Genomic DNA, 144179 nt, shown 5'->3' with positions numbered 1-144179 from the left:
AGGTTTGTGTGACAAATTTTCCATAAAACCAGGTTGGCTGGCCTTAATTGTATTCTTATCCTTTAATTCTTTCATTGAATCCCATATCAGCTTTTCCATTATTTTGCCTGGTATTGATGTCAGGCTAGGGTGACCAGACAGCAAGTGTGAAAAATCAGGATGGGGGTGGGGGTAATAGGAGTCTATATAAGAAAAAGCCCCAAATATCAGGACTGTCCCTATCAAATCAGGACATCTGGTCACCCTATGCCAGGCTAACTGGCCTAGGGTTACCCAGGTCATCTTACTTGCTCTATTTTAATAGTGACATTCTTCCAGTCTTCTGGAATTTCATGGGTATTACAAAATGTATTAAAGATGAACATCAATGAGACAGATCTCCTCAGCCAGTTCTTTAAGGACTTTTGAGTGCAAGTTATTTGGATTATATAGCTACTCTCCATGCAAAATAGATTTTCCATAGCTGAGCAAGCCATCCCTGATCTTATTCTGATTTCTTTGGAACAGCCTCTTTGGTTGGATTTATATGATCCCATATAATTAAATTTATCTACTGCTTCTACAGCTTATACGTTAATCTTGATGTCCGCTTGCATCCTGTGCTTTTTTTTAGTCATGACAACGTACATGCATTTTGTTTTCATCTCATTCAGAAATAGTCCATATTCCTCACTGTTTCTGCAAACTCCAACATTTATTGCATTGCATTGGTGGCTGTGGTAAAGAGCATCATGTCATCAGTATATCTGAGGCCAGTTAAAAAGTGTCCACCAATGGAAATCCCAATTCCTTCCATTTTGTCAAAACCCTCCAAGGCTTGTCTCATAATAAACTTGCCATCTATATGAGAGGCTTGGGAACAAAATATATCCTTATCTCACATCCTGCCCAGTAGAAGCCACTCACTGTTGCCTACTGCTGTTTTTGGAGGTAGACACTTGTGATGAGTTCAGTGAAGTGCTTGGAATCCCCATATCTGACAGTATCCTCCAAAGAGGGTCATGTTGGATGGTATCAAATGTTTTGGAGTAATCAATGAAACACATGGACACTGGGTGATTGTACTCTCTGCATTTTTCAATGAAGTGATGGATAGTTGCAATTCAGTTACATGTCAGCTAGGCTCTGAAAGTAGCTTGTGTGATGGTAGTTTTGTTTCTGCCCTTCATTTTATTGAATTCTAGATTACATAGAGTAGAACTTTGCTCATGTACAATATCAGGGAGATGGTACAATGGTATACTTTATGTTTCCCATCTTTGTTTTATATATCCAAAGTAGAGCTAGTAAAATGTTATCATGATTTTTTTATTCTACAGTGTGTAAAATCTTGTATTTCAATCACACACACAGATGTAAACTATTACTAAAAAAAATAATTAATTGAGCCACCAGAATGTGCTCGAACTGTGTAAACTGTGTGAATGGGTAGCTGGAACCCGTGACGTTCCTTACTCTATCTCCTCCTTACTACTTGTTATCCCAACTCAGTGCAACATGTTTATGAAATAAGATTTCAATTAGTTTCATATATATATATATATATATATATATATATACACACACACACACACACACACACACACACACTGTAATATATTTATATTCATTTTCAATTCATTTTGTTAAATGATTAATTATTATATTTAATGGATATCATTTTCATTATTTGTTCAACTGTACCCCTAGCTTTTTTGAAATCCCCCCATCTGTCATTATCAATACAACTCACCTTATTCATCATGGCAAAATAGCCAGGTGAATAAATACACCTACTATATAATATATACTGCTATATAAATAATAATGAGAAAATCAATGCTAGGATTTTTTTTAGTGTATCTTATGAGGGACAGATATTTTAAATGAGGTTTATTTATCCCGTTTGCTTTATTTATAAATGTTTTTGATACAAAATGGCTAAAATTCAAGTAGGAAAAGTAAGAAGAGTGATCTTAATAAATTGCATTGTTCAGCTGTGCTGGTACAGACAGAGCCCTCCAAGGTATTTAATAAAGTAGGCCAGAGAACTCTCCTTTGTGGATAAAACTCTGTTGCAACTTTGGAGTTGTTGGTGAGATAGATCTATTACATTATTAGCTCTGGGGTGAGGTCTCCCAATGCTGCTGAAATATGCTCAATTTAGATTCTATTTTATATGACTGTGTCTGGATAATTTTATATCTATATTTTACTTTTTTAATGCTTAACTGATTCACTTGTAATTTTTAAAAGATTGCAAACCTCTATTAAAAAGAAAAGAAAATACATCTTGTGATTATATTTAATTAGAATAATAAAAGGGTCAGAGATAAGGTTAACCCAGGAGCTTCTGGTATATTTATGCTTTTTTTCAATACTAGCACTTAATAAGAGAGGACTAGCATTTAAACTAGACTGCAGGAGGTTAAAGAATGTAGGAGGAATGCCTGAGTATCTTAGAAGCTACCTGTTCAATCAATATGGGGTAAATTTAGCCCCTGTCTCTGACATTTAGCCCTGTCTCTGCCCCTGTGATGGGCCCTTGGCAGTGGAACTGATACAGTTCAGCTCCACAAGAAGGAGCTGCAGGAGGTAAAGTGAGCTCACACACCTCCATTGTGTTCTGGAACCCTGCTCTCTGTGAGCTACCTCTACAATACCATGCAGGGAATGGGCATACTAGGATTCTAGCTAGGTACCTGTATGGCTTCTTGGCCATAGTCTCTAAGGGTGAAATTCACCATGATGCAGAAGGTCAACAGTAGATTTATACACTGCTAAAGATTTTAAAATTGGATTTAAGCAGTGCATAGTCCTAGTGATGTAGATTAAGGGGGCTGTGTAACAGCCACAACTTCTACCACATTTCTTCTCCTTCCTTTCTACCCATCTACTCTGTGCCAAGATGGACTCTGAATACCATATCCATATTTGTCCTATATGAGCATTTTGCCATATCATGCTGCATACATACTAATGGATTGAGTACTAAGAAGATGAATAGAATGGAATAAATAATTTATCCCAATTTTCCTTAGAAAGGAAATATTGGAAGAAAGTTATATAAAGGCTTTTCTTACTCTAGACTCCAAGCTTTTGTCACATGATAATTCTTCACTTCCTGATATCACCAATGGCAATTTCCACCCCTCCCCACCCCCTTCACACTCTCCTCCTTTTGTCTTTCTTTCCTTTATTTAAGTGGGGTTTGTGCACTCCAGACAATGCTGGTACTGATTCAAATCTTGATTCAAACCCATGGTGTCATACTTTCTCAGGTAGAAGGTGGGTCAAATTATCTAATTACCTACTGACATTTTCATGGTATCTTTGGCACCCACGCACAATAAGGTGGGTATTTCAATATCTGCTGATCCTCAATTTAGACCTGTTTTGAACACACAAAAGAGCCTTAAGTGATCTGTCCACAGCATTGAAATACCAACCTTAGTTGGTACTTTGAAAACTCAAAGGCTTCACAAGATGAATAGCAAACTGTGGATGACAGCTCCTGTGGAGCCATTATTAAATTGCAGCAGTGAAGACTGCATTGCTTTGGATTTAGATAAAAGACTCCATACAAGACAAATGGTAGGAGGACATCAAACAAGACTGTGTCCATGCAGTGACAGAAGCAATCCAATTGAAGAAGCTGTTGATTTCCCCAAGGCAACATACTATTTCTTCTTGAGTAATTTATATTAAGGAACTAAAGATTGTATATTCATCTTCTATTTACACCTTTCCGTAAAAATACTGCTTCTAGTTGTCAAATGTAAGTCTTGCTTACACTATTTGCTAGAAGGGAAATATCAATATGGGAACATGTTAATTATTTTGCATCTGGTTTTATTTAACCACAAGAGCAGTATGTGTAAAGGTTATAGATGCAGAGTTACAATCTATAATGATCAGATAAAAAGATTAGTCAGCAAATCGATAACATGCATACCACCAGGAAGCACTATGCACTCAAGGCAACAATGAATACAAAGGGTACAGATAAACATCATCACCTTTATTTAGATGAAAGCTGATTGTAGAGTACTTCTACTGTCTCATTAATAATGTACAAACCTCTTGGAGGCTTTGTTTGCTATACAAGCCTAATTCAGTCTCCTGAATAAATTTGAAAATGTGTACATTTTTATGTAAAACTACTGTATATAAAACCAGCATCTTGCTCTTTTATTGACTATCACATAGATCCAAACTGTCACCAATGGAAAGGCCCTATGTACTTGTGTAACTTCTTAAACTCTCAAGGCACATGTACAATTAAAGACCAGCATTTAATCTAAACAATGCTGTATGAAGCTGGAATTTACAAAGAAGCCAAAGGGATTAAAATTCAGTAGAGTTGGGAGCCTACATCTCTTAGGCTCCTTTGACAATCAAAGCCCAAATTGCTTATTAAAGGTGTATAACTGTATCCATCTACATAAGAACAGCCATACTGGGTCAGACCAACGGTCCATCTAGTCCAGTGCCGGTGGCCAGAGCCAGATTCATAGGGAATGAACAGAGCAGGGCAATTTCAAGTGATACATCCCCTTCTCATCCAGTCCTAGTTTATGGCAGTGCGAGATTTAGGAACATCCAGCACATGGGCTTGTGGTGCTGACCATCTTGGCTAATAGCAATTGGTGGACCTATCCTCCACAAATTTATCTACATCTTTTTTGAACCCAGTTATACTTTTGGCCTCACAACATCCCATGATAATAAGTTCCACAGGTTGACTGTGCATTGTGTGAAGAAGTAATTCATTATCTTTGTTATAAACCTGTTGTTTATTAATTTCATTGTGTGACCCCTAGTTCTTGTGTTATGTGAAGAGGTAAATAACACTTCCCTATTTATTTTCTCCATACCATTTATGATTTTATACACCTCTACCATATCCCCATTACTCATCTCTTTTCTAAAATGAACAGTCCTAGTCTTTTAATCTCTCCTCATATAGAAACTGTTCTACCCTTAATAATTTTTGTTGCCCCTCTCTGAACTTTTCCCAATTCTAATATATCTTTTTTTGAGATGGGGCAACCAAAACTGCACTCAATATTCTAGGTGTGGGCATACCATGGATTTTTGTATATTGTCATTATGATATTTCCTGTTTTATCATCTATCTCTTTCCTAATGGTTCCTAACATTCTGTTAACATTTTTTGACTGCCGCTGCACCTTGAGCAGATGTTTTCAGAGATATACCCACAATGACTCGCTTTCTTGAGTGGTAACAGCTAATTTAAACCCATCATTTGGAAAAAAATAATCCCAGCTATACATACAAACGTACATTACTTTGCATTTATCAACATTGAATTTTATCTGCCATTTTATCGCCCAGTCATCAAGTTCAGTAAGATCCTTTGTCATTCTTCACAGTCAGCTTTGAATGTAACTATCTTGACTAATTTTTTATCATCTGCGAATTTTGCCACTCCACTTTTCCAGATCATTTATGAATATGTTGAACAGCACAGATCCCAGGACAGATCCTGGGGGAACCCCATTATTTATTTATCTCCATTGTGAAAACTGTCCATTTATTCCTGCCTTTTGTTTCCTGTCTTTTAACCAGTTACTGATTCATGAGAGGACTTTCCCTCTTATCACATGACAGCTAACTTTGCTTAAGTTCTTTTGGTGAGGGACCTTGTCAAAGGCTTTCTGAAAGTCCAGGCATACTATATGAACTGGATCACCCTTGTCCACATACTTACTGACACGCACAAAGAATTCTAATAGATTGGTGAGGCATGATTTCACTTTACAAAAGCCATTTTGACTTTTCCCCAACATATCTTGTTAATCTATGTGCCTAGTAATTTTGTTCTTTTCTATGGTTTCAACCAATTTGCTTGGTGATGAAGTTAGGCTTACTGACCTGTAATTGCCAGGATCACCTCTGGAGCCTTTTAAAAATATTGTCATCTGTTACAGAGGCTGATTTCTGTGATAAGTTACATACAACAGTTAGTAGCTCTGCAGTTATATATATTAGTTCCTTCATTACTCTTGAGTGAATACCATCTGGTCCTGGTAACTTCTTACTGTTTAATTTATCAATTTATTCCAAAACCTTGTGTACTGATGCTTTAGTCCGGTACAGTTCCTAGAATTTGTCACCTAAAGAGAACGGCTCGGGAGTGGGGACAGGGTTGCCAGGTGTCTGTTTTTTTACCAGACCGCCCAGTTGAAAATGGACCCTGGTGGCTTTGGTCAGCACTACTGACTGGGCAGTTAAAAGTCCGGTTGGTGGAGCTGGCAGGCTCCCTACCTGACTCTGTGCGGCTCCCAGAAGCGGCGATACCTCCTTCTGGCTCCTAAGCAGAAGAACGGACGGGAGGCTCTGTGCGCCAGCTCCACAGCCAATGGGAGTTGTGGGAGCAGCACCTGCACATGGAGGCAGTGCGCACTGCGCAAAGCAACCTGGCTGCCCTTCTGCCTAGGAGCCAAGGGACATGTTGCTGCTTCCAGGGATGTCCCCTGACGTAAGTGCTGCCTGGAGCTCACAGCCTCTCCCACACCCCAATCCCCTGCCCCAGCCTGGAGCACCCTCCCACACCCAAACACCCTCCCAGATCCCACCCCCTGCACTTCCTCCAGCACCCTGAACCCCTTATTTCTGGCCCCTCCCCAAAATCAACACTCCTAGCCCAGCGCCTGTACCCCCTCACACACCCCAATCCCCTGCCTCAGCCAGGAACCTCCTCCCACACGCCAAACCCCTCAACTCCACCCCACCCCCCAGCCCGGAGCCCCCTCCGGCACCCCAAACTCCTCATACCTGGCCCCAACCCAGAGCCCACACCTCAACCCCGTGCCCCAGCCTGGAGCCCCCTTTTGCACCATGAACCCCTCACTTCTGCCCCCCCAGAGCTCACACCCCAAGATGGAGCCCTCACCCCTTCCTGAACCCCGACCCTCTGCCCCAGCTCAGTAAAAATGAACGAGTGAGTGAGGGTGGGGGAGAGCGAGCGACAGAGGGAGGTGAGATGGAGTGAGTGGAGGGTGGGGCCTCAGAGAAGGGGTGGGGCAGGGCAGGGGTGTTCAGTTTTGTGCAATTAGAAAGTTGGCAACCCTATTATCCTCTGCAGTCAAGACTGTTGCAAAGAATTTATTTAGCTTCCATGCAATGGTCTTGTCTTCCTTGAGTGCTCTTTTTGCATCTTGATGGTCCTGTGGCCCTCACTGACTGTTTGGCAGGCTACTTTAAAAATTTGTTAGTTTTTATGTCCTTAGCTAGTTGCTTTTCAGAATCTTTCTTTGCCTGCCCTATTATACTTTTACACTTGACTTATATTCCTTTCTATTTTCCTCACTATGAATTGCTGTCCAATTTTTAAAGGATGCCTCTTTACCTGTAACCATATCTCACTTTATGTATGCTTTTGTGTATATACATGTGTAATAAATACACATACACTTATATGGGTGTGTGTGCACAAGTGCATGCACACATACTGGAATGGTTTAGTAGTAGGATTTGAGCCATGAAGAGCAGTTTTAGGATATTATGGATATTTGTCAGTCTTGGTTCTCCAGGTTCTTCCATCACCCTTCCTCTCATCCCCTTTTATTGGATTCCACAACTGCCAATTCCTAGTTTCCTGTCTTTGTTCAGTCACCTTCTATAGCAGTCATCTTCACACTCTCCTCTTTCTCTCAACATTCCTCAGCATTCTCATTCTCTTTCCCCCTTTTAATCTGTGCCTCTTTTCCTAGACCCCTCTTGTTAAATATAGACCGGATTTTTTTTTTAAAAAAAAGTGCCCATCTCCTTTTTCCTCCCCTTACTCCCCCAGACTAGCACTCCTTTGTACCTCAAGTTTCTATAACAGCCTGGTTTACCTAGCATGCCTTCCCACCAGAATGTACCACCACAAGTCAAATGATAGCTTTCTCTGGTGTAACTTGACTGTTTTTAGTCTTTTCACTCAAAGTCTGCCCTATGTTTCAGTACTATAGTTCCCTAAAATCAGGGGCCATTTTCAAATGGTAATAGAGAAGCGCCAAAACTAGAATCTTGTCTCTGTCATCCCTCTCATAAACTCTGGTGGTTCAGATGGAATGGAACCCAGATCAAAATAGAGTTTGCAAAATGAAACCCAAACTGCAAAAGTTTGATAAAATTAACCTATAGGCCTCCTCAGCCCATCTCCAAATGATATGCTGCTTGGCTGGTTTAATGTATGTGAATGTGTACCTCTGGGCTCCTGGCAGTGGTCTTTTCATTTTCAGTATTCAGTTTCAGGGATACTCTGAGCAGTATATTGCACAATCTAAAAGCTGAATTTGTTCTGAACGGATTCATTGAAAAGAATAGGTTTCAATACGCTAAACTTAAAAATAGCTTCAATAGTGTCTAATCTGTGATTCCTGCATGGTACTGATAATTAGAACTAAAAAAAAATACCCCCAAACCCCACAGAAAACTAACACGATTGATCTCAGTGAAAACAGTTTTGTTTTGTTCTCTTGAAGCTATTCTCAGAATACTACTTTGCATGATTACTTGCAGTATTTTTCCATCTTCTGTGTTACTTTTCAAAACTGGTGTGTAATGATTTTCTTGGTTTGTCTGTAACAGAAATAACTACGAAGTGTAACGGTCAGGGTGGGAGAAATGGGTAACTCCTTGAAAAGTTATTTTCACATTCCTTTTTTTTTTTGTTATTGGCCAAAGCCCTACATTTTTCATACATAGACAAAGCTTTCTTCTTCATTACGGAGCTTTTTCTTTTAATTAGCTCCAACTCCTGCTGCATCACTTTTCCTCTCATTGAGAGGGTGGAATTTACCATCTCTGCTGAGCCAGCGGGAGAATGAAGAGCTGGACCAGCTTCCTCTCTCATCCAAATACCTAGCATCTGATTTTCAGAAGAGCTGAGCACCCACAGCTCCCACTGCCTCCAACTGTGCTTATGGGTGCTCAGCATCTGTGACAATCAAGCCTCGAGGGAATCCCCGCTCCACAGTGCAGCCCACAAGGTGAGGGTCTTGAAGCTGCTTCCACACTTGCCTTACATGCATAACAGCACCACTGGGGGAGCCACTGTTTTTTCTCTTATATTACTATTCTTTTCCTTGGGCATGAAGGATCACAAGAGCAAAATGAATACCCCCATGAATCCTTTTCCAAACTGGGGATTGTTTGTAAAGCAATAGTGTACGTTCTGTTCCTTTATAAAAGAGTCTCTGGCCCCTCCCCACCTTTGTTGTTGTTGTATCGTTGATAAAATTACTTTCTATTCTGAGGTGAATTTGTTATGTGACTTTCATCTATTAGGTTTTTTACTTTTCTTGACATCCCAGTCCCTTCTTGCAGACCCTTACCTATTTAGATTCTTTTGGTCTGCAGGTTTAAAAAGAAATTCACTGGTCATGACAGGCTGCAATGCCTCTTCAGGTTTCTCTCTCTCAGAAAAAAAAAAAAAAACCCACAAAGCCGGTGTCAACTGCAGGTCTCAATAGCATATGTTGATTCCACAGTACAAAGTCACTTTAAATCCCCTAGTCCCTCATTTCCCCTCCCCAGGAGGAATCAAACCAAACAGCAAACAGCTTACATTGTCAAGATCTGGAAGCTTGTTGTAAGAATAACTAGTTCTTGACATTTGAAATTACTCTGGTTCAAACATTTTTTGATCTTTCATATTAGCCTTGTGTCTTGAGAAATAAAAATATGATAATCAGAAAGTACATAATTGGGTTCAGGGTATTGTGTGGTCACCCTCACTGGCTCTAGAGATAAAGGTACTTTGAAAGATTACGCACAGATATCTGGAATTTATTCTGCACTGACTGTGAAATGACAGATCTTTTTTCTTAATTATACCGGCTATCAGTCTAACACCTGTTGTTAACCATTCTGTCTTGAAGAATCTTTTCTGATATGTTTTATTGTTCTACCAGACACTTGGCAGCAAAATGGCACATGGATGTTAAGACTGCAGACCTAGAGTCTGATTTTAATCTCACTGATGCTTATTTTACATAATTGACTTAAGGCGTTGAGGGACTGGCCACACAAGAGACAACCACACTTTTGCAAGCATTAGGGACTGGAAGCTGCTTGTTTTCAAGGTGTTTGGCCAGAAATGTGTATTTCTGTTAGCCAACCAATGCAACTTCCAATGAGATGTTTTAGGGAGTAATGTATATTACTGTGTAGCCTGGCCAACCCCCTGTGAATTCATATAGCAGTGCTGGCAGCAGTCCCCAGTGTTGTCTTTTGACAGCAATTCCAATTCCCTGCTGACCAGCCCAAGACCATCTCTCGTTAAACCTCCATGAGTACCCTTGCTGCAGCAATGAATCATACACAGAGGGCTTCACACAAGCTGGGTTTATTGAGCTGTATTATAGGAAAATATATCTCAGATGGCCCCACTGCAGCCAAAACAATCTGTCATTTTTAATTCTTTCTGTCACCTCATTAGGTATACAGCAATAGTGACAGTAAAAAACAAAAGCACAAACAAAAACCTGCAACATTTGCACCACTCTTATTGAGACTTTAGCATAAATACAAAGTCACGAAATGATTCATTGACCAAACATATGTGCCTTGGTACTGTATATTACAAAATGAGACACTGAATGGTCTCAGAAGGCATATAAAGCAATTACAAATAATGGTGCTTCACCGTATCATACTATAACATAAAAGGTCATCCCTATAAACATGAAAAAGCTGATTGTAATTTTTTTCTACAGATGCACACCCAAACACTTAGAGGTTCCCACCTCGCAAGGTAATCTTTACAAATCTCTGAGGATATGCCATAGCCTTGTCTCCTCCTAAGTCTGATTGTGCCTTTTCATCAGCAGTTAATATTTTATGTGAATAAGTGGAAAATTTTTACCAAGGCCAAGTATGTGTCATAAGACAATATTGTACTCAAGACAAAATATTTATCCTGTATGTATATATGATAGTGAAGGAAACCTTGGCTAATCTTCTGTGAAAATGAAAAGCCTATTTTTTCCTCCTAAAGCTTGCTTGTTTTCACATTAATGCATTAAAGTTGTATTCCACTGGAAGCCGCAGAGAGTACATTTTGAGGACTCTGATAATTTTTGCAGTAACACACTGAGTGTGTGATAATAATGTTTATGCACAGATGTAAAGAATGTGCTGACAGATTAAAAAGGAGTCAGCCGGTGTTTGCATAGTGTTCATTTTTATTTAAAAAAAACCCCTCATCCTACACCTGACTATGAACAAACAGCTTTTTCAGGAATGGAACTAGCTCACGGTATATTGCAATTCCCCAACCCCTCCTGCCCCCCCCCGGACTAATTCAAAAATTCAGGTGATGGGCACATCAGAGAATTGCAAGCTTTTATTTTCATTGCAATTAGAGATTTATCTTTAAATGATTGTCCATCTAATACTGAAAAAGAATCTCAACCCAGTCAGCAATATAAAATTGAGAATGTATGCAGAATTATAGAAGGCAATGTAAAATTATTGCAAACCCTCTGATGAACACAGCGATAGAGACCTTCTTTATACATATTCAGTGAAATTCCAACTGTACTAGGGGATTCAGTACTGTTCCCAGGGGTGTGCTAAATGGCAGTCTTGGTATTAATGTGGCATATGGCAATTGGTATCAGCTGTTTCTCAATATGATCTTATGGTATTTTAAAGCTAATTGGTGTGCTGGAACCTCATATTGCATTGCATCATGCCCTAGCATGGGAAGAGACTACAGGTAATGTCACTTGCTCTGATTCATCAAAGAAACTACCCTGACCAATACTAGTAGCAAGCTGCTGCATCCCTAAAATCCAAGGAACTATACTGATTTGGATGGAAAAGCAAAAATGAAGAGCAGTGAGGAGAAAAGCAGGAAAGGGATTTGTGAGGGCATCATTTGGAAAGTTGAAGCACAGAAAAAGATACTTTCCAGACTCCACCTTTGGAAAATGGAGACCAACAGAATGCAACCATTATCTGACCTGCGGGATCCTACTTTCAGCAGTAGTAGATATTGTACATTTGTTGCTTCTTTTTTGGGAAGTGACCTGGAAACAAATAATTGGGAGGTATTTATGACTTTCTGTATTTTTTTTTATTCATCTGTTCCCTTTCAGAATACTTGATGCTAGATTGATCTGTAAAGTGTGTTTCATTTTGTCTAATTGTGGGTCTCTTTGTTACAGTCAGTCAATGTTGATGGCATTTGATTTTCCTTGTGGAAATACAGATTTTCTTAGTTTCAAAAGTGGCTTCTGAATTTTTACCAGTTTTTTTAGCGTGTGTGTTAGATTTCCACATGCAAACCAAGTCATTAGACATCTAATCTAATAATTTACACATTTTAAATCTGAGATTTAGGAGTATAATTTGCCAGTATAACAATTCACATAGATGTCTCACCACAAGTATGTGAAAAAGCCCTTTGTGAGTTTAAAAATGGAGCTTTTGAGCATATGATAATTTACATAGGCAAAACGACTTTCCCAAGAAATTGCATCCATAAACATACAGGCCAGGCTAAAACCATGTTGAGAATCTGTCCCTAACTGCTGGAAGAGCTGGGGAGGGAAGGAATAGGAAGGAAGTGCAAGGAAACCAAGAACATTACTGTCCTGCCACAATAGTTTCATAAATCCAAATGAGAGACTAAAATCAGGTATGCTTTGTCAGAAGGTGGGAGCAAAGGAAACTGAATGTTTATCTTAAAAACATGCCAAAATAGAATTAGCAGTAATATTTTGACAATGAAACCTTTATGAATGCACTGTCAAGGAAAGTGTAGTCATCGCTTACAGACATCTATCCGATTTCCAAAGGTGCTCTGAATCCACAATATGTATTAAACACAATGGGAATTTTGGGTGCTAAGCACCTTTGAAAATCAGGCCAGGAAACAACCAGTCTATTTGAATTGCACCCCATACTTTGTGTAATACGATCACAAAAGCTGCTGCAGTAGCTGGTAATTGACAGAGTTAATGAATTATGTTAAGCAGGTATAGTACAGAAGAAGCTGTCCCCTACAGAGTGATTGGCCACTTGGGAAATACTGTGACAGTTGTCTTTGTGGGAAAATAATGTGGTTGTGGTACTCTTTCTTTGCCAACTCCTATCTATGATGAGATACTCTCTACTAGCACACACACATAGACTTTCACATGGACAGATATGTACTTGCAGCTGGTGTTTGAGGGTAGAGGATAAGATAAGGAAAGGAAAAGAGGTGTAGTGGCTAAATATAGAGCAGCTAAGCTTTTTCCCATGGTCCATATGTACATTATTGATTACCAAAAACTAATATGTTGGCTAAATTCTGCTCTCACACACTGAAGTCAGTGAGGTTGCAAGCGAATAAATGAAAGCAGAATTTGGCCTGCTGACTTTTTTGTAAGTTGCACAATTTACCTCACAGTTACTTTTAGAAATTTTTAATAATCAACTGTCTAGCCAGTCCCTCCTCAAACAGAACAATGAATTTAAATCACAAAGGGTATTTTAGAGTAATACTGTTTTCATATTATTTTAGTATATAGAACGTGAACATTAACTTTGAAATGACAGGGTTGAGGCTTTGAAATATATAGACCAAACTAAATGGTCACCAGAAAGATGCCTATATAATATTGAGTAATGAAAAAATATTGGTTGTGTCAGTTTGGTTTGGTTTTGAAATATTCCATAATTCGATTAGACTATCTCAGTGTCTTATTAAAAACATCTCCATGGAATAGTTGGATTTTCTTGACTGTCTGGCTCAAAATGTAGAGAATCTCAGATTGTGTCCTGAATCTTTTACAAGCTGACAGTGTTTTACTTGGATATATCATCACTGGCAAAAAATGCAGATGAGACTGAAGCCTTTTTAACGTTTTGCAGCTTATGGCTCTTGAATTTTTCTTAGTTATTTAGCCAAAGTTGAGAGAGTTGTACCAAGGAAATAACTTATTGGACCTTTGAGTTTTTAGATGTAGAGCTATCACCATCAGTTTAGTATAAACTCAGGATAAACACGTAGGGAGTACTAAAAAGTACTATTTCAAAAGGTATTCTGCAAACAAAGCCACCAAAAGAAGCTAATTGAGAGGACCATACTATTGTTTAAGAAAGTAACAATATTTTGAGAGAGAATCAATACTTAGTAAAGATCTCAGGATGTAAACAAGGCAAATAATAATAAGCATTGCACTACAAGCAATCTATTAGTAACCAAAAGACGGTAAGTGGAAAAGAGAATGAATGGAAACACTTGTTGGTTGTACTAAAGATTTAGGCTTACAGAGATCATGATCTCTTGGCCCAATCTTTCTCATGGATTTAAGTTTCGTATAGCCATTTGTTATGATGTTATTAAGAACAGCAGTCTGGACATTAAAATATTTTCAGCATAGCTAGTTACTATTGGGATTTGAAAATTGCTTCCTTACAATTTATTAGGGACCACAGTTTAAAACGTTTTTGTACCCAGAGAATCTCAGATGATGCCATTAAGACTGCATAAAATACCACAAAATACCAAGAGATCAAGCCAAGTAGCAATTATCTAAAGCATTTTTCTGGTATCTACCCAGATTTTTCTTTGGGGAGTGCTAACTCAGTAAATAATCACAATACATAAACAAAGCATTGGCTATAACTCTGGAAAGAACCTAAAATCTTCTCTAAAGTGTTTTGCTCTGTTTGATAAAATAGTCTTTGGGGAGGAACTAATGGACAAAAGCTAAAGATCCAAAGAAAGGGAACTTGATCCATTTGAAAGAGGAGAAAAGGCTGAAGAAAGCAAGTGCAAAATTTTGCTGGTGCTCACTCAAAAAAATGCTGACTTCCTCTTGTAGGTCATCTCACAGGTCCACCTTATACCACATAATAGTGTAATTAAAAAGTGCTGATGTTTTATGCTAGCAGGAATTTTGCCTCTTCAACCCACCAATGAGCCAAAGATAAATAATATTCAGAGTCTGAATGTTGTGTAAAAATTACAAGGTGCTGTACTGTCACACAAAACCAGCCCCAGAATAGGGCTTCTAAGCTATTAGCAATCATGATAAGAATTCATAAATACTGAAATGGTATATTATGTTTTCAAGGCACTGTACAAACATACTTATGGTAAAGCTGGGATGTAGGTATAATAATGCTGCATTTAATATGTTTCTCAGAGGGTGGAGATGGATGGCAGGAGAGAGATCACTTGATCATTATCTGTTAGGTTCACTCCCTCTGGGACACCTGGCATTGATCACTGTCGGTAGACAGGATACTGGGCTGGATGGACCTTTGGTCTGACCCAGTATGGCCATTCTTATGTTCTAATATGTAGCTGCAAATTGTGTGTGTCTGAGAGAGAGAAAATATATGGTATTGTATAATTATTAACAACGTTGGGTATTTTTAACCAATCCTCTTGGTTACAAATTGGTCAGTATGATGAGTATATCACAGAGGCTGGCAGGGAGGAGGTTAACGTATTTTTTTGATAAGAAGGACCACAGTTTCCTGCTCTATGTGCAGGTATTTGAAGGGCAGCAAGGCTGGGCCAGTTTTGAATATGTAATTAATTCTTTCCAGTACATAAAAGAGTACTGTGTGCATTCTCTGCACTGGCTTATTTGTTAAATGGGGAATGATACTTAACTGCCTTCTAAGGTAAAGTATAAGGGCTTTGAAGTTCACAGAAATAGAACAGCAGGTCAGTGAAGGTTAGACCCTTAACTCCTGGTCTTGTTCCCAGATGAGTGCACTTCCCCTAGGCTACAGGGTGATTGGATGGCAAGAGTCTCGCTTTCTCATTGCCTGACTTGGCAGTACAATGGAACAGGCAGGCCAATGCAAATACAATTCTGCAAAACTTGGTTCACTTGCAAATTTTAGTAGTGGTTTCCTCTCCTTCTCTGGAACTTGGCTGAAGTGTATTTTCGACATTTTCTCTGGCCTTGGTGGAAGCAAGCTAGGCCTCATAGCTGTGCTTCAGATTTTGGCTGAGAAAAGCTGCTATAGGCAACTATGCCTGAACATATAAGTTAGAATTTTCTCATATATACAGCCTCAAGAAATGTGCTGGAATGCTGCACTAGAGAGATGCTACAGGCATTTTATACAGGAATATTATTCCTTGGAGGCCTGGAATTGGGAAAAGAAATGTATAGTGGAGATAGTACACTGAGAGACACCAACACATCAGGATGTCTGCAGAAAGGACAAAATTATTAATGAAACAACATTAATTAGTATTATATTATTAGCCATCCCCATATAATTCTGCCCTGAAAACAATGACATAGACTTTCTGAAAACTTCTGTCCCTGGTCAATCTGTTGTGGACTTTGGAGGAGTTAGAAAGAAGATGATAAAAGGCACTAATAAAAATTATTACTGCTTACAACCTTTAACCTTTCTAACAAGGATATCTAACTCATCCTAACGAGGCTCAAGACAAGGATAGGAACAGATGCTTTAAATTTATTTCTCAAAACAGTCAATAACAGGCAACAATTGGAAAGTAGTTCCCAAGTAAGGGAGTGTTTGTTTTGTCCTTCCCTTCCAATAGAGTTCCCTCTCATCATGAGACCAGCTTCCTTAACTCAAGGACTGGGGCAGCCTCTTTTGATGTACGCTTGCTCTGTGTCCCTGTATGTTGTCTCTATCTTCATCTGCTCCATCTGCTCCTCCATTTCAGCAATCTGGCCTTAAGATGAGACAAAGGGAGAGGAAATGGTGCTACTCCAGTTGAAGAATTGATATAGGCTCCATGCACCTGTTTTGTTGTGGATGAAGGACCAGAGAATCAGCATATAAAGTATTGGGGTTGGTTTCAGACAATTTTTGCTTTTCTTTCACTGGAAAATACCTTTCTAATAATGGATGGCTGCAGTCTTAAAAACCCATCTTGCCATTTTCAGCAGCTGACACTTGAGCAAAAAAGCCTCAATCCTGCATGTATTTCAACTGAAGTCAATGCAGCCCCACAATGGAACAGGAATTTTCCTGCACAAATCAGACTGCATGATCAGGGCCCTATACAAGAGCACAGAAACAAGTGTCTGGGCTTGGGGCTGTGGCCTTTTGTACAGCAGGACAAGGGTATATCTGGCAGAGCTGTGTGTGTTTTGTGGCCATCTTTTAAATTTGTTTTATGTGGCTTTAATGCAAAAGAGATGAAAAATAAAGCCTGTCCCTCAGCTTGCAGTGCTTGGCTCTCCATTTCTTTCTAACACAGTGTGTTTCAATAAATCATAATTACACATACAAATTCATCAACTAAATTTGGGCATGCAATTAGTGGTCTAATTATATTTTGATTGTAATTGAGTACTTAAACACATGACCACGTGTCAGCCCCAATCCCACCCAGTTGTTTTTGTGTTCTCTTTCTAATGTATGCAATTGTTTCTTCACTCTTGAGTACCTCCTGTTGAAATATTTACATACTATACTTGCAAATGCCACTCTGTGCCCATTGAAGCACCCAGTCCTACCCATGCAGCACAAGTGCATAACACCTACTATTATTAGTAGTTTTATAGTAGTGCCAAAAAGCCCCATCTGAGATTGGGCCCCATTGTCCTGGGTGCTGTACAAACACATAGTAAGAGACAGTCCCTACCCCAAAAAGCTTAGGTAACCCACATGCCTATTAGGGAGATATCTTTTTAAGAGCTCTAGAGAGAAGCGGGAGAGAGAAATGAGTTGTCTGGGTCATTGCAACTAGGCAGATGCAGAATTAGCATTCCATGCCCAGAAGTTTCTGGAATTGAACTGTGGTAGTTTTGGGTATATGCGATAGGTTCCATGTAGGTGGACTCAGACTCCATTGAGGGCAATTAGTCAGGGAAGCTGCTGTACAAAAGGGACATGTGACCTTCCTGGGTTGGGAGACACTTAGCCACAGGATCAGAAAGCAGGTGGTTTCCCCATAACTCTGAAGTGCTTTTCAGCAGGTTGGTCCTATTGTTAACTTTCCAACATAGGGAAGCATGGCACTGTTAGTTATAGAAAGAGGAAATTGGGAGGGAAAGCTAATTTCTTTCATTTTAGTTGTACATCTTGAATGTTATTGGTTTTAACCAGCATGGTTCACTGACTCCTTTCTTATTTAACTGTGATTATGGCAAAAAAGCCATTTATATTTTGCTTTTCCTAGTTTGGTATATTTCTTGTAACAGGGTTTTTCATTTATATACTTAGTACTGGTTAGCTGGTTAATTAGTTAGCTGACTGGCTAAGAGTGATTCCACAGTCCTGCAGAGGAGGAGAGTCTGCCTGGGTTCCAACTGGACAGTTCTGCAAGCAAAAGGAGGGAAGATACTCTGCAGAGCAGAGTCTGCTGAGTGAAGGTACTCAGCAGACTCTGCAGAGTTGATGAACCATGACTCTAACTGAGACACAGCCCAGGTCTACACTAGCGGGGGGGGGGGGGGGTTGACCTAAGATATGCAACTTCAGCTTTGCAAATAGCGTAGCTGAAGTCGGCGTATCTTAGGTCGACTTACCTGGCCATGAGGACGGCGGTGAGTCAACTGCTGCCGCTCCCCTGTCGACTCTGCTTCCACCTCTTGCGAGCTGGAGTTCCGGAGTTGACGGGGAGCGCGATCGGGGATCGATTTTATCACGTCTAAACCAAATGCGATAAATTGACCCCCGATAGATTGATCACTACCCGCCGATCCGGCGGGTAGCGAAGACCTGCCCTCACAACTCAACGTAAGCTTTTGGAACTTTGAGTTACTTCTCACTGTGTGTTTGTGGGGACTAATCTGTTTAGATTTAATTTGTTTCTTTGGTTTATATTTATGTAAAACTGTGAAGATAATGTATATGGATAATGCAGTAGCTTTGTTATATAGTAGAAATTAATCTATTATTACATTTCTTTGTCATTATAAGATTTTATAAAGATAGTACTTAATTCTTAAGTTCATTCTTTTTGTTCTTTTTGGACTTGATTGAGGGAAGATTGACCCTGTGCAATCCTTGCTGAAAATCCTCAGTGACTGAATTCTGGGTCTCCAGATGCTCTCCTATAGGAGTTGTGTTTAAGCAAGAGGCGAGGGGTGGTGAAGTAAACTCTTGCCTGCCTAATGGTTATACTTACACTTTAAGATAAGACTGATAAAGGGAGTACAATAATCCCCCCTTTACAAATGAGGGACTGAGACATAGGGTACATCTACATTGCAGCTGGCAGTGTGCTTCTCAGCTTGGGTAGACACACACATGCTCGTCCTGCTTAAGCTAACACGCTGAAAAGAGCAGTGTAGATAAGGGTAGCACAAGCATCAGCACTGTCTAACTGCCTGAATACAAAACTGCCTGGACCTCTGGGTATGTACTCAGGCTGGTAGCCCGAGCCAGCACCCCCGGGTACACAGCTATTTTTAGTACACTTTTTAGTGCTATTTTGAGCAGAGCTAGCGCATCTGTCTATCTGAGCTGGGAAGTCTCAGCTGCAGTGTAGACATACCCATAGACAGACTTGTCCAAGGTTACACAAGGAGTCTGTGGCAGAGACAAGAACCAACTCCAGGTCTCCTTGGTCCCAGACCAGTGTCTTAATCTTCCTCTCTACAAATTAACCTCTTATATTATTTTGAGATACATATACAAATAAGCTCTGCCTATCATTTTCTAAATGTATTGATATCACCAATTTTGGGCCTCAGAATCAGTACTTTGATTACTGTTAGTATTCACATGTTTCAATAAAAATGAATTTAGCTAAGGCTAAAAATGCTCTTTACACAAAATATAGCAAAATTTAGATATGTATCGATTTAATGTACTTAGCTTAAACCAACAGATTTTTTCACTGAACTAATTGCCATTAATTTCAATTAAAATGTATTGATCTAGGTAAATGTTGGTCAGATTGAATGTTGCCTGACTTTGAAAAAAAATATTTGCTTAAGCAAAAGTTGTATGACTATTTAGATATATGCATAGTTTGGGTTGGGGAGGGACTCTACTGGCATCAGCAAAAACATTTGGGCATTAATAAAAATCACTAGATATAAAGGAAATAATTTGCTTCAGTGAAATGTGTTGGTTCCAGTAATATTGAGTATTCTGTATATTAATTTTCATTTGCTATTTTGTTTAAAAATATTAAACGCTTTTCAGAAAGTTACATTTGATTTCAAAATATCAGAAAATTAAGTCCACTGAAGAGGAACTCAGGTTTCAGTATAAAGGCATTTCTTAACCACAAAACTCAAATTCCTTAGTGCCCTCTGAAATGAAATTGCTCTATTTTGGATTGCAGAACTACACTGATGCGGTGTATAGTATGTGGCCTATATTAAAGTACAATGTGCATATTAGGGATGGAATTAGTCTTAGTTCATATGATCAAAATATATAAATGGAAATAAAAGATATGCAAAGAATAAGGCTGATCTATCAGTTCTTTATTAGCCTGGAGTCCTGAAGACTGGAAGCCCTTGGGACTTTAAATCCAATCCTGCAAGGTGCTGAGCATTCTCATTTTCCAGTGAAGACATGCCGTTGCCTGCATGATTCTGCCTTCAGTTACATTCCCTCAGCCTCTCTGGGTGTAAATGTCTTCATCTTTAAAATATGGATAACAACTCCATTGGCATTGCAGGAAAGAATGAGGATAAAATTTATCCTACAGTGATTTGCCTACAACCACACAGCAAATCAGCTGCAGGGTTCAGGTTAGCACTCGGGAGATCTTGACAGTCCTACGTTCCTTCTTCGGAAATGCACTTCCGGTACATTTGTGTAATTTAAATTGGGAAACCAAAAAGTAGCTGAAGAAAAAGAGAGTGCACATTGCCTGTATACAAAATAGAAGGGGTTGAAGTCTATGAAATCTGGGAGGGCTACAAGATAACGTGTCATGGCTTGGTAGCAAAGAGGCATGGAGTAGGAATAATCATAGCAGAAACTTTACAGGGTATGGTAGGGGACATCCAAAGGAAGAGTGACAAGCTGATGAAAATTAGAACAGTACTAAGCAGAGACCAAATATTTAATGTGATATGCAGATATGCACCCCAAACTGGCTGTATGACAGGACAGCGCTCGACAAGGTAAAAGAAATACCACAAGCTGTGAGTGCCTGATTATCAGAGCAGATCTCTGTGGTCATGTAGGAAAACACAGTGAGGGCTACAAGGACTGTCATGGAGGAGAAGGCTTTGGAAGCAGACATGAAGCTGGTGAGGATATCTTACAGATAGCCAACCCCACCGGAACCAGGGGGGCCAGGGAATCATACCCCTCCACTTTTTAACAAAAGAATCATATGCACTCTCTGCAAGATATTTAAGTATTAATTCCTCCTTCTACAAAGGTTCTGGTGCCTGAAGAGCCATTGTCCTGTCTCCCCTCCCCTTTAAAACTGGCTGGGAGGAAGCACACTGTGGCATGGCCCAGTTGCCTGGCACTCGGGTCCTATTATGCATTGAGCCACATGCCAGCAGCTGGGCTCTCACCAGTAAGCTAACAAAACTGCAGTGGAGGCTCCTTTTGCTGTCGGGGACCCACCAGATCTGGGAAGCAGGAAGCACCTGTCACCCAAGTGCGTTGGTCTGGTCAGCAAGTAAGAAGGGAAGGGCAGGGGCTCCAGGATGGTGGGGCTGGTGGTGGTGGGGCTTGGGCCCCCCTACTCTTGCAGTCCTTCTGGTGCGCATGGCCATCACCCTTCCCTGCTTGTTGCCAATATATACCTTGTAAAAAGGGAGGAACATTTAATTACATACAACAAAGGAGCCAACAGGTCCCAGGTTCTTGATAAGAAGAAGAGATCTAAAAAATGTGTGAGACTGCAGAGTGATTCCAGGAGAGTAGACTGCAGAGCAGCATAGATTGCTTGTAATGGATTTCTGGGTGAAAAGGCTAGCTGGAGACAAAAGATAAAGTGGTGAAGGCTTGTGAATAGGGAATGTAGTCTGAGATTAAAGGATTAGGTTCTACAGAGGTTGGACAATGACCAAACTGACCATGATTACACCAATGAGGCCTGGGGAGAAATAACCAAATATATCACAGAAAATGCAAAAGCTGTCTGTGGCTGAACAAAAGGAAAGCAATTTCAAGGCAAGGAGACATGATGATGTTCCATCGATGTCCAAGAGACAGTAAAAAAGAAGGAAAAGTTTACGTGATGGCAGAAAGTAAGAAAGGTGAAAAAGTTATGAGGAACACAAGCTAGTAAAGGAAAAGGCCAAAAGATTGTTTGCAGAAGCTAAGGGTCAGGCACTTAAGGCCTTATGTGCAGGACTCCTTACTAAAGAAGGGGGGAAAAGAATATACAGATTAACCAGGACTAAGCAAAGAAGCACTGAGGACATGAGTGTCATGAAGTGTGTTAAAGATGCAAGTGAAACAACAGTGGTGGAAGACAGAGAAAGCATTAGGAGTTAGCACTTGTTTTATAAGAAACAGCTCAGTGTAGAAAATCTGAGGAAACCATTGAGGAAAGTATGCAAAAGCAACAACCTCACAAGACCAATCACTGTGATAGAGACTCAGATAGCGCTAAAGATGATAAAATATGAAAAGGCAGTGGGACTGGATGGTGTTCTAATTGAGGCATTTAAAGCATTAGGCCATGAGGGAGTAATGACAAACTTCATCCACTTAATCCTCTGAACTGGAAAAATGCCTGACAAGTGGAGGAAGAGCACACTGGTCTCTATTTTCAAGCATAAAGCAGATGTACAAGAATATAGCAATTACAGACCCATCAAGCAATTACAAGACCCATCATGAAATGATTGAAAATAATTATTGAGAAAAGACTTCAACAGGAACTAGAACACAAAGTAAGTGACAACCGATTTGAGTTTATACCAGGAAGGTCAACAATGGATGCGATGTTTGCAGCCCAAATATTGCAGGAGAAGTACAGGAAGAAAAGCAAGGAATTGCATTTAGTGTTTGTGGATTTATGACAGTTTTTAGAAAATTGATATAGTGGTGCCTGTGGTCACGGAATCTGATGGAGATGTATTTTCTATCCTATTGTGGACATGTATGGAGGTGGCACAACGGTGGTGAGAAGCAGCTGTGGCTACGGCATGTCATTGACTGTGAAGGTGGGTCTACATCAAGGATCAGTCTTAAGTTCATTCCTATTTGTGATTGTAATGCACATATTGATGCAGGGAGTTAGAGGAGGGGCTCCATGAAGCATGCTTTTCACCAATAAATACAAACTGGAAAGGGATCTAGAAATATGGGGAGTGCTGCATTAAAAGAAAATGGTTTATGAATCAGCTGACAAAAGACAGAATACTTGTGTGCAACAATTCAAATATTGGTTCAGTGTTGAGTTATGATGGGAAGGTGGATGCCAGTGTTAGGAGTCATGTGAAGAGCAGTTGGTGCAAATGGAGGGAGATGATGGAAATTCTCTGCAATAACAATATGCTAAGTAAGCTAAAGATCAAAGCGTATAAAACCATAATTAGGCTAGCTATGATGTACAGTTTAGAATGCTGCTTGATGAGGAAGAGAAAACAACTACTTCTCACTGCCAAAATGAAAATGCTCAAGTGGTTGCTGGTAAGATGCGCACTGATAGGCTACACAATGAGATGGTACGAGCCATGCTGCAGATAGGCCCCATCATGGAAAAGCTTAGGGAATATTAACTGAGATGGTTAAATCATGTGAGGCAACAAGATGTGGCATATGTTGGTCAGAGTACACTATTTAATAGTCATGGGACAAAGATCATGAGGAAGATCCAGTAAAAGGTGGTTCAAGATGTTGAAGGATGACATGAAGGTCGGTGTCAGCTTGCAAGACACACTTGACAGGAACACCTGGAGATAAAGAACAACAGCTGCCAACCCTGATTAAAGGGATAAGGTGAAAGTGAAGAAAAAAATTGGGACAGTTTTTTATAATCAGACATATAGTGTGTTTTCCTTTGGTGTGCATTATATTTAGTTAAAAATATTAAACCTGGATGGATTTATCTTCACATGGTTGTTTAGAAAAAATGTGCTATTCAGTCTCTGTCTCATATAGATATAGATATATATAAAGAGGGTAGCCAGTATTCATCAGTTTTGTACCTGTCACCTATATATTCAATAGGACATTATCTGTTAGATCTGCATTAACTATGACACTGTACCTGTACATACTGTAAGGACAGGCAGCAGGAGAGTGACCATTAAAAACTCCAGCACAGCAGTAAAGCAGGATGCAGCTAGCAAGGGGAAGAGTCAGTGGCATCATGCAAGGTGTAGTAGGACACAACTGCTGCACACAATTCAGCAGGATAACAGAAATCAGGGAGCATGCTCCATGGGATGATGAGCACAACACAAGAGAACACGTACGCTAAGGACATTTGGGGGTAAATTTTCAGCATGATGCATTGAGATGTAACTGCATGACCTCCATTAACTTTAATAGGATTCACAAAGCTAAATCCCTATGTGCTGCATTGGAACGGTCCCCCAAAGTATTAAGAACACACAACAATTAAAATAACTATAAATAGACAGATATTGAATTCTGAATTAAAGGAGCAACAAGTAATAACTGAAGATACAATGTAGTGGCTGGTGTATACGTTATTGCAAAACCCAAGAATTCAGAAATCATGAGTCAGGCCCAAAAAATGTTGTGCTTACTTTTCTTTGATTTCTGGTTATCTGAGCTTTTAGGCTAGCTTTTCTCTGTTTTCCAGCTCTTCTCTACAACCATGAGGGCTAGATACTTCCTTTTAAAAAAATGAAAGCTGAGTTCTTCATGATTTCAAGAGGTGGGGCTTTAAGAAGAATATCAAATATCAAAGTCCTGTGATACATTTCCTGAGGATTAACAGTGCTGCATATAGATATTTATGCTCCCTTGGTGCCCTCATATTCATGTGAAGCAAGAATATAAGGTCACAGACTTGGAAATGTTATGTGTATAAACTGTAGGATCAGGCAGATTGGGATCTGTATGTCACATTTATAGTAACAGCTATTGCCATCCAAAAGAGAAAACTACACAAGTGTAAAAACACAAGAGTGAATCCATGTATACCAACCCACAGGACACCATGGGAAAGTGCATGGGACATGGCAGGAAAAGTGTCCATAGCAGAGAAGTGGCAATATTACACTTAGTATTTTATTATTAGTGGTTTATAATTTTTTATTACCCAGTAGTGTGTTAGGTGCTTTATAAAAAGCACATAGAGGATGGGTCTGTTTCCCAAAAGTCTTATAATCTAACTAATAAGCAAGGGGGGAATTTTCAAGAGCATTCAGCATTAACCTAACTTGACTCCCATTCAGGGCAATGGGAGACGTTTTGTTGATTTCAGTGGATTTTGGATCAGGCCCCTAATTTGGAGAAATCAGAACTGAGTGGCGGAAAGAAGGGAGAATCAATTCTTTGCTCCTTGACTTTCATTTCATATTTACATTTATTTATTTATTTATTTATTTACATATTGTCAGACTTGCAAAACTGGGTTGGTAATTTACAACCTAAGCACAAAATCTCTCTGCCTGCACGTTAGCATGATAACGATAGTAATGAACAAATTTAAAAGATTTTACTTACCTCTCCAAGACAATTACTCAGCCAGGGTGAGTAGAATTTTGCAAAACTGGAAAAGTACTTAGGAGATGGAAAATAATAATTAAAATAATTTTAAAAGCCTGATTTTGCTCGTACCTCAATGGGAGTTCCTCACTGGATTATGGAAGGCAGAATAGGCCTTAGAGAGTACAGACTAACTCATATGTAGCCCTGCCCTTCATAAAATTCACTTGGCCTAAGACATCCAACTAACTGTAGCCAAAAACAAAATAGAATCAACCAAACTATGTGCAACCTGAAGAGTGATTGAAAACATGTTTGCAACATGATGGGGACCAAGTCTCAAAGGTAATGGCTTGGCACTGAGAATGCCCTGTCACTACCCCTACAAAATCTAATTTCAGCCATCAACAGCCAAGGCCCTCAGCAAACCTCAGTTATCATGGCAGGACATACCGAAGGTAGTGGTATTTACATTACTGAGTCCTAGAAGCAGTGACATAAAACCAGCTCAGGTGATTGTCCAAGCAGGTAGGAGTTAAATGAAGAAGAGGATGGGGGACAGTCGATAAAGAGGGATGAAACTAATACAGGACAAAGAAGGTAGAATAAGGCAAACACAAAATATCAGTATGCGGCACAAGTAATAAAGCAAAGTTGCCCCGATGTTAATTTGTGCCAAAAGATAAACAACAGAAGCTCTTCTACTGTGAGCTGAGAACTGTTTTTTGGTGGGATTGTTGTTGTTTAGCTATAAATAAGAATGATGCCAACTTCTCCTTGCCTAGGTAGAATATTAGTACAAGACCCTGTCAACTAAACCCTTCTCAAATCACAGTTTTCTATTGATCTCTCAGACACAAAAGCCATCACAAAATTTTTGCAGAAATCTTAGGGCAGGACTAAAAAACAATAGAAGAGAATGGGAATATGGTATCTTCTGATATTTTAAGTGTTCTCTTCTGGCCAGTCAGCTATGATCATGTAAAATACTCCATTGTTACATTCTCTGACCTAAAGTAAGGCGAATGAAGTTATATGAAGTTAGACAAGGTGAAACTACGTTGGTAGCATTTTCTCTTTGTGTAATTATACATAGTCTAAAATACTGGGAAATCAGAGTTTCCTCACTTGGACTCCTTCCCATTTTCTACTTCTGAAGCTCCTCATTCCAAGAGAGATTTTTCCAGAGGTAAGGAGACTGGAAAGTGGGCAAACAACGTGGGAAAGGGGGAAAGCTATTTACAGAGAGGCTGGAATCAGTCAGATAAGTGACTACTCTAATAAATGTTTGACTTTTCTCCTTCACTTTCTAGAGAGATTCAAGGCTTAAGAAATAAAATGACTACATTAAGAAGCTTAATAATTTCTGCATTTAAGCTGACTTGGTTGCTTGTGGGAACGCTTAAGGTTTATGCTAGCAATTCCCTTGCATCCTAGGGATCAAGAGTGGAAGCTGATAAGATAACTTGAGGAGCAGGAGAGGCATGTCTCACTCCAGTAGCTCTGTCTTCAGAGAATATTAGTATCTGGCATGAGGATGAGTCTAGGTCTGTTTCAGATACACAAAGTAAGCAAAGGAAGATAGCTACAGTATACTGACTTCAGTTGCTACTGAACACTCCCCTGAGAGTGAGAGCTAATTTCCATTGCTCTAGTGGGTTTTTTCACATTTTCCCTCTCATAGTAGAAGTGATACCAGGAACAAGAGGGGAAAACAACAAAGTGATATCAGAATCATATCTAAACATATGTCCAGAAGTCTGAAAAATTGTGCTGTGGTCAGAGAAATCAGTGAGAAAAAATGTTTCCAGCTGATCTGCAAGCAGAGTCAAAAGAGAAAGAAACTGTAGAGATGTAATTCAGGGCAAACCCAGACTACTCAGGTGTTTAAAATGGTAGTTATTACAGGCAGTCTGAAAGCTTGGGTGCTAAGGAGTTATTGAACACTAATATAGTTCTCTTCTGAGAGGCTACAGAATATCACTGCTGTGGATTCTCCTGAAGAGAATTATACCTGGAATCGTGATCAGAGGATGAAGGAGTGCATTTTCTTCAGTGTGAACTAAAGCAGCAATTGAACAGATTTCATAAAGTTGTTTCTGCCTGCTGAACAGGAAACAACTGATTTATCCAGGGTACCATTCTTTCTATACATCTGGGGAAACTATTACCTAACAATCAGCAGGGAGGACATGTAACTCATGCTGCTGGACTTGTATAAGGGAACAAGAGATTAAAAGCCTACACACTGTCAAATAGTTCAGCCTAGTAATTATGCCTTCCCATTCCAAAATTTCTACTGCTCTTGGTTTTATTTTATTTTATTTTTTTGCAGTGGTTTTCAGGAGGTCATTTCAACTGATGAACCACAGTATATTGCTCCATTGAAAAACCTTTTCACCCAAAGACCCATTTCACATGTATGACAGCACCTAGTGAGTACAAAGCTGTATTCTGTATTGGGAACTCACTTTACAAGACAGTGCTTTTAGCTACAGACATTCAGTTCATTAATTAAATTAAAAATAAATTAAATTATGTGAGAGTTTCACCTAGAACTGGCTGAATACTGCAAAATATTTCTGCGACTATTCATTTCAATCTGTAATCAAATTTGGTTTGCCTGCATTCACACTCCTTTTACCTTCACTTTCCACAAATATTCTACCTAATTAGGTTAATGTCAGGAATGTTTGCTGAAACTAGAGCAGTCAGAAAAGTTCTATTTCATCAAAAATGGAGAGCAGAAGTGGAAATTGTGAACATTTATAGTCAGTTTTTTTTTTAAATTAAGTGAATGTCCCAAAATATTAATGAAGAGCGAATTCTGAATTTGTAACCCTGAGTATTTGCAACTGTGACACATTTTTAAGAGATATGTGCATCCAATCAAGGAACAGGAATATACTATGTGTCCATTTGGAGTAACACAATTATTGAATGTTTTCAACAAATTGCTTACTAATAAACTGCTGACCAGTAACTGGGTCCACCTGTACATATCCAATTGCAGGGTCAGAGCCTAAATGAAGGCATGACATGAAAAGGTGAACTGCAGGGCCACCCGGGGGGGGGGAAGGCAAGTGGGAGAATGCTCTCCCCATACACTGCTTGCAGAGCTTCTGCTGCCTGTGTCAGCAAATAACTCTGAATAACAAATATATACAGGAAAATCATGGTCTGTTCATGGACAATTTGCAAACACAAGGAGAGGCAAAATTCAATGAATAAATGACTTGTTATGAATTATTTGCCCTGCCTGCTCTGTTCGCAACTCAACAACCATGCTTGTCTGGTGGAGCTAACATCCTCTCCCCCCCGGTCCCTCATGCACAAGCCAAATCACTTGTGACCTTATTATTCTTGTGACTTTATAGCACTGGCTTGCAAAAGAAGCACATATATACAGTTATCTTGGCATAACTTCAAGAGCAGTTCAGTAAGCAGTTCACAACTGCTGACCATCTGGCTGTAAGATCTAAGAAAGATCTGTTAATGCTAGAGCTAGAATGTGTCCAAACTGCAGCAGAGACTTTAAGAGAGAAGTGTATGCATATTCTCTTTTAAAAACCCAAGTGGAAATTATTACAGTTGTTTGATCAATTCATTTGCTCAAACAACAACTTATTTATTAGTATTATTATTTATTAATTATTCTGAGGCATCAATCAAGATGGGACTCTCATTGTTCTAGGTGCTGTACAAACAAAGGAAGATGTGGTCTTTGCCCTGAAGAGCTTCAAATCTAAGACAAGCAATATATGAAGGGTATGAGAGAGGGGTGCATTCAAGATATGTACAATTTTAGTACGAAATGGACACACACATATGTACCACTTCTATAACCTAATGCCCCTCAACCTATCCTTTCTTGTCAGTGTCATAGAAGAAGTATTCTTCAGGAGGAATTTGGAGGAAAAGGTAGTTGACTTGTAAATGAATATAGGGAGGGCATTTCAGGCATGGGGGCAACAAGGAAGAAGGCAAAAAATGGCTGTTGGTGAAGCAGAGATGAGTTACGGGTTGACATTAGCCTTCTTGCTTTACAAAATGTTGTTTTGGAAGCCATAAGAGATGGTAAACCAGCATGTGTTTGTAGTTGTCCCAGAGTAAGGATTTTGGGGAAAAAAATCTGAATTCTGTCACTTAACTGTGTAACTATGTTGCATTTATTTGGTATCTGTACTGACTCCCAGCAATGTTACCTAGGCCTGGGTTCTCATCTCTTTCTGAAATAGATGCTCAAAGGAAAAGCAGATATGGTATTCCACTCTTAATGCTTGAACCCCCAGAGATCAGACAGGCCTTGTCTTTCACTACAGAAGAATTAGAATTTATTTACAGACCCCTTTCTCCTTGGGCTAATGGTTTTCTAATATAAAATATTAGCTCAAAATTGCTTTGTTCTCCTATATAAGCCCCTAAAGATCAGCTAAGCATCTGAACATTAGGGAGCTTATCTGAATTGAACCCAGTCCCTAACCCTTTTGAGGTTTGTCCGTCACTGCTTACATTGCCGTTTAGAAAAATATCCTCCAGGCTATTTAATTAGTTGTTCTTGTTTTCCATTTTCCAACCAACATAGATTAATACCTATGCTGGCCACAGATCAGTGAGTTCTGGAGTCTCCTACAGATTAGCACATCTGCAGTTTAAAGCCATTTTGCATTAGAAATGTGTGTGTGCGCATGTGTGCATATATGTGTGTGTATAAATTCCCATGCGGAATACTCCAGGGGTCAATTCATAGGGAAAAGAATACATGCTATTCTCAGCAAGGAGACAATGTATTTTATATCGTTACAGTGATTACTAATATGCGACAACTGGAGCATATTTAAAGGGTCAAAATTAATCTATTTAGGAAAAAAATGACCCCCTTTAAATTCTTAAAATATGATGGTAAATACCTTTATAATTCTGTGACTTTTTGAAAAAAATAATCTAGAGTATTACTTATGGCATGAAACATATAGGGCTCCATAAAATTTCTTAGGGTTCTAGAAAAACTATTCTAAAAACCTACAGAGATCAGTAGAGAAGAGGGAGGGTCAAGGGGTCCTGCTGATGATTCGTCAGTACAACAATTCAGAAGTAGAGCAGGATGTGGGATTTTTTTTCCCAACCCAAATCAGGATTCTTGAAAAGGGACTTGTCTTTCTCCTTCAATCCTTCTGAGCCTCGTTAGCCTGAGCCACTAACATGGCAGGACAAAAAGGGGTGCATATAATGAAATGGGTGTTTCTATCTCATAGTATTGGTCTTAAATATCATTGGAACCTGTTAGTTGCTAAGCATTTCTTGAGAGCTGCTGAGGTGAAGTCAATACAAGTTGAAGGCACTCATGGTACTCAGGCAGAGTCATAGACTTTAAGGCCAGAAGGAACCATCATGCTCATCTAGTCGGACCTCCTTCACATTTCAACCCACAGAACCTCACCCACCCACTCCTGTAATAGACCCCTAACTTCTGTCTGAGTTACTGAAGTCCTCACATCATGATTTAAAGATTTCAAGTTACAGAGAATCCATCATTTACACTAGTTTAAACCTGCAAGTGACTCGTGTCCCAGGCTCCAGAGGAAGGCACTTCCCCCCGCCAACTACCATTGGCTTCACTGAGAGTCAGGTGATTAAGTACCTTTGGAGGATTTGGGATTAGGAACCTTGTAAACCCGAGTTCCTGAGTTCATGAACCAACCATCAGAGAAAACTAACTCCCAAGATTGCCCCCACCTCTCCAAAATGAGCCAGAGATCAGTGCTTTGCTGATATTCTTAGGATCTAATCCTAGAGATGCTGAACACTTGCATCGCTGCTGGAGTCAGGGGAAGTTGCAGATGCTCAGCATTTCTCGGGATCAGACCCTTGGGCCCCAACCCAGCAAAGTCTTTAAGTCCAGATCCACAAAGGTACTTACCAGGGCCGCCCACAGGAGGGGGCAAGTGGAGCAATTTGCCCCAGGCCCCGCAGGGGCCCCCACGAGAGTATAGTATTCTATAGTATAGCAACTTTTTTTTTATGGAAGGGGAAATTGCTTTGCCCCAGGGCCCCTGAGTCCTCTGGGCGGCCCTGCTACTTACACCCCTAAAATACAAACTTAGGTGCCTAAGTCAGTTTTAGGTACCACTGCAATCCACAAAACTCCTGTCGCCTAATCCTGTAGGCACCTAAACGCACCTAACTTTTTCCTGTAAAAATCCCTAAATGCCTTTGTTTCTTCCTCTCGGCATGTGCAGCACTGCCACCTCACTTTGGGCACCCAGACACCATCTCCCACCTAAGCCCAAATGCAATCCATGAACCAAGGGAAGATAGGCAGAGGAGCCGCCTATCTCACCTGTGGAGTTTAATCTGGCAGGTAAACTGAGCATGCTTACCAGAGTGGGGCCCATTCAGAATCCACCCAGGTTAGCAGGTGAAGCTGCTGCCACCCACCTTATATCTTTTAGCCCAGGGATTAAAGCATTCACCTGGGATGTGGGTTCAATTCCCCTGCCTGCTTGATGGGGAGAAAAGATTTGAACAGTGGGTCTCCTACCTCTCAGGAGAGTGCTCTAACCTCTATTTGCAGTGTATTTGTAGACATGCTGGTCTCAGGATATTAGAGAGACCAGGTTATTAATAGCTAATAAAAGATATTACGCTACCCACCTGGTCTCTCTAATCGTTGGGCATCGTCAGTGTTTTGTGCGGAGAGAGGCTGGTGCCTAACTCATTCTTTCCAGAAACAACTTAAGCACCTAAGATCCCTAAATCCAAGAGAGGGGTTCCCAGTTGTGGATCACAAGCAGACACAGGTGCCTCCCTCCAGCCCAGATTTAAGCACCTAACTCTGTGAGAGGGGGAGGCCTTAAAACACAACCCTCTTGTCAGCATTTCCCAGTGGCCAATTTAGGCTGCTCCTTGTCTAGCATACTGAGTTTTTATGGATCACATCCTGAGGCATCTCTTTCTCACCAGGTTTGTATAAGGAGCCAAGATGCCTAATTCAGGCTTTATGGGTTGCACTGTTGTTCCTGTGAATTTCTAGGTGCGTAAGTCCATTTGTGGATCTGGGCCTTCAGGACAGGCATAACTCTTATGCAGGTGAGTAGTCCCTGTGACTACTCATGTGCTTAAAGTAACACATCTGCTTAAGTGTTTTGCTGCACTGGGGAATCAGTTGGGAATCTCTCTAACGGTATGAAACCCCAAACCATAAAAAGACATTAGAAAAAAAAATGGTCAACATGTTAATTAAAATGGACAACACTGTTATTTTTTCTTATCAAGTGGAAAAATACTTTAAAGGGAAGGGCTCTAATCCTAATGAAGACAAAATCCAAATTATTAACATAAAACCAATAATCAAAATGGAGGATAAAGCATAAGCTAATCAAAGTGCTTAAAAAGGGATTTGAGATTCTAATTTAGCCTCCCATTTAAAAAAAAAAAATCTTGGCTAAAGTGTTCAAAATCACATCAAATCCAGTGAGAGTGAAGCAGGAGAGGCATAGAGAGGCATAGTGGCTTGAATATCAAACAGCCAGGCAAAAAAAGAGACGGTAGCTGTTGAGTTAGAGCAATATCTTTATCTATATCAATAAACCGATAACTACAGTAAGGCAGGTACAGCCAGCTGCCAACATCCATCGCTGATACAATCCAGAACATGCCAGCCCTTCCAGTTAGCTGGGCTGATGGAGCAAATGTACTCACCAGGGAACATTACAAATAATGAGCACATACAAGATGCCGCGGGCCAAATCTTGGGAATTGGAACAAAAAGGCTTTGCTCCACATGAAAAGGTAATGGGACTGATAAACAGACATTTATAGCAGTAATAGGCCAAGGTGACTGTGCAGCTGGGCTGAAACCACAACTACAAGGCTCAGAGGTGGGGAGAATAGCAGCCAAAGCCTGTTGATACCTGCCCCATCTGCATGCAGTGTTTTGCTCCATTGGCTTCATGAAGTGCACAGATCCACATCCTGCCCTCCCCACCCCCATGCATAGGGATGCCGCTGCCTTGTCCCCTTTCTACTGTGAAGCTAATGCATGGGGGAAGATCCTCAGCTGACTTCAGTGGAGCTATGACAGTTTTACAGCAGCTGAGGATCTGCCCCACATCCTTGAACCCACTTTGAGGCGGTAAGTGTGCATACAGTGCTACCCAGGATTTGGTCCTGCATTAGCAAAATGTAATGGGGTAGCATTATCTGGAAGTAGCACATAATGAAATTCCTACTTGAATGCCAAGTGCTTTTCTGTAGTATATTACCAATGTATTTTCTGACCCTGCTTATTACTTATTTCTAAAACCTTCATTACAGAAGCAGTTAAAAAAATAACTTTCTCCTTTTAAAATGTTGATTTTGTTTTTTTTTTTGCAGAAAATGTGCTGTGAAATGTTGAGGTAAGCAATAGGTAAAGGGCTACTACAACATGCCAGCAGGAGCAATTTACTGCTTATGCATATATTCCTAAACATCATTTTTTCCCCCTTTTTTCTTTGTGAATGGGCACCACTTGGCTACAGAAGTTGGAATGACTCTTTTTTTTCACAGCTACAGCCCCTTCTCGATCTGCAGGAGCATGGTTGAGGGCATGCACAGTAAAGGTACATATAGCAGATCTGTGGATTAGTAAATACAATTGCCCCAAATGCATGCTGTTTAGAGACATCAGTTCAAGCTGAAAATTCTACATTTTCTGCATGTTAAAATTGTGTTAAGCTGTTTAATTGTTTTGTGATTACCAGAGCACTTACCTTGTAAGGATATTAATTATCCAGACATAAAAAGACTTTAAGTTTCTCTGTGAAGAGAGAGCCATTCTGAATATTTTTTCTTTTCTTTTTAGTTATTCAAGTTTCTTTTAGTTATTCCGGTTAAATAGATCTTGCCTGGGAAAAAAAACAGGTCTAAATGCAAATTAACATTACTGTTTAAATATCACAGACCATTTTCTCTGAGCCCAGTTACAATAACTAGTAATTATAAAAATTGCTTGCCTTGGGCTTCTGGCTAAGCCAATGCTAAACTTGTCCTTTTATTAGATCTGTCAGACTGAGTTAATTATCTTTATGATAATAGATGTGCCTTACCTCAAACAAAACAAATACCCTTATAATTAGCTTCTTAGTTAGAATTTTAATTTATTTATAAAGACTGTTTGTTTTGTTTCTTTTTTCATTTTACAAAGAAGTTCAATTTTTAACAGGTTACGAGTCAACTTAGAACTTGTTAGGGAAAATAGATTAATTAAGTTGACCAATAGGGTCTGTGGTTAACGGTGTATCTCTCCTAGCTAGTATGAAATCGATTCAGCTGCACGTGTGTGAGCAGGGGAAGCAGGCATTTGATTTTACTCCAGAAAATTCTCTTTGAGCTGTCTTTTTAAAACATTATATTAACAGAATCTAGTAGAGAAGTGGACTAGCAAGCACTAAGCCTAGCCGGATGGTTTCTTTGGAATCCTAGTTTTGAAGTCTGAGCTGAACTTTCCTGAACCATTGAAGATATATTAAAGTGGAGCCACATTTTCCATCTGTATCTGCCTCCACAAAATCCCTTGCAATCTCTCTCTCCATCTTCTTCTTCTTCTTCTTCTCTTTATAGTCTATTGACCCAATCCTGCAATCCACCCCCACTCCCCCACCACCCCACTGAACTCCCAATAAGAGTTGAAGCTTGCAGGATTGGGTCCCCCATTTAATTTCAGGTCATCACACAACTCTTTTCTCCTTCAAGGAAAAGTGTGCCTTATGCCTTGGGATCATCAAACAGCTACTAAAGTGAGTAGCATTAGCTATTCCAAAATTTCGTTAGGGAGCAAGTATTGTCTAGTAGTTAAAGCATATGATTGGGAAGCAGGATTCTATTCTACCTCTGCTACAGACTTATAGCCTAATCCTAAAAATAGAACAACCCTGGGAAGACCCCTGTGCCCACATGTAGTCCTGCTTAAATCATAAAACATGATGTTGGGCAGTTCACTTATCCTCTTTCTACCTAAGTTACCCCATCTGCTCAATGCTTACCTGCCCCAAAAGGGGATGTTGTGGGTTCTATTCATGTTTCTATCCCAATTTGTAGAAATCCAGACATAAATATTACTAAGATTATCATATAATGTCTAGCTCCTTCTCATTGCAGTAACAAAGCAGGATTTACAGTCAACAAATGTTGATGGAAACGTGCAGCAAGAATGTGGTAGCAATTATTGTAAGTGAGGACATTAGCAATATTTACAATTTTTTCAATTAATAATGTAATTTCCAAAGTAAATAGCTTTTCAACCAAATGAAAGGAAAAGCAGGTGTCTGATAATGAAAAAGAATACCTATGCCATCTACATCGTCAGAAAGAAAAAGGGACTTAAGTGAGAACAATTGAGCTATAACTCTATACTGTAAAGACACATAATATCAACACAATTACTGAGTGCCACAGGAGTCAGGAATTAATATATAAAGTGAAGTAGGTAAGACTGAATAAAAAAAATAGTATCTTATTCTCAAAAGCAGTCCATTGTAGTAGACTTTCATATGAAATTAAAAATGTCTTCATTTATTTTTCATGAATTAAAGATTTTGGTGACTTTTTTTTTAATGGATGCTAATGAAGATGAATATGACATTCTGTTATAGTTTCATAACCAGGTGCAATCTATTCAACAGGAGTCTGATCTGAGTAAAAACTGAGGACTGGATGATCCCCTAAACTTATATGGGCAGAGAGGAAAAAAAGAGTATGGAAATGCTGTAGGTCTGAGGGGAGAAGGAAAGGATGAATATGGTGACCTCACTTAATACATTGTTGGGGGTGGGAGAAGAGGAAATTGTTCTTCTGTGTTGAAGTGCTATGAGCAGTAATACTAAAACCTCACTGTTACGATTGTAAGATCATTGTTTTCCTTAGGTTTCCAGTTTAGATTGTAAAATCCTTGTGTACTGAGATCAAGAGATCTTGGCTTTTTATTGATTATTATTTTATTTATTTATTTGTAATACTGTAATGCCAAGAAGCCAAGTCTAGCTGTGGACTGTACTATGCTTGATACTATATGCACATACAGTAAAAGACAGTCCCTGTCCCAAGGGACTTACATTCTAAATAGTGACAAAATATAACTAGAAGCGTAGAGCATACCTAGCACACTGGCATTATAGAATTCATAATACATATTATTAATAATCATAACTATCTGATTTAAGGTTTCTTAACAGCCCTTGTGGAAATCAGCAAAATAAAAAGTTATATAAGGAACTCTATCTTGATCTATCCAAGTAATTGTGAGAATTTTCCCACGCATGATTCCTGGTTTCATACAGTGCGATGGCTGAAGTTCTATTCCTTTCTTATGGAACCTTATAGAGTTGAACACAAAAAGCCCTGAAACATGGCTATGTCAACAGCCATTTGATTGGTTATATAACATGTGATTGAAACTAAAACGGTTCTGTGTAAAACCGTCTTTCCTAAGAGTGAGTTTTCTTCCCTGGCAGCTGGGAGAAGCCCCTACATAAAACCAGTGTAGGATGGGGGCACTGTGGGTATGTAGCTGGGAGTCTATGGAACTGGAAGGCAGCCATGCTGAGCAGCAAGCTCCTGTCCTAACTTGGGGCTTTCCCAAGTGGAAGTCTATATGTGAGTTAGCAGGAATGATTCTCTTCCACAACACTAACTTTCCATCAGAGAAGGAGGCAGCCAGACTACAAACACGCCAATGGCAGTATGGCTCTTAATGGAGACAGCAGCATCGAGAGGACAGAAGCTCCAGGAATGGGCAAGACTGTGTAGGACTATGCTCTGCTTTCCCATTGATCCTTTTGTTCCATGGTGCATGTAACCTGTGCACTTTCCCCTCTCTGCAAGGGCAAAAATTTCTCCACTTGGAAGAGAGACTGTGGTGGCAGCTCCTCACTGTTTCTGGAGTAGCATGTGTCCCTTCACACAGGTTTTTCTGGGAGTGGGGGACTTCACTGCCTGATTAAGGACTGCAGAGATAGATCTTATATGTGTCACTGCTTGCACCTCTCTTCTATGCATATAGATCATCATCATCATCATCATGGCCAATCCCAAAGGGACGTGGTTTCCTTGCAGATGGAACATCACCTGAATCAGTCTCTGGCTAGGTGCTGCAGGTGGTCTGGCTGGATATTCAGTTTATGTTCATCACTGGCAATCTTACTGCAGCACCACACAATGTTTTGGTGCCCACGTGATCGCCAGCCGCATAGTGGCATTTTTAGATACACATGCTTTGTACACATACTTTGGAATTCATTGGTCTATGTGTGTAGAAATAAAACCTATGTAAAAGAGCATTAAGGTTGCAAAGTCAAGCACTAAAAGCTAGGAATGGCCTGAATTAAGGCTGCCCGTGCACCCTCTTGTGCATATTCATTTTGACACAGTCTTTAATTATATGATTGATTTTTTTCCCACAGGAACCCTGCGTCATTCAGCACACATGAAGGATGCACAGTGCTGCTTCCTCTGCACATAATTTATGAATATGAAGCAGTTATTATACAAGGCTAAACACTATTTCTGAAATATGTAGGTGAAAGGTAGACTGGGGTATATAAATTCTTTGCATCTGTACTTGCTGTACATTATTGTGAGAGTTGTTCTCCTTGTGAAATTAATAGTGACAATTAGGCTGTCAGGGATGAGCGAGCCTGTCATGTGAGCTTTGACAGAATGCTTGGGCTGATTAGCTTCATGCAGCTATCATGGTTTAATATTTACATTTGAGTAACTAACATTTTACAAATGCTCTTAGCATTTTTCATGCTCAGAGAACTGCATCCATATATATAATTTATGCCTTACAAATAACAGCATCACGTGCCGTACATCACTTAAATATGTTAGTTTACATAGGTTGTAGCCATAATTATCAAATGAAGATTAAAATGCCATTTCCCATTACCATATCCCTTCCTATATCCAGACAGAATAAGAGTGAGCTGCACTTTGCCTAAATACAAATTAGGTCTGTTGAAGGCAAAGGCATGCTTCTTGTTTTCCTTGGTACGTTCTAGGGCCCAAATATGGGTTATGCAGTAATTAAAATAAGATCTTTTTCATGTGGAAGAGATGAGGCAGAAAGGGGACTGATGTTTAGGTGTCCTCCAGTTAGGTGGTGGGGGTTCTGCTCCCCCTAGTGAAAGGAAGGCTAGGAGCCATAAACGCCCTAGTCAGGCACCAACTCTTCCTGCTGCTCCCTCATCATACTTCCCTTCCTGGAGAGTCCTTGTTTCAGGACAGACGCTGTGCTCCCCCAAGTCTGGGAGAGGGAGAGTGGAGGAAGAGGAATGGGAAAGGGAGCTGTGTTGCCTTTAACCCCTGGTGATATGTATTGAATGACATATGGTAATGCATGTTGTTGATGTGAGTTAACCAACTGGCTCATGAATGACACTGAAGTGCCTCCCACCCCTGCAAATGCTGTTATCTCTTTAATACCAGCAGGACCCCAGAGTATGTTTTCCTACTCATAAAAGAGATCTTAAATTTTTAAAATTCTAATACAGTGTATCAAAAGGCAGATTTCCTTCAAAATGTCACATATCCCTCTCAGCAGGGCTTTTACTTTTCAGTGATCTTGGTTATATACACCATCTGCTTTCACTGGTGTCCTGACCAAATCTCCTCCTTGATGCTGAATGTCTTAGACATTACAAGGTCATAATACCTGAGAAGATATCCTCATTATTATTGTGCCAAAAGAAAAACACCTCCCTTAGCTTTTACTCAGGTAAAACTCCAATTAACATCAAATAAGGACTTCAGAATTTGGCCCATAATAATAGTACTGCTAATTATAATAATATTTTTTAGAATGAAAAATAATTGCTATAGTAAAATTCACTTATAAATAAAATGATAAATGAATGAATACAGTGCTTTAAAACATGAATTAGGATGTGTTTGTCCTAAATATTCCTCCCAGAGGAGGAAGGATTGGCTGGTGGCTAAGACACAGCCCAGTGCTATAAACTGAGTTCTAGTTCCAGCTCCACCAGGGTTCCTGTATAGCCTTGAGTAAGACACCTGAGATTTCCAAAGGAGCCTTCGGAAAAGTTAGGAGCCCAGCTCCCCTTGGTTTTGATGAGGAGCTATGCATCTAATTTTCAGAGCCTCTGTGGAAACCCTAGCCTTAATCTTTCTCTGTCTCAGTTCCTCTTCTGTGACATGAGAAGTATGTGTCCCCCCATCTCAGTGGGGTGTTATGATACTAAAATTAAAGGACTGGATCATTGGGTCTAGTTGAGCTATACTCAGTACAAAATCAGAAGAGCAAGGGAGAGATAATCTCTTAGCCACGATTCTGCTTCCCTAATCCTGGGGCTGGCCAGGGGCTAGTTCTGCCTCCAGCATAAATTAAACCAGCCAATAGACTACTCTAAATTACACTTGCAACGATGGTCCTTTCCACCCCCCCATCGTGCTTCTACTGTGGGGAAGGCCAGAAGAAGGAGGCATAGTGCCATTCACCCTGCCTGTATTCCACAGAATCCCCCTGTGTGAGGGGGTATTAGACAATTCTTATGGAAATTATTGAGTATGAAAGGAAGGTAGGCAGAATTGCTTGGAGAAGTGAGTTTTCAAGAGGGATTTGAAGGAACAGAAGTAGGGTAGATGACTACAATGTGACAGAGGTAATAAGAGTGGAAAGAGACAAAGGGTGTACTAAGCTGATGAGACGGAGAAGGAGGAGATGAAGGGGAAATGAGAATGGGACATAGATTGGAGCAAGATTATGTAGAACTTTAAGGATGAGAATGAATGTGAATCTCATAATGAATATGAATCTCATTATTGTTATTATTATTTATTTATTTTATTTGCAGTGCAGTAGCAACCAAATCATGGATACTATGTGTGTAGGGACTGCATGGGAGAAGACATGACAATTAGAAATGGAGAAGCAAAGGGAATAGTGGGGCTGGCATGATTGAAAGAACAGACAAGGACCTTATCATACCAACATCCCTTCCTGAATGTTCCACCACCAATTTAAACTTATTATGGCCCCAAATGAATTCACTTTTCATAAAAAAAAAAGCATCTTTACTCCACAGGTCCTCTCTCACTAGAGCGGTGTTTCAGTTAAGGAGTAAAAATGAAGAGCTAGGTTTTTGTCATGTCAAGCTTTAGTTGGTGGTGGGAATGCCATAAGATGTGTAAGAACAAGATGCTGTGCTAGAGACTCAAAGGGAGGGGACAAGTAGAATGGTAGGTTTGTGCATTGAGATGGCAGTTGAAAATGCTGAGAAAGAGTATTACAACTGCCATGACCAACATTCCTCCCCTTGCAAAGGATCAGTGACCATGGTAGGGCTGCGATGAACCCCATCTGTACTTGTGACTAGGGGACAGGATTATTTCTTCCCTCATTCCTGCATGTTCCTCCCACCCAGTACCCTTTGTCTTGAGTTCCAGGATTTGACCCTGGATGAAGGAAAGCAGAAGAGAACTAGAAGATGAGGACTGTTTGAAAGAATCCCTCTCATGATAAACTCCTCCATACCTTGTTCACATTTAGAATCCAATCTACATCACCGATTAACAAAGGCGAGGGTGTATAAAGACATTAAAATACAAGATATACCTTCCCAACATCCAATAATACCCAAGGAGCAGAATTACCTGTAATTTGCAAATTAGTTCAGCCCATCTCTACAGCCCAAAACGTCAGGGAAAAATGGGAAGTCACTGGATTATAGTTATTACCAAAACAGAGGGAAAAATTGCACAGTAAGCCAGTATATTTATATCTACAAAAACCGGGAGAGCAAACAAAAAGTAAGACCAAAAACAAAACAAAAAACACACTAAAAACCCCTATATTGGTTAACACCAAAAAGAGTGTAGATTGCTTCACAAATAAAGCTTTATATTAAGGGATACATTTGCTTACAAGATAAATTAGATGTAACTCATGCTAACCATGGGCCAAATCCTGAACAGCAAACTCTGACTGAATGATGACCGAGAAAAAACTTAGTAACAACTTCCAGCTTTGGCCTAATAATAGGATTTGAATGTACAGGTTAAAAATTTAATCCCATGGGGTTGATATTCTTCTTGATGCACACACATACTTCTCACTAATGATAACGGGAGATGTGAACACATTACAGGTAGAATATAGTACTAGCACTTAACTGAGTTTAATTTAGATTAATGAGATATTAAATAGACACCTCTGGCTTATTAAGCATTTATATGAAGATTTGCCTACTGTACAGTACTTTTCTAGCATTCACATTTTTAAAAAGTGATCGCCCCTGAATGTCTACTCTGTAGTTTTATAGTCCCACAGCCTGAGCTCTGTGAACCCTAGTCAGCTGACACAGGCCAGCTGCAGGTGTTTTAAAGCAGTGTAAACATACCCTAAGTCACCTAGGTGCTTTTGAAAATTTTACTCAAAGTGTTTTTTAATAGGATTAACTGACCATGAGGATTGTGTCATGTCCTGGGAAGAATGACAAGCAGTAATCGTACTGCCGTATCTTAATCAAAAAATCTGGAATTAAATACATAAATTGTTTTCATTTATTGTTTTAATCAACTGTGTTGACCCCGATGTGTGAAATGGTGCATCACAAAATCAGCAAGACATCATCCCTGTCCCAAGGACATTACAATCTAGGAACCAATCCCAATAGACAGTCATAAGTGATTAGTGATGGAAGGCCAGGGGAATAAATGTTTTTACTGAGGAGAGAAAATATGGAGAATGCTTAGCACTGGGGAAAGAGGAAAGAAAAGAAAGTGAAAGGTTTCGTATTTTACTGTTTTTGCAAAAACAAGATAAGGGTCAGAAAATGCATTGTTTTTACTATGATTGTGATTATGTCCGTTGGTCTCAATCAGATCCCACGGAAGTCACTAGAAAGACTCCCATTGACTTCAGTGGGATCTGAGTCAGGACTAAAATGAGGCAAAGGAGTGACTCTAAATTAGAGAATATAGACAACATGTCTTTCCGTCTGGGTACTTATATGGCTCCAATCTCTATATTATCTGAGCACCTCACAACCATAATTGGTCTATCCTCACTGTGCAGTCGTGCAGTTGGGCGGTATTATTATCAATTGACAAACAGGAAACTGAGGTTCAGAGAGATTAAGGACTGATTCAGCAAAGCACTTAAGTATGTGCTAAACTTCAAAGTCAATGGGATTTAAGATAAAAGATTAGCACATGTGTGATGATGTGTATAAATCCCATGCTGAAAAGGAAGGTGCCAGAGATGTCCTGGGGGGGACCTCATGTATGGTAGGGAAGAGGTCTTTAAAAGGGGTAGTCAGCTGGAGGAGTGGGAGGGCAAGCCAACTCAAGCCAAGCCAGGACTGCCCTAAGCAAGAGACTTCTGGAGCCTACACAGGAGCTCCCAGCTGGGAGGTCTTCACCCTGGCCCTATGGAAAGTGCAGCAAACTCCCAGGGAAAGAAGGAGCGACTTAAAAGGGCCTGCAAAGAATAGGTCTTCTTGCAAGTTGCAAGCTGTGCTGGAGACACACAGTGTAAAGTCAAATTCTCCCACTATCAGGGAAAGAAAATGCAGGGGACTTTTTTACATCATGGTTAAGAGCTTTGCTGAAGCTGGGCCATAATTCTCTATTATGTTCAATAGGTTGGTTTTAAAATGTTCTAGGATGGATATAATTCTCTATTTAATTCTGTACATTTTTATAGTATTTCCATGGGACCATATAAATATGTGTGCATGTAAATGTATGTATATATCTCCCTACTGATCACATCCTTAATAAATCTATAAGAGTGAACAGTTTTGAATGAAATAAGCACCAAATCAATTCTAAGCTTGAAATTCAAACCAAACCAAACTTGAACATTTTTTGAGGTTCATGAAACATTTGATAAACTTTTTTAAAAACACATTTTCTCAGTGATTTGCAGTTGCCTGTTTTCATTCTGGACAGGAAGTGTAAATAGAAAAAATAGCATAAGAAAGACTACTATCATGGTATCTCTAGCCAAAACCAGGAAGTCAAGCAAATCTCATAGGAGAGTCTCTTTTGGTAAGCTTTCCAGTCCTAGGCACACCATGGTTGAAACTTACTATGCTTGTGAATGTTTGCTGGTAAGGTTCTAGCATGATTTCTTAGACCAGTGCAGCATTTTCTTTTAACCATTCTATAAAACCATAATATATGGTACCTATGTTTGAATTAGTCCATAGACGTGGTTTATAGCAGTTGTTTCTTGTTTGTTTGTTTTTTAAAAACCCATCTTTACACTAGTCAGATAAATATATAGGGCCTTCATAGCCGCAACTGTGTTTAAACACCAAACTAGCAAATTCTAGTACAGTAACGCCTCACTTAAAGTCATTCCAGTTAATGTTGTTTCATTGTTACATTGCTGATCAATTAGAGAACATGCTCGTTTAAAGTTGCGCAATGCTCCCTTATAACGTTGTTTGGCAGCCGCCTGCTTTGTCCACTGCTTGCAGGAAAAGCAGCCCGTTGGAGCTAGCTGGTGGGGGCTTGAAACCAGGGTAGACTGTCAGCCCCCCTATCAGCTCCCCATTCCCCTAAGTTCCCTGTGCGGCAGCCACCCAGAAGGCTATCAATTGCCAGGCAGTTCAGCTGTCCCTCCCCCCACTGCCACGTGCTGCTCCTGCCCTCTGCCTTGGAGCTGCTCCCCGGAGCCTCCTGATTGCTGTGCGGGGATGGGGGTGGGAGAAGCAGGGGGCTAATGTCAGGGTGTCCCCCTCCCCCCTACTCCTGCACCCCACTTACCCCATCTCCATAGAGCAGGGGTGGGGACACGACAGGGCTCAGGACCGAGGGAACTTGCCAGCAGTCTCAACTTGCTGATCTACTTAAAAAGGCAGTGTACTTAGAGTGAGGTCAGTGTACTTAAAGGGCCAATGCACATCTCTCTCTCTCTCACACCCGATGTGTGGGTGTGTGTCTCTGTCTCTGTCTATCATGCTGTCTCCCCTCCCTCCATTCGTGCTGCCTTGTAGAGTGTTAGGCTACATTAACAAAATGGGTTAACCCTTGAGAACTCAGCCGATTGCTAGTTCACCATTTAGCAGTAAGGCATTCCCTGGGAAATATCCCACCCTCTGACTTTACCACCTCAACCAAGCTTCACAATCATCGTCGCTATGTACCAGTATTAAATAGTTTGTTTAAAACTTATACTGCGTGTGTCTCTCTCTCTATATATAATATATATAATATAATCTTTTGTCTGGTGAAAAAAAATTCCCTGGAACCTAACTTCCCCCCCCCCCCCATTTACATTAATTCTTATGGGGAAATTGGATTCGCTTAACATCATTTTGCTTAAAATCACATTTTTCAGGAACATAACTACTATGTTAAGTGAGGAGTTACTGTATGGATAGGACCAAGAATTTCAGAAAAGTATCCATATTTCTGGCTGTCTAACTGAATTGAACTTTCGAGGTTCACCTGTCATTATTTTCTTCACAAGTGAAATATTTAAAACATGGTAATATGTTGGAGGAAGTTGTATTTACAAATAATGCAGTCTCTCTAGATGGAAGGGGATCTTTCTACATACTAGACTAGGAGTAAACATTTCAGTCTCATGAGAAATGACATCATTCTCTGACATATGAAATATAGTGCCAAATTCTGCTCTCAGGCACTGGAGTTGTTTCACATAAGTCAATAGTTACTCCTATGTAAATGAGACCAGTATTTGATCCTTAATGTATTATATCATGTGACTTTCTCTGTTTACGTATATCCAGCTATGTTTAGACATACCCCACTGTTTACTATTAAAAGCTGCTTTTATCTGATGAGTATTGGTGATCTCCTCCTACTTCTAAAGTAGCACTGTTTACAGTAAACGGAAGATGATGAAAGCCCTCTGAATCATTTGCAATCTTCAGTATCAAAATACTGCAGTCACCATTTTTCCTAAGGCTCACTCTCCCGCACAATACACTAATGGTGTGTGCTTTAATCTTACCATTTTCAGCTTGTGACAGAGTTCAGCTAACCACAGTATCCTCGATTCAACACCACCCACCGTTTCTATCCATTTTGTACTGTCAGAAGCACATCAAGCGGCCTCTGAGTGTAATCACATCAAAATCGATTTTCATGGATGAGAGAAAAATAATGGAAATTTCTCTAATGTAGAAAATGTATGTGTTCCTTTTGGTTAACCAAAATAGACTATATATCAGGCCTGTCAAAATTAAGTTTTCTTGATTCAATGCTCTTACCCAGACTTGTATACAAATTACAAGGACTCACTGCAGAAGTGCTTAAAGTAATTTTCAGAAGGGCTGCCTCAATGTGCCTCTCACAAAATGAACAATCTTCCCAAGTTATAGACTCCCAATTCACCCGCCATGTTGGATCCACAAGTAAATTATTAGTGGTTATAAACTTATGCCTTGATCCTGCATTTGGTTCAGGATGGCTGGACTTTTTTTGCTGAATGGAGTCCTATTGACATGTGTGAGGCTCTGCATAGGCAACGGGCGGGCTCACATGGGTCCAATTGCATGAAAGGGAGCATAGTTTAAATAAAAGATCCTCTTTATGCCAGTGTATCTTCCTGTAAAATTTAGAATCTAAATGTAATATGTTATGAGTAATGCTCAGCAAATAATTCAGAAAGAATCATGTATTCAGACACAAGAATGTCCACCAATAAGATCAAGATTTCTCAGATTTATTTATTGTTTGAAATTATTTGATGATATTCTTTGTGAATTTTGTTTAGTTGTTGGTTTGCCCTTTGAAATTTGTAATTTGAACTCCATTATCTTAGTTGTAATAGATCATATTAGTCACATGGTATCATGTCTGTTCATTGATTGGATTTGCTTAACTCTTATAATCAGTTCTCAGGTGTAAAAGTGAAGGCAAGTGACTTTACTTCCAGTTACTTAGGTTGTAATCAATGACAGCTAGAGAGCAAGGGCCAAGAGCAGAAGCATAGCCAGTGCTGGGAAAATTGAACCTCCTACACTGCTTATTCCACTGATGACATTTCCTTGGAGCCATTTTGGAACCAGAGGCAAAGAGAGAGAGAATGGCGGCAGCAATAGCCAACTGCAGGCTATTTTGATGGAGGAAAAACATTCATGAAGGAAACAGATTTCATCTGTAAACTTCAAAAAGGTTGTTTTAAATGACAGTAAGTAAAATATTTTTAAATTATAAAAATGAACTAAATAGATTCTCCATAAGATTTAAATTCAGTTTCATTCATCGAAATTTTTTTTGCTGTTTTCTAGTATTTTTTTAGAAATAGGAAAGTCAGTTATTGATTCTGCATTGTACATCCAAGTACTCATTTAAGGACTACTGCCAACTTGTAATGATGGCCTCATGCAGTCTCTTTGTGACTGTAAGCATTTTGAAAACCATAATGCGGTGTTTCCAACTCTTACAATTTAAAAACAAGTTTCATGCTATTTGTTGTTTTTTTCTTAAAGCCCCTGTTCCTGGAGTCATGTGATTATGTGAAAATTACAGCTTTCTTTTGGGAAAAAAGTAAGTTTTTAACACTCATAGTTACAGAGAAAAGCTTGGAAAAGTGACAGAAAAAATCACAAGGCAAAGAAAAAAACAGCATTTATTATTTTTATACTGAAAATAGGCTAATTTGAGTGGATGAAATTAGAGACGGATATTCCTGAACTTCCTTGCTAGCCTCAGTATTACACAGAAGGCAATACTGCTTGAAAAACAGCTCTAATTTAGGAGATTAAAACATCCTCATATCCTTTTAGAGAGCTTGATCATTTCTACATCTGTCAGTGTTACACAGGAAATGCTACAAATAGTATTTTACATGGTACAGAAAGTTCACTCAGAAGGGGATTGTGGCAGCTCAATGTGGCTGCAGTAATCTCTTTGTTGGAGGTCCTCTGGCTGGAAGCAGACATAGCTGGTGTACAAAGGATGCCCTGATTCTGCATATTCCCTGGCAGCCTCTATTAGTGGAGCTCTGGCCACAAATTACATCTTCTTTTCCCCAGCAAAATCCTCAAGGGAGGATATAGGTGCAAGCTACGTCTCACCTCCCTTGGTTGAATCCTTCTGGGGCACATCAGACCTCACAGGCCCCAAATATAGAATTGTAGGACTGGAAGGGACTTCGAGAGGTCATCTAGTCCAGTTCCCTGCACTCATAGCAGGACTAAGGACTAACATGCATGTATCCCCATCACACACAGATGTTAAAACATATAGATGCATGACAACAACCAGACTAGTTTTTTAAAAATAAGATTCTGCCCTCTCCTACCAAAAACCAGGACTCTATTCCTTCCTTTCTACATATTCTACACATTAATGTCCACTATGATTCACTTTTCTTTCACCCTTCCCCCATCTAAATCATTCTTCCACCTCTCTACTCCTCCATTCTGCTGCTCTTCTTCTGTCCCGCAACTCTTCTTGTATACAAGTCTCATTATTTCTCTCTCCTCACTGAGAAGAGGGGAAATGGGTTCTGGGGACAGATATTTGCCCTGTGGAGAAAAGTAAACAGAATCTTAAATTCATAGGTTCTAAGTGAATCGTTGTGATAATCTAATCTGACCTCCTACATAGTACAGGCCATAGGACTTTACTCAATGATTCCTGTATCAAGTCCAATAATTTGTGTTTGAGATACATCATCTATTTCAGAAAGACATCCAATCTTGTTTTAAAAACTTCATTTCATCACAACCCTTTGTAAGTTATTTACCCTCACTGTTAAAAAATACACTTTATTTCTAGTTTAAATAGTTTTACCTTCAATTTCCCGGCATAGGCTCTTGTTATGCCTTTGTCTTCCAGATTAAAGAAACCCTCTAGTGTCATAGATTGCAAGGACAGAAGTGACAATTTTGATAATCTAGTCTGAACTCAGGCCACAGAATTTCCCCAAAATAATTTCTAGAACATAACTTTTAGAAAAATATCCAATCTTGATTTAAAAATTGTTAGAGATGGAGAATCCACAACAACCCTTGGTAAGTTGTTCCAATGGTTAATTATCCTCTGTCAAAAATGTACACTTTATTTCCGGTCTGAATTTGTCTAGCTTCAACTTCAAGACATTGAATCATGTTATACTTTTATCTGCTAGATTGAAGAGCCCATTAATAAATATTTGTTCCCTATATAGATACTTATAGACTGTAACCACATCACCCCTTAACCTTCTCTTTGTTAAAATAAAATAAAATAAATAGATTGAGCTCTTTGAGTCTATCACTATGTGACATACCCAGACTGACTGTGTCACTCCTTCACCTTGGATGCCCTACAATGCCTTGCTGAAGAAGTTCCCACCTGGGCTACTCACAGAGAGCCTTCAAGCATGCAACCACACCCTGAGTGTCTGTGTGCAATTGCAGCCTGCGAGCCACACTTGGGTTACACTCTGCCTTGGATGTGTGAGCCCAGCACACACATCCCCCAGTCCTAGATCTTCCCCCAGAAATGTCTGTTCCGTACTGCCCAGTTCTCTCCCGGACAATACAAGCTTATAGAAAGTCGTCATTTTATTAATAGAAATGATATGAACATACCTTGTTACCCCAAATGGAGTTTCCTGAACATCAATTCAAACACACTGGATTCGATAAAACAAAAAAACAGGTTTATTAACTAGAAAGAGAGAGATTTTAAGTGAATACAAGTAATGAGGCATAAAAGTAAAAAATGGTTACAAGAAAAATAAAGATAAAACGCAGCTAGTGCCAACTTAACAAACCATGTTAAATTCAAATTAAAGTTTTTCTCACCAGATGCTTTCAGCACTTTTATTGGCCAAATTTCTTAGGCCTTTTTCTGTGTAATCACTGCTTCTTCTGTTCCTTCTGGTGCATTGAATCGATGGGCAGAGAGAGAAGAAGAGGGGGTGCCTTTTTATAGTGTCAGTCCTCCCCTTGGAAAACATTCCCAGATCAGGTTCCCAGAGAGTCTATAGGAAAGTATTTTTCCTGCTGATTTTTGTCTCCTGTTTGAGGTTTCTTTGTCTACCTGTCCTGCTTGATGACTTTGTTTACTGCTTAAATGCAAATTAAGCAGAGCACACATTCCTTTGTTTGAGACCGACCTGTTTGCCAACCTCATTTTGGAACATGTGCTAAAATCACCATATAGTGGAATCTTATAACTTCACACACAATGTTGCAACACATATTTTATCAGGATAATACTGAACAGCAAATTATGAGTTTTCAGATGATACCTTACAAGGCATACTTTTTACAAAGATTATTACAACAGTAGGTAGCGTGTAGACATGGGTACATTCTGTCACACACTATAAGGAATGTTTTCTAATCCTTTCATCATTCTTATGGCTCTTCTCTGAACCCTCTCCAATTTGTCAATATCCTTCTTGAATTGTGGGCACCAGAAATGGATACAGTATTCCAGCAGTGGTTTCACCAGGGCCAAATACAGAGGTAAAATAACCTCTCTATTCCTACTCCTCACATTGGGCACTCGTTTTCAGCTGATTATCCACCATGACCCCCAAATCTTTTTTCAGAATCATTACTTTCCAGTATAGAGTCCCCAGTCATAGAAGTATGGCTTACATTCTTTGTTCCTGAATGTATTTAGCCATATTATAACCTATATCATTTGCTTGAAACTTTTTACCAAGAGAGACAGATCACTCTGAATCAGTGACCTCTCTTTCGTTATTTACCACTCTCCAACTTTTGTGTTATTTGCAAACTTTATCAGTTATGATTTTGTGTTTCCTTCCAGATCATTGATTAAAAAAATCAAATTGCTTAGGTCCAAGAACTGACCTTTGTGGGACTGCACTGGAAAAACACCACTTGATAATGATTCCCCATTTACAAGTACATTTTGAGCTTTATCAGTTAGCCAGTTTGTAATCCATTTAATATGTTAATATGCCATGTTAATTTTACATTTATTTAGTTTTTTAATCAAAATGTTGTGCAGTACCAAGCCAAACACTTTACAGAAATTTAAATATATTACGTCTACACTATTACCTTATCAACCAAACTTGTAATTTCAGAAAAAAAAAAGATATCAAGATATCAGACCTGAATAGGTGAGCAATAAAATGAGCTTCTTAGTTCTCTTACTGTATAATACGTTTTTCAGACTATGAAACATTTCTGTTGCTCTTTTATGAATCCTCTCCAATTTCTCAACATCATTTTTGAAGTATGGGCACATAAAGGCCACCAGCCATAGAAACTCCTCAGTCATGCACTCAAACCCAGATCCTCAAAGGGCCTCCAATGGGAGTTAGGTGCCTAAATACCTTTGAAGATCTGGGCCTAATTCCTCTTGCTGCTTCCAAGTCTAGTCTTTTTCCTAGTGAGTCCTTAATTCACCAGGGAAAAGAAAGGCAAGCTCTAGAGGAGCAGGGATGCCAAAGGAAAGGAGGGGAAGGGAAGCTGTTCCTTTATCTTTAGCAATGGAGAGGAAGCTGTGCTCCCCCACACTTTCCCTTAACTTAATATCTGACTGGAAGCTACTCTTATCCAAACCCAAGCTTACAAGAGAGAGGGTGCAGAGAAATTGTGTGTGGCTTTGGCTGCACAGTTGGAGGGGAGAGGAGTTCTTCCATGCAATCCAGTGCTGTGCTGACAAAGCAAGATTTGGCCCAAGATGTGTAAAAATACACTGTTGTTAGTTTTGGAAAGGAGAGATTTTCTGTCCCCGCAAATCTTAAACATGGTTATGAGGGTCCATAAGCAAAGATCAGAGACCACAGAAAGAATCTATTATTGTCACTGAAAAGCCATGGTAGCTTGTGAGATTTTTCTTTTATTATTTGTTTTGCTATTGGGAATCACATTATTACAAGATCCTGGCTGGCACAGATGGCTGTTGTGCTTTGAGGTCTGCTTTAGTCATGTTTTAGCTGCTTTCTCTCTCCAGATTTTATAGGGTTTGGGCTGATTTTAGCTTCCTTTATTTGCTTGATAATTGTTTTGCTTTTTGTTTTAGTTTTTACTTAATTAGTAGGAATGTTTATAGTGTGCTTCATTCACTCTTTTTGAACTTGTGGTAACCAGAATCAGTGATGCAGTTTTACCTTCTGTTGTTTATTTCAAACTGGCTCAGGGCAGCTGTTTTGATTAAAGTACCAGCTTTCCTGGAAGGTCAGTGTTAATTTGCTGGGGCTGCTTGACTGGTATTTTTCGACTGTTGATTACTTTCCCCCTTGCACTGCATCTTTCTCAGGATCACTCTTGTTGTTAGAGTGAAATAGAACTGCTCATACAATGGATCTATTAGCCCGAACCCATTCTCTGGTTTACTACCCAATTTCTATTGCTGCTTCCCCAACTCCCATCTCTCTTGTCTAATTAATTCATCTGCACTGCTGCTATTTTCTGCTTGCCTGGTGGATTATCTTCATTTAATGCCTTCTTGGTCCTAGTGCCTTTCACTTATATTGCTTGAGTAATAATAACAATAATAAAAGATTGTTTGGACCACTATATCTAAAACATAGGCCCTAGTTCAATCATAAGGCATGAGCTTCACCTAGGATGCACTGGGTGAATTTCTATGCAGGAGGTCAGAGTACATTATCATAATGGTCTTTTCTGGCCTTAAAAATCTATGAATCAATTACAATAGCTCACGGCTTTGGCATACTAGTTTGATTTTTAGTAACCTTCGGAAGACCTGTTACCTGACTGCATCTATGTGGCAAACTATTTGGGGGCAAGGGTTTGCCAGAAAGCTCTTGGTGCTCATTGGCTTAGGTCACACTTTCTCTTCTCTCCCACCCTATTCATCCCCCACTCTTTCCGCAAGAGGTAAATAGCAGAAATGTGTTTTTAGATTTCAGGCATATTTTTTCTTTCATTGAATTGAAACACTAGTACCTTGTAACAGTCTGTTCGAAAACGTGTGGGGCTTAATGTTCCCCCTGCAGGATGTGAGTAATTAAGTACGATGGTCTCAGTATTATAGTATTGGGTTTCAGTGTTGTGCCCGAAGGGAAAATATCTTGAGCTGAACACCACTAGCTTAAGGTACTTCGTTCCTATTCTTCTGCCATGTGATTTGAGTAACTGACATTATAGTCAATGGCAGTTGCTTAAATCCTATGGCAGGGGAATAGGTCCCTGGAGTTTTAACTTTTATCTGCTCTCCACATTAGCCTGATTACAAAGAGATGACCCCAGCCTCAAACCCCAAATCCAAAGACCCCCCAATTTTGGGGACGTTTGGATCTAGCTGTGAACTTCACAACTCAGGCCCATCTCTAATTACAACAGACAAATTATTGGGATAATTTCTTCTGCTTTATCTTTGCAATTCACTGGAGCAGTTAATTTCCCAAAAAGCAGGCGCATCCTTTCTCATTAGAAATTCCTTTTTGGTCTTTTTAATACATGTTCCTTATTATAAAAAAAAGTTTTGCTGATAAGGGATTATATGACTGGTACCTAAGATAACATGAGATTTTTAACAGAAACTTGGCTTTAGCCACTAGATTATTTGCCATTTCTTGAAAGCAGCCTCAGCTGATTTCTTTTCTTTTTCCATTACTACTGCCAAAATTCAGGGGTAGCAGAATAAGAATAGCCACATTTGTTCATATGCTTCTATAAGACAACGTCTGTGTTTTTGTTGGCAATTTGTTGTTATTTTGAATACTTACTTACTCCATAGCATTATGGAACACAAATTTCACAATTTCCATAGTGCAAACTGTGAAGTGTTTTCCCATCTAATTACTGTGGAAATGGTGAATTTTTCATTCATATAGTCAATTATTTTCTGACTTGCTTGTCTTCGCTTTACAGACATATCTTACTGTCCAGTACTGCTACATCTTTATTATTATTATTTGTATTACATGCACGCCCCGTGACCTTGAATAGGGAGCCTGATATTGACATCTGTGGGTGAATGGGGAGAAGATGTCCCAGACTGGCTTGAAAACTCCAAATGGACAGGGACTCAATAGGGCACAGAGCTCTCTGCCAGCACCATTGACGAGCAAAAGGACAAGACAGCTGCATCAAATGCGCATGGGGTGAGGGGTCACCCTGAACAAAGACTTAGTGTTCCACCACTGGATTGTAGAGCTGGCCCACAAACCAGAGTGTGAAAGAGGGGGAAAGCAGCTCTTACCTTCTGGTAGGAGTGCATTCTAGATTATAAGGACTCTGCTCAGTGTCGTATGCGCCACTGATCCCTTAGTGAAGATTTTATGCAGAAGTAGTGCTAAGGTGGTTTTGAGGCAGACAATGCCATAGAAGTAGCTGTGTGACTTGAGATAATGCTGAGGCAACAATTGCTGAAGCTACAGAGAGTAGCAGCATAAAGTAGGGATTGTGGTGAGGGCTCCCTATCCAGCAATTAATATAGTTAATACCCCTGGGTTAGATGATACAGGCCCTAGAGCAGACCAGGTAGCACTTCCCTTAGGGGCTAGCAATGGACCAGCTTGAACTCTGGATGCTGCCACCCCTAGACACCAAACAGTGAGTAGTGGTGCAGTGAAGGAGAGGGAGGAGGAAAGTAGCTATTGCAGGAATGCATTGTGTTGTTGGACACTTACACCAGGACAAGAGGACTGAGATTAAGACTATTGCCAAAATACCTTCGTGGGGCTGGAAGCCTTACTTCATGTATTTATACATAGCTATTGTTGACTAATTATTACTGGCTTTCCCAAGTTTATTCTATGACCCTTTTCTTCCCTCACGCCCCGTTGTATAGTTTTCTTTATGTTGCACAATGGTCTCTGTGCTTGCCTATCAAGGATGCCCAGGAGGTATTTAGTTTTCCCAGGTTTCTGGATGGGCACATGAGCTACTGTTGTTTGTTTTCAGAGGGAACCCCTAGATGTTTGAACCTGGCCCTTGCTGCTGCTAAAAATGCATGGGAGAAGGGTTACATCACTAGATCCCAGTTGAGATCAGGGCCCTGTTTTGCTAACACAGAGACATGAGAGACAGTCTCATCCCCAAAGAGCCCACAGTCTAAATATATGAGGTAAACAAAGGAGAGAGGAAGATGAAGTGACTTGTCCATGGTCACACAGCAGTGGCAAAGCCAGGAATAAAACTATCCATTGGACTCCCTCCCTCTGATGTTCCACTTACTCACAAAAGATAAAGAGAGAGAACTGATAACCTAACAAAATGCACTTGAAAAATAAACTTTAGAGAATGATGCTGCCTCATGTTGACTGAGCATCATATTTTTTAGTTTGATGTTACTGCATAAGGAAACCGAGGCTGTTCGAGAGATTAGACTTGGGCCCTATATTTTTGAGACTGTTAGTCCAGATTCTTTCTAGGTTTCTGCTGTTAAATCATTATTCATACTTCTGAAGTCTTGGTCTCCTGACTTAGTTACAAAACTGCATGATTCTCAATTGCATAATATTTTGGAGATGCGTGCTTCATTGAAGTGTCATTGATTTTCAACTAAAGTGAAAATGCCCTCCTTTAATGCTTTCTTAACAGAATTATAGAAAAGGCTGGGGAGGGATTGGAGAAAGTCATTATTAATTGTACAACACAAAATTGGGATTGTATATATAATGCAAAGATTCTTTGCAGCTTCTAAATCAAAATGTTGTTCTAAAATTATGTGTCTAATTTCATAAATGGAAAGACCCTATTTTGTTCAAGATTTTTAAATCCCTTTGCTTTGTTCAACAAACCCCTCCCAGTCCCCCATCCTCCCCCGTACTTGCTGTGAGGGGATTGCTGATTGCTTTGTCAGCAAGACTGATGATATTCAATCTTTGATTTCTGATTCATTTGCTTCTTCCTTCCCTTTGATGAATAGAATAAACGTCTAGCTTTCCTCTCCTTTCAAAAAAATTTCTCTCGCCTCTCATATTCTTAGTAGTGAGACTGTTTTATGTGTGAAACATTCAGCCTGTCTGTTGGACTCTCTTCCTCTTCAGTGAGCTCTGAGCTATATAAATACTTTAAAATGTTATATTACAAACATAAAAATCTCTCTGTTTCCTTCTATTGTTGTTTCTGATGTAGGATGTCAGCTTTGTCTTTGTGTCTCATATTGCCTGCTTCCCCCTGTGTCATAACCCCAAACACCACTCTGGCAATGTTATATCAGGTCGCCAAATTTCTTGTGTTCCAGGAGTGGCTAGACAAGAAGGCCAGATTCTGTTCTCAATTACACTGGTGTAAATCAGTTACTTCACAGAAATTGATGGAATTAGTCTGGGTTTACACCATGGAAACATAACATCATAAGAATGGCCATACTGGGTCAGACCAATGGTCCATCCAGCCCAGTATCCTGTCTTCTGAAAGTGGCCAATGCCAGGTGCTTCAGAGGGAATGAACAGATCACATACTCACCAAGTGATCCATCCCCTGTTGACCATTACCAGTTTCTGGCAAATAGAGGCTAGGGACACTTCAGAGCATTGTTTTGCATCCCTGCCCCCTGTCTATTAGCCATTGATGGACCTATCCTCCATGAATTTATCTAGTTCTTTTTTGAACCCCATTATAGTCTTGGCCTTCACAATGTCCTCTGGCAAAAAGTTCTACAGCCTGATCGTGAGCTGTGTGAAGAAATACTTCCTTTTGTTTGTTTTAAACCTGCTGTTTATTAATTTCATTTGGTGACCCCTAATTCTTGTGTTATGAGAAAGGAATAAATAACATTTCCTTATTTACTTTCTCCACACCAGTCATGATTTTATAGACCTCAATCATATACCCCCTTAGTCATCTCATTTCCAAGCTGAAAAATCCCAGTTTTATTAATCTCTCCTTATATGGAAGCTGTTCCATACCCCTAATCATTTGTATTGCCCTTTTCTGTACCTTTTCCAATTCCAATATGTCTTTTTTGAGATGGGCGACCACATCTGCATGCAGTATTCAAGATGTGGGCGTAAATGGATTTATATGGAGGCAATATGATATTTTCTGTCTTATTATCTATCCCTTTCTTAATGATTCCCAACATTCTGTTCACTTTTTTGACTGCCGCTGCACATTGAGTGGATGTTTTCAGAGAATTATCCGCAATGACTCCAAGATCTCATTCTTGAGTGGTAACAGCTAATTTAGACCCCATCATTTTATATGTATAATTGGGATTATGTTTTCCAATGTGCATTACTTTGCATTTATCAACACTGAATTTCATCTGCCATTTTGTTGCCCAGTCACCCAGTTTTGAGAGATCTTTTTGTAGCTTTTTGCAGTTTGCCTGGGACTTAACTATCTTGAGTAGTTTTGTATCATCTGTAAATTTTGCCAGTTCACTGTTTACCCCTTTTTCTAGATCATTTATGAATATATTGAATAGGACTTGTCCCAGTACAGACCCCTGGGCAACACCACTATTTACCTCTCTTCCTTCTGAAAACTGACCATTTATTTCCTTTGTTTCCTATCATTTAACCAGTTACTGATCCATGAAAGGACCTTCCCTCCTATTTCATGACAGTTTACTTTGTTTAAGAGCCTTTGGTGAAGGACCTTGTTAAAGGCTTTCTAAAAGTCTAAGAACACTATATAACTGGATCACCTTTGTACAAATGCTAGTTTACCCCCTTTGAGAATTCTAGTAGATTGGTGAGGCATGATTTCCCTTTACAAAAAACATGTTGACTCTTCCCCAACAATCATGTTCATCTATGTGTCTGATAATTCTCTTCTTTACTATAGTTTCAACCAATTTGCTCGGTACTGAAGTTAGGTTTACCAGCCTGTAATTGCCAGGATTGCCTCTGGAGCCCTTTTAAAAAAATTGGCCTCACATTAGCTATCCTCTAGTCATCTGGTTCAGAAGCTGATTTAAATGATAGGTTAAATGGCAGTTAGCAGTTCTGCAATTTCACATTTGAGTTCCTTCAGAATTCTTAGGTGAATACCATCTGGTCCTGATGACTTATTACTGTTGAATTTCTCAATTTGTTCTACAACCTCCTCTAATGACACCTCAATCTGGGACAGTACCTCAGATCCTAAAAAGAATGGCTCAGGTTTGGGAATCTCCCTCACATCCTCAGCCGTGAAAACAGATGCAAAATATTCATTTAGTTTCTCCACAATAGCCTTATCTTCCTTGAGTGCTCCTTTAGCCTTTCGATTGTCCAGTGGCCCCACCAGTTATTTAGCAGGCTTCCTGCTTCTGAGGTACTTAAAAATATTTCTATTTTTTAAGTCTTTGGCTAGCTGTTCTTCAAATTCTTTTTTGGCCTTCCTAATTATATTTTTATACTTCACTTGCTCCTTTCTATTTTCCTCAATAGGATTTAATGTTCACTTTTTAAAGGATACCTTTTTGCCTCTCACTGCTTCTTTTACTTTGTTGTTTAGCCATGGTGACACTTTTTTGGTCCTCTTACTATGTTTTTTAATTTAGAATATATACATTTAAGTTGAGCTTCTGTTATGATGTCTTTTAAAAAGTTTCCATGCAGCGTGCAGGGATTTCACTTTTGGCAACGTACCTTTTAATTTCTGTTTAACTAACTTCCTCATTTTTGTGTAGTTCCCATTTCTGAAATTAAATGCTATCATGGTGGGCTATTTTGGTGTTCCCGCCCCTCCCCCCCCCCACACAGGGCTGTTAAATTTTATTATGTTATGCTCACTATAACCAAGCAGTTCAGCTATATTCATCTCTTGGACCAGATCCTGTGCTCTACTTAGGACTAAATCAAGAATTGCCTCTCCTCTTGTGGGTTCCAGGACTAGCTGCTCCAAGAAACAGTCATGTAAAGTGTCAAGAAACTTTATCTCTGCATCCCATCCTGATGTGACATGTACCCGGTCAATATGGAGATAGTTGAAATCCCTCATTATTATTTAGTTTTTTATTTGTATTGCCTCTCTAATCTCCCTGATCATTTCACAGTCACTATCACCATCCTGGTCAGGTGGTCAGTAGAATATCCCTACTGCTATATTCTTATTATTCGAGCATGGAATTACTATCCATAGAGATTCCATGGTACAGTTAGGTTCATAAGATTTTTATTTCATTTGACTCTATGCTTTCGTTCACATATAATGCCACTCCCCCACCAGTACAAACGATTCTGTCCTTCTGATATATTTTGTATCCTGGTGTTACTGTGTCCCATTGATTATTCTCATTCCATCAAGTTTCTGTGATGCCTATTATATCAATACCTCATTTAATATGAGGCATTCACGTTCACCCATCTTAGTATTTAGCCTTCTAGCATTTGTATATAAGCACTTTAAAAATTGTCACTTTTTAACTGTCTGCCATTATGTGATGTACTTGAATGGAACTCTTTTTCATTTGACTGTTTCTCATCAGCTCCTACCCATATTTTATCATCTTCCGTCCTCGTCTCCTTACTAGGATATAAAGAATCTCCATTAATAGATCCTCCTCTAAGGGATTTCTCCGGCTGAACCACATGCTCCTCTACACCTGTGGGCTTTCTCCCAGCCTTTAGTTTAAAAACTGCTCTAAGAATTTTAAAATTTCACATGCCAGCAATTGGTTCCATTATGGTTTAGATGGAGCCCATCCTTCTGAAATAGGCTCCCCCTTTGCCAAAAGGTTCCCCAGTTCCTAATAAATCTAATCCTCCCCCTCTCTACAGCATCATCTCTTCCACATATCAAGACTGCAGTTCTGCCTGTCTAACTGGCCCTGTGCATGGAACTGGAAGCATTTCATAGAATGCTTCCATGGACGTACTGGACTTTAATCTCTTACTTAGCAGCCTAAATTTGGCCTCCAGGACCTCTCTCCAATCCTTCCCTGTGTCACTGGTACCTACATGTATCACAATCACTGGCTCCTCCCCAGCAATACACATAATGAGAGATCTGCAACCTTTGCACCCAGCAGGCAAATCACCATGTGGTTTTCTCAATCTCACAAACCCAGCTATCCATGTTTCTAATGTCTCTTCTAATAACTGGAGTTCCCTCCCCTGGGGAGGTATCCTCAGTGTGAGAGGATACTATGACATCATCTTGAAGGAGGGTCCCAACTATGGGATCATTTCTCTCTGTTCTAGTTTGATGTTCTCCTGAGACTTTCATCTTATTGCTATTGTTATATTTCCAGCAATGCCTAGAGGTACCATCATGTTGGATGCTGTACGAATACGTGGTAAGAGACATTCCCTTTCCCAAAGAAATTACAGTATGAATAGAAAAGACTGACAGAGGATCAGAGCAATGAAGTATTATCATCCCCCTTTTAGGGGCAGTGAACGAAGCCGCAGTGAGAGAACATAACTTGGCAAAGGTATGCACAAAATCTGGCAGAAATGGGAATTGAACCCAGATCACCTGAGGCCCAAAACTGATGTTTTAGCAAGTGTTAGGTGGTCAAGGTAAGCCTTACGATTTGCTTTAACTAGCTAATGAATGTTCAAATTACAACATGCCTTGTCTACACTAGAATTTAACGTGTTAGTTAACATGGTTTAGCTAATGTCATAGATATACCTTCTTCCTTGTGAAGACATGGCCCACAGGCTTAATTGCTTTGCACAGTTGAGGCTTGAGTGCCTTTTATACTTAACTTCCATAAAATTCAAAAGGCATTGAGTGTGGTCAGCAGAGACATTCAGAATCTTGCAAGACTGGGCTCTTACAATCGGATCTTCCACCCACTGAAATCAATTGAAAAGTCAAAAAACCTGCATTTTATTGGGTATCATCGTACAGTGAGAAAAACATAGGGTTCAGTGGAAGCTTTAGACTCTATTCCTGCATGAGCATCCACTAGTGCAAACATCTTTACCCATTTGAAGTCCCATTGATTCCAGCGGGACTAAGTAAATGCAAAGGAGTCCGTAATAAGGAAGCTTGATGTGAAATTAAGATCTTAGTTATATTATAATTACAGTAATACAAATAAATAATAATAATAAATATGGCATCAGTTTTATAAAAAACTTCTCTACATAGGAGCCAGTGATTGTGGTACATGTAGGTACCAGTGACACAGGGAAGGATAGGAGAGAGATCCTGGAGGCCAAATTTAGGCTGCTAGGTAAGAGATTAAAGCCCAGTACTTCCATGGAACTTCTCTTCTTTGAGAGAATCAAAATATGGATTATGTTCTTTATAATCAGTTGCTCTTTTCATGAGAAATTTCAAGCTCAGTTTGTTATGCTAGTGATTTATTTCTTGCTTTTTGAGCTACTTTTTTACAGTTATTCATAGCTAATCACTTCACGTTTAATTTGGCTCAGAGCTCAAGGTTTGGTTTGGGTTTAAATCTAAAAATATATTAAAAACTATAGTACTAGATCTGGGAGAGATTGCAAAAATTCACCTGATGAGAAAGCTGATCTTTTAAAACGTATTATTAGCTAAAGCTAAGTTTAAGAAAAGTAAATGGGAACAGGCAGTGGGGGAAGGTAATTAAAGCATTCCCCAAAGAATTACTCTTTGCTTTCTAATGGTATGAATCTATCATGTGGAACCCTAAAGGATCATATGATATTTGATCTCAGACCTGTCACTGGTCCTAAAGGGATTGTTGCCCATCCTGTATTTTACACCAGTGTAATGCTGGGAATTGTCAGGGGATTTCCATGTTTCCTTCTGGGAAAAGAGGGGAATATTTCTATAAAAGTTGTTTTTCCTAAAATGGTGACTGAGACTGTTCAGAGGCTTGGAACGTTAGAATTTGTGTTGGGCTGGATTAATGTGCAGCTGGAGAGTACAGTCAATGCCAACTTATTGCATTGCTTAATTCACTACATACTCTTACAATTTATTTTATGGGTATCACTACAAAACATGTGGTGTGTGTCCATTACATACATAGCATAACATCTAATAACATTTCTAGATAATGCAGTTATATTTAATATATTCTAGCTGGTTTCATATATGTATTCTTTCCCTCTGCTCCACCAAGTAAAGCAAAGACATCAGTACAACTTACAACTCACTATGCCCATTCTCCTCTCTCAGCAAAGGAAGTTAAACATGAACAGAGGGCATAATGAAAGGACATGACTTTCACTCCATGCCAGATTCTAGGAATGTTCCTAAATGTTTCTTCTTCCTTCAGGTAAAGTGTACTGATGGTCTCATGCACCCTGATTTTTATGCTAATAAGTATGGACCTAAAACCCATTGAAGTCACCGGAGCTTTAGCTCAAGTCCTCTGATTGAGTACTGCTGATCACTGGGGTAAAGATTCTGTTATGAAAATATGCTAGAGCTAGCTGAACTTCACTTCTGACTTCTATCTGCTTCCCTCCCCTGCCACTCTCTGTGATATATAAATTCATTTTTCACTTTTGGCAAAAATTAGCAAATCCAAACCATGAAAAGAAAACTTGTCTTTTCACAACACAGAGGAGTATCCAGGGTTTGCTGCTTTCACTTAATATGCAAATCTGTTTGCAAAGCTATAAGTGAGATTTTTTTTAATTTGTCTCAAAATGCAGAAAAATGTAAACAAAATGAAATGTGCAGTTTCTTCGCAGGCTGCCAGTCTGTGTGCCTATCATACAGTACTGGAGAGAGTGCATAAACAATTTGTTTTCCGTGGTTCCTGTAAGAAGAACATCACATGCATGAGTAGATTCCTCAGTTAAGAAAACTGTTATGTGTGCTACACTTTTTGGAATTTCCAAAACCATAAAAACAGGGAAGTGTAGTTTTAAAGTCTCCGGGGACAGACAGGGAGGAGACCTACTCCATAAAAATACTTATGTGTTCATATACAGTACATGATCACTGTTTCATTACTGAATATGGTATAAGTTTAAGACCTTTCTTATGCAGCAATACATAACTCCTAGCAAATTTGCCATCTAGCTAGTACACACAAAATAGGGCCCAGATTCTGCAGTCTTGGCTTACCTAAGTAGTGTCAGTATAAAACAAACATTCACTGAGCTTGGTAGTAGTTAATGGATCTATCCAACTTATTTAATGGTGTAAGAGAATGCTCAGTTACTCAAGAAAGAGAAAGAGCTTTCAAGCTGTTGTCAGGGAAATAACAATCTTTTTACAAATATCCAAAATTTCTAGTTTTGCAATTTCTAAATATTTTAGACAATTTTCTTATCACTTCTATTACACTTTCAAACTTTAATATGAAGGTTTTCTGGACCTAGGATTAACAAATATGGTTTCCGGAATGCTTAATTCTTAAAAATTTTCTTTCTAGGACTAAGATGATAGAATATTGTGACAGCATCACTCACTTTGTCAAAGGATTTGCCATAGCTTATATCATAAAAATATTGGGTTTGGGGAGGTTATTGTCACAATCTAGGTCCAGACACCACAGGCGGTTTGAACGCCAAAGAATAAACTATTGAATTAACTGATGATAAAGAATATTACTGTACTATAAACAAGTATCAACTAAGCTTTTTTATCAACGCTTATGACACATTGGTGATTAATATCATTGTAAAATGTATGTGTTAATGCTATCTGAGGAATTATTGATAACTCATTGATATTATGCTTTAAAATCTATGGCCAAAGAAAGGGAGAAACCGGTTTTCTCCCAGACAGGAGAGAAGATAGCTATCTAGTTGTCTCCAATGTATATAAAGCATTATGGAATCAAAACAATAAAAGCCTCATTTATATATAAATCAGCTGGGGGGTGGAAAGTCAACAGGAAGTGAAGAACAGCCACAGTCATCCTGACTCTGGGGACAAAACAGTGAGTTTTGGAATATATAAACAGAAGCCAAAAGCCGTTTTAGTTATCTATTTCCTGTGGGAATACAGAAACCAGCACTATTTTCTTCAAACCATTTCTCCAGTTTGTCCTGATCATTTTGAATTTTAATCCTATCCTCTAAAGCACTTGTAACCTGTTCCAGTTTGATAGCCTCTGCAAACTTTATATGTGTACTCTTTATGCCATTATCTAAATCATTGATGAAGATATCGAACAGAACTGCACCGAGAACCGATCCTTGTGAGACCCCACTCAATATGCCCTTCGAGCTTGATTGTGAATCTCTGATAAATACTATCTGGGATTAGTTTTCCAACAAGTTAAGCACCCCACCTTATCCACCTCGGTTGTATTTCCCTAGTTTGTTTATGAGGTCATGTGAGACAATATCAAAAGCCTTACTAAAGTCAAGATATACCACGTCTACCACTTCCCCCCATCCATAAAGCTTGTTACCCTATCAAAGTAGTTCCATTACAACTCTTACAGTCCAACAGAGGAACAGAACTTGCATTTTCCCCATTAAATCTTAATGGCTCTGAAAGTTTCATTACAGTTTATCAGATCATTGATCTATGAACTAAAATGCATTTAAATATTCCTTGACTTGCTATACGATGGTATATGATCTTTTGAGTCAACTGCCCCTTCTTTGAACCAACATAGTAAAGGAACCATTATGTCATTTCTTCAGTCACTAATCTAGCAGATCATTACAAAGTCTTTTAGGGATTGGGTCTTAAGGGCTTGATTTTTCAAGTGCTTTAATGGGACTTACAGTGCTCTGTGAATGGAATTTCCATTATTGCTAATGGTAGTTCCAAGTGTGCAGTGCATGCAGGATCAGTCCCTAGGGTCTGATGGAAGTATAATATATGAGCATATACTAGAAGACTGCCTGACTCTTCTCTTAAGCCAAGGTCAAGCAACCAGTTAGAAGAGGCAAGGGGAAATGGGGGAGGCATTAGAAACACTAAAAGAGTTAAATATAAATTAAGAGTTAAATAAAGATTTAAAATAAGGTGTCCTTTTATCTAAACAGAATCCCATTTTTAGTATCTCCTATATTATATATTCACTAGTTGACAGTATATATTTTTAAAATGCTGGGCCAAAACCTCAGATGGTGTAAATCAATATAGCTCCATTGCCTTCAATTAACATGAACTGAGGGTGTGGTCTGCTGAGTTTATAAAATACAAGGCCCAATCCTACAGTTTTACTCATGGGTTAATCTTAATCACATGAATAGTCCCATGGAAATATTACTGTACTATAAACAAGTATCAACTAAGCTTTTTTATCAATGCTTATGACACATTGGTGATTAATATCATTGTAAAATGTATGTGTTAATGCTATCTGAGGAATTATTGATAACTCATTGATATTATGCTTTAAAATCTATGGCCAAAGAAAGGGAGAAACCGGTTTTCTCCCAGACAGGAGAGAAGATAGCTATCTAGTTGTCTCCAATGTATATTGCAGGACCCAATCCTGCAACTCCATAGGTAAGAATTGCAGGATTGGGTCCTTAATATCTACAATATTCAGTTTCAGGCAGATGCAAGCATCAGTAATACCAAGGCTTATTTCTTGAACATTGATATTTAAGATATTTAGGCCTCAATGAACTGCCAAATCTTAATGTCGAAATTGATCAGTCCTTATTTTTTCCTTAAACAAATCTGATCTGTTCTGGAAATAAGCATCATATTATTTAGCAACTATTGAATCCTGTTTCATTAAACTGAAAGTGGGGTGTCCCTTGTCTATCTATGAAAATTTTAGCCCATTTCAGAATATTTTATAAAAAGGACTATTTCTAGCTTTTTAACTTTCTGTATGTAAGTGACTCATTCATCCAACAAATAGAAATTTAAGTGATAAGTATTATCACTTAATATTAGAAAGACTAGGTGGGTGACATAGGGTGGCCAGATGTTCCGATTTTATAGGGACAGTCCCGATATTTGGGTCTTTGTCTTGTATAGGCACCTATTATCCCCAACCTCCTGTCCCAGTTTTTCACACTTGCTATCTGGTGACTCTAGGGTAACACAATATTTTTTATTGGACCAACTTCTTCAGGTCCGGGCGCTGCGTAAGCTTAAAAGCTTGTCTCTCTCACCAACAGAAGTTGGTCTAATAAAAGAAATTACCTCACCACCTTGTCTCTCTAATATCCTTGGACCAGCATTGCTACAACAACACTGCATACAAGTATTATTATTATTAGATTGTGAAGTATTAGTTTTTGAAAGAAAAAACATATATCTTTGGAACATCAGAAGTTCCCTTCCAGATCAGATCAAGTTGGTCTATCTAGGTCAATACCCTGTCTCAGACAGAAACCAATAGCAGAGGCTTCAGAGTAAAGGGGTAGGAAACCCTGGACAACTGCTGAATAATGTGCCAATAACAGGAGATTCTTCCTAAAGCCCACCAGTCAGTGTTTGGTTCATACATTAAGCATGAAGATTTTTATCCCCTCTAATTAAAAAAAATCCTATCTAATGTAACTATTTTTTGCAAAACATTTTTCCAAAGTTGTGATACTTCTGAGTAAGGTTAAATACAATATTAGATTATGCTGTGAGAGATTCTTGTGAGATATCTGCTCAAGTGTAAGTTTTAACAACTTTAAACAAGTTACATACAATGGTAAACCAGTAGAAATTAAAGAAAAATGTGCCACAGTGAATTACCCCCTACAAGACCCTAAAATATTGTTATAAGCTAAATCTTTCTCCCTCAAAGATTTAGTTGAAGTATAATATTCAACCTACACTTAACGGTAACAAATAGTAAAAAGAGGGCTAGATGATCACAGGAAGGGACTGACTGTTGTATTAACCTGGTGTCCACATTTTAAGTCCTGCTTACACAGTTGTGTTCTGCTTCATTTTTCAATTCATTAAAGGCGAAGAGGAGAGATTCCCATCAAACAAGAGAGACATCATCTTCCCAGTAATAAAGCATGTTATGCTGGAAAGCTGCAGGGAGTGAGCTCCTGCCAAAAAAGGAGTGAAGAGAGATCAGAATATCTTCTGAAATATTAATGATTTCTTTCTGCCAAAACTTGTAAAAAATGTGCTAAGACTTTGAGATTTATGAATCTCTCAACTTGGCATTTAATTCATCTCATCAGCTCCTTCGTTTGAGTTTTCACCTACCCCATACTTACCCCAGATGGGATCTCTGTAGGGTTACATGGAAACCATACTTCCTTCAGCCAAGTTATAATTGCACAAACCCATCAAAGCCAGACCTCTGACTGGGGCATGAAGTCTATTGCAAGAGGTTCCAGACACTTCTGTCTAGATTATACTATCTGAGTACCTCACAAATATTTATGAGTTTGCTCTCTGGGGCAAGAACTGCATTCTTTTCGCATGTAATAGAGCACCAAGCACAGTGCTTATGCCTAAAAAATAACAGTAATAAAGTAGGTGAATAGAAACTGTGAATTTCTTAAACTCAAGGGATTGCCTTCTAACTCTTCCATCAGGCAGTCACTATCCCATCCACCCCAAGGAAGAGACCATAAACCCTCAGAATCCTGATGATCCATTGAAGGCAAGAGGCTTCCATATAGAATCTCCTTTGCCTCAGCAGCCCCATGGCAACTGTTAGTACATAGCCTTGTTTTTCAGCCTGACATAGGATTTGGGGGTTTGACTCTTGATACTTTTATATCCTTACTAATATGGGTGAAGAACAATGAACAAAGACACTGTGTGTTGCATTTCCCATAACCAGATGAGGCATTAGTACAATGAGAAAAGATAAGGTATAAGATGGAACTAAATGTGTTTCAGGGTCTGGTGGGAGTATAATATATGAGCATACACTAGAATGCTGTCTGACTCTTCTCTTAAGCCAAGGTCAATCAACCAGTTAGGAGAGGCAAGGGGAAACGGGGGAGGCATTAGAAACACTAAAAGCCAAAGAAAAGCCTGACCTTGGCCAGAACACAACCTCACTCCTTATCCCTCCCATGGGATACAAAAGAGCTGGGATGAAGACCCCAGACTCACGACCCTCTAAAATGGAACATGACCATAAGTTGTAAGGGGTGTGACAAGGGGCATGCACTGAAGGTATATTTGGGCCTGCTAAGAAGGAGGAGGTGGGAATGGGGAAAGGGGACACAGGGTAAACGCTCTGTGGTGTCAGTGCTAGGAACAGAATACTGGGAAACAGACTCTGCCAGCGTGTAGAGCTATAGATATGCTTGCTTGGAACTAACCCCAATAAACATCACATTGCCTGCACTTTGGACTTCTGGTCTTCTGCTTTCTGTCTGCGTAACAAGAACCAGGGGAGGGGGCAAGGGGAAAGTCCCTAACGGCAACTAAATAACATGGCACCAGAAGAAGCCATGATGCCATGAACAATTTTTGCCAACTTCCATGAATCTCATGATAGCTGGTGTTTTTCTTAAAGCCCTGGCTCCTGGAATCAAGAGATTGCATGAGAATTTCAGCTTTCCCTTTTTTAAGGTAAGTTTTAGCCTTGATAGTTGTGAAGAAAAGTTTGATATATGAAGCAAGGGCACCATAAAGGCTCAGAAAGAGGATGGGAAATAAAAAGAACCCCAAACTCGTTATTTAAAAATACCTCACGATCTTTCAGCCAGTCGCATGATTTTGGGGGGCCTGGATTACAATTTTTGAGCACCTGGGGTTGGTAATATTGAACTTCATCTAATGCAGCAGCACCTGGAACGTCTCTGCCACACACACACACTGGAAGGTAGAGAAGGAAGCACGTTAGGTTACCGTGGACTCTGCATTATTATGGATTACCTCCAGACTTCATGTTAATGAGACAGACAAAACCAGGCACAAATGGTGTGTGGGACAGCTATTGGGCAGGGATGTGTGGCATGGTTGCAGAGACCAAAGGACATCCTCCATTTTGGAAGATGAGGCTCTGGGTTGTGAGGGGGGATCTCGCACAGGCCTCACTTGTTGATAGAATACTGGAGAAAACCTCATGCGCATGTATAAGAGCAAGACAGGGATGTTTTTCAATGGTTGCCCAGGTTACTTCTGTATAAAACTTATATAAGGGGTGCACTTGATCATTATGCATACATGTGTTGATGTCATACAGGAGTAATAAAATACTTCAGTTTATGTTACATTTCTATAAATTGATACAGCACAATCATAACAATGTAAAAGGTGGTTCCACTATGAAAAGTGAGTCTGTAAAACCTGCAGCGTGAAGTTTCAATATATTGTCAGTTGTGACTTCCAGATCAGGTTAGCTCAGGTTATCACACTTGCTGAATGTAAGTTGGGGGTATAAGAAATTCCACTTTGTATCAATCATTGATTAACTGACAAATAATTTAATTTAAAATGGTATAGACCCTAAAAAAGACTCCATTGAATTCAATGATCTTTGGTTCAAGCTCATAAAGACAGACCATAATTTAAGATATAAACAGAAGAAGGCCAAGTTAATGTTGAATATCTGACCTTAACTCTACTTTTCTGATATTTTAATGTTTGGTTTCTCAAGCTTAGTGTTACATTTAAAAGAAAATTGTTTTAAATGAAATTATATGGAAAGAGGTAGGAACCACTACATAAAGCTTCACTAACATGTCTCATTCTAAAAAGTATGAATTATATTTTCCATTGGTGTCTATCTGCCTGGTTCCACTGAGGGCGGTGAAGCTCTGTCAGTACACCAGCTGAGGATCTGGCCCAGTGTATGTAAATCCATTACAGAGTTCTTTACATATATCTTGCCAAATTATACCATTGGCCAAATACATGCATGTGCCACTAATTTCAGTGGGAGTTGTTCATATGAAACTGAAGGCAGAATTCACATAAGTAATTATGTAACTCTGTGACATACCCACTATAACTATATTACTAAGCCTGCATAGTGCTTTGCAATACATTTCTATTGTATAAAAGACTCTAGATAAAATAAGTTTTATTATTCATTATTATTTATTAGTAACATATTGGATTGGTTATTTATATCACTTTGAGAGGTCTGCATTTTGCCACTTTATTTTTGTTTGTATAATAATCCATTTGCTCTCTTGATTCTGCCTGGGGTTTAGTTAGACCCTGTTGTAACTTGAGAGATTTTCCAAATAGCTTTTCAGATTTGAGCATATATTTTACACATCATATTTTTAGATTTTAAATGTATTTTTTAATTCACTTTAAAAAGATGAATAAGGCACTGGTGAGGAAATTTCTCGACAGCTGTCAAACAGTTCCACAACAAGTGAAAAAAATTGGTTTTGGTCCATTTAGCTGTCAGTAAATGTTGATGCTGTCATTGGGATAATATTGATATACTTATGATATTGATATAGAATAGAAGTACATGTTCTTTGGAACTTGTGGCTTTCTTAAACACCTTTCCCAAGATTAGTTAAGTGTTCTCAGTTACGATGTATAATACAATCAGATGCTGTGATGTATTTTACCAGCCCCCTAGCACACAGAGACATGTATGTGCTGTATAGATTTGCATCCTTTTGCCTTTTAGAGCTGTTAGCACCAGTGTGCTGAGATTACACTGCCAGCAGATTTTCCTCCTCTAGTCTTCAAAACACGGGGGGGGGGGGGGAGGAAATGAGCCCATTCAGAGCTGCATATGATGAGGATTCTACTATCACAAGATCTATTATACTCTTGGTAGGAGGCTCACTTTTGTTGGCTGTTGTAGAGTTAGTTGCTAATTATTTATTTTGGTCTTGTAATTTATGTCAGGGGTACATAGAGCTTGGATAGGCAACTCTTTTTTATTAATCTCATCAAAGTAAATACATACAATTAAATAAATAAAGGTCCAATCCAACGCCCATTGAAATCACTGGGACTCTTTCCATTGGCTTCAGTAGAAATTGAATGTGGCCCTGTTAGTTTTGCTCATGTCCAATCTTCACAAAACCCCAAACGATACCAAAGACCCAGGGGAAAGATTTGCAAATGCACACAAATACAGGGCCCAAACCTGTCCTATTGAAGTCAATGCCAAATCCCCCACTGATTTTAACAGGAGCATATGTGAAATGCAGGTATATATTTTATGCTTTGTTGAGGGCTCCAAGACCAGGAAGGCCCGCTGTGATCCTCCTCAGAGACTTTAAGGAGGGACCATTGTGAGCATGTTGCCTAACCTGTACATCACAGGCCACAGAGACTCATGTACCCATGCCGGCAACAGACTCGTGCATTACACAGCCCACAGGACTTCTCTCAAAATAATGCCTGTTTGAATTAGAGCATATCTTTTAGAAAAACATGACAGAGTTCCCAGCTTATTAAGCATCTATTAGTATTTAGGCCCCTCTGTTCTCAAATATTTCAAACACTGAGGGCCCAGTCTTCAATCCTCCTCCAGCATCTTTGAGCTGCTCTGGTAAAGTGACAGTCCTAAAACCATCCTAACTGGCTGCTTGAGGTTTTCCTCTTTGTTATATGGCATAGAGCTGTGGTAGTAGTCCTACCTGCTTCCACCAGCCCATGGACCATGCTTGCAGCTGGGATGGCCCTATGCCTTCATTGATCCCCTGTTGCTGAACAACCCCTTGGGAGGCGAGGGCAGCTAGTATAAAACAGACAATTGTAAGGGTTGCTGGAGGGGCCAGTCAGAGCAGATTACTCTCAGAATCCATGTGCCACACAGGTAGCTAAACTCCACTTTCATCCATCCCCATCTGCAGATCAGACAACTTGCCCTTTATTTTTCTTAATTCAAACAACCATACAAAATAGGAATAGAAAAAATCTACTAGATTATCTAATCTATCCCTTATCAGGGCCAAAATGTTGCACGCAGTGCACTCTTCTATCCAGTCTGAATTGATTCAAAAATGAGACTTTTGTTAGTTCCCTTGAGAAATCATTTGACAGTTTAATTGATTGCATCATTAGCACATTCTTCCTGATGTTCAGGTTACACTTTTCTTTGCTCGGTTTCATTCTATTACGCTTAGTTACACCCTCTTGCATTTCACTGAACAATTTATTTCCGTCTTTGATGGATACTTGTAGATGATTCTCATACTCTCGATGCTTTCTCATAATTTGGCCAGAAATAGTTTTCTCAACTTTTTTCCTCAAATCCCCTAGTCCCTTAATAATTGTTGTTGCTCTTTTTCAAATTGCTTCTAGTCTGTTGATAGAAGTGTCACACTGAGAGTAAATATACAGTACAGAATCATTATTGATAAAAATAGTCACTGCACTTTTGTAGCCCATTTTATCCATGTACACTGAAGTGTTTTACAGATGTTAAATAATCAACCCCTTCAACATCTCACGACAAAGGTGTGTAATGAAGCTTTGGCTTCACTTAGGGTTATAGGACCGGCACTCAATTTCTCAAGATGGGTGTCAAAAATTGAGGAAACCAAAATTTAGAAGCTGGGTTGAAAATTTCAACCTAAATTACTTGCCCCAAAGGCTACACAATGATTCAGTGACAGATGTGAGAAAGGAACTCAGGAGTCCAGACTCCTACTCACCTGCTTTATTCCCTGATTCAGCAAAGTACATGCTTAACTTTACACACGTTTAAACCCCACTGACTTCAATGGGACATAAGCACAAATTTAACCTTAAGCTTAAGTACTTTGCTGAATCATCCAAGACCATGCTGCTGACACTACATAAATAAAGTAATATCACATAGAGCCTGCTCCTTGAAATGACTGAAACCTAGTTATACTTCCCTTTGCTGTGCTAGGGAGGTTATGGAATGCTCTGCTGGCTGGATGTTGAACTGAAAATTAACACCATGCCCAGTAATGAGCAAGCCGAATCATTACAAATATTTCCTTCCTTAGAAAAACAATTATAACCATTTTGACAACACTCATGAAAAACCTCTTTTATTTGACTGAAAAACGTGTTTTTGGCTAAACATATTTTGATAACCAAATGATAAAAAAAATTAACTAAAATATTGCAAAAATATCACAAAAACTTTTTTTCATAATGTCAATAGCTTTTCACACACATACCCCCCAAAAATGTTTTTAAAGGAGAGGCAATTTAAAAAAGAACAAGACATTTTCATTCTAAAATGTTCAACATGGTATAATAGTCACTGTTGTAAAGTTCTTTGTATTCTGATCAAACCAGGACTATAATGCTATAATTAGTGTGAAGTTCATCTTCACATAAACCTACTCTCTTGAAGTCTGTCATCTCTTCTGGGGCCTGATCCTGTACCTTTGATGTCAATGCAAGTTTGACCAATGGACACAGGATCAGGCTTCTGGCACTTAAGAGCAGAGATCTTTATTTTTATTCAGGTAAATATCCTAGGTACCATAAGCTCCTAACTTCCCTGACATGTTCAAGGAGACCCTGGTTTGCCAGCCTTCTCAGCTCTCTGAGTAGCAGCTCTCTCCCATTCCCAGAAAGACCAATTGCTCATGACCCTGCTATTATTATTACTTGTAACTTTTATTGCAGTAGTATCAGGGGATCCCAATCATGGACTAGGACTAGGCACTGTACAAACACAACAAAGAGGCAGTCCCTCCCTGGAAGAAGTTATAATATAAGTAAAAATGAACCTTTATTTTCTTAGTTTCTTTACAACGCTAGTTATTTTCTACACTTTTTAAATAAATTCAGCATCAACCTAGCTCAGTACAGAACCTGTTCTGTCTTCATTTCAGGAAAGATGTGGACAAATTGGAGAAAGTCCAGAGAAGAGCAACAAAAATTATTAAAGGTCTAGAAAACATGACCAATGAGGGAAGATTGAAAAAATTGGGTTTGTTTAGTCTGGAGAAGACATGATAACAGTTTTCAAGTACATAAAAGGTTGTTACAAGGAGGAGGGAGAATTTTTTTTCTTCTTAGCCTCTGGGGATAGGACAAGAAGGAATGGGCTTAAATTTCAGCAAGGGTGGTTTAGGTTGGACATTAGGAAAAAACATCCTAACTGTCAGGATGGTTAAGTACTGGAATAAATTGCCTAAGGAGGTTATGGAATCTCCATCATTGGGGATTTTTAAGAGCAGGATGGACAAGAACCTGTCAGGGTCCGTCTAGATAATACTTGGTCCTGCCACAAATGCAGGGGACTGGACTAGCTGACTTCTCGGGGTCCCTACCAGTTCTATGATTCTGTGATTCTCAGGGTACAATAGGAGCAGCACCTGTGAAGATTGTCATAGGGCTACAGTTAATCAGCATATCCCCAGAATGCTCAAGCCATAGTCCCTTCTTGACCAACAAAGAAGGAATCACTCCCTACAGTAAAGGAGGAGAAGCCTCGTACCCCTAAGGCTGGGAGGTCTGCTGCCACCACTGCGAATAGGAAACGTAGGGTAGTGGTGGTTGGAGACTCTCTGCTGAGGGGGATGGAGGTGCCCATCTGTCACCCTGACATTTCATCTCGGGAGGTATGCTGCCTGCCGGGAGCCCATATCCGAGACATTACGGAGGCACTGTCGAGGATTATCCAGCCCTCTGACTACTACCCCATGCTACTCATCCATGTGGGCACAAATGATACTGCGCGGTGTGACACTGAGCGGATCAAGAGTGACTACAGGGCTCTGGGAGTACGGGTGAAGGAGTTTGGAGCGCAGGTGGTATTCTCTTCGATTCTTCCTGTCAAAGGTAGGGGCCCGGGCAGAGACAGATGCATCATGGAGGTGAATGCCTGGCTGCGAAGATGGTGTCACCAGGAGGGCTTTGGCTTCCTAGACCACGGGATGCTATTCGAGGAAGGACTGCTAGGCAGAGATGGCGTTCACCTTTCAAGGAGAGGAAAGACCCTATTTGGACACAGACTGGCTAACCTAGTGAGGAGGGCTTTAAACTAGGTTCGACAGGGACAGGTGAGCAAAGCCCACAGGTAAGTGGGGAACATGGAGACCGGGGAGATGGGTCGGAAACGAGAGGGAGTGTGGGCTATATTGTCAGAGAGAAAGGAGGGTCAGGACAAAACTGGGAGGAAAGATCAAACCAGTAACTTAGATGCCTATATACAAATGCGAGAAGTATGGGCAATAAGCAGGAAGAACTGGAAGTGCTAATAAATAAATACAACTATGACATTGTTGGCATCACTGAAACTTGGTGGGATAATACACATGATTGGAATGTTGGTGTGGATGAGTACAGCTTGCTCAGGAAGGATAGACAGGGGAAAAAGGGAGGAGGTATTGCCTTATATATTAAAAATGTACACACTTGGACTGAGGTAGAGATGGACATAGGAGACGGAAGTGTTGAGAGTCTCTGGGTTAGGCTAAAAGGGGTAAAAAACAAGGGAGATGTCTTGCTAGGAGTCTACTACAGGCCACCTAACCAGGTGGAAGAGGTGGATGAGGCTTTTTTTAAGCAACTAACAAAATCATCCAAAGCCCAAGATTTGGTGGTGATGGGGGACTTCAACTATCCAGATATATGTTGGGAAAATAACACAGCGGGGCACAGACTATCCAACAAATTCTTGGACTGCATTGGAGACAACTTTTTATTTCAGAAGGTTGAAAAAGCTACTAGGGGGGAAGCTGTTCTAGACTTGATTTTAACAAATAGGGAGGAACTCGTTGAGAATTTGAAAGTAGAAGGCAGCCTGGGTGAAAGTGATCATGAAATCATAGAGTTTGCAATTCTAAGGAAGGGTAGAAGGGAGAACAGCAAAATAGAGACAATGGATTTCAGGAAGGCAGATTTTGGTAAGCTCAGAGAGCTGATAGGTAAGGTCCCATGGGAATCAAGACTGAGGGGAAAAACAACTGAGGAGAGTTGGCAGTTTTTCAAAGGGACACTATTAAGGGCCCAAAAGCAAGCTATTCCGCTGGTTAGGAAAGATAGAAAATGTGGCAAAAGACCACCTTGGCTTAACCACGAGATCTTGCATGATCTAAAAAATAAAAAGGAGTCATATAAAAAATGGAAACTAGGACAGATTACAAAGGATGAATATAGGCAAACAACACAGGAATGCAGGGGCAAGATTAGAAAGGCAAAGGCACAAAATGAGCTCAAACTATGGGAATAAAGGGAAACAAGAAGACTTTTTATCAATACATTAGAAGCAAGAGGAAGACCAAAGACAGGGTAGGCCCACTGCTTAGTGAAGAAGGAGAAACAGTAACAGGAAACTTGGAAATGGCAGAGATGCTAAATGACTTCTTTGTTTCGGTCTTCACCGAGAAGTCTGAAGGAATGCCTAACATAGTGAATGCTAATGGGAAGGGGGTAGGTTTAGCAGATAAAATAAAAAAAGAACAAGTTAAAAATCACTTAGAAAAATTAGATGCCTGCAAGTCACCCGGGCCTAATGAAATGCATCCTAGAATACTCAAGGAGCTAAAAGAGGAGGTATCTGAGCCTCTAGCTATTATCTTTGGAAAATCATGGGAGACGGGAGAGATTCCAGAAGACTGGAAAAGGGCAAATATAGTGCCCATCTATAAAAAGGGAAATAAAAACAACCCAGGAAACTACAGACCAGTTAGTTTAACTTCTGTGCCAGGGAAGATAATGGAGCAAGTAATTAAGGAAATCATCTGCAAACACTTGGAAGGTGGTAAGGTGATAGGGAACAGCCAGCATGGATTTGTGAAGAACAACTCATGTCAAACCAATCTGATAGCTTTCTTTGATAGGATAACGAGCCTTGTGGATAAGGATGAAGCTGTGGATGTGGTATCTAGACTTTAGTAAGGCATTTGATATAGTCTCGCATGATATTCTTATCGATAAACTAGGAAAATACAATTTAGATGGGGCTACTATAAGTTGGGTGCATAACTGGCTGGATAACCGTACTCAGAGAGTTGTTATTAATGGTTCCCAATCCTGCTGGAAAGGTATAACGAGTGGGGTACCGCAGGGGTCTGTTTTGGGACCGGCGCTGTTCAATATCTTCATCAACGACTTAGATATTGGCATAGAAAGTACGCTTATTAAGTTTGCGGATGATACCAAACTGGGAGGGATTGCAACTGCTTTGGAGGACAGGGTCATAATTCAAAATGATCTGGACAAATTGGAGAAATGGGCTGAGGTAAACAGGATGAAGTTTAACAAAGACAAATGCAAAGTGCTCCACCTAGGAAGGAAAAATCAGTTTCACCCGCAGGTCTGTCAAATACTCACCAGCAACCACACATCACTGAACAAAACCACTGACCCAGGAACCTATCCTTGTAACAAACCCCGATGCCAACTCTGTCCACATATCTATTCAAGTGACATCATCATAGGACCTAATCACATCAGCCATACCATCAGGGGCTCGTTCACCTGCACATCTACCAATGTGATATATGCCATTATGTGCCAGCAATGCCCCTCTGCCATGTACATTGGCCAAACCAGACAGTCTCTACGCAAAAGAATTAATGGACACAAATCTGACATCAGGAATCATAATACTCAAAAACCAGTGGGAGAACACTTTAACCTGTCTGGTCATTCAATGACAGACCTGCGGGTGGCTATATTACAACAGAAAAACTTCAAAAACAGACTCCAACGAGAGACTGCTGAGCTGGAATTGATATGCAAACTTGACACAATCAACAAAGGATTGAATAAGGACTGGGAATGGCTGAGCCATTACAAACATTGAATCTATCTCCCCTTGTAAGTATTCTCACACTTCTTATCAAACTGTCTGTACTGGGCTATCTTGATTATCACTTCAAAAGTTTTTTTTCTCTTACTTAATTAGCCTCTCAGAGTTGGTAAGACAACTCCCACCTGTTTATGCTCTCTGTATGTGTGTATATATATCTCCTCAATATTTATTCCACTCTGTATGCATCCGAAGAAGTGGGCTGTAGTCCATGAAAGCTTATGCTCTAATAAATTTGTTCATCTCAGTATGTTGTGTTCCATGGAATCACCCTTGTGATTTATCAAAGGCGTGTTTAGTTTAATGTTTAGTAGTGGTACAAGCATATTCTTCTCATACCTATTTGCCAGACTACATTTAAAGGTGCTTCTTGGGTTGCAATATACCCTCATAAAGGATATGTATGTATTCATCCAAAACTATGTGTCTCTTTGGTCAGCCTTTTGCTACAGGAGCATCACTGCTGACAATCAAATATGTCTGTCAAATTTGGGTTTTCCATGGCTTCGATAATTTCCTGTTTGGCAAACTGTGCTAGAGGTTTTTCTCCCTGGTTGCTCTCCATGATACTTCTGACATTAGTGCAAGGGATTACAACATAGACTCTGAAGTGCCATATACCCTTTCCATGGAAATTGTATTATCTTCGCATACTGAATGCTTAAGCAGGCTCAAATATTCAATATCTTCAGCAATCTTACAATTTGTGTCTTCGGTTCAGACATTTTATGTTAACATTCTAGTTCACCATAATGTAAGTGCCTGACTTAACAGGGAGAGTAATAATTTAGATTACTTGACTTTTGATTATAGTGGCTACAGCTTCTTTCCCCACATTCCTTTGCTGCTTCTCTTCTAATAATTAAATACTTAATGAAAAGACGTTGACCTTACAAATGGTAGAGATCTGTGTTGTACAACTGCCAGTGACCTGATTAACCTTACACAGTTTGTTCATATATTTACATGTCTGAGTGACAGTAGTGGATATCATCTTGTTTTTGTCGGTTGCTAGGATAAACACACCACCACCTATTCCTCCTTCTTGCTTTGCTTCACTTTACTTCTTTGTGAGTTATGTCTGGGAGGGATTTCCTGTGTTATGCAGAATCTGATTGCTCAAGATCAGTGGCTGTAACATTTGCCTGTCAATAACAGATGGTTGAATAATCCCATATTCCATACTCAGAATGCTGAGCATTACAACACAGACATTTGGCCTAAGATTGAGGACTTCCCCAGGGAACTTACACTTGATAGACAGGCCACATAATCCATGCTTGGATATTTTTCTTAGTGAATTGATCTCCATTTCAAATTGTCAGGTGCAAAGACATAAATGTAGGCGATCACCATCTGTTCCTCACCCACACTATATTTTAATAAAATGCAATATATATCACAGTGCAAATTATGTAGCGTATAAGCATGCAATGTGCATTTTGAAATTTGCTTACAAAATACTATAGCTGCCTTCCACAATTCTCTGATGCTTATTTACTTATTCAGTAAGCCTTGAGAAAGATTTTGATGTATTGCATACCAGGATTTTTAATATTACTCAAAATGTTTCAAAAGATTGTTTGTGAAAGTTAACCCACATCAGTCATGACCTTGACATGAAAAATTGCCACCCACCTTTAAAAGAGAAAGGGACAGACAACTCCAATACTACTAGCTGGTGCCAAAGTGTTCACAGCAGTACACATGCACCCCCACCAAGATGGAACTGGTATAAAAGCAAGCCAATCCCTGATTCTAATGGTAGAAGTAATTAAATATCTTGTATCAATTCAAGTCCTGGTACTCTTGAATGCGAATGCTATAGAGTGAAGAACTCAAACTGCATTTAATGTTTACTTGTTACTTTAAGTTAAAATTGCCATTGATTTCCAAGAGGCTTCAGCTCATCAACTTTGGTTACAACAGAGCAGCTTTCTCAGAGACAATAATTTATATCCATCTCCCTCCCAACTGTATTTCCCAACACTTAGGGTGTAACTGTTGCCCAAACAAAAGCCATGTTACTGGACTAAGCAGGATAGCCTCCTTTGATATTCTCTAGCATGTGCCTTGTGTAAATATTTATTAGGGCTCAACAAAGAACAGTAGGTCAAAGCTCTTATTGTCTCACAAGATATGAGCACTGGAAATCTTTCCGTTTGGTAAATACTAAATAGTGTTGGTTATCACTCCTTGCCCAAAACACATTAATAGGCCTTAATAAAGATGACACGCATCCTACAATTTCTCAGGGAAGAGTAGACTTATTTGACTCAAAGTCCAAGCTGTATGCAGAGAAGTAAATCAGTGTCAGAAACCATGATGAGGACAGTCAGGCCTAGTTGTCATAGCCAGAACCAGGAGTCCAGAGTTGGGTTGGAGCAAAGTCAGAGTGAGAGCCAGGCTGGAGCAGGTTTAGGAACAGGGCTAGAATGAGAGCAAAGCTGGAGCAGACTTGGGGTACGTCTATATTCGATGTATCAGGGATCGATGTATCAGGGATCGATTTATTGCGTCTTGTCTAGACGCGATAAATTGATCCCCGAATCGATGCTGTACTCCACCTTGGCAGGAGGAGTATTCGGAGTCGACGGGGGAGCCGTGGCGGTTGACTCGCTGCCATGACTATGGCCAGGTAAGACAAACTAAGATACTTCGACTTCAACTACATGTATCTTAGTTTGAACCCTCCCCCCGCAGTGTAGCTCAGGCCAAGGCTTTAGGATTAGGAGTCTGTTGCCACTATCAGACAGGGGAGAGTTTCAAACCCTGGAGTGGCCTTGAGCAGACTGAATTTCTGGTCATCCTGTGAGGATTATATACCTGCCCTGAGAGTCACCAGACCAGTTCCAGGCTTGTGGATTGGCTGGAGCCTAGTACAGGAATGACTCATCAGTGCATGTGGCTTAATCAGACTCTAGTACAGGGATGACTCAGCACCTTACAATCAGCATCCCAGACTTTCTGTATCTGTGGTGAGTTTGAGTTATTGTGATACTCTTTTGCATAGAATTAAACAGGATTCAAATGAGGAAATTCTTCACTTCCTGTGGTTATGGAAAACTTTACCTCTGTAATAATTTAGCTGCTCTCCCACACCCTACTAGACAGGATGCTTTATAAAACCTTGTTAGTGCAAATCCAGCTTATTTCAAAGCCTTGATCTGCAAAGCTTCTTTATATTCAGATTTCTGATGGTTTTTCGACCATACAAGCATGTCATCTAATTTTATTCAAAGTTCTGAAAGGGTTCCTCAAATCTCTTACAGCATTTCATCAAGTTGTGTAAGCAGTAATGCTTTCTGAAAATACTGTATCTACCTTAGGAACATAGGGATTGTTATATAAGAAAAAAAAATCACTGGTCCATGTAGTTTGGCATCTGTCTCTGATAGGATACTCATATAAACCACCTGTAATGTACTTAAATAGGGCAATTGTATATGCTTTATGGAATAGGAGGAAGATAGTTTACCGTGCTGATGATATAATATGGTCAATCTAAACTCTTACCGGCAAGTTACTTGGAATTCTGTTAGCTGAGCTGGTAAAGGGCCCATGAACGATCAACATTCTTAAATAACTCATACTGGGCAGGAGTCTAATGTATAGCATACATAGAAATACTAATTTAAGAGACACCATTTAGACTAAATAAACAGTGATCAGAATTTTGACGGCAAACTAGAAAAGACTTGCACCCAAAAATAGATCCACATGTTTGGACAGTTCCTCCCTATTGCCCGTTCCCACAAATATATTTGTCTGTGCTTCCTAACTTAAGCCAGGGCAAGAAGCAAAACCAAGGTGTTTCTGAAATTCCCATCTGCTATATGATGTATCTAACTCTATGGGCAGAACAGTGATTTCTCTCTGTGTCTTCCAACATTGAATACTGACCATTTAGTAAATAATACATAATAATGGTCATTATCATAAATAATACATTTCACGAGATAGCCCCATGAAATTTTCAGTCCAGAGTAGTTCAGATAGCTTTGAATAGGCAAAATATTTAGAGGTTTATTTGAACTGAGCCTCAGAACCATTTACATTACACCCGGGAACAAACCGAAAGGGCTGAAAGGCTACAGTTTGTTTTAATATTGCCGAAATGGAGGTAAATAAACTGGTAATATCATTCTCTTAGAAACGTATAGCAAATTTTGATTTGTATATCCTGTGCTCCACGCACAGATCTCCCATTAATGTCAGAAGAATATCAGAGTAAAGACCCGCTGTGCAGATCTGAAAGGAGAATTTTGCTGTTGGAGTGGCTCTTGTAAAGTCTGAGAGATAAGGAATTATTTTTGATGGGATTTGGTCATTGTTCCTGGAGCTATATAACTAGGGTTATATGTGCTGGGCACAATCCTCCCCTCCAATGTGCATGCAGAACTCTCATCAATTTCAGTGGGAGTCACAAAGGGGTGTATAAAGAACAGAACTGGTCCTGTGCTCTTTATTAGGACATGCTGGATGAAATCCAGTGCACACTGAAATCATTGGGAGTTTTGTTCTTCTCTTCAAAACAAAGGCACACTCAAGGCCATTCAGGACTGTAATTCTAATGACTCAGATGGAGAGGTTTTCGCTGAGTATTGTCTTTCGAGTAAGGACATGTGTGTGGAGGGGCGGGGGACCACAGACAGCACAAGGAAAGAGAGACACAGGGACAAAAAAAAAAAAAAAAAAGACAGTAGAGAGAGAAAGCCAAGCAGACACAGCCTGGAAGCACAGTGATGTGGCCCTGAGATAAAGCTAAAGCTACAAGAAAAAGATTCTTGGGTACAGAATGTCAGCTGGAAAGGCAGGTTAGGAACAGTGATTTCTATTATGTTCAAAGAAACAGGACTGTGTGTATTCCTTTTAAATAAACAAGATTGCATCAAAGAAAATACCAGACCCCATTCTTGATTTCCACTTCTCACTGAGACACCAGCAGGGCTCTGAACTTTGAGTAGCCACTCGGGTTAAAAAAAAACAATATTTTAAAGAATAAATAAAAAGTAACAAACTAACCCAAGAACACGTATAGCTTAGCTATCCAATTCTACCTGGCACAAGAAAAGGGAAAAATGTTTCTGCCGTTCTTTACTATTTCAAAGTGGCGTATAGATTGACAATTGAATATAAGACCCAGTGGCCTCCATTTTGTTGTGTAAAATATTTGGGAAATGGTTTACACTGGATGCAGCAATGTGCTGGGAAGAGCTTTCATTAAAAAATCCACCACCAGCTGAAGAGGGGTTGAGATGATTTCCTTGAATCTGATGGAATTCACCCCCCTCTCTGGATACTGCTAAACTCTTTGGGAGAAATCCTGGAATAGTGGGCATAGTGACATAGATCATTTTTTTCTCTGCTGTGTATGATTCTATGACATACTGCCTTTACATTTGTTACTCCATAATGGGCTTACATTTTGATCTCCCCTCAGTATGTCTTAAGTATTTTTCACTTTTCTAATGCCAAAAGTTCTTCAGTTGAGAGGCTCCAACAGGAAAGGGATACAGGGAGTATGAGCTCTGATGAGATCCTTTAATCCACCCCTAATCCCACTCAATTAAAGCTCTGCTGATGACAGAAAAATCATTAAGTGCTGAAGAATAGGAAAATGAGGGAAAACAACTCTACATGAGAAACTAGATACAAGGCTTTTAACTGGGGTGGTCTGTTCCCTTTCCTCACACCATGTCTCATTCTCTTTCTGCCACTCTGAGTTAGCCAATATTTTATTTCTTTTAGATGGCCTGGTAAAAGCTTAACTAATGCAGCTACCGAAATTAACAAGAATAGGATGTACCAAGCAAATAACACAATTCCCTAATCCCAGCGCTGCTGAGAGGAAAAGGGGAAGTTGGGACTTACCTGAGGCTTCCATTGGATAATTATTCTTCTCTTACTCTCTGCTTATAAACTGTTACATAGTAGTGCTACTAAACTGTGCATTGGATTCCAGCCCATAGGTTGCTTTCTGTCTGAGTAATTATTAGGGCTGTCAAGTGATTAAAAAAATTAATCGCGATTAATTGCGTGATTAAAAAAATTAATCACAATTAATAGCACTGTTAAACAATAATAGAATACCATCTATTTAAATATTTTTGGATGCTTTCTACATTTTCAAATATATTGATTTCAATTACAACACAGAATACAAAATGTACACTGCTCAATTTGTATTTTTTTTATTACAAGTATTTGCACGGTAAAAAAACAAAAGAAATAGTATTTTTCAATTCATCTAATGCAAGTACTGTAGTGCAATCTCTTTATCATGAAAGTTGAACTTACAAATATAGAATTATGTACAAAACAATCTGCATTTAAAAATAAAACAGTGTAAAATTTTAGAGCTTGCAAGTCCGCTCAATCCTACTTCTAGTTTGGCTAATTGCTCAGACTAACAAGTTTGTTTACATTTGCAGGAGATAATGCTGCCTGCTTCTTGTTTACAATGTCACCTGAAAGTGAGAACAGGCCGTGCCATGACACTGTTGTAGCTGGCATCGCAAGATATTTGAATGCCAGATGTGCTAAAGATTCATATGTTCCTTCATGCTTCAACCACCATTCCAGAGGATGTGTGTCCATGCCAATGACGTGTTCTGCTCGATAACCATCCAAAGCGGTACAGACCGATGCATGTTCATTTTCATTATCTGAGTCAGATGCCACTAGCAGAAGGTTGATTTTCTTTTTTGGTGGTTTGAGTTCTATGGTTTCCGCATCAGAGTGTTGCTCTTTTAAGACTTCTGACAGCATGCTCCACACCTCTTCCCTCTCAGATTTTGGAAAGCACTTCAGATTGTTAAACCTGAGGTCGAGTGCTATAGCTATCTTTAGAAATCTCACATTGGTACCTTCTTTGCGTTTTGTCAAATCTGCAATGAATGAACAATATGTGCTGGATCATCATCCGAGTCTGCTATAACATGAAATATATGGTAGAATGTGGATAAAACAGAGCAGGGGACATACAATTCTCCTCCAAGGAGTTCAGTCACAAATTTACTTAATGCATCATTTTTTTAATAAGCGTCATCAGCATGGAAGCATGTCCTCTGGAATGGTGGCCGAAGCTAAAAGGGGCATACAAATGTTTAGCATATCTGGCATGTAAATACCTTCCAATGCTGGCTACAAAAGTGCTATGCAAATGCCTGTTCTCACTTTCTGGTGACATTGTAAATAAGAAGTGGGCAGCATTATCTCCCGTAAATGTAAACAAACTTGTTTGTCTTAACAATTGGCTGAACAAGAAGTAGGACTGAGTGGACTCGTAGGCTCTGAAATTTTACATTGTTTTGTTTTTGAAGGCAGTTGTGTAACCAAAAAAAAATCTAGATTTGTAAATTGCACTTTCACAATAAAGAGATTACACTACAATACTTGTCTGAAGTGAATTGAAAAATACTATTTCTTTTGTTTATCATTTTTACATGCAAATATTTGTAATCAAAATATACACTTTGATTTCAGTTACAACACGGAATATAAGATATATATGAACATATAGAAAAACATCCAAATATTTAATAAATTTCAATTGCTATTCTATTGTTTAACAGTGCAATTAAAACTACAATTAAACACAATTAATTTTTAATCACAATTAATTTATTTGAGTTAATCACATGAGTTAACTATGAATAATCGACAGCCCAAGTAATTATCTTGGGTAATTTATCTTGAGTAATTGTTGGTGGTGCTACATGTAAAACAATTATCATATGTACTGTAAACAAGATACAGTAATGATTTTCTTTACCCTTTTCCAAAATGTTAACTAACATAAGTATTACCTGCTACCTTGAAATGTAGTTTGTCCCTCTGCCTGTTTCTCTGGTTTCTCTGTTTGTGTGGATATGGTGGGGGAAAACAGTATAAAAAGCCCCTAAGTGGCAATACATGCTGGCTTTCCCCCTCCAGTCACTGCATGTAAATGGTACATTCCCTCCCACAAAACTGATAGGTCATGGGGATATATGGGCATAGCAGGGGAGATGTGAAAGGAGCTAGGAAGCAGTTGGTGTATATGGCATTTTCTACTGAGAAGGCTGGGTACCATATGCTGTAAATGTTGAGTTAAGTAAATATGGCTTGAAGCAGTGTTAAGTCCTTTATACCCCTTCTTTACAGAGTGCACACATGGGTCATGTATCCCAAAATAGCACAGCTACCATCTGGGGCATGCTGTCATGACTAGTAGGGTAGCCTAAAGAAATCTCCAAGGCACAGACCCTTCACACATCTGGCTGAGAATTTACAGACTTGTGGTCTTGGTTTTCTCATAGATCTCCAGTCTCCATTTCTTCTCCTTTTTGGCCTGGTCTAGCTCAGCTGAGCCTGCTCCCCAGACAGTCCCACAAGGGAGTTCAGGGAGGAAATTCACCGATACTGAGACTTTTTTGCAATCTTGATTTCTTGCACTCATTTGTTTCCCTCCATGTGAGTTTCAAAAAGGAGTAGAATACCCAGATCTGCACTCTTGTCTTCCTTCATCACTAACCTAAAAGAAAAAAAAAAAGGTCTGGTATCCAGGCAATCTCTATGCACCTATAAACTGAAATGCATCTCATAAACAGTAACCATGTTGAAACAGTACACTTGCTATTTGCAATCACATTATAACCAACTTGTAGTGGAGATGTAAGATGTTTCATTTGTAGATAACTGTAATGGCATTGCATAGCATGGGGAACACAACCTTGGCATCCAAAATATATGATTAGATTGTCAGATAACAATGGATATATATTTACCGTTCACATAAGCTCTTGAATGACAAAAATTCTATAGGCCTTTTATTTAATAAAAAAGGACACTCACTCAAATTTGCTCATGCAAATATTGCTGGCAGTCATCTGTGACCATTTTGACTACTGGCTTATACATTCAACCTGTCTCTACTCTAACCTTGTCCTCCCACACCTCTTCCCCTTATTTCTCTACTTATTCACCTGTTGTCTAAACCCTAGATTGTGAGCGCTCTGGGGTAAGCACTGCTTTTATAAAAACAACAAGGAGTCTGGTGGCACCTTAAAGACTAACAGATTTATTTCGTGGGTAAACACCTCACTTCTTCAGATGCATAGAGCGAAAGTTACAGATGCAGGCATTATATACTGACACATGGAGAGAAGGGAGTTACTTCGCAAGTGGAGAACCAGTTATTTGCGAAGTAACTCCCTTCTCTCCATGTGTCAGTATATAATGCCTGCATCTGTAACTTTCACTCTATGCATCCGAAGAAGTGAGGTTTTTACCCAAGAAAGCTTATGCCCAAATAAATCTGTTAGTCTTTAAGGTGCCACCAGACTCCTTGTTGTTTTTGTAGATACGGACTAACACGGCTACCCCCTGATACTTGACACTGCTTTTATGTTATTTGTTTGTTCAGTGCCTAGTACAGTGGTACCCTAATCCCTGTTTGTGGTCCCTAGGCATTGCTACAAAAGAAATAATAACCCACTGGTCCTGATCCTGCAAACACTCTAGCACAAGTAATAATCGCTATGTGTGCTAAGCATTTCCAAGATCAGGTCTATGATTTGCACAACTGGAAAACAGTCTCAACAGAATCTTCTGAGGATTCACTTGATTGACCAGCAAATGTTGCCAGGCTTGTATTCATTGACATTTATTTTGATGTAACAAAAAGCTTTTGAGAGATATGTAATTTTCAAGTATTGAAGTACCTTGCAATTTGCTTGTAGATTTCACTTGGACAGCTCTAAAGTCCTGTCGCTATTCAGCCGCTAGAACCATAAACGGCTGCCAGCCATCAACTTCAGCTGCAAAATTACATGATCTGCAAATCTTCCAGAGCTACTCTAGCTTCTATTCATAGAGCAATACTGTGATGTACGGTAGTTGTTCCTGATGCCAGGGATAATTTTAGAGGGTACTTGGCTGGTTTATTCTGTCTCCTTATTTGCATTACTTGGATACAGGTACTCTAAGGTCACAGTCAAGACCTTGCTAACAATTCCTCAGTCGTATCACTTTACAGCCTTGTGCTTGTTATTACTGACTAACGTCAGGCTGCAGCAGAGAATCAGCGGGCAGGCTCTCTCTGGCAGTTTGTTCTTGTCTATTGCAACACATACAAAGCTGACTGCTCTTCAGTTCTGATATGTGTGTAATAAATACATAAGTCAACTTTTTGGACTTGGTCTTATGAGGTGCTTTCTAGGCTATGACCAAGATTTTCACAGCACTGCCACTGAGTTATTAACACCAATTAGAAGTACTGTAGCTAAATCCTCGGTCGGCTTTGAAGCCTAAATCTGTTGGTATGTAGTTATGATTCCCTATAAAATTTCTGCCCAGTAATGACAACCTTCAAGCTGTTGATGAAGTTTGGAAATATTAATGTGTTGAGGGCAGTATTGCCTAGTGGATAGACTGAACTATGATTTCAGAGACCTGGGTTCTAATCCCAGCTCTGCCATTGGCCTGCTGTGTCAACATAGGAAGTCACATCACATGGTTGTGTCTCAGTGTCCCCATCTGTAAAATGGGACTGACGTTACTGACCTCCTTTGTAAAGTGCTTTGAGATGTATGGATGAAAAGTGCTTATTGTGAGGTAAGCTATCGGTCAGAGTTCTGTCAACTTTATAAAAATAATGGGAACCTACACAAATAACTATTGCCCAAATATCTAAGTAATCTGATACTGTGCCTTTCAGAAAGCTTTTGACAAGGTCCCTCAACTAAGGGTTTAGAGCAAACTAAGCAGTCACGAGATAAGAGGGACAGTCATCTCATGGGTCAGTAACTGATTTAAAGACAGGAAACAAAGGGTAGGATAAATGGTCAGTATTCAGAAGGAGAGAGGTAAATAGTGGTATCGCCCAGGGATCTATACTGGGATCTGTCCTGTTCAACATATTCATAAATGATCTGGAAAAAGGGGTAAACAGGGAGGTGACAAAGTTTGCAAATGATACAAAATTATTCAAAATAGTTAAGTCGAAAGAAGACTGCAAAGAGCCACAAAAGGATCTCACAAAACTGGGTGACTGGGCAACAAAATGGCAGATGAAATTCACTGTTGATAAATACAAAGTAATGCACATAGGAAAACATAATCCCAACTATACATACAAAATGATGGGGTCTAAATTAGCTGTTACCACTCAAGAAATAGATCATGGAGTCATTGTGGATAGTTCTCTGAAAACATCCGCTCAATGTGCAGCTGCAGTCAAAAAAGCGAACAGAATGTAAGGAGCCATTAGAACAGGGACAGATAATGAGACAGTAAATATCACAATCTCACTATATAAATCTGTGGTACAGCCACACCTAGGATACTTAATGCAGTTCTGGTCAACTTATCTCAAAAAACAATATTTGAAATGGAAAAGGTACAGAGAAGGCAACACAAATGATTAAGGGTATGGGACAGCTTATACATGAGGAGAGATTTAAAAAACTGGAACTGTTCAGCTTGGAAAAGAGACAACTAATGAGGGGATTTAACAGAGGTCTATGAAATCAGGAATGATGTGGAAAAAGTGAATAAGGAAGTGTTATTTACCCCTTCATATAACACAAGAACCAGAGGTCACCCAATGAAATTAATAGGCAGCAGATTTAAAACTAATATAAGGAAGTACTTCTTCACACAACGCAGAGTTAACCTGTGGAGCTTGTTGCCAGGGGATGTTTTGAAAGCCAAAACTATAACTGGATTTTTAAAAAATAGATAAATTTATGAAGGATACATCCATCAATGGCTATTAGCCAAGATGGTCAGGGATGCAATCGCATGCTCTGGGTGTCCCAAAGCCTCTGACTGTCAGATGCTGGTACTGGATGACAGGGAATGGATCACCTGATGATTATTTGTTCTATTCATTCCCTGTGAAGCACCTGGCATTGGCCACTGTCAGAAGACAGGGTACTGGTCTAGATGGACCATTGGTCTCACCCAGTATGGCCATTCTTATGTTCTTATGCTTACCTATTCAACAAAGAAAAAATAGCATATGCAACATTCTGGTCACAGAAAATATCCATTTAGACAGAACTCTATCTCCTTCCAACATATGCTGCTGCTTCTGTACACCTTTTGCCACTTCCTTCATTCCTGAGAATTACAAACTAGAGCTGGTCAGAAATTCTCCAATAAAACTAAGTTTCATCAGAAAATGCCAGTTTGTTTAACTTAAAATGTCTTACAAAAACGGATCAGGCTCGATGAACTTCCTTCAAATCATAGGCAGGTTTCTGATGGTTCCCTGCCAGCTCACCTGTTGGACTACTGGAAGCCCAGGCTTCCAGGGTCCAGGGCTCTGGGGCTGCCCCACTGTGTGGTCTGCCCTTGGGCTGGGCAGCCTGGCTGTCCAGCATCTGTGTCTCCAGGGCAGCCCCACCATGTGGACTGCCCTGGGCTAGGGACACCAGCCAGGGCTTCCAGACTCCGAGGCCAGCTGGCTCCTCGGGCTGCCCTGAGACACAGACCTGGGAGCTGCCACAGCTGTGACTGCAATAGACATTTTTGACAAGAATGTCAATTTCACTCAGCAGCTGCGGGTCTGGAGAGCTTATTTCATTTCAGAACAAAACATGCGTTTGACATTTTGGGGAGATTTCCAGTTCAGGAGCAATCTTGAAAAGTTTGGTTTCGTTCCAATTTAAAGCAAAACCAAATGTCATTATATTAGAACTTCTCACGGACCATTAACCCCGTATTTCAGTTACAAACTGCCGAGCCACGTGCGCGGTTTGTTTATTCTGTATCTGTGGATCAGCATTTTTTAATTCCACACAGCTCAGAGGCAAAGGTACAAATTAGGGCTATTCCGTGGCTTGGCCACAAGTTTTGTGCCTGAGACAACAAGCTGTTGCACTGCCCCGGAGCAGCCCAGAACCCAGACTGTAGCTCAGAGATCCATTTTCTGCTTCCTGCACTTGCCCCACACCTGGGCCTCCCAGTACAGCTGTTCTGTCCAGTGGGTTGGAAGAGAAGAGCCAAGACTCTGCTACTCTCTGCCCTCTTCTGCCCACTCCTCTTCCACCTGCACAGGAAAAGGGAGTAGTGGCTCTACAGAGGGTGTTTCTCCCACCCTCCACTGCTACTACCCACTATGGAGGTAGCTGCCACTTGAGGAGTCAGTTATGTCCCTTTACTTCCCTGGGTGGGCATGCAGGGCAAGCCACTATCTGGCCCCTATAATGTAGGAAAAATGAGTTGACATTTTTCTCATGAATGAATTAGTCTTTCCAGAATCAGCATTTCTTTTATGAGACGGGGGGGTTGGGTCTCATAGTCCAAGCAGGAAAAGCACCTATACATTTGCTTATCTGAAGTGAACATGGTGATTATGCACATTGGGGAACAATGTGGGGAGAAACAGAAATGGCAGCAAAATAGGATAATATGTAGAAAGCTGAGGTTCAGGAGCCCTTTTGAGTCTTCAGTGGAAAAATAGCACCTATTCCAAAACCAAGGTGCCTGATCTTTATGGAGCTACATCAAATTACACCAGTGGAGGATCTGGCACAAAATGGGCCCTGATGTCTGATCAGCAGAAGCATATTAGCATCACGTTAGCAAATTCCATGTGCCCTACTACTTAGTTAAGAAACAATACTTAACAGGACTGGGATTGGGAAAACAACCTAACAAAAATCACATGAAAACCACTAAACTTCACACAGGGTAAATTTAAAAAGGTCCAAACCATTTTCAAAAACTTAAGCTATTGGATGACTGAAAAGAGAGAGAGAAAGAGAGAGAGAGATCCGATTCACTGCTGTTTTACTCCAGTTTTATGCCAGTATAAAACTATTCATTTCAATTGATTTTCAAATACTGGATTAATACAGTAGTGAAGCCCATAGTCTTGATCTAGTCCTTACACCATGCACAAATAATTATCACTTAGCAAGCCCCTAAATTTCAATACTTAATTAAATTAACATAAAATTAAGACCAAGGTATAGGAAAAGAATCATTAAAAGATTAAGCGTATACATATAAAAAAGACATTTTAAAATATAAAATGGCTGTGTGTTTGTTCTTAGGGTTAGCAATGGCTCACCTCTTTATGAGTTTGTGAATGACAGCTTAATTTGCAACTAGAAGAGCAAAGAGTTTGGTGTGATAATTTATCCTGAAATAGCATACACACAATTAGCCAACCAATATATATACTGATTATGAAACAGTATATGAACTAATTGTTTTTAGCCAATTGAAAATCACTTCTCTTGTCTTCTCAATGGCCATTACGTTGGCAGCCAATGTATTATTTGCCACTTGAAGAAGCAGTTTATGTGTGAATGTGTGTATATATGTTTTAATATGCAAGTTTAATGGTGCTATTTGATTTTCAAAAATCAAAATGAACTATATTGTGTCCTACATTGAGCCTACATATTGTGGTATTTAGATTGAATTTGCTTTTTGTTAACTAATTTATTATTAGTAGTAGTAGTATTTATTTTATTATTATTTTATTATTATTTTGGTAACATAAAACAGGAAGACAATAGGATCAGTAAATCAAACCAAAATGAATGCTTAAGTACTTGTGCATTAACATTAACACTATCCATTAATTTCAGTTCAGACTATTCTTGCTTTGTTGTATAATACAATTCTATGAAAGACTATGTAATTTGCATGCTACAGCAAGATGCATTATAAAAAGTCATCTTATATTATCAAGAGCTTCCAGGGAACTGTAGCTAGCATATAGTATCTATATATCAAAGATAAGCCCCTAGTGAGGGTACTCCTTGATTTCTCATTTAGGAGAGTGTACTTTGTTGCCTTAGCAATTCTTTCCTTTCCTAAAATCGAATCATACTGGCATCCCTTCAGGTTTCTAGAGGCTTAGCCATCACTGCTCCTCCTGCAAACTGTCAGTAACCTCTTATTTAGCAACTTTTAAATTTTCCTGCATCTATCTCAAAACTACAGGTGCACTGTATCACATCCTTCCAGAGGATTCGCGGCTAAAAGGAGACTTTAATTCTAAATTGCTGCTTTAAATCATCATAGATCTACCATCTCTGCTGGTTCATGCTATCTCAGTTCAAGTGAGTTTTCCTCTTCTCATGAGTTTTGATTTTCACTGCTTGGCGCTTGGCGCACCATCTGAAATCAGCAATAGGCTTTTGGAACTGTGGTTTACAGTTCTCCAGTGAATACATGGTTTATTATTTACAGTAGGTATTATTGAAATAGAAATATCAGACAGATAATTAACCTGCTTTTTTCTAAGGCAGCCCCTCATGGCCCTCTCCCTTGTGGTCTATCTGTTGATGGGTGTACTATGTAGCAGTTAGTGAATGTAAATGAGTGGGATTTGCCAAACTAGCTGAAACGTTTTATCCATAAACGGCTGCTTTTGCTGCTTCACGAATGTCTGCATATATGTTGTGGTCACCTCACAAATGCAGTCAACAGCAATTCCTATTCTTACATACATGGGTGGAGCTCTGATGCTATGGTGATTGGGGCCACACAAGTAGACAGGAAGAGGTAGCCAGTTCTGGAAAGTGAAAACATCGAATCCAATAGACTGTGTACCACAGACACAAAATAGTACACTTTGTTTTGGGTTGGCCATTGCAGGCTAGGGGTATGGCACGCCAGCCAGGGCAGTTGTCCCAGACTGTGCCATTGTCAGGCCTGTGATGCTGCCACCAAGCACTGCAGAGAAGAACAGGTGCACAACACCATTCCTCCTGGCCACCAGAAAGTAATTGAGTGTTGCTGTATGGAGCCTGATGTTCTCCTTCCTTCACCATCAGTGGGTCCCCTTAGAGCCTCTTCTGAGCCCCATCTCCCATGTGCTAATGCCTGGAGAGGCCCCTTTTAACCCCCACTCCCACTCAGTGGTAAGGCTCCTCCTGAAGCCTAAGGGGAGATAGTAGGAGAAGCCACTCTTTAGGCACAGGCTCAGCAGCACCCCAGGGAATGAGAAAGTGAGTGTGTCTGGGTGCCTGGCTGAGAGTATGGGATGGCCTAGTGGATGTTCATGGGGGAGGGCGTAATGGGGGTGAGTATATGTGTGCTTGTGCCTAGCTGAGTAAACAGCGCATGGAGGGCTGAATGAGTGTGGGTAGGCGGCAGTGGTGTCTGGGTGAGCCAGGCTTCTGACCAGATTAAAGTTAAATAGAAACATAAAGGTAAAAGTGAGTGGGCACAAATGTAATAAGGGGAAGCCCTCTGGGGAGGGCTGGGGTATTGCAAGGAAGAACACTGTGAAAGCCACTTGGGGCACTGCTTTGGTATCTTCTCCTGGCCCCATGAATCTTAGCTTTGGGCCTGTGGGTACCACAGCTAGTTCACTTGATTGTAGACAGAGCTTTAAGAGTTTTGATATCTCTTGTGTGGGAGGAAGCTTCTCCTGCTTCATGTGTCCATTGAATTGATCTTGCTCAGTAACAAAGAATGTATTATTCACAATAGGGGCGGATTTCCAGAGATACTGAACATCCATACTGAGCATACCAAGCAAACAGGACAAGAGCAAATACATCATCATGGGCATTGTCGCAAATTTTCTTCCTTTCCGTACAACTAACTCACAGGCTGTTCCCTCGGGAAAGATCTATTCCAAAAGGATCACAGCTAGAACAAATTTGCAGTCACAGAAACATAGGCTTTGCCATACTAGGGGACATCATTAGTTCATCTATCCAGTATCATGCCTCTTACAATGCCCCTAAACCGCATATTCAGAAAAGAACAATAATGCCACTGGGCAGTTGTTGAACGTGCTATAATGGAGGCAACAATTCCTTACTCACCCCATGGGTTATCAGTTTAAACTCTGAAGCATGAGGCTTGAGGCTTCATCACCCTTATAACTTTCAGCCTTGGTAGCATCGCTACAAAACTGCAAATGTTGTTCCTGTTCATACAGACACCTAATCCTTTTTTAATCCTCCCAAATAGCTTACCTTGGAGATTTCTGTGGCAGTGATTCCACCACTGATTGACTATACACTGCAGAAAAAGTACTTCCTCTGACTCTGTTTTAAATTCGCAGATGTTCACATTCACTGGATGCCCTGTGAGTCACAACTGATGGGACGAAGGGCCTGATTTTAGAGATGCTGATTCTACCCTGGTCCCAATGGCTTTGACTGTAGTGATGGGTGTTCAGTATCTCTGGAAATCAGCCCCTAAGTGAAATGCCCATTGCTTGATAAAATATTTAAAAGCCTGATATTAGTGTATCATTTGTAGGAAATGCCAGCATTTTTGTATTTGACCATTTTATTATATATATATAATATATATTCCTCTAGAAATCCTGAGCCCCAGTGCTTGCAAAGTAAATAATATATATAATATATATCTGTATATATGGATATAGATTTGCATGTGTGTGTGTATATATATGTACACACACACACACACATGCAAATCTATATCCAGTTATAGATATCTATCTATAAACATTTATTACATTTTCTGTATGTGTGTATCTATTCTATATAAGCAATATATAAAAACAATAATTATTAAAGAAATTCCCTGTAGAGCTTTCTGACAGTGGATACCTCTATGATTACTTCCTGGAAATAGCTATGTCCCTGTTAAAAGGCAGCAAATCAGGATAGCAGAGAACTCTTTCCCATTAGCTTGTTTTCAGTTCTCATCCCTGCTTGAAAAACTTTCCTTGCTCTTGCCAATGTGATTTTGGAATAAGAATAAAAAGAGAGAAGTTGGCTGGCATGGAAACCTCTCCTGTGCACTCCTCTGAGCCCTGATGAGGGTAAGAGAGAATACAGAGGAATGTCCAAAAGGGACACAGGAGCACTGGGGAGTCAAATTATATAGTTTCCTCTAGAAATCCTGAGCCCCAGTGCTTGCAAAGTAAATAAAATAAATTTAAAAACCACACCCTAAAACCATCTAAATGCAAAAAAAAAAAAAAATTTAAATGCATGTTGAAATATATGGACTTACTTCAAAATTAACTGCTTTTTCTCTTGAAATAAATGATAGAAATGTTCTTCCCCTGAGGGAATCAAACTTCCTTCCCTTTTGCTAATACATGGCAGCCTCCATAAATATTACCTCTTCTTTTGTTGTTGTTGTTGTTGCTGTTGTTGTCAAACACTCCAATTCAGTCAATTTTGATGGAAGACTGTATGATGCTGCAGTTGTGGGACATGCTGTAGCTGTAGTTTTCCCTTTAGGCTGTTGAAGTCAAATCTCACATAGCCATAAGTAAGGGAGATGTCTTCTACATCCACTATTCTGGTTAGGCTATTATTCCCAGCTGACTTTTTTGCAAGCTGAATCTCATTTTGCTACTTTCCATATTTCTGACCTCTAAAGATTCTATTGTGTAATTTGCCCTCATTAGTATTTGCCTTCAATTTAATATCACCTGTAAATTTAATCAACATCCCCCCCTCCCACAGCATGAATAAAGATATTGAATAAGTCCACATCTAACATAGAGCCTTGTGGCACTCAACTCGAAATCTCCTTGCAATATTACTATTTGCGTGGCATCAGCAGCACGTTAGGTGCTCTCTTTGAAGTCCATTTAAAACTGAACTGGACAAAAATATTATTATTTATTAATAGTTAGTAGTATTTGTACTGCTGTAATGCCTAGGAGTCCTAGTTATGGATCAGGATTTCATTGTGCTAGGCACTGTACAAACCAGGGGTGGCTCCAGGCACCAGCTCAGCAAGTGTGTGCCTGGGGCGGCAAGCCATGGGGGGTGGCATGCCAGTCGCCGTGAGGGTGGCAGTCAGGCAGCCTTCGGCGGCATGCCTGCAGGCGGTCTGCCGGTCCCGCGGCTTCGGCAGCAATTCAAAGGCGGGTATGCAAAGGCGCAGGACCGACAGATTACCCGCAGAAATGCCGCAGAATCCGCGTGACCAGTGGACCCATGCCGCCGAAGGCCGCCTGACTGCCTTGCTTGGGGTGGCAAAAAGCATAGAGCCACCCCTGGTACAAACACAACCAAAAAACCCAAGTCATTGCCCCAAGGAGCTCACAATCTAAGTATAAGACAAGAGACAACAAATGGATAGAGACAGATGGGGGGATACAAGAAAACAATAAGACAATATGGGTCAGCATGATAGGCAGTGGTATTAGAATATATTGTAGAGCCCATTGGTCTTGCATTAGAACAGGAATGGGCAAATGGCCTAACAAGTTATTTCCCCTATTAAGTTTCTATATCTACCACACCTGCTTTCCCATCCAAGCTACATTTCTTGATTCCCCTACAAGCTACTAAAGTTTCTTAGACTCCATTTTGATTTTCTCATATTTATATTTGAAATGAATAATCTGTTACATGAGACAATGGGTAAAGAGCACAGCAATTGTTAGGTAGTCTCATTATTATACAGCAGTATCATTAAACACAAGGAGCCAAATGCAACTCTGGAGGAAGGGAGAGCAGCTCTCAGTGAAGTCAATGAGATCTGTATCCCTTTCCACCAGGACTGAGTTTGGCTTGATATATCAGAAGGTGACATTAACAAGAAAGTAGACAACTGGGCCAGATTTATTCCTGGTCTGTGTGAGCTTCTATTAGTCTAAGTCAAGCTGTGGGGCTTCTAGTAATAGAAAGTCCATTGGGAATAATTTGCCACAGCACAATATGGAACTCAAAAATTGTGTGGCCCCATCTGAGAAGTGGCATGACCATGGCACCCAGGGAATATATTGATATAGTGCATCCCCTGTTGTCAGAATTCTATGGAGCCCATAGCACAAGCTACAGCTGCTCTCCCCCCTGGCAGAACTCGAATGGGAAATTGGGGGTGATGACATCACCTACTTTCTCTTAGGTGAATCCCACTGGAAAACAGTGGGGCTTCCTGGTGGAGAGAAGTGAAATTCACCTCTCTGTGCCCCATGGGAGAAAAAGGGGGTAAATATGTTTCCTTTTCATAAATCATAGACTAAAATCCATTAGCTTTAAATTTGTATTTATTTTAAATACGTTATTACACGTTGTTAGCCTAGAGCATGATACTGGGTTTGTCTGATATTATTTAATGCACTGAATATTATTTCTCTTGTGTGCTCAGACACTACAATAATGGGCTCTGTGTAGTAACCTAAATAGAATAGACTTGGTGTTACAGCAATATTGCAGTCCAATATTATAAGACAAAACCACAACTTTGTGGGCAAAATGTTAGGAAAATATTCATTGTTACCAGGTGTGGTTGCCCCCTGTCAAAAAGCAATAGAAAAAAGTTGCATATCATCTTTTGGCATTTTTAAGTGATAGCCCTGTGTTTACACTATTAGCTCAACCAACATTACTCTGCTTCGTACTAAAATAATAACAAGGACAGAACCGTTTGTTCAGCCTGACTGTTAGGAGAAGAAAATGATGTTGTGTGGAGAACGGCAGGAAATTATGTTGACTGATAACAAATATAATTATTTCAGAATTATTATGATTGTGTCACAGTCATTCCAGGAATGCAAAATATTTTCCCACCTCTCTCTCCTTCCTCTCTTCTACACCACGACTCCTTATCTTTGCTTTTTGTTCTTGCCTTCTGCAGCAGTTGCAACACTGGCGCTGTGCCCCAGAACATGAAAGATGTAGCATTGTGGATTAATCTAAATTTTGCCCGGAATAGGATGGATGCAGAAATATTCTATTTAACAAAGGTCTGCTTTATCATTACACAGTCTTTTTTCTCTTCCACTGCATGGTGAAGCTCGAGTTAGGTAGAATGTGTCATGGGGCTGAGTAGAGGACAGATTTTTAGAAACAATAGGGACCAAACAAGAGATAAACCAGATGTAACTATGTGGAAGGATAATGGTTGGGGGTTGAGATCTTGTTGGTTTGGTATAGTGAAAAAAAGAAATGGTAGGTTGGTGGTAGGAACAGAGTAGAATGGGAAGCAAGGGCAGGAGAAGGAATGGTGGAAGAGGGTTAGCTAAAGATATTGAGGAGGGCTGTTGTATATGGCACAGAGCAGATGTAGGAAGAAGAGCTGGCTTGGGAAATTTATACCTAGATGAGAAGAAAGAAATGGAAAAATATGGGGAAGGGCAATGCTCATGGTCAGTAGGCAATAGGTTTTGATGGAGCTGTGGAATAGAGACAGCAGAGAGACAGAACAGAGAAGATAAATCAGGAAAGCCAGGTGAGGGAGGCAAAAACAAGATGAAGGAATCAGAGAATCACTAAAATAGATGAGAAAGAGAGCAAGGGGCACTGAAGGGATGAATCTCTCTTAAAGTGCTTCAAAATCTGAACAGGAGTCTGTTGAGTGGTCTAATGGATTAGAAAGTGCAGGGGAACTTTGTAAGAGAGTCCAAAGCAGGAGACCTTAATGGGAGCATTGTGGACAGGAAAGCTTAATCTGTAAGCAATTAACATTACCCTGTTAAATAATATTGAGAAAAGAGTAGCCTCTGATGCAAGAAATGGTCCATAACTAATTGAAAGGTGCAGTACTCTGAATAGAGTGAGTGTGACAGAAAAGGACCATTCAGACCGAGCACTAGCACCAGGTTAGATTACCCCAATTAGTAGTCAGCAGAGGGAAAAAAAGGCACAAGTTTCTGTTCCTAATGCCTACTGGAATCAGTTTGAAGAGACTCCATCCCCCACTCCACTCAGATAACCTGCAGCTTCAATGGAAACCCCATTCAAATAGCCAGCTGGCCCTGGGAATGGTCCAGGGGTGCAAACATGTAAGACAAGCATTACTGTACCATCAATGCATACATTCATAATGGCTAGATGACAAGAGATAGGACAGGTTTAAAGAGAATAATTAGAGAATATGCCAACGGAAGACTCCAATTACAGCACGTAAAAGCTCATTAGTGAGCTACAGTAGCCAACGTCCCTGCCCTGGCAGTACTAACTGTCCCCAACCACCTTTCTTTGGGCTAGGAGCCATTGGAGCTGGAGGGTGGAAGGCAGATTTGTTTATCTGATTGCATTTGCTGGCAGCAAGTTGTTGGCATTTCAGGTCAGTCATTCAGAACTGTGAAAAATCCATTGCAAAAAAGGGAGTCCTATATGTGATTGGCTGCCTTGCTCATTGTAGCCAGTCACTACTCATCAGAGAGGTCTAATGTCCTAATGATGTCAGCAAGCTTTATTGATTGCTCACAGCTGAAGGAACAGGGTCTGGTAGGGACAGAGTCCATCCCAAGGACTTGCTGTACTTGTAAGCTAGTTAAGTAGGATTAAAATTTGGATGGTAAGCAATTGTTTTCCATGTCCACTGAAGGTATGACAGGAAGTAATTGGCTTGCTCTCTACAGCAAGGGCGATTTAGGTTACATATTAGGAAAAACTTATAAGGATAGTTTAATACTGGAATAGGTTACTAAGAGAGATTCGGAATCCCCTCACTGGAGGTTTTGAAGAACAGGTTGGACAAACACCTGTTATGGATGGTCCATATATATATAGTCCTGTCTTAGTACAGGGAGCAAAACTAGATGACATCTTGAGGTGACCTTCCAGAAAATGTAGTCAAGCTAACTGTAGCAAAACACCCTCTTTTAAAGTCCCTAGTCTTTTTTTTTTTTTTTTTAGTAAACTTGAGAGTTATCATATAGTGACAGATCTTAAAATTTTACCAATTGGATATAGATAATTGGATAATATTACCTCCATTTCCCCAGGATTTTCTGTTATTCCTTTTACCTAGGCAATACTAGAAATAGGGTATTAATTAGATTCATAATCTATTTATTACATGAAGTAAGGTAGTTGCAGAATTGACAACCTCAAGAGTTCAAAAATAATGAGTCAAGCCTCCCAAAAATCATGATATTGGCCCCAAAACCATGAGATTATTTAGAGATTATATTATGTTCTTTGGCCTGTCTTTTGATTTTTGAACTCCCCATGCCCATCCTCAGTGTGTGTGAGAGAAAATGTATGTTGCCAACTTACCTGAATGTATTGGGTAAAATGACTTTGTCTCCTGGTGCAGGAGCTCTGACCCGCTGTCATCTGACCATCCCCTACCTAGTAATAAATTTTGCTCTACCCCTTCAGTCCAGCCCCCCTCAGATCAGCCTCACCTCTACGCCTCCTGGAACTCCTCTCCCAGGCCTGGAGACTACAGTGGGAGTCCCTCTGCCCTTTCCAGGCTGGGAGAGGTAGCTCCAGTAGCTCTTCTCCACGCTAGGCCTGCTCCCAGGCCAGATGCTGCAGGGATGGGGGAGGAGTAAAGGTACCATCCTATCCCCCTTGCTGCTGGAGGGGACAAGGGAGCAGAGGTGCCCAGAGCCGATGGAATCTTTTGCTCTCTCTTTCCGCCTCTCCTCCTGTGAGAACAGCTTTAGGTTGCTGAGGAGAAGGGTGGAGGAGAGAGACCTCTTCCTATAACTGCTCTGATTGGTTGTTCTGCCCTGAGGGTGGGTAAGTGGAGCGGACAACCAACCAGATATCTTATATTTGGTAAAGGGCTGGGGCATCTCATGTCATCATGAGCCTGGCTCCAGCCCCAGTTAAAATCTCCTCACTCATGAAAAAATTTCAAGAGTTGGCAACACTACAAGGGCTTTCCAATTTATACAGATAGGGTTTGCCAATGCCTCTCAACCACAAGCACTAGCAGCACCTATGCTAGTCTGTTGCCAGGTTACAATTTATTCTAGAGCAGAGACTGAATGGACTTTTTGTCCCTCTTGGATTGTCTCTCTTATGTTCAGTTATGCCCATCACATTGAATAACCCAGGGAAGTAATAAGCTCCATAATGAAGTGAAAACTCATACTGAGCAAACTGCAAAAGGATTATTGTTCCAGCTTAGACCTTAAACTCAAAGAAAATGGCTATGCGAGGCCTCTCTCTTTGTAAGCCTCGCATCCTATCCAAGTTCTGGAACTTATGGTCCCTCTCTGTCTTGCATTCTAGCAGCTGAAGTCTTGTGGAGCTCTGGGATCTGGAGTAGTTCCTCTGTTCAGTCCTGCTGCTCTGATTCTTTACAAAAGGTTAAAGAAATCTGGAGTCTATACCTCAGAGTGTACCGGTGGATTATGAAATCTCCAGATACACAACGGCAGCAGTCAAAGCAAATACATCGGGGAGTCTGGTGGCATCTTAAAGACTTAAAGACTCAAAGTCTTTAAGGTGCAACCGGACCCCTCATTAGTTTTGTGGATACAGGCTAACATGGTTACCCCTCTGATACCAGTCAAAGCAAGAATATTAAACACTCCACAAGAGCCATATCCAAATCAAGATGATCCACTAAAACTAACCGCTGCTACCACATGTTTTTAGAACAGATAAGTGTTTATCACAAAGTATTATAAAGGCAAACTGCTCCTAATGAATATTCAAGGAAATGGGTCGCCTGTTCCTCAAAAACAGTCCCTTGAAACAATGAAGGTGGAAAAGAAGAAAACTCCAACATCCAGTGTCTGGATGTTTATCTTAGTAGCTAACAATAGAAGTTACCTATTGAGCTAGCTAATGTTTAATTTGACTAACCTTATGTAAAGGCCTGTGTAAGTGGAACAATCAAAAAATGGAGGCAAAGAAAGAGATAATGGGAAAAAAAGTAAAAGGATTATCAAGAAGAAAGGCTAGGGGGGATTTTATCTGTTTTAAAAAAATCTGAATGGGGAGTGCCAGACATAAAAGGAAGGATACTGGAACCGTACTAAAGACAGAGATCTGAGTTACACAAACTGTATTACGCAAGAGAATATATATATATATATATGCATTTTGCTGAGATGTGAAAAGCTTTTTATCTTGAATCACATTCTAATCATGCTTTCTCTTTCTGATATCTGCATGCTTTGATGTTGGCGATGGGATTACACATTTGTGTTCTTTCTATTTATCTTTCCTGTATAAAATGTGTTAGATATATATTATGTTACACCCATAGCTTTGATACACAGGAATGCTTTCTCTTTTAAATTATCACCAGTCCTTTTTAGTCATCAGGAGCTGCATCATAGCTACCTGCTTCCAAGAGTCTAGTCTTATGCAAAACTCTGTCTATGGCCCGTATTGGTTTATTGGTTCCCCAACTCTAAAATGGAGCCATTTTCCATCCATTGTGAGCTCCTTATAATAGCATCATCTATGCCTAAAACTGGCCCTGAACACAGTCAATCTCTGTAAATCAGCCACAAGTGCAGAATGAGTGGGGACACAGTGGTTATTCAGTGTCCAGGACACATCAACGGCACATCCTCTGTTTAAGTTCCAGCAGCTCAGGCTCGGGCTTAGAAGGTGGGAGGGGAGTCCACATTCAGGACAAAGTTTTCAGAGAGGCCTCAAGCTAGCTTCCATTTATAAATGCTGAGCTTTTCCTAAGCACAAAGACCTGCACATGAATTTTTGACCTGCATGTGCGTGTGTTGGTACATAGGGGGCAGGAGAGTTAGGAGAAGGGTGACAATGCTGAGAGCAGATGGTTGCTCAAGTGATTAGTAAGGCACTTTTCAGAGGCTTTGCAGCAAAAATTAGTTTGGAAGAGTGATTTGAATGAAGGTGGCTCAGTGAAACGGTTTGGGAGCAGAGTTCTAAGCACAAAGGATGACATGGAAGAAAGTGTGAAGATGTTTGTGAAAGTCGGAAACAGAATTTAAAGGAGTTACTGGAGTGAGGACATAGTTTCAGTCTTAATGGCTTTTCTCTTTTTAGATTAATGGAATCTACAAAGAAAGGATGAACATAAAGTCTCTAAGTGTGTATACAGTGTGTGCGTCTCACTCAACAACAGCAGATGGCCAGAATGAACTCACAGGGAATGATCTATAGACAGGTTAGGGTGCCCACTTAATTTTAAAGGTACAGTACATAGGAAACAACCTTACTGTTATATAGCTACATACATGAGGGCTAGTTCTACCACCTGTGCATGCAAGTGACAGTGATAATAATAAACATGTACAAATGGAGGCCAGGTACTTTAAATTCTGTTACCAAACCCAATTCTGTTACCAGCATGCAATTCTGACAGAGCACTGTACCAAAGTGAGATCTTAAAGTATATTTACTCATCACCTTCTTTCCTATTTACACATTTTCTTCATATCTTAAAGCTGAAACCACGTCAGCCATATAAAAGAAAAGGGCAAAGATCTGAAACAACTTGTTTACGACAAAACATTCTAAGAACTGTAAGGATATAACATGCTTATCTTTTTAAATACTTCTTAATATACTTAGCTATTGAAATCTTTTCCCCTTTCCTGCACTTCAGTCTGCTTTAGTATTACTTCACTGGCTAATAATAACCTCTTTTGTAATTATTGGAAGATAGATGTATTTTATTTGCCTTTTTAAATCCCATTAAATCTTCAGCCGTATATGAAGATAAAATATATTGGTTGGTGAAGTATGAATAGGTTGCAATAAGGGCACTGACTGTTGGGATGAGACATTTATTCCTCCCATAAGGAGATACATCCAGTACCTTCCAAGCTTCCACAGGTGCTTGTGTCATAATGAAGATAAATATATCAATTTCCCCAGGTTTTAAGCAGGGGGAAAATAGAACCATTATGATTAAAGGCTTTTCTGACATTTGTATATTAGCTGTGGACCAAATCCTGAAGTCTTTGTTTGGGATCAAATCATTACAAAGGGATGTCCTCCTGAGGAAAAGAGGGCACTAATTTAAACGGAGTACTGGCCAACATGGTAGGGACATGCAGAAAGGGGGAAATTGTGTGCAAGTGAATCATCCTCCTGAGAACCCTGAAACCACTGAAAGACCATGTCGTTTCAAGCTTGTTTCCAAGGGGATGACCACCCAAGAGTATGTTGATCTTGTCCCCCTCCTCGCTGTGAGGGAACTGTGTGCTCATCAAAGACGAGGGGTCGCCTTCCTCTTTTCTCTTTCCTCCTTCCCTTCGGCAGATGTACAGGATTTCACCCACATGCTAAAAGCATATCCCCCAACCATATCAGTCAGCTCAGAAAGGCCCCAAAGTGGGACACAGTGCGTTACAAAGACCCCCAAATGAAGGAAAGAAATGAAATAGACATACAGTAAAATTAAAATGCTATGGGATTCATTCAACGTCCCTCTAAGGTAGAGAAGTACTAATTTCCTCATTTTTCAGGTGATGAATATAGGCACAGAGGGAAATAGGTGACCTGGCCAAGGCCACAAAGGAAGTCTGTGGAAAAGCAGGGAATTGACCCAGGTTTCCCAAGTCCTTTGCTACTGTCCTAACCACTGCGCAACCCAGTCATGGACCAGGACCCCACTATGCTATGTATAATCACCCCAGAAAAGAGGGGCAATTGCCTCAAGAATCTAGTTTTGTGGTCCTTTATTTCTGCTCAATTTTCAACAATAAGAGTGTGGGGGTAACTTTGAGGTTAAAATGAGTGAAGTTTCTCAACATTTGAGAGATATGCTCCCCACTATATCAGTAATGCCTTTTGGAAGTTACGCCTCTTGGAAGCAAACTGATGGATAGGAAATCCATAGCTGAACAATGGAATTTTCCTGCTCGGAGAAGGGAATTTCTGATTAGGATACACTTTGGTCCTCAGTCCTAGGAATTTTTCCTGGGCGAAGATTGCAGGATTTAGTCCTATAATTGCTTCCAGTGTATTAATTAGATGTGAAAAGCTAAGGTATTTATCTTTGAAAAGCAGTTTTGAATGCTGAGTAACCAACTGCTTTTCATAAGGAGTTTTACTATGCACAGCCTAAAATAGTAATGCAGATTTACACAATAGACTGCAATTGCTCCAAAAGAGATCAGATTTACCTTAACAACTGAGAAAATCTCTCTAGAATTCATTCATAGTCTCAACACATCAGTCAGCATGTCTTTTCTTCTGTGGCATAAACGCAATAAGGCACGCTTTTAAAATAAATTATAAAAGTTATGTTTTGTTTGAGGGATGAGAAATTCTTACTGGTGGGGGGGCGGATTATCTCCTACTGGATCATATTATTATTTATTTATTTTATTTCATATCATATCTCAATCAGGCATGCACCCAACTTATTTAGGCATGTCCTTGAGCACGAATGAACAAGGACGAGGTAAATAAAGAGTGAGAGGTTCAGCACAACCGCTATAACAAAAATAAAACCCTCAAAATCTCACCAAGTAACACAGCAGAATCTTAACAATTGCAGAGCCAGCAGGATGGTTGGATTCTTCATGAGTTCACCCTTTGCGGCCCAGGAAAAATACATTGTTAAGCAATTTTGCTGTTCCTACCAGCAGACCTTGAAGTGGAAATTAACAAATGGTGGTATTCTCTCACACCCAATCCCCTGTACATTTGCATTCATTTGCATTTGAATGCCCAGCTAATTGTTTTGAAGTAACAATTAAGAGAACAATAGAGGAAAGAAAAGGGACTCCAGGCAGCAACTGACACCTGGGAGTCTGTATTAAAAAAGCTTTTACATATTTGAATTAAAAATAGACAAAGGAACAGAAACATGCAGGCATAAAATTCATTACTTTAAAAAAAAATGTAGCGCACCATACCTGTGCATTCTATCATACTTCAAAATATGATTCTTACAGATATAGCCAAGAGATTTACAATATACTATATGGTAGGGTAGGTTTTTCTTCTGTAATACGTTGCAGAGAAAAGGTCTTATCTTACATTTCTTGTGCAGCTAAACTGGGGGAGCTTGCATGCACAAAGAATTCAGCATTCTGCCAAAGTAGCAGTCGCTGGATCACCCTTTCCAGAAAAGTTCCAGTCGTTCCAAATATGGCTGTATACGCTACTCTTCTAACCAGTTGTTTCGTGCCAGAACTGGATCCTCCGCAAGTGGGACGAGAGAGGAAGCAGGAGGGGTTCTCCTGACAGTTTAAACACCATCAGTGCACATTGAAACTGAAGCTGCACTGCACTTGCAGCCACCAGTCCATTTGCCTGACTGCTGATGTAACATGTGCAAGTGTGCTCTGCTAGACTCACTCCTTAGATGATAGAGCACTAGTGCTTACCTGAGTGTCTCTTGCAAGCATTAGGGGCTGTTCTGTCCCCTTATGCAAACAAAAGTCTGATGGTCAAAAAATAAATCAAAAACTAGAAAAGGAACAATACAAAGGGCATCAAATGATTCCCCATTATGAATGAGGTATTAATGGCCCATCATTAGGGGACTGAAGCACTTTTGTGCCCAACTGTAGGAGTATCTGAGGACCTTTTGTAGCGCGAAACAGTTCCATGCAAAAGAGGGAGACCAGGTAGGCCACAGGGAAAGCATGGAGCTAGCAGGGTTGGAACAAATAAGCGTGTCAAGCAGTCAGACGATTGAGTTTGGTGGAATCCTTGGAAGGAAGCAGTGTTCATTTGACTGTGAGTCTGAGTGAGCCCCTGGAAAGAGCCGGGGGGCTCAGAATAGCTGCTTTCTCAGGCCAGGCAGTGATTCTTTTTCTGGGATTCCTGCAAAAAGGAGCAATTCATGTGAGTAATTTGTTCCTACCACTGTTCAGAGGAAGAGGTCTGATGTACAGCTTGTAAATAAGCAAGTTACACAAAGAAAATAGCTTACTCCGTGTCGCCTTCCTGGTCCAAACAGGAAACTGACCTGCAAAAAACTGACCCTTTTGGCTAAAGTGGGGCAAAGTCCCTTCAAAATTAGTAAAGCAGTGGTTGCAGAGCCTGTACCGTGGCAGAGCTGGCAAAGTAGAAGAGGGTGGGCTAAAGAACATTTCTCTATGTTTATAAAGAGATCAGCACGGAAAGAAATAGCAGACAACAACTGGTTAACAAATAGTAACAAACAGCTGCCATTGTTTATCACTGCTGCTTACATTGTCCATTGTCAACTGGCTTCCATCACCTTCATTCTGGTTCCCTTTTGGACTTCTCATACTTTGTGATTGTGGATCCTGGTGCACTGGATTGATTCCATATGGTACATCTCTATATATGCCATGCCAATGTATCTGTCAGTACACATAGGACGAATGGATACCTAGTGCACAGGTTGTACAACTGTTGCGAAGAACACTATTATTAGCACTAGGGTGAGCTGTGAGCTACTTTAGAATCTGCAGATCTTAGTGCTTTGTTGCTCTCCATTGCCCTAAACTCACTATTAACAAAATTTGCCAACACTTAGCATGCCAATATTTAGAGATAGATCTTATTTTCTGGGGTAATCAAAATTCACCCTGCTGTAATTAACTAAATTTATTATAAATAGGAAAAACAAAGTCATGTTAGGACTAGAGTACCTTACTTATTGTCCTGCCTTTGCTATCTCTAACTTCTGTTTTCTTTTGATAAAAATGACTGTGATATAAATAAATCATATAATTGTATATTACAGCATAGTTATGGTATGTGAAGGTATAGCATTAAATATGAAGTTGATCCCAATCATGAGATAAAATAGTCATAACATACTCTTCAGTGTTGTCATGTTTGAGTTATCTGAATTGCTGGAAGAATATATGTCATATCTATATATGATTATAATGGCTTTTCTCTTACTTTGTCACAAAGATAAGTAAGATAGTTCCACAGAAAGAACTATAGTGCTTGGACTGTAAAGGATTAGAAAACATGGAAAATATCCATCTTTACATTATTTGTTGAAGCTCTGTACAGTAAGGAATTTCTTCTTGTTGTTTTATTTTTTCTGTTTTTCTATTCTTTTCATGCAGCTCTAATACATTAAATAGAATGTTACGGATAGAAAAATAAAGGTCTCTGTTATGGATGAATTATTTTTTTCCACCAAGTTGTCTGAAGGTTAGACAGTCAACACCTACAAATTACACAGATGTGTCATATTCCTAAATGAATTGTATTATGTTGGAACCCCTATGCATACTAAAAGAGATCTGCCACAAATCTCAGTATAAAATGCACTCTCTCTCTAGTTTGTCCAGGAACGCCCTGGGTATAAGAAAATTCTTTACTTCTAAAAAGCAACAAAATATTTTAAATAGGTGTTCTTTATTAATTAGTTGTATTTGGCCTCCCTTACTTGTCTTTCTGCATAATCAGTTTCTAAATACACAAATGAATTGGTTATATTGTTATACTGTTTTATAATCAAAACACACAACTTTAAAAACATTCTATGTACATGTTGAGAGAGGGGAGAGGGATACAGTAACAGAAATATATAGGATCTTGCATTCTGCTGCGTAGACACTGTCCAGGGTGAAGGAAATTAAAATGACCGCCAAAATCTACTCCTTGAAGTAGGTTCTAAAAATGGAATATTCCAAGGTAGCAAAAATTTATGGAGTAGATTGGGCCTTTAGTCACAGCTCTGAGCAAGGAGAGACATTTAAGCTTCACTACTCCAAGAGTAGCCCTGAGGGACATTGTACCTCATAGATACCACTTTGAGGCACAATTTCCTCCCAATTTACCTCTTGCTCTGAGTAGGGACAATTAGTTATTGACCTATACCGTCAGCAAATTATGACACCTCCACCCCAGCTCAGGCATGCTGGCTAGGGCATTGTGAGGGGGACCAAGTCTGGAACTTTAGATGGGGAACCAAGGAGGGGGTGATAAGAAGTGTTGTTTAGCAGGGAATATGATGGAGCCAAAGAAGGAAAGCATGGAATAGTAGTGGCCATGGGACTTTCCCCAGATGCAGTTGGTGTTGTGGGAGCAGCAATGGAAGAGGCAGACATTTGGAGTAAACCAGGATTGCTGACAGGTGGAATTGACTTTGCAGTGGAAAAGAGGAGTAAAGAATTCTGGAGGGTTTGAGAAGGTAGAGTGGAGGCACTTAGCAAATGAGTCATTTGAAGGCGAAGTGAGAGAAGGAAGGAGGATGGACTGGAGGTCACAGAATGGTGTGTAGTAGGGGCAATGGGTAATGTGGTAGTGATTGTGGTCAGAGAGAGGGAACTTGTACATTTGCCTGAGCAGAGAAGGAGTAGTGCTTAGAGAAAACAGGGTCAAGCATAAATAAATGGGGCCTCAGTCTCTAAGAGCTACTGTAATGCAAATAATAATAATAATAGTAATAATAATAATTAATAGCTTAGCATAGTGAATATTAGGGAACATTATAGAACTTATAACATCTTACTTTTCAACTGATGCCATTATGAATATGGTTTATAATAATATGTAGATATTTTGAAACAGTATACATTTCTTTGCTTGTATGTGATTTTAACTTGGCAATTTAGGATGCATTGTATTACAAAGAGCTATATTATTTCATATTTATTAGTGAGAAGCTTAACCTAAGTGTCACAAATTGTAATTTTGTTGGTGGACCTTATGAAAAGTAAAATCTATTTCCAACATTAAGTTCAAATGGTGGTAGAGTAGTAGAATAATTAGAATGTATATTTGAAGCCTGGAATAAAAATGATACCCAGTGGGCCAGTGCTAATGCATAGAGTATTATAGCAGAGATACATAAAGAAAGATTATACACAAGATAGTCGAAAGAGATTCTAGTCAATCTACCATGAACAAGAGGCGCAATTGCCATAAACTGTAGGAAAATGTGCACCTTCTCAGAGCTCACTTCATAACATAAAAAGGACAAACATAATGATGTGTGGTCAAATCATAGAGCACATCATGAAGAGCCTTGATTAGAGCACCTTCTAATTCTTTTAATATTTAACTGTGCATATGTAAGATGAGTTCTCTGCGAAGACTATTCAAAGTTGCATCTTCTTATGTGTGAATCAATATTAGTGATTAAAAAGATGCGCTCATCTGTTCACTCTATCTTGAAACATGACGTATGTGGTAAGACGACATTTAGTGGGAGGACAGCTGAGATACTGGTAGCCGAATGAGTGAGAGCTTGCCAAATATGTTTTCAGATCTGTAGGAAAGGCATCTGGACAAGTGTTAGCCCTAGAACTGGCATTTAATTTGGTATCAAAGCGGTCTGAATTTACAGTAGCTTCTGCTGTTTTGCTTCTCTCAGCAGACTTGTTCAGTTAAAATTGACTGCATCCACAGTCTTGTGAAGCCGTGGGAGCAACAGTTGCATGTTTTAAGAGAAACATCTCCAGACAATCCTACATATTGTTGTGCACTCATTTTGGTCAGGCATATAGAACTGCAATGTAAGAGAGGACCATTCTTCTTGTGTATTTATGTTTGTGGTGCCCAGTATTGACTCTTCCTTACAAGTATAGTTCCATTTGACGTCCTTTAGTCCTTAGCAATTACTGCCTCTTCAGTGCACAAATATGTGGAGCATGTAGAGCTTGACTTTTCTCAACCAGCCATTTGAGTAATCTTGTAACTGCTTAAGATTATGTTTCTTAGATTTCTAAGAATGGGAATAGATATTTCACCTCATTAAATGGCTGTTAAGTCACATCTTCCTTCAGAATTACACTGGGGTAAATACAGAGTAATTCCATTGAGGTCAAAGAGACAGAGGAATCAGGCCTAGCAGTATTAAGGGAATGTGTGCAAAAGAGAATTGATAAAACTTTATTTGCTATTATAAAGTAGCATGTAAGCAAAGGTGTATGAAACTCTTGCTCACTTAAAATTTACTGACATTTATTGTGTCCATTATGTTAACATCTGTAAGGTCATCTTCTTGAATCACTGCATATTAAAGGATCTGTCCACCACTGGCATTGTTTCTACTGATGCTGTTGTAGCTTCTTTCTGTGCTTGGAGAAGAAGAAGACATGACTGATGATTCTGAATTAAATGTAACCCAGTGAGTTGTCAGTGACAGATATGCATTATGTGCACTAGTACTAGTCCAGATGTCATTGTTACAGTGTAGTATTCTCTCTGTAGCATCTCACAGACCATAATTAAGGTTTAACTTTCTTTTTAACACTTTCAAATCCCAAGGAGCCACTTTATTACTGTCAGTTGTTCGAAAAGGAAGAAGTTACTGGAATTTGCCTACAAGAACTTCAATATTCTGCAAAATAATATTTCTGAAGTTAATGAAAAAGGGATGATAATTTTGTTGAGCACAAAAAACAAAAATAATTATGCCTTTGGAAAAATTATATATTGCTATTTGTTTTCCTTTAAACATATTAATTTGGTGATCATCTACTCAAAAAGTAATGTACTCCCATGAGCACTAAACTCTGACTTTATCTGCTTCTGCTCTGATCTCACCTTTCATCTTTTCCACTTTTTTTCTTGCCCCATTCAGCAATATTAAGCCCCACATTTTCTAAGTAGCACACTGGGTTTTAACAACGTGACTCCCGCTGACTTGAATGAATCTTGATAAAGATTTTGTAGTTGACTGATGGCTGTAGTCTACATGTACAGTATGCAAGCACAGATCATTACACTATCTTGTCTCTCTTGCGAGCTATAGTCTCTAGGCAATCAACTTAATTTGCAATGGGTTTAACACAAAATACAGGATCATTGAAATTGAAAGGAAGCATTATGTTTCTCCACACTATTCTGCAAGGAGTAGCTGATGATATACTGGCTTGGTATTGTCTGATCAAACCAATGCTCCCCTTCTTCAAATAAATGATACATCTCATTTGTTTGCTAGTTGAAGAAGAGAGCTGATCCTTTTGACTGTCCACATCTCTGAATCACCAGTAAATTCCTCTTTCTGTGAATGCAGATTGTCAATTCTCAAGTAAAAGGCTGTGCAATTACAGGGCCATCCATTACAAAACTGTAAGGACTTGAGGGGAAATGTATTTGAGTTTTATGGGTCCTGTGACTTTCCTGTCGAAAATAGATAGGAAACTACTGTCAAAGCTTTGTCTGCCACTGTCATCTTCGAGAAGAATGGAGAAGCAACAGGTATATCTGGAAAACAGCATAGGATTTTAAGAATAGACAAAAAAGGTCTGGCATGCGAGGCTTTCATGAGACTTTGGGAGAGACCTGTGCAAAAATGATGTTCCTTCCTTTTCTTTTTCTTTCATGTGGTCTCCTTTTTTTAATTTCTGCCCCAGTATTGGAAGGAGAGTCTGGCAGGCAGCAATACTATTTTCCTGTCTGTTTTGTTCTCTGAAGAAACTGGTTATGATAAGAAAGGCAAAGTTGCAGTTATGGATGAGGACTGCAGTCCTTTTGGCTTGGTGGATTAAATGCAGAAGATGATACCAGTACTAGATTTTTATCCTGCTTTGCCATGGCTTTGTAACTTTAATAAAAGGGCTAAAAAGATTTGTCAGTAGCTGTACGATCAGAACTAGTAAACTGAGTTTTTAAACCTGCAGTTCCATTTGTCTCAATTCCTTATCCTTATGAAGATTATTATTGTAATCACCTGAATGACCTGCTCTGTTTCCCACTTGGTCTAGTCTCAGATAAGTTTCACTAACTTAAGTGAAACCTGTGTAAAAGTGTAATTTACTGTTTGAATTATTAACCGGACAATATTAAAGTGTTCACCCAAGAACCATGAAATGGTTAGCACACCAGTAATTACTGGTAATGGAGGATACATGAGACAGGACACTATACATTTGTCATTGCTTGAAACATGAACAGATATACAACAAATGGGAAATTTTAGCAAGAAGCCAGCAAACAGCAGCGGTAAACAGGGGAGTTTTGTGAGGGAATTCACGAAGTGAAGGAGGAAAGACTATGTGATCCTTGGGGTGAGTTTGTTGTCTGTTAGTTCATTTGTTGCTTGCTTGCTTGAAATGTATAGTGCAGTCTGTTGGTGGGGCTGTGTGCTGAGCTAAGCACCCTGCTAGGCTAGGTTGAGAGCTTCCTAACAAGGCTCTAGCCTGCTATCATTTGATCACTAATCCCTTTAGGATACCTTGATGTGAGGGTGGGACTAACTAAGGGAGAATGGGCGTTAAAAAGCTAGCTCATAAGTGACCAGAAGAGCTTTTGTAAAGGGAAATCATGCCTCCTCAATCTATGTGAATTCTCTGAGAAAGCCAATAAATATGTGGACAAGAGTGATCCAGTGGATATAGTGTTCTTGGATTTTCAGAAAGCCTTTGACAAAGTCCCACACCAGAGGCTCCTAAGCAAAGTAAGCTGTCATGGCATAAGAGGGAGGGTCTTCTCATGGTTCAGTAACTGGTTAAAAGATAGGAAACAAAGGCTAGGAATAAATGGTTAGTTTTCACAAATGGAAAGAGATCTGTATGGAACCTGTGCTGTTCAACATATTCATAAATGATCTGGAAAATGGGTAAACAATGAGGTGGCAAAGTTTGCAGACATTCCAATTTACTCAAGACAGTTAGGTCCAAAGCTGACTGTGAAGAGTTACAAAGGGATCTCACAAAACTAGGTGACTGGGCAACACAACGGCAGATGAAAATCAGTGCAAAGTAAAGCACATTGGAAAATATAATCCCAACTAGATGTATACAATTAGCTATTACCACTTAAGAAAGAGATCTTGGAGTCATCCTGGATAGTTTTCTGAAAACATCTGCGCAGTGTGCAGCGGCAGTCAAAAAAGTTAATAGAATGTTAGGAACCATTAGGAAAGGGATAGAAAATAAGACAGAAACTATCATAATGCCACTATATAAATCCACAGTACACCCACACCTTGAATACTGCATGTAGTTGTGGTCACCCCATCTCAAAAACTATATATTAGAATTGGAAAAGGTACAGAGAAGGATTAGGCATTCCCTCTGAAGCATTTGGCACTGGCCACTGTCAGAAGACAGGATACTGGGCTAGATGGACTATTAGTCTGGTCTATACTACCCGCCTGAATCGGCGGGTAGAAATCGACCTCTCGGGGATCGATTTATCGCGTCCCATCGGGACGCGACAATCGATCCCTGAATCGGCGCTCTAACTCCACCAGCGGAGGTGGTAGTAAGCACCGCCGACAAAAAGCGGCAGAAGTCGATTTTGCCGCCGTCCTCACAACGGGGTAAGTCGGCTGCAATACGTCGAATTCAGCTACGCTATTCACGTAGCTGAATTTGCGTATCTTAAATCGACTCCCCGCTGTAGTGTAGATGTACCCTTAGTGTGACCCAGTATGGCCATTCTTATGTTCTTATGTCCTTACAAGAAGTATGTAACTTGGAGGCAGTCAATGGAATACTAATAAAAGCCATCCTAAGAAGTTTGTAATACACATGCCATTATTTGCCACAATAGAAAACATTGCATGGATTAGTGTATGCTGTAGTTAATGGAGACATAAAAAAAGATTCCTTCTTAGATATTTGTAATATAGATAGACATGCAGATAATGGACACTTAATAGAAAAGAATGGGCGTGCAATGCCAATTCACATCTGCTAACATCTGGCTCAATGTTACAAAAGTGACGTAATGATAATAAACTATTAATTGAAAAGTGGCTAAATATGGTTGGTTCAAGTAATCTGTATATATTATGTAGTTACTTGGATACTATTTAGTCATGAACAAACCTCAAAATATTTAGTGCAACCACCTATATAGGTTCTTATATGGTCTCCTTTACCATAGCTTCTGAATACCCAACAATCTTTAATGCATTTCTCCACACACACTTGTGAGGTAAGGAAGTGCTATTATACCCAGTACAGAAAGGGGGAACTGATATCAGAGAGATTAAGGCCCGGATCCACAAAGGTCATAGTGGCTCACAAGCCAAATACGAGTCAATGGTGTAATACAGTTGCAAAAAAAGAAAACATCATTCTGGGATATGTTAGCAGGAGTGTTGTAAGCAAGGCACAAGTAGTAATTCTTCCATTCTACTCCTCTCTGATTAGGCCTCAACTGAAGTATTGTGTCCAGTTCTGGGTGCCACATTTCAGGAAAGACATGGACAAATTTGAGAAAGTCCAGAGAAGAGCAACACAAATGATTAAAGGTCTAGAAAACATGACCTATGAGGGAAGATTGAAAAAAAAAGGTTTTGTTTAGTCTAGAGAAGAGAAGACTGAGAAGGGACAGGTTGTTACAAGGAGGAGAGAGAAAAATATTCTGGTTAATCTCTGTGAATAGGACAAGGAGCAATGGGTTTAAATTGTAGTAAGGGCAGTTTAGGTTGGACATTTGGAAAAGCTTCCTGTCAGGGTCATTAAGCACTGGAATAAATTGCCTAGGGAGGTTGTGGAATCTCCATCACTGGAGGTTTTTAAGAGCAGGTAGATAAACACCTGCTAGGGATGGTCTAGATAATACTTAGTCCTGCCTTGAGTGCAGGGAACTGGACTACATGACCTCTTGAGGTCCCTCCAGTCCTACGATTCTATGATTCTATGACTGTATCCTGTTCTGTGCTTTGCTGGGTTGTGGGGGGCCTCCCATCAGAATATGAAGATATTGTAGCACAGGGGTGCTGAAGGCGGCACGTGAGTTGATTTTCAGTGGCACTCACACTGTGCAGGTTCTGCCCACCAGTCCGAGGGGCTCGGCATTTTAATTTAATTTTAAATGAAGCTTCTTAAACATTTTAAAAACCTTATTTAATTTACATACAACAATAGTTTAGTTATATATTATAGACTTAAAGAAAGAGATCTTCTAAAAAGTTCTCGCTATTACTGGCACGCAAAACCTTAAATTAGAGTGAATAAATGAAGACTCGGCACACCACTTCTGAAAGGTTGCCGACCCCTGTTGAAGCATGTTGATAAAATATCTCCTGTCCCATAATGCCAGCTGTATTGTACTCTGGAAAATGTGCCCTGCTCAGTATATCTGCCACCAGGAGCAAATTTCCTGGGCAAAATATCCCCATATTGTAGCACTGCAACCTCAGTAATGTGTTGTTGCATGGGTACACTCCGCAGTGACTTCTTCATGATGCTTTCTCATGGCTTGTGATCAGACTGCGTGTCTCCCTGAAGGAATCATTCCATTCTAAAGACTACAGCCAGTAGCTCCTTTTCTATCTGAGCATATCCCCTTTGTGGGTCTCTCAGGACTCTACTAGCAAATGCTAGAGGCTGCTGAATTTGCATCAGTGCTGCTCCTAGGCCTCCTTCTGAGGCATCCCACTGTGGCTGCAGCTGCTCTGCAGAGTAGGAGTACTTTAGATGGGCAGGGCCGGCTCCAGGCACCAGGCACCCAAGCACATGCTTGGGGCAGCACTTGGTAAGGGGTGGCGGGGGGAGCGCCGCGCGGCATTCCGTGGGGGGGGGGAGCTCCGGTGGCGCAGCACTGGGGGGGCAGGCTCCGGTTGCGCGGGGCTCGGCGAGGGGGTGGCGCGGGCGCGGCTCTGGAAGGGGGTTCCGGTGGCGTTCGGCGGGGGGCGGGGGGGGCAGCGTGGGGCTCGGCAGAGGGGGGCTGGGGGGGGCGGCGCTTTTTTTTGCTGCTTGGGGCAGCAAAAAAGCTAGAGCCGGCCCTGTAGATGGGTACAGGGGCGGCTCCAGACACCAGTGAAGCAAGCGCGTGCCTGGGGCGGCAAGCTGGGGGAGGGAGGGGTCTGTGAGGGCGGCAGTCAGGCTGCCTTCGGCGGCATGCCTGTGGGAGGTCCGACGGTGCCGCGGTTTCGGTGGCAATTCGGCGGCGGGGATGCCGGCGCGGCACCGGCGGACCTCCTGCAGGCATGCTGCCAAATCTGCGTGACTAGCGGACTGCCCGAAGGCGTGCCGCCAAAAGCCACCTGACTGCCGTGCTTGGGGCGGCAAAAAACATAGAGCCGCCCCGAGATGGGTACCTCACTTATGATTTTCTTTATTCTTTCAAATGCCTGTTCTTGAATCCCTGACTATTCCCACTCTGTATCATTGCATGTTAACTGTCTCAAAGGCTCACAGGCTTCTGATAGGTGTGAGCAGAATGTGAACAGATAGCTTGCCATCCCTACACACTACTTGACTCCCTTCACTTATTTGGTATGGGCATTTCCTTAATGGCTGTCTGTTTCTCATGGCCTGGCTGGGGTCCCTCAGGAGTCAACAGATGTCCAATGTAGGAGATGTCAGTTCTCCTCAACTTCAGCTTGTCAGCAGTCAACCTAATACTTTGCTCCCAGCACCTGTTTAGGCGTTGTCGCAGCTTGGTATCCTGGTCCTGGTTTGCCTCTTCCTTGATATCTCTCTCCTACAACAAGAATGTCATTAGATACAATCTTGAAGCCTGGGAGTCCTCCTGAAGCCTGGGAGTCCTCCTGGTACCTTGTTCAGTTTACGCTGGATCACCTCTGGGGTTGGCTGATACCCATAGACATTCATACCCAGTGGTACCTGAAAAAAAGTGGCAAAGGTTGTCAAGTGGCTGGATGGCTCCTCTAGCTCTATATTCCAGAACCCGTTCTTGACAATACAAACAGTGAATCCTTTGCCCTGGATAAATCAGATAGTATGTCCTCAATCATAGGCAATGGGCAGTGACTTCTTTTCACTCTCTGTTCAGTAGTTTTGGATCAATGAAGATACTCAATTTACCTGAAGGTTTTCTCACCACTCTTAGGTAGGGTGACCAGATGAGAGGAAGAAATTATCGGGACACTGGGGGTGGGGGGGGGGGCCGGCAGAGCAAAAAAAGGCGAGTGCTGCCGGTGGAGCAAAAAAACCCAAAGCCCGATTGCTGCCGGTGGAGCAAAATATCGGGACAAACACCTAAAAATTGGGACGGTCCCGATTTTATCGGGACATCTGGTCACCCTACTCTTAGGCTGCTGATCCATCTGTTCCAGTTTCAATGACGTAATGATGCCTCTTCTTTGCAGACATCCCAAATCCTTGCTTCATGGCTCCACCAGGGCTAATGGAATTCTGCATATTGGAAGTCTCATGGGCTACACATGAGGGTCTATTTCTAACTTCAACTTGCTGTCTAGGTGTCCATCTCCTTGAAATACATTCTTGTAATGTGTTAGAATGCTGGATGGTGAATGGATGGGAAGTTCTCTCTCCTGTCTCATATAGAGGATATTCTGGTTTTGGCACGGGCGGTGTGTGAGCTGCCCATTCGGGAAGGCTAGCCCTCAGCCCCACCCCTTCTGCCTGAGGCTCTGCTCCTCCCACCCTCCATCCCTCACCGGAGCCCCAAGCCCCCCACCACAGCCAGAACTACCCCAGGCCTGGGCCGCCCCAGCCACCCCACCCAAGCGCCCCCAGCCCCAGAACACCGGGTGCCCTGAGCCCCAGAGCCTGTGTAGAAAGACTCATGCTAGTGTACTAAAAATAGCAGTGTGGCTGTTACGGCATTGGCTAGCCACCCGAGCTCAGACCCAGGGAGTTGACAGGCTTGAACTCACAAGGCTAGCCCATCCCACCACCTGTGCAGCAACATCCACACTGTTATTTTTAGTGCACCAGCTTGAGGAGAGCTAGTGCTAATTGGTCTATCCAGACTGGGAAGCATGGGCCCAGCTGCAGTGCAGAGAAACCCTCAGTAATAATGGTTTTTGTTTCATGGGTTTCTTCTTGACGCTTGCATTTGTCCACTGGCCTCAAAATGATCTTATTGCACATCACCAGCACTTGGTCACACTTGTCCAGTCTAATATTGCTGTTTATCAGTGCTACACTGCATCTCGCTCTGCAATCCAGCTGGAATTTAATTGGTTGTTTTAATTGTATAGTTGCAAGTAAGGCTGCTGAATGGCTGGCAGCCCTCTTCTGTGGCATGTATACATTGCGTGTCTTTGAGTCTGCTAAAGTCACACTATGGATATCCTCTCTTTTCCTGGGAAGTCTCTACATTTCCAATCACTGCATGTACTGCTGCTTTTTTCTTCCTAGGATCGCTGCATTGTTGGGACATAAAGCAATTCTGTTCCACACATCCTTTGTACAGTTGCCTATAGGCGGGACATTTTTTTCCTTCTGTCTTTCATAATGTTTTCACAGGATATTTACTCGATGACAATGTCCGTATTCTCTGTTGATCTATCTCTGTCCTGCTCCTTTGGTTCCTTTAGTTTGAGCATGTGTATTTGTTCCACACTAGTGGCTATCATTGACTTGATCTTTTCCCTTGCTATTTGGAGGTCTTTCTCAAGGGTTAGATCTGTTCTCTCAACAATCTCTCCTGTAGGTGGAATCAAGTGGCCCACAAATGAGTCTGTCTCTAATTAGTGAGTGTTTTATGTCTCCAACATTAAATGTACATGCCAGAGTTCTCAGCTGTGTAATGTAAATATCTATTCCCACTTCTATTTCTTGGTCTTGGGTAAAAAAATGTACCCATGTACTCTCTCTGTTCAGGGTTACAGTACTCAGCAAACACCTTCATCAGCTGTTTTGGTGTTTTGGGGATTATTCCCGGCAACAGTGTCCAACTAATTCTCATCTTTTTCTCCCAATGAGATAGTAAAAAAGGGTTACCTTCATTTTCTCATCTTTATCCCCCCTGGTTGGCTCTATTCAAACTCAATTCTTGCTTCCACTGCTTCCATGCTTGTGCAAGGTTTTTGTCTGGAAATCCAACATTCTCAGTTGTCTGAGTCCTTTCATATTACCTAATTGTTCTGTCTCTAGGTGCTGCTTTGTTTGCCTGTTAATCACCCTCTCTCCCTTGTGGTGGGTCTTGCTAAATTGACTGCTGCCACCATGTTTAACATCATGTTAAGTAATTTATGTTTTAACATGATGTAACTTTTCAATGTAGTTTTCCTAGCTGTATTTGCAATGCACAATAGCCCCCAAACCATCACACATCTCATATATATTTTAAACCCTAATGTGAATGGAAAATGTTACATTACTATAAAAAGGTTGCTGTACACTTCAAAGAGCATTATCTGCCCGGATTCACATTGTCCTGCTTTGGAGGGCAGGATTGATCACAATGACTGTATAGGGTCCCTTTTATTTCATGATTCCATAGCTGTTGAATTTGCTTCAGCCTCCATCCCTTGCCACTGAACTGTACTGTAGAATCTGAACTTTCATTACAGCTCTCAAGTATACTTTTCATCTCTAGCTTTCATGGCGGTGAAGAGAACCTTGAAAACATGAATCAGGTATAAATCAAAGTGTCATCTCCTTTGATCTGTATTCAGCCTGAAGCTATAGCTCTGAGAGGTGTGAACTGCCCCATTCATCCCAATGGGTATTAACTCTGAAACATTAAAGTTGACAGTTTAAATATCAATATTTGTAACTATTTCACTATTGATTATTTCAGCGGTAAGATACAGATTATGTGACTAAGCCCCAAACCCAAACTACCCAAAACCCAAACTGCCAAGATACCAAACCCTCCCTCTCACTCATAACTCCTACAATGAAATTATGTGTTGTCTCTACAAGAATCTGCATAAGGTTGCCAATTTTGGTTGAACATATTTCTGGAGGTTTCATCACATTACATAATCTTTAATTAAAGATTAATCTTTAATTCCTGGAGACCCCAGAACAATCCTGGAGAGTTGGCAACCCTAAATCTGCAGCTTATAAAAAAATGAAAATGTGAGAACAGCATAACATAAATTAAATGTAATAACAAAATAAAAAAAGACAGGCCAAGGTATTATTCATTCTCATATTTAATTCAGTAAATTCCTCTTCTTAATTTAAAGGAAGCAGTTGCAGAATTTCCAGTTTCACCCCATCAAAGTGGCACAGAATCCAGGGACTTTGTGGCAGAATGCGGGTCCAGCTGACCACAGAGTACACTGTGTCTTGATAATAAGCAAACAGATTGGTGCCAAGATAAGTTATTTATCATCCTACCCTTTAACGTGCAAATGCAATTATTCATAAGAGTAAGATGCTGACCTAGGACGCAGTCCATTAAGGTGCTTAGCTGCATTAGCTCTTGAAGCAGTTAGCATCTTTCAGGATCAGGCCCTCTCTCACTTCTTTTTCCTTGTGGATTAGGGTTTGTCCACATTTGAAAATTACTTCGGACTAAAGTAGGGGGCGAATTCAAAGCATGACTGTTATTTTGATATAGCTCCCCATGTGGACACTCAAATGCATGCCTTTTTTCCAGATTGGCTTAGATCACTTCCAAAGCTAGTCCAGTTAAATCCTCTAGACAAGCCCTTAGTCCTTTGGGGCCTAATCCTTGAAGGTGCTGAGCACCCCCTGAGAAATGCTGAGCACCTGAACCTCCCATTGAATACTGTGGGAGCTGAGGAACTCAGTTGCTTTCAGAAGGTGCTCAGCACTACACAGCACAAGACTGGGTTCCTGAGATTATTTGCAGAGAGAGGGTTTAGCACTAAACTCCCAGGAACACTTTTTAGGGTCAGAAAGACATAATGCTAATGGCACGGATAAGTCTGGGTTTAGTTAGTTTTCAGAGGGAAACCGTTGAAGGGAAGAGCTTGTTGAAATCTAAGTGTCTGGTTTATGAAATTTTGCTGTTGCTGCTGGAACTAGTCAGCATTATATAGTTCCTTGATTACCGGGGACTTTACATTCTGTCTTAGGCTATTTGTGCTCCAATAATAACTCATACTGCTAGTTCCATGATATCTACTATTTGTAAGAAACAGTAAACTGTGCCTGAAAATCAGTATATAAAAGATTTTAAAGCAAGGAGACCGAAGTGTGGGGGGGGGGAGATTTGCAAAAAGGCATTCGGAGATTAAATAAATCCAAACGGAGAAAACCAAATAGTTAAAATAAAGCCGAACTGAAAGATACAAATACATATATTTTTATTTTGGATCTGTTTGAAGATTGTATTTGTTGGCATCCCCATTGCTTATTATTTTCATGCTTTAGGTTTCTATCTCCTTTTGTCAAAGCTTGTTAAAACCCTATTTGTCTTTCAGTATCTCTTTCTGCCTAAACCTTTAATGGTAAATCACATGGAAGTAAGGTAAATGGGTTACAAAAAACCCACATAAAAAGCCACTGTAGTGCCCCAGTTATAGAGATACATATTGATTGGCTTGTTTTTATTCAGACTTGATAGGGGATGATGTGAAATAAGATGGAATCTGTTTCTTAAATAGCAAATTGCAGTGAAGCTGCTGGGTAAATTCTAAAGACTCTCTAGCAGAAAGAAGACAACTAGACTGGAAAGAAACATTTGGCATGAAAGATTTTTTTTAAAAAAAGCCTTTTCTCTTTAAGGCCTCAATCAAAAGGGAGGCCTTCTACTGACTCCAATAGGAGTCCTTCTATTAGCTCTGCTTTTCTGGCCCAAAGGAAAAGGAAGGAGACTTTGGTCTTTGACCACCTTGATGGCTGCAAGGTAAATGATATAATCAAGTACACAACAGTTTGATCCACAGGATTTTACTTTATGCTTAATTAAAGAAACAGGTTGGTGCTGAAATATTTCAAACATCCCCATTGTTCAAGCATAAAAAGAGAGAGAGAAAGAGGCAGGGCAACATTCAGGTTTTACTCCTTCCTCTACATAAACAGTCCTCTCTCATCAAGCACTTCCTTAAAGCAAAGTTCTCTAAATTCCTGGACACTACCCTGTACCTAATCATACAATACTAACTCCCCCACCCCATACTATTGGGAAGCGATCTGTTGTAACATCCCTTTTGAGATAGCAAAATTAAACATGAATACCGTAAACTGCAAATATATTTAACATTCTATTGCATTCTCTTAAAAAGTCTATCACATCATGTATATAACTTGACACCAGCTCTTCTTCTTTTTTTTTTTTTTTAATTAACTCTTAGTTTGCTTGAGAACTAAGATATTTTCCTCTGGGATTGGGAGGGTAATTCTTTCATGCCTTAGTGTTGTACAAAGTCTTGTGTATACCTTGATGTTGGAGCAAATGCAAGTCTTTCTTATGATGACAGGAAACTATTATGCACTTTTATTTCTTGTGGTGGTCTCATGTTTTGAGAGTCTGTTCCAATATCCATCAGTTGCTTATTGGCTTGTGTTCCTTCCATGTCCTGCTGATCAAACTTCAGCGGAGTGCGTATTTCACCTTCCTCCAAATCCATATTTTGTGTTCATAGGGTGTGAATGTATTTGTGGTTTTGGTGAAATATAGGCCAATCCATTGCTATGTTATATGAATTAGGATTTATCTGTTCAACACATGTAACTTGCTTCCAAGTGTATGATTTGTCCTCAGGAAATAATTTGATCCTGACATGGACTCCAGCTGTAGTTCTGGAAGGACTTTTGCTAGTCTGTCACAGTAGGCTTTGGCTTCTGCATGTCTCTCTTTCTTTTTGTCTGGTATTCCTTCCACCACTACACATGTCTTGAAATTAAGCATTGCACCAGGCTCCTATTAAGCCTTCTTTGGGAGTGTTATTCTATTTAAGAATGGCTTGTCATATATTTTCTTTGCTTTTTGCAGATTTCTTTAATAGAGTCTTAGCAATTTCAACTGCCAATTTGGCTTTGCCATTTGACTGCATGTGGTATGGTGATGATGTATAGTGACTGAATTCCCATTCCTTGGTAAATAGCACAACTCACTGCATGTAAACTGGGGTTTCTTGTCTGATTCTGCACAGTGTGGTATACCATGCCTGCTGAACTCTTTCATTGCATTGACTGTAATGGTCATTGTGATAGTGTCTGACAGGTCCTCTGGCTCCCAGAGGTCTGAGTGGTAGACTACAATATGGAGGCAGTTTGTTTATTGTAGTGAAAAAGTCCATTCCTAGTTTGCTCCAAGGTCTTCAGAGATGCCAGATGTTTTCATTGTCTCTTTTTTGTTGCTTGGCCTGCATTTCTGTGAGAAGCTGGGCTGGAAGCAATTCAGCCACAAGGACAGAGCAGTGCACAAAGTTTAATAAAGTTCTGCTTGTTTAGCTTAACCTGCTTTCAGCTTCACTCTTTGCTAATGAAACATGGTGGCAACGTCTGAGCTGTGAGTTCTTTGCAGTGCAGCAGCTGGTAGCGTGAGCCATGGAGTGTGGTCTGAAGCCCCCTCCCAAAGTCCTGGATTTTTCAAACAAGAACCTAGCTTAGCATCGGACCCAGTGGAAGGAGGAGTTCCAGCTGAACACAGACCTGGCCATGCATGAGGACAACAGCAGTAAAGTACAACTGTTATTTTACCTTATTGCAGAGAGAAGTCTGCACTACTCTGAAGCCCTCCACTGCCTCAAGGCTCACAGCAATCCTAGGAACCCTGGGGACCTATTGCACCCCAAAGCAGAATGAAACTGTGGAGCAAGATGGGGATGGGAGGAGATAGTCATATGTTACCACCTTATGCATAGTTTGGGGACCTGACAGATGCCCTAATTCAGGACAGAATAGACATGCCATTCCAGTGGATGTGAAAGGGGTACAGCATGATACATTTTCTGTCCAAGTTCTGTCCACACCTGTCTGTAGTAGCAGAGCTCATACATCAGCTCACAAGACAGGATGTTGTATGGGACTGGGCAGGTTCCCAACACCAAGAATTTGACACAGTGAGACAAATGATAACAGATGGCCCTGTCCTGAATATTACTGGCCAGGAGAACCACTGACACTGCCATGTGATGCATCAGAGAAAGGATTGGGCACAGCTGTTTACAGGAGCAGCTGGTCACTTATGCCAGCAAAACCCTGCTAGAGATCTGAGCAGAGGTACACCAAGTAGAAAGAGAGCTGAGATTTGGAGTGGAGCAATACCATCAGTGCACCTATGGCTACCCAGTAATAGTGCAACGAGACCACAAACCCCTAGAGAAAATCATGTTCCAAAGAGATTGCAGTGCATGTTGATGTGACACCAGCGTTACTAGGTAGACATCAGATATTACCCAGGATGACTACCAATGTTAGCTGATACCCAGGGCAGAGCACATATACCCAGTATCAGTGATGTGGGGGTAGAAGATCAGGACACTGAATCCATTAATATGCTGCACTGTCTCCCAGTTTCAACAGTGAAGCTGGTGGTAATCAAAGAGGCTACAGAAAAGGACATCAAACTATAGGCAGTCAAGACAGCAATACTAGCAGGATGACCAGAAGACAAAAGCCAACTACTGGTAGGAGCAGAACCATATTTTCAAATGAAGGATGAGCTGAGTGTACAGGATGGAATCATATTTTGAAGACAGAGAGCAGTTGTCCCCACCTCCCCTGGGGTGGGATAGCTCAGTGGTTTGAGCATTGGCCTGCTAAACTCAGCATTGTGAGTTCAATCCTTGAGGGGGGCACTTAGGGATCTGGGGCAAAATCAGTACTTGGTCTTGCTAGTGAAGGCAGGGGGCTGGACTCGATGACCTTTCAGGGTCCCTTCCAGTTCTATGAGATAGGTATATCTCCATATATTATTATTATGGATGGATGTAATTCAAGGCATACATGCCTCACTCCCAGGTATGGGTGGGCTCAAGTGTGTGTTTACTGGCTGGGAATGAATAAACAACTCCACTTCTTGATAGAAAGGTGTGATACCTTCTGGTCACATGATAAATGCCAGCAGCAAAAGACTCTTACCATATGAACTGCTCACCCAACCATGGGAAGAGGTGGGAGTGGACTTATTTATCTTTAATGAAAAGCAACACTTGATTACAGTGAACTACTAATCAAATTTTTGGTAGGACATTGCCCTACTTGATACAAGAAGCAAGTCAGCGATTGGCAAACTGAAGGCCCACTTTGTGAGATATGGCTGACAAAATGTTGCCCATTTCTAGTTGTAACACCCATAATTTTGAGAGATTCTTATCCTAAATAGAACAAACTTTTCTATGTTAATTTCCAAAGTACTATGCAGCCACGAAATTACAGACTTACAATTTTGTTCAAAACTTCTTGATTGTTTCTAAAAATTCAACACTTGCAATCAGATTTTCAATAGCTTCTATTTAGGTGTCTAAATGAAGGGGGCAGATTTTTTCAAAAGGGCTGACAAAAATTATCCATCAAAACTGTTTTTCAGTGGAAAATTGTGTTTTCAACTAAACAATTTTTGGGGAAATGTGTGAGAGAGAAAACTAAACAATTGTGTGTGTGTGTGTGTGTGTGTGTGAGAGAGAGAGAGAGAGAGAGAGAGAGAGGTCAAATTTCCATGGATAATTTTGATTTTTTGTTGTTGAAAAATGGTATTCCCAAAACAAAAATGAATAAAATCATTTTTGTCTGAAAACCAAAATATTTTGATTAGGATAGATATGCTGCTGTAGTGCCTCATGGAAGCTATAGTTCAGTTGCCACGTGTCCCCATTTTCCTCCCTAGTAGGCAGGCTCCCTAACTGTATTTAAGTTTCCATGATGAAACCTGGTCATTGGACTCCCATGATGCACCTCCTCCCCTCACGAAGTGGGGAGTCCATCATGCATCATGGGAGATGTAGTTTGACCAGGGAGCTCAGCCTATACAGGAGTATAGGAATATGAGGCAGTCACTTATAACTCCAATGAGATACCAAGATGGCATCTCCAAATAGAACTTTTTGGTTTTTCACCAAATAGTCAAAAATTCCATGGGGGAAACAAATTCTGACCAGCTCTGCTCAGTATCCAACAGTTCCCAATGAGACCAATGAGAGCTTCTAGGTGCTGAGTTCTCAGAAAAAATCTGCCCATCTCATTAAGGGCCCTAAATGGCAGCTGAGCTCTTGAAAATCTAGCCCCATTTGTGGGTGCTGGGCACTTCTAGAAATCTGGCCATGGAGAGAGAAGTTTACCTGCCAACTTCAAAAGACTGACAGCATTGTAAAGACTTAGACAGACTGCACTATTGGAAGATGTAAAGAGAGCCTCCCGTAGCATTTTACCAATGAGCTCACTTGTTCCTTTTATCTAACAGTACCGCCCTCTGCAGGCATGGATGGTGCTGTGTTGTAAAATAGCTCTGTGTTGGGCTGACTATAAATCATGCTATGGAATTTGGGCGGTTATCCAATGCGGGATGAAATGAAACCATTCTCCACGTAAACAGCTCAGTAATTTTTCCTGCCTGTTACATTGGTGCTAAATATAATGCCTACTGGTGAGCTCTGCAGATTTGAAGTGGAGATCCTCTTGAAGTCCCATATTTATTTATTTAAATGAAAGCATTTTTTTTTGTGCCCTCTGTTAGTCCCAGAAGCACAACACATATACTCTCGCCTACGCTCACACTCACAAAAATAAAAAATAAAAAAAAATGAAAACCATGATTTATTTTCTATTTGAAAAAAAAAACATCTGCAGAATAAAATGAGCCTCTTGATGCCGGAATTGTCATCAATGATGACTTTGACAAAATGAGCAATACATAATTTGCTAGCTCCCTTGCGAAGCTGAAACAGATTGTCGAATAAAACACTGGAGGAGATGCATATGGGGTGAGTAGACCAGCTTTGAATATGAACACATGCAGGTGGTGGTTTAGTAGTGGTTCTAAGAAGCAGGACATCCCTAATTTGGAGGGTCATTTGCATTTGAAAATGTTCAATGCTAAATAGTGATGTATTCCCTACAGCATAGCAGGGCTGATATTGCCAAAACCACAGCTATTTCTGTTCCACAGTAACTTGAACAAACCAGACAGCCCAAGGCAAAGCAGAGAGTGGTTTACACTCCAACAAACCTGCCATTAATGGTGGGTTTGCAGAATACAGATTATTAATATATGAAAAAAGTGCTCTTTTAAAAAATAAATAAATAACTTCTCTAGTCCCTTATAGTTAGTGATGGATTTTAGCAATGAAAGCTCAAGAGATGCTCTGACTGCCAGGTAGTACATAACAGGCATTCTACAATCATCCTTCCAAAAATATTTGTATAGCTTTCAAAATTTCAATGTAGCAATTGGAGGCAGTTCTGAAAGTGATCAGTACACAGCCAATCATCTGACAGAAAAGGTACTACTACATATATACATACCCTTCTCTCTCTCTCATAATTCTGGGGTGGTGTGTGTGAGTATGTGCACGTATATAAATATATATATTCTGAGATTGTTTCAGCGATTTACCAATGTCTACATTGTTTGTTTTTTGTTTAAGATTCCTAAGTGGCATTTAAAGAAATTCTGACTTTCTTTTTCCTGTGAAGACTATTTTAAGCAAGACAGGTGTGCAGTCCATTTGACTGAATTTCATTCCATAGCATATGTGCTCTGTATACATGATTTATGAAATTAGTTTAAATATTCCTCCTATTGGTCTACGTATTAAGCAATGTTTCTCTAAGGCTCTCATCCTGCAATGAGTTCTGCTCAAGCAAATCTGGATTCATGGCCGGATTCTCAATTCTGTAAGGTGTGGAGAGCTGACTGCCTTCAACTCCCATTCAATTAATTTAGATTGTGAGCTCTTTTGGGTGAGGACTGTTCTTCTAGTCTGTATTTTGACAAAGCACAGTGTAATGGGGCCCCAGTCCTGAATGGGACCTTTAGGCACTGCTGCAATACAAATAAATAATGATAATGATGTAAGTGGAAATTGAAGGCATTCAGCATCTAAGGGCCCTCACCACCTTTAAGATCAGGGTCTAAAAGGGCCCTCACCACCTTTAGAATCAGGATCTATAAACTCAGACTTTTAAAATATTACTTTTAAAACAACAGTTTCCGATGGAAGATGTATTTCAGGATAATTCACAAAAATCTTGCCAGTTCAGTTACCCAGACTTCTCCTTTGCTCGGATGTAGTCTCGTTGACATGTGAAAAGGAAATGTGATCCAATACCCCAATGAAATCTCATTCCAATTTGTTAATTACCTTTGATCAGACTTCTTCCACTCCATCCTGGTTAATATTGTAGACTGGGGAAAATAATAGTCAGATCTGTTATCCCAGCAATTATTGTGAAATGAAAGCGACAATTTGCTTACTTGCCTGAAAGATCAAATAGTAAAACCCTAATTTTAGCCACTTGGCACTGGATTATATATATTGAATCTGGCAGGCACATTGTATGCAATGTCCAAGCTAAAATGACCCCAGGCTTTCATGGACTAATGCACAGTATCCTCAAAATTGCAATGCATACTGACTGGATGTTTTCATTTTTTTCATTACAGCCTATAAGTAGTTTGCTGAAAGCCATATATATATATAATCAGAAATTCAAAGCATGTGGGCTAATGAGTGTGTCAGTACGTAGTACAAAGTACAACGTGGTATGTCTTGACACTGAGTGTTTAATAGTCCATCCTAAGAGACAATGGAAAACTACAGTAATTGAGGAAGGAAGAATATTTGACTCTTGAGTATGACTTTTTATGAATATAGTATAGTTCATAGTACACTGGGGATCTTTTAAATGCAGAGACTTAGTGTACAGTAAGTTGACTCCTTTGACAAATGATTATTTTACCACATACTCAGTTAGGAAACTTGTACTACACAGATGAACAAAGACAATAAAATCTGAGAGAAATTTCATTTGCTCATTTTTGTATGTGTTCTGTTTCCCCGTTTCTCTGTACCCACTCCCCATTTTGCATTTAAAGAGCCTGAATCCATTCTGCTGGGAGGATCAGCTTGCCAAGATCACCATAATCAGATTTCCACCTGAATAATGAGATCATCACTCTGCAATCATCTACCTACTCTATGCTGATCTATGCCCTGGACCAAAGTACATGTAAGTGTGCTACTGAAATAGTGTTACGTCTTTAGGGCTTGATCCTACAACCCACCCCTAAGAGACAATGGAAAACTACAGTAATTGAGGAAGGAAGAATCCCCCCCAAAATCCCTTATTCATGGAAAAAATCCTTATTTCCATTGTCAACAATGCAATTGTAATTCTAAGCCCCTTGGGACAGGGACAATATTTATGTTAAAAGGGCCATGCAAACATATAGTGCTATATAAATGACAAACAATACAGCCGTTTACCTCTACAATAAATTTAACTCTAAATCCATTAAAGCAGGTTCTCCATAGAATTATGGCTTATCTGTGCTATTTTAAGCTTTTAACAGTGTATTCCCGTTTTTAACCAAAGGATTCACAAGGCTGCACATACACAGCTAAAGAAAGTTCTCTGAAGATTATCTTGTATGGAAATCATGGTACACTCCATTAATTACCCTCTCCGAGGAAAAGAAGGGTGAAATTTGTTATAGAATCAGTCCACAAGACAGAAAGTCCCAAGCATCCATTATATAATTTACTCCTGACATAGCACATTAAAATCTAAGAAAGGAAGACCATTTTACTGTTAAGTCAGCGAAATGCCACAGAACTAAAAACTCCTGCATGCATCCCACTAGCCATTTGTACAGTGAATAACTACTCTAACAATCACATTGGTATTAAAGCTACCAGAATTTTATAGTATAGTATAGTATAGTTTAGTATAGTATAGTATAGTACTTTCATTTTATCCAGTCATATATACATTTTAGTTGTTCTAGAAGGATTTTTAAGATCTGAGTCTTTAGTGAAATATTAAAATTCCCATTTTATACCTTCATGTCTTTACCGTCTGACATGACAAAGGCACATTGATACAATCAATTTTCTCGTCTGGTACCTGTTTCTACATTCATTTGCCAGTCAGGCCCGTGAATATAATGAGCCAAGAACTTAATGGTATTAATCGTGGGCTAGATTTTGACTTAAGGCACAACCCTGAGTACTGTCCCAGGAGTAGCTTTGAGGAATGTTCCTCCTTTATTTCCTCCTTGTTCGTGGCAGGAAGTAATTTACACCCCTCACTCCCCCACACCCTCACTGGCTAAGCTACTCCAGACAGTGAGTAGAGGGTGGAATCAAGGCTCTGCCAAGTCACCATCCATTCCCAGTGTCTCCCCACTCTCCTGTTCCAGAGAAGGAGGGAGTGAGCTTGTAGCATCAATTTCTCCTAAGCACTTAGACTCAAGGTCCAGATTAAATGCTTAAAGGGGAGGTTATTGTTATCTATTACTCTCTTGCATGGCTGCATAGTCCAGGTCATAGTCTAGCACTACATGAGTAAGAAGGACAGGATTTGACCCCCTATGTGGTATTGATTTCATATCTGAAATAGACTTTAATGGGTGACTATAGCCTGCAGCAGCAAGGGAATGATGTAATAGGACTTCGGCATTTTTATGCACTACCCAAAAAAATGCGAGGTGCTAGGGCTGGCCAGAAAACTAGATTTCCATTTGGCGAAAAACAAACTGTGAAGCACTTCAATGCTTTCATTCTGTTCAGCTTAGAAAAGAGACAGAGGCCTATAAAATCATGAATGGTGTGGAGAAAGTGAATGAGGAAATGTTATTTACCTCTTCACATAATATAAGACTCAAGAGTCACCCATGAAATTAATTGGCAGCAGGTTTAAAACAAACATAAGGAAGCACTTCTTCACATCAGGAACCGTCAACCTATGGAACTCGTTGCTAGGGGTGCTGTGAAGGCCAAAAGTATATCTGTGATCAAAAAAGAATTATAAAAGTTCATAGAGGAGAGGTCCATCAATGGCTATTAGCAAAGATGGCCAGGGACACAAGCCAATGCTCTGGGTATCCCTAAACCTACAGGTGTCAGAAGCTGGGACTGATTTATCACTTGATAACAGATCTGTTCTATGCATTCCATTTGAAGCATCAGGTACTGGCCACCATTTGCCCATTAGAAGCTCTCGGATGTTCCAAATTTTCACCCAACACAAAGCCTGGTTCTTCCTGAAAGCTTGGTTGGAGACTGGGAGTATAGAAAAGGCATTTTGGAACTAGCAAACTACTTTGTTTCTGGTACAAGGAAGTGCATCAGCAAGACTACCTACTCTAGCACAGAATGGCCACTGGTCTCCTGTACCCACCCACATACCTCCAGTCTGATGTCTTCAAACAATTCATGGTATGAACCAGGAATAAAGGTATCACCTTGACATCTGTGATTTATACTCAAAATAAATGGGAGTGTTTCCCCTGGAAGTAATCAAGGCCAGACAGTGAAAGATGTCCTGGAGATCTTTTGACTTATGGAACCTGTCCAAGAAAATGACCACGGATAACTGTTCACAATTTGTGATACAATAGATTCATAGTAAAGTAAGTATATGGAAGTCAGTGGAGTATCTTCCATTGGGGCTAATATCAGAGTTCTAGTCTACTTCACTCAAGATCTTTATGCCGAGTTGACATTGCAGGAAATTGCCCTGTGCAATTGGGCATGTGCTGTGACTCAGTAAAGGTGACTAGAACAATATAAACTGTTCTTGTAAATCTGCAAAAATCACAATATGATTGGTGTACTCCGTGAGCATGACACGTTGTATTGATTGAGTTACTTCATTACCCATTTAGAGCTGGGCAAGATTTTGTGGATGAATAGTTTATTTGACAAAAAATGCAGTTTCAGTCGATCCAAAACTATTCTCAGATTTGACACAAATTGTTACAGACAGTCACAAACAGCCAGAAGAAAAGGAGAATGTGGTGCTGCTGAAGCTCCCCATGCTCCAATTTAACTTTTAGCTGAGTGGTTGGAGCACCCATGAGGGATTGGGGAAAACAAGGTGTGAATCCCTGGTCTGAAACTGAATCTAAATTCACTTCTTCGATTCATTGACAATTCCAAAACATTTCAGATTTGGTTGGATCCAAACCAAAACTGTTTAAATTTTTTTTAAACTGCCATTGACCAAAAAGTGATTTATTAATTCATCTTTATTCCCAGTCCTTAAAATGCTGCCAAGCATAGCTGCATTGGACACACTCCTTCCATTCTAGACCAGGACAGCTTCCAGAAACTCTGATATCATGGCTTTTTGTGTGCAGATCCTCCACCTCCCCAGAAGTCATCTCAGCCTTGCTCCTTGCCATTATATTTTATAAATAATTATTAAATAAATAATCTTTAATAAACAACATTTGTATTGGAGGAGAGCCGAAGGAGAGGAATATTATATTGGCCATGTTATTTGCCTAAAAGCAAGTACTACATAATAAGTGAATATTAGTATGCTACAGTGCCACTATACAAAATCAGTGTCTATATAAACATGTTAAAATTGGCAGTTGTCTTATGTCTGTCATTCAGCGTTGCCATCTAAAATCATCTCATAGTGGGGAGACATTATGCTGTAGAAACTTTGCTGAAAGCCATTTCCAAGTGAAAACAAAAGAAGTGTTGTGTAATACAGCTGTGCAGTTACAACAGTGCAGAACAAACAGAGACTTCAACATTCTCCAACGTATCGTAGGTTCTTTGCTCTGTGTTCTGTGTCATAGTCAGTTACTCATCACTGGCTTTCCTTGACCTCTCCCGGCTTTTAAGAGAAAAATGCGTGCAAAACCAATGAACAACCTAACCAGGATAACCCCAAAGTAAGTGTACACATCCACAGCTGACACACTGTCTCTTGTGAGCTGCCCAACAGGCTGTGTCTCAGCCTCATGTTCTAAAATCCAACTTTGTCCTTGGCCCAAAAGGAATTTTTTCAGAAACCACTGTCCTTATCAATTACATTGGAAAGCTGTCATGTCCAGGTTAAAAATGGGGGGGGGGGGGGGGGGGAGGCTTATTTTTTGTCATGTCAGCTTTACTGTTCTGAGTACTTTAAAAGCTCTTTATAGTTCTTGCTTTTTTCCAAACTTCATTTTAGGTTGTTGTCTGCTGAAAATATAAAAATTAAAAATATATATTTTTAGTTTTAAAAGGGGCCTAATTAGCTGGTTTAATGCAAAATCAAACACCTTTTAAAATTGCTTTACATATGCATAAAAGTTCCCCGCTAGCTGTGCCAGTGAAGCCTGCACTTTATCTGCATCATCTGCTGCTTTTGAGATCAGAGGGTTTCCGACTCAAACCACGTACTGTCTTTCTCAGTATCGCTCTCTATGTATATTACTATTTTCTCTTTCATATAGTCTAACAATCTTCTAAAGATGTTATAGTTGTTCCTTAAGCATCTACATTAACTGGAAAAACCCTGTGAGAAGATGGGGGAGGAAGGAAACGTCTTCCCTGTTTTGAAACCATGTTTCATGTCATTCTGTGGGTTTATATTTCTCATGATTTCTGGTTCTCTGTCTCCATCTATCCTATATGGCCCCCATGGCTGTAGTATCTGAGCACCTTATAGTCTTTAATGCATTTATGCTCAAAACATCCCATTGAGGTAGGGAAATGCTATTATGCATTATATATTACTCCGATTGATGTTCACAGAGTATGTGCTAATATTACTCTATGGTTCCAAGTGTAAATATTTAGGAACTTTCTATGTCTTTGGCTCTTTCTTTGGTAAACAAAATTACTTATGAACATTTTAGGCCTATGTGACCTATGCAGCTGCAGAGAGCAGTGCTCATGTAGGTGGTCCACAACACACACATACACATCCAACTCAGCATCCTGAATTCCCTCTCCCCAGTTTTTTTATATGACTGCAGCGCCAGGGGGTCTCAGTCGAGACTGGATTCCCTAACTCTCTCTCTCTCTCCATATGGAAAACAAGGTTTTGGCTCCACCTGTTGTCTTCTAGGTTGATATAGGGGCTTAGGTCACAGAGACCAAGAAGGGGTCGCCACAGCCAGAGAGATCACAAGCAGGCAGTAGATAGCCTGAAGATTGTCCAGATACCCAGATATGGCTGATCTTGGGTCCAGATTATGGCTTTGTAAAAGGTGTTAAGAGCTACCAGAAAAAGCCATTTGCAGTGCACAACAAGAAGTTTTATTGATCCTACAAAACCCAGGAACTAGGTACATATTTTTGAGCACCTTTCCCAGTACCTTCTGTATTAACTAATTATGTACATACAGACGTAGAGCACTCCTGCAACAAATGGCATCAGTTGATTTTCATTGCAGTGAAGAACAAACTGCAACAGCGGTTGTGGAAGCACAACAATTCCTCACACAGCCCCTTTTAATCCTGTCAGTTTTTGCAGTAACTTTTCTGGCAACTATTGCAAACCACAGTATGGAAAGTGGATTGTGTGAGGTGTCATTCCATATTCTTTATGAAAATATGCTTATGATATGAACACGATATAACTGAGATATACTTGATGCAAGATGGCTCATGTGAGATATCATTGGAAAGGTTATGATTTACTGAATGCAATTATCCAATTTGTATGCCTGTATCCTTTCTGTATCTGAAGTTAGGAATATTGACTATGTATCTGTATTTCAACTATGGTACTTGGGGTGATGCCCACTGCTAACACTTCAGGTACAACAATGGAGAAGCCAGACAGGGCGGATGGCCCATCAGCGACGATAATGGACTGTGAAAAGTCTTGGCCTTCCTGCGGCTCCTCCATACTGCCACTGACCCATGAACACAGTGACCCTACAGAGTCAGATGGTCTTGTCATCTGATACTAAAACATTACCTGGGACTTCTTGTAACTTTCCACTGTGAGGGAAGGGGGGTCAAGTTTGGGAAACAAACGTTTCCTGCCTTATATAAATCCTATTTCACAGTGGGGAGGAATGTAAACAGGACTCCTCCTCTCCATGGCCTGTCTGCCCAAGACTGCAAAAGAGAAGGGAAGGCAAGAGGGGAGTCCAGACTGAGATAGGAGTCCAATCTGAAAAGGAATATAACTGGAACTCTGAACCACAGAAACTTTGTAAACTGCCTGCAACAATATCTAGGGTGAGAAATACTACTTGTAACCAATTTCTTTAGTGAAACTAACTTAGTTTGCATGTTTGATTTCATTTGCTTAGTAATCTGCTTTGTTCTGTTTGTTACCCCTTTTACCACTTAAAATTTGCCTTTTATAGTTAATAACATTTGTTTTTTTTATTATTAAATCCAGTTTCTGTAATTACTAACTGGTGGGTAAGAAGTGTGCACACCTCTCTCCACATTGAGGGAGCGGACGAATTTCATAATATATCTTGGGGTCTGCACTCCAAGGGAGGTGAACATCTGAGTTCTGGAACAAGTCCCTTAAGCTGAGTTTTCCCAGAGCTGATCCGCAGCTCGGTGTGGCCCTGCCTGTGTGTGTGTTACAGCAGGTTTTAAGAGCCTGGCTCAGGTTAAATGGGGCCCATGCTGGCAGAACAGGTAGACTCAGTGGTATCTCAGCACATCAGGTGGCTTCCCAAGGGGTCCAAACCATCACAGAGTGGTGGGGAATAGTACTCGGACATGCCTATTTTCTGGCCTTGCTCAAACAATTGTTCTGATTATGCTTCCCTCTGACAAGGGGCTGCAGTGGTGGCTCTAGACCCTTGAGGTGAATACGGAGTTGCATTTATTCCACTTCCTGTCAGGAAATATGCCCAGAAGCACAGGAGATCTGCAGGCACTAAGTACAACTCTGTATTGAATTGTCCCCTATATTGTTCGTTGGTTATATTCAGTGTGTGGAATAGGGCTAGGAAATTATTGCCATAAATCATTTTTAGTTGTAAGTCCTGAATATTTTCTAAGTGCGTGGAACAGGCTTCATACCTGTATGTGAATGAGTTGTTCTTTGAATAAAGCAAAAGGGGATTGCTATAATCTAATGATTCTCAACATTTTTGGCCTAGAACAGCGGTTCTCAGCCAAGAGTCCGGGGCCCCCGGGGGACGAAATCAGGTTGGGGGGGAGGGGTGGATCAACCAAAATAGACCAGAGAGCAGGGCTAGTATTAGACTTGCTGGTGCCCAGGGCAGAAATCCAAAGCCTGAACCCCACCGCCCAGGGCTGAAAACCGAAGTCTGAGCAACTTAGCTTCGCAGGGCCCCCTGTCATATGGGGACCTGGGCAATTGCCCTGCTTGCTACCCCCTAATGCCAGCCCTGGCTTTTAATCTACTGCATATGCATAAAAACAGTTGTTGCGGCACAGCTAGGCCATGGAATTTTTATAGCATGTTGGAGGGAGGGGGGCTCAGAAAGGAAAAGGTTGATAACCCGTGGCCTAGAACCCACAAAATAGTGTCTCCCCTCTTTCCCTCCCTCCCCTCAAAAAAGAAAGAGGAGATGAGGAGCTGCTTTGAAGGGTGCTCTTTGGGTCTTATAGACCTGGATATTTTAGTGCTCTCAGCTGATGAGTTTGTTCACCAGGCTCTTCCCTCACTTCTGGGTCATGCCCCACTGGTGCAGCAGTGCTGTTCAAGCCTGCTGTTGTGATTCAGCACTTAGTTTGAAGACGGAGTGCACAGAAGTGTAGCATGAGAGCTTCTGGAGCACCTCCTGGAAACATTACATGACTGGTTTGATTTCTAACACTGCTTGGAAACTTTCCCCTTGTTTAATAAAGTTAAACGCTTTGGAGAGAAAATCCAAATGGGTGCTTTGTAACTCTTCAGCTCACATCAGTATTCATTTCTAAAAGCTATAATTGTAAGTTTGCAGCCACTGAAGTTTAAAATAAGTTTAATGCATACAGAGCTTTAACAATTCTCAATTTAGGAAGCAAATGTCACTATATTACAATGTTCAAAATCTAACACCTCTGTCTCCCAACGTGAAGAACCAGGGTGCTATTGTTAATATTTACATTTGGCTTGCAAACTGTGTCCAAAATATTCCTGTGGCAAATAGGAAATGATATACAATATTATCAATATTGTAAATGCAATAATATATTATAATCTTCCATTCGAGAGCTTCGTCCATGCACAACATCCCAGGGCAAATTACAATCAAAACAATGCTAAACTTAGCACTGTTGTTCTGAGTCTTGATGGCCAGACACTGAGCAGACCTGCCCAATTTAGAAAGCCCCTGAACTGTAGGCTGAATTCAATGTGCGTTCATCCTGCACAATCCTTCAGAAGGGTCTCAAAACAGCACCACCAGAAGGTCTGCTCCTGTTTTGATGTCAGTACAAGTTTTGTCACTGATTTCAGTGGAGACAGGTTTAGGCTCATAATATATAGGCAATAACAGTACAAGGTGAGCCCACAGATACTCTGCTGTCACTAGAGCCTAGTCCTGCAACTCTTACACACCTAAGCAATCCCAACTAGTCACACAAGTAAGGGCTGCAGGATCAGGTCTAAACCAGTAGTGGCTGTGATGTTTTTCTATCTGTTGATGGTCACTGTTTGCACAGCTTACAGGCACTGAGACTGAAACAGTAAAACATGGTGCCAGATCCTCAGCTGGTACAAATCAACATATCCCCACTGAAATCAATGGAGCTATGCTGATTCACACCAGCTGAGGATCTAGTTCTAGTTGTACCTAAAAAGACACTCATTTAAAAAATGCCAAATAAAGATGTACTCACCCTCTGATAGAGGGGCCTCCGAACTGAATTCGGAGTGTTCCAATTGGGAAGATCCTGAGCGTTGCAATCCAGCCTTGGAGACTACAACTCCCAAGATGCCTTGAGGAAGAGAGAGCGAGAGACTTCCACTTCTAGGGGATGCAGAGAGAGCATGAGGAGAGGAGCTGAGATTGCTTTGTGGAGCTCTGTCCAAGCCAAGATCTGCTCCTAAGACGCTGCTAGAACGCCAGAAGCTGCTGTTGAGAGTCTGCAGGGGCTACTGCTGGGCTTCAGTGGTGCCAGGGCAGAGAATATTGCTGTGCCCAGAGCTAACTGAGGTGGGCCTGCAGAGAAGGCAGCGTGAATGACCACCACCTTTGTTGTTTGGGAGAGTGCTTGCAGGGGGAAGGGGACAGCAAAGAGACTGTAAGGGGTTGCTTGAGTCTGAGAAGAGACTGAGTGGTGTTGTCATCTGACCAGAATCCAGATTACTGACCTCTGGTTAAAACAACTCCAATCTTCAGAGGGGTTGTGCGGCTTGGAATGATCCCAAGTTAGAATTGCGCTGCCCCTTGTTGCCTTGGCTGGACTGATTTACTGGACCAACAGAGTCCAGTCCTCAGCTTCAAGACCTTCAGGTGCACTTATGCAAGCGTCTAGAACTCTGAAATTCAGAGGAGTGCACACTCAGGGTGGGATAAATGGTGATAGTGTAAATGCAAGTTAGATAAGTTTCATTTACTACTGTAAACTGTATTTGTTAATTGATTTATTGAACTGCCCCCTGCTGATTTAAATTCGTTGTGACATTTAAATTAATGTCAGTCTGTTATATCATGGTTTTTTTTAATTGTTAAGTAAAAAGTGTGTTAACTCTAATCTAAATGCATATTGGGTATATATTGTTTATAATTGGTACTTTCTGAGTTAGACCCATCGCACAAATTAGCTCAGGTTTATTCCTAGAGGTTCCCAAGACATGCCATTGAGTGCGTACAGGGCCCAGCCAGGTGGAAGCACTGCCAGTTTTAATTTCCTTTACAAGTAAAAAGACTGCAGCAGAGGGGTGGATAGAGGATTCCCACCTATCCAACATCACCACTGGGAGACTCAGGATCTCCTGTATTGTCAACAACATCAGGCACCCAGGCACACAGGTGAGTGTTGTCTGCTCCTGAGTAACCAGGGAAGAAAAGGGGTTACAAAGGTTTAATAGTTCCAGCAGCTTCAGTGGTTATTCCATTGCTGTGCAAGGAATGCTGATGTGGGAAGACAGTAACGTGACTGAAATCTCCATAACCATATCACTTTACAAAATAGCAAAGGGGCCAACTTCTATCATTGACACCTCTGAAAAAATATAGTGTCCACTCTTACCTGCAGAGAGAGACTATTGCCTACCAACCTACGTGCATTGAATTAAACTGTGTGTTTTGGTAACTGATTTACTGTATGCAGGAAGCCAATACAATTATTGTGAAAAGGGGATCTTTATATACTGAGAGAAGACAGCAATGCAGGTAAGACGCTTGACAGCAGCATTTGTCTAAGGGCCCTGAAGAACTTTACCATTGAATCCAACTAATAAAAGATGCAGTAAAACAATTTCTGAAGATATAAAGCATGCAGCCTTGTTTTCTAGCCAGGCTCACAAAACATTGAACAACTAAGTAATATTTCTTTGTTGATAAAGGGACAAAAACACTGGGCCTACTGCTCCCATCCAGCTCTTCTGGGAGAAGGAATTAAAAAATGGACAGAAGTGGGCGTAGGGAAAGAAGGAAAGAAGCCGCTCTTCTGCACTGTATACCCTGCTCTGTGTCTGCAAAAGTCCCTCCACAAGACCACCATTCAGCTGGAACAACACAAGTAGGAGGGGCATATTAAGGATAGGAAGGGGGTTTCGTATTTGTGTTGTCTCCAGGGATAAGATGAAGAACTCCAGGGAAAAAAGATGTCATGGCCTAATTCATCATTGCTCTGCTTTTCGTATAGGCATGTATACCTATGGCAAAATATGTAAAATGCTACCAATTCAGATTTAGTAGTATTTTAAGGCCACTTTGCTCAGGTGTAATTAACTTCACAAGATGCAAAGTAATGGAGCATCAGGCTAACAGAGTTTAATGCTGGTGGGCCTGATCCTGCAAAGCACTGGATGCCTCCAGTAAGGCGTTGAGCACCCTTAACTTGTTTTAAATTCAATATGGGTGAGACTTCCTTTCAAGAGACTCAGCACCTTGTAATGTCAAGTCTGCTGTTAACATGAGGCTTGAATGATAAAATTGACTTAGTTCCAAAAACCTGCTGGTTGTACTGGAAAAGAAAATATGATGGCCGCCAACAAAAACTCAGGGGAGCCAGGAAACAGTTTTGATAAATTAGCGAAGTCAATTCTCAGCATTTCTGTTTTAACTTAAAAAACATTCTGTGCCATTCACATTTGTACTTTGGTAAAGCTTGATGACAGAACAGAGACTGTCTTGGCGTATCACTTGAAAGAGCAAAATAGATTTGGCTGTCATTTCCGTAACAGTAATATTTCATATTCTAGCATCTAAAAATACATGTAAAGGGAGGATGTAGATATGTAACGGCACTAGCCCAAAAAGAAGCTCCATGATTAATGGATACAAGGTCAGAAGAAGTTAGATTAAAAATAACAACCACACCCTCTACAGTAGCCCTACTAAGGTTGTGCTCTGATAATTACAGTTACTAAATGAACTAATACATGGATATCGTTTTGAACATGTAGGGATTTATTAGCCATTCCCACCAGTTTTGCTTTAATTTGGTTAGTTTAATTCAGTGTAACTTCACTGATAGTGCTGATTTACACCAATATAAATGATAGTCAGACCCATAAAGCACTATAGAAATGCAAAATGTTATATATTAATATCTAATCGATATGACTATAGATAAGGTCTAATACTTATCTAATACATTAAGGCCCCTTTATATCCACAAGGCCCCCCAAACAAGCCTTGTTGGGGGGGGGGAATCAATAGATATGATATATCTTGACTTTAGTAAGGTTTTTGATACTGTCTTGCATGATCTTCTCATAAACAAATGAGGGAAATACAACCTAGATGGAGCTACTTTAAGGTGGGTGCATAACTGGTTGGAAAACTGTTCCCAGAGTTTAAGTGGTTCACAGTCAAGCTGAAAGGGCTGAAAGTGGGGGTTCTGCAGGGGTCAGTTCTGGGTCCAGTTATGTTCAGTATCTTCATCCAATGAATGGCATAGAGAGTACACTTATAAAGTTTGTGAATGATACCAAACTGGGAGGTGTTGCAAGTGCTTTGGAGGACAGGATTAAAATTCAAAATTATCTGGAGAAATGGTCTGAAGTAAATAGGACGAAATTCAATACGGACAAATGCAAAGTACAAGATTTAGGAAGGAACAATCAATTGCGCACATACAAAATAGGAAATGACTGCCTAGGAAGAAGTACTGCAGAAAAGGGGGGGTCATAGTGGATCACCAGCTTCAGGGCCAGCTCTAGGATTTTTGCTGCCCCAAGCAGAAACAATTTTGGCCGCCCTCCACCCGTTTTTTTCTTACCCCACCCCCGACCCTGCCTCAGCTCCGCCCCTTCCCCAAATCCCTAGCCCTGCCTCCTCCCCTCAGGCTCTCAAGCCTAGGAGGGATGGGGAGAAGCGCCGCGGCCACTCAGAGTCTCCCCCTCCCTCCCAGGCTCTCAAACCTGGGATGGAGGGTGAGCAGTGGCACGCGAATCAGCTGTTTCGCGCGCCGCGGCCGCTTGGGATCTCCCCCTCCCTTTCAGGTTTGAGAGCCTGGGAGGGAGGGGGAGCAGCGGCGCGCGAGCGGCAGCAGCGGAGGTGAGCTAGGGCAGCCGGGGCACATTTTTAGGGATGGCATTCTGGCGCCAGCCATGCCGCCCCTAAAAATGTGCCGCCCCAAGCACCAGCTTGTTTTGCTGGTGCCTAGAGCCGGCCCTGACCAGCTAAATATGAATCAACAGTATAACATTGCAAAAAAAGCAAACATCATTCTGGGATGTATTAGCAGAAGTGTTGTTAGCAAGACATGAGTAGTAATTCTTCCGCTCTACTCCTCGCTGATTAGGCCTCAACTGGAGAACGGGTGCCACATTTCTGGAAAGATGTGGACAAATTGGAGAAAGTTCAGAGAAGAGCAACAAAAAGTATTAAAGGTCTAGAAAACATGACCTATGAGGGAAGATTGAAAAAAAAATTGGGTTTGTTTAGTCTGGAGAAGAGAAGACTTAGGGAGGACATGATACCAGTTTTCAAGTACATAAAAGGTTGTTACCAGGAGGAGGAAGAAAATTTGTTCTCTTCAGTCTCTGATGAAAGGGCAAGAAGCAATGGGCTTAAACTGCAGCAAGGGCGGTTTAGGTTGGACATTAGGAAAAACTTCCTAACTGTCAGCGTGGTTAAGCACTGGAATAAATTGCCTAGGGAGGTTGCAGAATCTCCATCACTGGAGATTTTTAAGAGCAGGTTAGACAAACACCTGTCAGGGATGGTCTAGATCAGCAGTTCTCAAACTATGGAATGGACCTCCCAAGGGAGGCACAAGAATGTGTCAAGGGAGGTGCGAGTTGTGTGGGCTTTTTTTTTTTTTTAATGAGTTCCAACTGTCAGCCCGGGTGGCTGTGGCTCATGCAGAATGGGCCCCCACCCCCAATCCCTCACTGGGAGGTGGCAGCAAGACTTCGAGCTGTCAGCCCTGGGGTGGCAGCAGCAGTGCAGAAGTAAGGGTGGCAATGGGGCACAAAATCTGCTGTGAAAAGTGATATTGACAAATATCACTTTTCACATTGCTACCCTTACTTCTGCACTGATACTGGTGCAGCACTGCCTTCAAAGCTGGGTAGCGATATATGTACTTGGGGGGCGTGTGTGTGTGTAAGTGACTACAGACACAGAGGATGGGGATGCAATCAAATAACACTGAGACCCACTGGTCTAGATTATACTTAATCCTGCCTTGAATGCAGCGGACTGGACTAGATGACCTCTCAAGATCCTTTCCAGTCCTACAATTCTATGATTGGTCTGGCAGCACTGGGGGCCTTAAAGTGGGCATAAATTATATTTTCACCCATTTGAAGGCTGTTTTACACCCATTTGAAGGCTGTTTTACACAGCCAGTGATGTAAAGGGGCCTCTCTGTAAATGAGAATCAGGCCCACAGATATGGATTGCTTTTTACTTTTTCCCTTTTAACAGTTTACTACTCCATACTCTAACTTTTTTTGCAATGTGCAGCAAGAGTTTATGTTACAAGGAAGTGGGCACAGATGACATTACATAGCACTGATGTCTGGCATCCTGACATTTTGTATTTCAATACAAATAACATAGCTGGTGTTCAAAAAGTGCAGGTAAGTTTATATATTCCTTTAAAATATGGTCACCATATCCTGACTTCAAAATGTTAGAATTGCTTTGCTGTTATAGAGTGTCTGGAACTCAAGCAATTCAAACATGGTATCCTAAGTTCTTTCTTTTTAAATTTGTATGTCAAAAATACAAAGGAAAGGTTAAAAGAAAGAATAAGGATTAAATTTTCACAAGCTCCTAAGTCCCATTTTCAAAAGTGATTTAGACACTTAGGACCAGATCTTTAAAGAATGTTAGATGTCTAAAGATAGTCAACTAGCAAGGTTTTCAAAAGTGTCTAGATGCATAACTCCCATTGAAATCAATCACTAGATGACTAGGTGTTTTTGAAAATCCCACTGGCTGCCTATTTGCATCTTTAGGCACCTAAATACCATTACAAAGCTGGCCCATTCGTGCTTTTACGCAAGATAATGAAAAAGTTAATTTATACAAAATATTAAATAATAGGGTAGGTGAAATATTGCCTGGTAAACTGATAAACTTTATAATGTAGGTAACATTTCCATAACCCTCTTAATTTAGGAAATTATATATAATATCCCCATCTGCTAAGGAATTGTTCCAGTTTGTACTAATACTCTTTGAAATGTGAAAATTACAAGATGTAATGTACCCCAATTGGTCAACATTGCAAACGTAATGTAACCCCATTGGTCAACATTGCAAATGGCCCATTCAAATGTAAATTTCACAATTCAACATTTACACCGTTGCTGAGTATTATGTAATTTGAAATTCACTCGAAGTAAAGTCACTTTGCAGTTTTCAGTTTTAAATTTGTCTTACATGGATATTTGGGCTAGTTAATCTTGTTCACTAGAATGTTCCTAGAGCAGGGGTGGGCAAACTACAGCCCGTGGGCCACATCTGGCTCTCCAGCTAGTTTAAATACGGCTCCTATGTTTAGGGGCAGCCAGGGGGCTCCGCGCACTGCCCCCGCCCCAAACACCACACCCACAGCTCCCATTGGCCGGGAACTGCAGCTAATGGGAGCTGCAGGGGCCGCGCCTGTGGACGGGGACAGCGCACAGAGCCACCTGGCTGCACCACCGCATAGGAGCCGGAGTGGGGACATGCTGCTGCTTCCAGGAGCTGCTTGAGGTAAGCACTGCCCGGAGCATGCCCCCCGCCCTCCTCCCATGCCCCAAGCCCCCGCCCCAGCCCTGATCCCTCTCCCACACCAACCCCTTGCCCCAGAACCCCCTCCCACATCCTGAACTTCTCATTTCTTGCCCCACCCTAGAGCCTGCACCCCCAGCCAGAGCC

Source organism: Trachemys scripta, chromosome 5, assembly GCF_013100865.1.
Source record: "Trachemys scripta elegans isolate TJP31775 chromosome 5, CAS_Tse_1.0, whole genome shotgun sequence".
Lineage (NCBI taxonomy): Eukaryota > Metazoa > Chordata > Testudines > Emydidae > Trachemys > Trachemys scripta.
This window is presented reverse-complemented; position numbering follows the sequence as displayed.